This window comes from Cupressus sempervirens, chromosome 7, assembly GCF_028749045.1.
Source record: "Cupressus sempervirens isolate cs-2001-9-10 chromosome 7, ASM2874904v1, whole genome shotgun sequence".
NCBI classification, from domain to species: Eukaryota; Viridiplantae; Streptophyta; class Pinopsida; order Cupressales; family Cupressaceae; genus Cupressus; species Cupressus sempervirens.
Genome location: NC_143124.1, coordinates 213,042,253 through 213,186,431, shown reverse-complemented (window position 1 = coordinate 213,186,431; position 144,179 = coordinate 213,042,253). Strand labels below are relative to the sequence as shown.

Sequence of the window (144,179 nt, the reverse complement as noted above, 5' to 3'; positions counted from 1 at the left end):
TAGACTTGATCCCGTTCTAAAATCATCATATTGTAATAAATATTGATGATAGCCTTAACAAGCTTCGAAGAAATGAAGTAGTAAAGCTAGGCATCAAGAAGGTTTCAAACTTTCCAAGTTTGCAAACAATAGTATATACACTAATGTCATTCTTGAAACAATGGGAAAAGCTCATTTGTACATCATGTCTTATTAGTAGTATATATGTATTTACCCCTACTTAATGAAGGAGCAAAATTGTAATTTTTAAAAAACTTGTCAAAAACTAACTTCTTCTCAAGTAAACATATAGGAAAAATAATTAGAAAATATGAATATTCAACCACTTAGAATTTAGTTAGAGTTCTTATTAAAAAAATTGAGATTATACCCAATTGAAATTAAAAAACCATTTAAAAATAAATTAAAATTCAATTCAATATCTAAAAAAAATTATATTGAGAAAAGAACACATATATATGGAAATGTATACAAGAATGTTAAAAATATATGTATAGTATTTTTACATATTTTAAAAGTACATAGGTGTGTAAAAATAATAAATGCATGCTTCTTTTTTAGAAAATTATTTATTTATTTATTTATTTTAGAATTTAAAAAATAAGAATAAGAATTAAAAAATATTTATTTATTTTGCAATTAAAAATAAATATTTATATTATATATATATGAATAGGTTCTAATATTAATCTTTTTAGTCAACAGGTTCTTCAATCACATAAATGCCTTTAAATTTCTGAAGGATCAAAAAATCATGGAAGACCAGAAATCTATGAAACATCGAAAAAGTTATGAAACTCACTAATCAAAAGTATTAAATTTTATACGTTTATTTTTTTATAACTTATAATTCAAATAATATGGAATGTCATTCGCAAATGAATTTTGGCTTATCGATTTGCAATGCACCATTTGGTTGCATACTGTTGAAATACAAACTGCTTTAATATTGTGAATTTCTTGGCCATTAACTTATATAATCTACTTTTGAAATATTTTAGAATTAGATAGTTTTATGTCAATCTTTATTATTTAAACAATCAAATTTCATGTGCAATAGTGAAGGGAAGGAAAACATCTGTAATTACTTCCCTAGACTACAAATCTAGTCATCATTAGCATGTTTATAGTGTAAAGGTGCATATCATTAGTTTTTCAGACATATTATTTTAATGATTGAATTTTATTTGGCATAACCTTGATTTTTGTTTAACTGCACTGACTCTTTGATAATAATGTAGTGCAGGGAATTACATTTATGTTTTTCCTTTTATGTTTAAAAAAAACTCAATTATTACAGAATGTTAAAATCAATAGAAATAGAGAATTCAATATTAAATACAAGAGTTTTATAATGGCATGCATAGGTTATAAATGCACCAGCAAATTTGAATGTAGTCACATATTATTTTCTTTCTGACTATTTCTTACCTCCTTCCATAAAGAAAATGGAAGTGACTTTGAAAGAATTAAATGGACAATTGTTGATTTTAACATTCTTTACTATTTCTACTCATGGGTTATTACATTCTATGAATTCCAATGACAAACCAACCATGGTTCTCAAGCTCGATATTTCTAAAGCCTATGATAGGGTGAAATGGTGTTTCCTTGAAACAGTGCTAACTAAATTTGGTTTTCTTGGAAAATACCTCAAGATGATTATGAATTGTGTTACCTCTATGTCTTATGTTGTTCCCTCAGGGTTTTTTTACTATAGGTATTGGCCTCAAGAAAGTAGACCCCCTCTCTCCTTATCCATTTATAATTGTTGCTAAGTAAACTCAAGATCTCAAACTCTATTCGTGGTGTCAAAATTGTCTCTAATATTCTACGCTCTACTCATGAGAAATTTGTTGATGATACTGTACTTTTTGGAGAAGCTATCTTATCTAAGGAAAAATGCTTGGAAGTCCCTATTAGCTAACTATATTGCCAAGTTATGTTTATGTGGTCAATATATCAACTTTCTTAGAAGTAAACTTTTATTTTTCAATACCCCATAAGACATTCAAAGAAATTTTTTTGATGTGTTTAATGCCAAATCCAATGTTTACCTAATATGTATCTTGGCCTACCATTCTCACTGGAGAAACCTAGTCTCCTATATTAGAATAGTGTCATTGAGAAATTCCAAAAGAAAATGGTCGGATAAAAAGGAAAACTATTAAGTTTTTGGGGTAACCTTCTTCTCCTTAAAGCTTGCCTCTAAAGTATCCAAGTGTACCTCATATCCTTTTCCTTAATACCTATAAAGGTGGTATATTCCCTAGAGAAAATTCGAAAAAAAATCTTGTGGTCTGGAGCTGAGGAAAAGAGAAAGATGGCCCTTGTCAATTGGAATCAAATGTGTAAAGCCAAGGAGAATGGATGCCTTGGTATCAAGAATTTTAAAAGTATGAACAAAGCTCTGGTTTCTAAATTAGGTGGGTTAACCTTAGAAGGAGCTAAAGATTAGTCTAAAATCTTAAGGGCCAAATACTTATCTCATGGTCCTTCCTATTTGTACCTTGGTAAGAATAACTCTAATGGAAGCTTTGGCCTCTGGAAGAACATATTGAAAACCAAAGGCTTGATTAAAAGAGGAAGTAGAATGCAATCAGGAAATGGTAGAAGAAGCTTATTATGGGAAGAAATATTGAACTAGTTCCCCTCAAGGAGGTAGTAAATAACCAAGGAATGGTGGATTGGTTGAGGGTGAATGTGGGCGAGAAGGTGGAAAACTACCTAGAATGGGAAAATGGCTATGCAAGATGGAAGGACTTAATTAGATTATGGAAAGGCCAAAGAGATACCAAAAGAATCAAGAATATTAGTAAGGAAGTGGTCACATATCTAATGGATATGCTCCCTGATCCTAGTCTCTTTAACCAATCCCAAGAAGATAAATGGATTTGGATTTATAATAGCAATGGTCTCTTCTCAATTAGTTCTACCTACAAGTATCTAGAAGACAATCTTGTGAGAGATCAATTCTAGAAGAACATTTGGATTCATAATCTATAGCCTAAAATAAATTGCTTCTCTAGGGTAGAGGCTTATAGAAAAATCCTTACACTTGACAATATATCTAAAAATGGTCTAATGTTAGCTATTAGATGTGCCCTATGTGAGAAGGATGTTGAATCTATCAATTATCAATTGTTACACTGCCCTTTCACTGTTGAGGTCTAGAATTTGGTGCTCAACGATTGTCATCTATCCATGGTGTTCCCTAAAATCGTTAATGATCTAATGATTCAATAGAAGGTTTCTCCCTTCTCTCACCCTATCTCTGTTAATACTTGGGAATTAATTCTTCATGTTGTCAACTGGTGTGTTTGGAAAGAAAGAAATAATAGGATCTTTAGAGATAAAAACAAGGATGTTGCCTCCACTTCCACATCGTCAAAAATATCATCAAAGAAAGTATAAATTGTTCTTACTTCCCCAAGAACCCCAAGTTCCCTAATCTACTAGACCTAAGGATAAAACAAAAGTAGAACAGTAATCAAAGTTTGATAGATATTAACTCCCAAAAGATCTGGGAAAGGAAAAAGTGCTACTATATTATACCTAAAAGGGGATGGATGAAATGTAATGTGGATAGATGCTCTAAAGGTAATCCTTGTGTTACTCGAGTAGGAGGAATTAATAGAGATTTGAAATGTGAAATGATCCTTGGATTTGCAAATTTTTTTGGAATAAGGTCTAATAACTATGTTGAGGCTATTGCAATTTGGTTTGGTATTAAAATTTTGCAGGACTTAGAAGTGGATAAAGTTGAGTTGGAAGGAGACTCAAAGCTAATTATTGATTTACTTCTAAAAAAAGTTAATTTCCCTTGGAGAATTGCCCCAATTATAAACTATTGTAGAAGATGGCTCTTATACTTAAACATATGTATTATCAATGACACCCTTTGAGAAGGGAATAAATTTGCTAACTATTTGGCCGTGTGGGGATTAAACTATGAGGAGTGGAAGATGGTGACTCAGATGGAGTGCACAAAAGAGTTAACTCTAATTATTTTAAATGATAATAAAAAATATCATGGCATGTAATACGAATACCAAAGGTGGCAAGTGGATCATTAAGCTATTGAGTCATCAAGGTATTGGAAACTTATAATTGGAACAATTTTTGTTTTGTCACTGATGTCAAACCTACTGATAAGACATATTGCTACCTAATCTAAATGTCATATCTATTTGATTGATGAGAGGATTTGAGAAATTTCTCATAACAATAGCACCTAGAGGAAAGGTTGAGTTATGGAATGGAAGTTACAATGGAGATTTGATTAGTTAGACTTTGATAAGATAAATTAATTGTTTATATCAACAAAGTAAAGTTAAGTCAAGCAATAGAGTAAAAAGTTAAGCAATGTTGAGAGATGCTAGTGTCAACCGAGCCGCAATAAGTAGTACTGATAAAATCTAGTGTTGACCAAGCATCAGCATCGACCAAGAAAGATAGTTGATACTAAGTCAAAAGTTCTACAGTTACTGAGTAATTAAGTGATGATCGAGTGTCGGAACTTAGTGATTGTCGAGTAATAGTGTTATGAATGAATTTGAGGAAATCATGAATTCTAGCTAACTTGGTTGATTTCTTGGGAGATGTAAACTGTATTGAAGATAATATTGATGAGTTGGATCATTATATTCAAGGTTAGGATTAGGTATGATACCTATGATATAATTTGATGCATGAGAAGATTCTAGGAAAGAAGGAAGACGAATAGATAAAATGAACTTGATGAACCATATAGTAAATCCCAAGATCCACAATGATCATGAAAAATGAAAAAGAAAGAATTGCCAAATTAAAGGGGTATAAAGCTAAACTTAGGGTGGCACATAGAGAAAGGTGGATCAGAGATGTGCAAGATTGAACACAAGCATGTAAGAGGAAGAGCAGAGCACAAATAGATTTATTGCGCAGATGTTGTTGATATTGACAAGTGAACCTAAGAAGATGGTTTAAGTTTTGAAAGGATAAGGTTGATTGCTTGAAGGGTTTCCAAGTGAATCAAGAACAGAGATCATAATGGGGATCTTATCAGTAAATCAGCACATGAACTGAATAGTGATCGAAACCTGTAAAGTGAGTTGTAATCATACAAATAAAAATCTCACTATTTTATTTCTAATCATTGTAAACAATTTGTATTAAAATTTTTTTAACATAGGTTGACCTAACAATCATTAAAAGGACATAACAATATATGTAAATCCTTTAACAGCGTGACATTCTAAATGGAATGATCAAAGTCCTTTGACAAGGCCACTCCTAACAATGTGATTAAAACCTCTAACCTGGTCACATTTAACAGTGTGTATTGTAAACCTTTGATAGGGTTGGCTCCTAACAAATCTCACTTTGAAAGAGTGAAAAAGTGGTGACATGTTACTAGTGATTTTTCCCAAATTGGGTTTCCACATAAAAATCCTAGTATCAAAATTGTGTTGAATTCTTTATATGTTTTACATTTGATAAAGTTTGCATTCATCAAAGTATGTTATGTTTGGGACAATAATTTATCAATACAGTAGAGACCAAGTAGCAACATGATAAGAAAAATAGTTAATGTTTTATGTTTAATTGTTCAAATGTTACTTATGGACCTTGAGTAACTAGTCCCCCCTCCCCCCAATTATTCTAAACATTTTGACAATTGGTATCAGAGTTGAGTGCTTATAGAGAAAATTCTGAAGGTACTTAAAGCTAAAGATCATGACTCACAAAAGAGAGATACCAAAGTTGAACAAGGAGAACTTTCCTACATGTAAAACCTTGATGAGGTTATATATATCTAGTATCAGTGATGTTACTATCAACTTTGTGCATAATGATTATGTTAAGATAACTACTCCTCCCCTAAGAGCTCAACAACTAAAGCAAAAGAAATAACATAATCTAGCAATGTTGGAGATTTCCTTAACCCTAAGCTATGTCGAGTTTCATGATTCAAAAGAATGTGATACTGCAAAGATGTGGGACAAATTGAAAACCATATATGCAGGTGATAACAATGTCTTGAGAGCCAAATCAGGTAAATTTGGTAACATGAGAATGATCAAAGGTGAGAATATAGTGCAATATTGCACAAGCGTCAAAGAAGTTATTAATGTTAGTTGTAGTGCAAATGGAGAAATCAAAGATGAAATAGTTATAACAAAGGTATTAAGGACTCTAATTCTTGTATATTCTATTATAGTGTCTACAATTCAAGAACTAAAATGCACACTAGGTAACACTTTGACCTTGGAAGGTGTAATGGTTAGACTTACTACTTTTGAAATGTCTAACTTTGATAACTACACACGTACCAGTATTGAATATGTCTTTAAGTCACAACTAGTTCTTAGCAAAAGGAAAGGAAAACATGTGAAGAGTGACATTGAAAGTTTTGATGATGAGCTTGATCAACTTGAAGCCCTTATTCCAAAATGATTTGGAAGAGGTGTGTGTGTGGAATGCGAGCCTCAAATCCTCACATACACTTCAACACGGTCATTACCTGAGAGATCATCCCAGAATGAATATGAGATTATTCATCTGAGTAAATCCAACAGTGCAATCTATTGCCTTCTAACTAGAAGGATTATGCATTTTCTCTCAGAACAAGAAGTGGGCAACCAAATGTCTAGAATGAAGGATTTTAAGCTATATGAGATATACAAGATTAATCTATATGAGAATGCATTGTTAAGCTAAGAAATAAAGAAACATATTATGTTAAATGAATGCATTTTAAGCTAATATGAGATTGCAATGTAAGAATTTAAGCTAAGAATGTAAGAGCAAATGAGTGGATATTTTAGCATAAGTTTGATGCAAATTCCAATTTTCTACCTCTATAATGAGGAATGAAGAGCTTCTTTTATAGATTCCAAGAGGTGATTGACGGTTGAGATTGATCGGAATAGACGATCAAGATTGAAGAGGAGAACTAGTCATAAAGGAAACTTCCTCATGAAAAGGGAGTTAACTGGTTGCCTTTGAGTGATAAAAGGAGTTAACTGACTACCTTTTGAGTGATAAAAGGAGTTAACTTATTCATTTTTGAGTGATAAAAGTAGTTTACTGATTCCTTTTTGAGTGACAAAAGGAGTTAACTAATTCCTTTTTGAGTGATAAAAGGAGTTAATCCCTTTTTGAGTGATAAAAGGGGTTAACTAATTCCTTTTTGAGTGATAATAGGAGTTAATCCCTTTTTGAGAATATTTAATTTAATAAAATAGAATATGACCTCATAAATGAATATCTTTAATTAATTTAATAATTAAATTCAATAATAAAAAAGAGGACATATCTTATTAAATTAAATATATTTAATTCCTTTGTACATTAGCTTAAAGAGGTAATTTTAATTTAATTGAATTAGAACACTTATACTTTAATTAAAGTAAATCAATGGGTTTATGTAGCTAATTTGAGTTGATACTTAGGAATTAAATAAATAGTGTGATTAATGCAGATTAGGGTTTTCTACATTTGACATCTAGGTCAAGTAGCGATTATCAGAATTAGAATTGACTAGTAAAATAGGACTTAGAATAGTTAAATAAACCAAAGTTGGTTAATATGGCAATGCACCAATTTTGGGGTATTACATTTGCCCCTCTTTGAATGAATGTGTGAGCAACACGTTCAATTCAAAGAAATCAAAAGTATGATGCAAAGATCAAGAAATGAGATTGGTTCTAAAATTGATGATACAGGGACCAATTGATAAGCTTTTAGAGGTTACCTTTAGAATGGAGCTTAATCTTAAGGAATCCAAATAAAACACCTAGATAACTAGATTAATAAGCTTTTAAAGATTATCTCCAAGACGAGACTTAATCTTAAGGAATCCAGATAGAAAACCTAGATACCTAGATTGGTAAGCTTTTAAAGATTATCTCCAAAACAAAGCTTAACCTTAAGAAATCTAGATATAGCACCTAGATACCTAGATTGATAAAAGAGATAACCAGACCTATCATGATTTATTGAATCATCCACAGAATGAGGCTTGATCCTCAGGAGTTGGGGTTTAGACTATCTCAATACCTATCCATCGAACTCTAACAAGAACTATTATAAGATTAATCAACGGATCAAAAGATAAGATAGATGGAAAATGATGCCAGGTAGAGGGGACAAGATGCCCTAAGTGATGAGGACATAAGATTTAGATTGAGTTGAAATTTAGATTCAATGATGTGATCATCTTGCTCCCTCAGGAGAAAAATTGAAATATGACACACCAAAAATATGATGTACAACAATATATCAAGAGATACAGAAGAAATATCAGATTCTGAAGAATATAGAAGAGATCAGAATGATCTAAAGAAAACTTGGAGTCAATTCAAAGTGATTGTGAGATCCAAAAGACCAAGTTTGACCAAAGCTGACTAGAGTTGACTTTTTCTAGAAATTTGGAAAAATTTGAAGAGAATGTGATTTGAAAATATTCCAAGATTCATAAAGTATTAGAAAGATAGACTACACAAGCATTCAATCATGTCAGTCCCAAAATTTTAAAATGTGATTTTGAGTTGTTTGTGTCAGATTTTGAATTTGATCCTGAAAATGGATTCAGAGAAGCCAAATTAGCCAAGGGGTGATGAATTGATCATTTGTGCAATCGTGAAGAAATGCGATACTTTGAAGAAGTCAACAATTCCTCATCATGAAGGATGCAAGTAGATATGTAATCAAACCATGTGCAATCCTATGCTAGATGCAACCGTAAACTAGATGCAAGCCTAGGTCTAGTTACCAAGCTTTGATAATTATCATCACTGAGCATGTAGCAAATCTTAGACGTCATACGATCCCCACTGACATTGCAATCATAGGAATATGAATAGGACATCTATTCTAGTTTTGTCAGGATTAAATGTGAGCATTCGAGGCACAAGAAGCCAGAATGACCAAAACATTTGTACCTTTTAATGTAGCAAATTAACATAAGCATCAAGGCATAAATGTTAGGATGACCAGAATGTTTCTTGCATGCAGACACACCAAACACATGAGAGATCCTTCTTATGCTAATAATCAGTAAGTATTCTGTCCATAATGACCCTTACATTTGTAACCTAAGACAGAAGTGTGCTAAGTATACTCACAATGACCCATATGTTCACTTAGTAGGATAAGTATCAGTATTTATTGTAGCATAGAGAATTCACTCAAACAAGCAAGGAGAAGAACCAACCTCACTAATTTATCCATATAAAAGAAGTTGAGGTACACACAGCCATCCAATACAAGATGGAGGCTCTTATAGTGGACACCCCTCTTTATATGGTTGCTTCAGATCATTGGAACTAAACCACAAGTAGAAAGCAAAGAAAAGATCATGCCCCTAGTCCTCACTTCTCTAGTCAAAAGTGACATCATTGATTTGCTCAAAGAGACATGATAAAGCAAAAATCAAAACAAACAAAGAAAAGCTCAGCATATTCCAAATAAATTCATCATTTTGAGTTCAATTTCTGTATTATAGGATTGATGTTAAGTGTCAATGTTCAGAACATGTTTGAAAGAAATCTCTTCAATAGGATGACAATAGTAGACAAACATAGTTAGAACAACTGGTGACTAAAGTCAAAGAGGAATATTTAGTAAGAAGAACCTTGGTAGGAACTGAGTGATAGTAGACAGACACAGTTAGAACAACTGGTGACTGACGCGAGAGAGATCTTCCATGAGAGGAATCTCAAAGAGTGACAAAAGCAACAGTAGGCAGATGCAATTAGAACAATTGGTGACCAACGTGAGAGAGATCTTCCGTGAGAGGAATCTCTAAAGTGACACAAGCGAGAATAGGTAGACATAGTTAGAAAAATTGGTGAATGACGTGAGAGAGATCTTCCATGAGAGGAATCTCAAAAGTGACACAAGCGATAGTAGGCAAACATAGTTAGAACAACTAGTGACTAACGTGAGAGAGATCTTTCATGAGAGGAATTTCAAAAGTGACATAAGCAATAGTAGGCATAAATGGTTAGAACAACTAGTGACTGACACAAGAGAGATCTTCCATGAGAGGAATCTCAAAAGTGACATGAGTGATAGTAGGCAGACACAGTTAGAACAACTAGTGACTGAAGTCAAAGAGGAATCTTTGATAAGAAGAACCTTAGAGAAGAAACTAAGCAACAATAGATAGACACAATTAGAACAACTAGTGACTGACACAAGAGAGATCTTCCATGAGAGAAATCTCAAAAAGTGACACTAGCGACAATAGGCAAATGCAATTAGAACAACTGGTGACTAACACTTAAGAGATTATCCATGAGAGGAATCTTAGAAGTGACACTAGCAACAATAGGTAGATGTAGTTAGAACAACTAGTGACTGTTGTGAGAGATTCCTATGACACTATAGGGTGTTGCCCCTATCAAGAACTTAACAACATACACCTACAATGTTATGATTGCATAGTATATCTTAAGATTGGGAGACCTCACACTTTACCCTTATGATCCTCTGCTAACCCATAGTTTGCAACATTGGGAAGATAAAAATAGGCTTATGATTAGATGCTTGAACCCCAATCATAAGATCGTATCATCTATGGAAACTTTGAAGATGACATACAATCTTCCACTTGAAACAAAACCTAGGGTAAAGTTTAGAATTGATTGCGGATTTTTTTACAAAATTCTCCATGACATGGTAAAGACACAAAAACTTAAGATATGAGATCATCCCTCTAGGGCAATATTTTCAACACTGGGCTAGGGAAAAATTATCAGGCTAGGGTTGTTGTAGCCAAACTGATAACAAATGAAGAATAAACCCTAACAAGACAACACATTTCAAAATACTTTTACAATAAAATTCCAAAGTTCTGGCACAGTGAAAATAAGGCCTATCATTATCAATTGTGATAACACAAGTTCTATTAACATTTCAAAGAATCTAGTAATACATATTAATACAAAGCACATTTCTATCAAGTATCACTAGTTGTGGGAACTAGTTAAGGATAAAGAAGTGAAGCTAGAATATGTGCACACCAAAGAACAAATTATTGACATATTCACTAAAGCCTTACCTTAAGATGCTCATGAATATCTTAGAGGTAAATTAGGGGTGATTCCCCTAAACAAAGAAACTTAAGGAGAAAAGGTGTGTTGCATCAAATGTGCTAATCAGAATATCTTACACATTGATACAAAATAGCTCTAGATTGGGAAATGCCTATGGTAGATAGACAAGTACAACATAACAGACCAATCATAGACATATGATAGAAATAAGTCAAACATTAAAATATCTACATAATTCATATGTATGAAGAGATTGAAGCTAAGAAATCTACATGTCTACATGTCTTTGGCATTTTTATCAAAGAGGGAGAGATATGTTAGAGTAAATAATTATTATTTACCCTTTTACTTAAGTTTACTTAGTTAAATGCATTTATTTATTAGTTGTAGTCAAGGAGTTGTTGAGAATACAAGAGTTTGTTCCTATCTAAGTCATACTTATCTTCTCACCTTGATTGAGGATATCCCACCTTTTGTGGACATATGCTTTGTTGTCATACTTATCTCCTAGCACTTTCTAGCTTGTTCTACAAGCTTCCTAGAGGCCTTTATAAATAGGCTCTCCTAGTGTATTTGCATCTCATATTGTACAGCAATTTCATTTCTCATTGGTATAATATAATTTCTCTTTGTTTCTTCAAGCTCTTGTCCCTTCCTTCTTCAGTTTCTCTTCAGTAGGTTATTTGCATGCAGGTGATCTTAGCACACTATGAAGTTGGCTTTCATCAACTTCTACATGGTATCAAAGCCTCACTGTTGCTTCCTAGTTCGAAGGATTTTTGAAGCTGCGATTCAAAGACACAAACCCTAGTTTTTTTGTGATTTTTTCTTCAATCAAGAGGAAAAGCAATTTTTCAGAGCACTTACGCCTAAATGGACACTGCCATTGAGTTTAGAAGGCTAGTTATAGATAAGATTCATATAAAATTTTCTATTTTTGGCTTCCATAGCGTCTGGCAAATTTTTTTAACCCCCCTGGGAGGTTGTACAGACTATATAGATGCAAAAAAAAAAAAAAGAGCAATTGCCGCACTACCGTGGCACCACCCTTGTGCACTGCAGCCAGTCGCGCCACTGTAGTGACACCGCAGCGCCACCAGAATTCTCCACCTGGACTCCACCTCCACCAATGGTGCCACCAACACAACACCTGTGACCAATGATGTCACATTTTTTGGCATATGACATCATTTATTGGCATGTGATGTCATCTTTCTTAGCTAACATGTCAGCATTTTTTGACGTGACATCATCTTCTGACCGGCTAACGTCATCACCCTAGGACCCCCTACTAACGTCATTTTCTGGAAGGGTGAGATCATATTTTGGCTATTGATGTCGGCATTCTAGCATCGGATTTTTTTCGGTAACATCCTCTTGACGGTCATACGGCTATCAAATTTTTTGCCGTGTCTGTAATTTTCCAGTGAGCTTGTCTTTTGGAGCAGCAGTTGGTTTTTTGGCCATAACTTGAGCATACAGAGGTAGTTTTCTAATCCAAAAGAAGCACCAAAAGCTGGTTCAAAGACAAAGACAATGGTGCTAGTTTCATTTCGTTACAACTTTTTTTTTAGCTTCTATTTTTTGCGTTGAAGTAGAGGCTTCTGTTTCCTCCTTCTCTACATCCTGATTCTAGGTTCTTTTCTCAGTTTTTGTGCTTTTTATAGTTGTTTTCTTTGGTATTTGAGGGATCTTTATCTATTGTGGGGGGAGGGCATTTTATTTTCTATAATTTACTTTAGACTAAGAGCCTTCTACTTCAGTCTTTTTCTCTCAATGTTAGATCCTTCTGTGACCCGACTCATGCCACACAAGTATCACACCTAGAAAGCACAAATGACTAAGCTTCTCATGTCATGAGGCCTATGGTCATGTCTAGATGAGAACCAACTTTTTCTACAATGCCCCTTTGAGGTTCTTCAGTATAGAAACAAAATGGATGAAGCCATGGGATTAATTGCATTACACATTTCAGATAATCTACTATTTCACTTAGATGGTTTGACTACTCCACGGGCTATTCAGACCAAGTTTCGCAACCTGTTTCGCATAGTGAATGAATTTTGGGCATTACAGCTTGATGCAGAGTTGACTTCTTTGACACCTAATATCTTTCCCACCATTGAAGACTTCCTGATGAAGTTCAAATCTCTATGCATAGTTTTGCAAGGGTGTGAGAAAAAAAAAATAGATGATGAGTGCGTCTTTTTGATACTCTCAAAGTTGTGAGGATAGTATCAAATCTTCTCTTCCACTTTCTACTCCACTATGGATGCCTTGGGTAACAGACATTAGATGCCTTTTTTTGATACATTTTGTGATCGATTGACACACGAACAATCCAAGATCACTCAAATGGATTCACTTACAGGTTCACAATCACAGGCATTTCTTGCCAAGGATACACAGGAGCAGAAGCTGAAGTAGATATCTAATTCCTCCTCTCAACACTCTACTAGTTCATCATCTTCTTCTAAGAAGAAGGATAAAAAGAAGACTGAGACTCCTACCTATTCCTATTGTTAGAAGGGATCTCATGATGAGTCACGTTATTTTCAGAAGTGATTTGGTGGCTATGAGAAATAGATTGCTTATTTGCAAACTCTCCTTCAGAAGAGCATTGTTTCCTCTCCACCCTCTTCTACCTCATAAGGGTCTTCTTTTTAGGCTTCTTCTGCCTCTTTGACATCTACATTGGATCTTGGAAAGGGTCATGCATTACAGGCTTCTATTGCATCCCTTTCACAAGTTCTTTGAATACTGGATTTAGGTGCTTCTCACCATATGACGTCTTCTCAAGGTGTCTCCTCCACTATTGAGGCTTCTCCCATTCCTCATATTCTCATCGGGAATAACACTTCCCTACCAATCTGCGATAAAGGTTCAGTTTGCATCTAGGATGGTATATTCAATGATGTATTGTATGTTCCATCTCTATCTGCAAACCTTCTCTCAATTTCTCAGATTACACATAGTGGATCAGGGAAGACAGTTGAGTTCACTGTAGATTTAGTCTTCATTCAGGATTGTGCATCACGAGGTCTTATTGCTACAGGGGCAGTTGATCCTTCCACTCATCTCTACACCTTCTCACACTTTAGTCCACTATCTCCATTGTCAGAGAACACTACTTCTCTTTCATAGGAGCATCTTGTGATGTAGTCAAGATACTTGAACCTTTGTATTGTTCCTGAGATCCCTGAGGTCTTTTCTCTTTAGCAAGATTCTTCTTCTGCTCTGCTTGATCCTCCAGCTCCATTCATTGACCCTCCAGGTGCACCTGTTGTGGATTCTACAGTGGACATTCATGACAGTGTCATCACACCTACCTTTGGGATTCCCTTTCAAGATCCTCATATTTTCTCTTTTGAGCATCAGCCAGGCCTTCCAGTTTTCCCTCTCATTCAAGGGTTCCCTTGTTTCCTTCATGTTGGAGTTTCATTGGTTTGATTATTTCTCCAAGGGCTCCATTATTCTGGGGGGCTTTGATGTCTTTTCTATCTCTCATGGGGGGGCTGGTTGTACTTATGGTTTTGAGAGAGTCTCTTAAAACATTTCTGATGGAAGTTGTCCTTGGGGGATCTTGTTGAGGCCTTCCTTCCTTATTTTTTTTAGCATGTTTGTACTTAACTCTTTTTGGGGGAGGGTTTTTCCTATGAGGTTTTCCCTCTTTCCCCATTTTCAAAGGTTGCATTTGTACATGGGTACCTAACATGGCCTTGTTTTCGGGACCCATTCTGCATTTCATCTTAGCTTTTTTATAAGCTTAAGTGCATTCCCCTAAGTTGCACTTAAGGGGGGGTGTTAGAATAAATTATTATTATTTACCCTTTTACTTAAGTTTACTTAGTTAAATGCATTCATTTATTAGTTGTAGTCTAGGAGTTGGTGACAACATGAGAGTTTGTTCCTATCTAAGTCATACTTATCTTCTCACCTTGATCGAGGATATCCCACCTTTTGTGGATGTATGCTTAGTTGTCATACTTATCTCCTAGCACTTTCTAGTTTGTTTTACAAGCTTCCTAGAGGCCTTTATAAATAGGCTCTCCTAGTGTATTTGCATCTCATATTGTACAAAAATTTCATTTCTCATTGTTGCAATATAATTTCTCTTTGTTGCTTCAAGCTCTTGTTCCTTCCTTCTTCGATTTCTCTTCAACGGGTTATTTGCATGCAGGTGATTTTGGCACATTGTGAAGTTGGCTTTCATCAACTTCTACAAAATATACAAAAGCGAGAGATTTACTACTGAAGTATAGATGTATCCAAGAGGGAAAACTATTACCTCAGAGGGATAAAATCATAATGAAACTAATGATATTGATAACTCATGATAGTGAAATCTTTTGGATTTTATGGTAGCAAAGTTAGATACATTGAGGGTGAGATATTGAGATGTTTCTATCAATGCCAAAGAGGGAGATTGTTGGAAACTTACAATTGGAACAATTGCATTTTTTTTATTGATGTCAAATCTACTAATAAGACATATTGCTACCTAATATAAATGTCATATCTATTTGATCGAGGAAGAGGATTTGAGAAATTGCTCATAACAATAGCACCTAGAGGAAAGGTTGAGTTATAGAAAGGAAGTTATAACAAATATTTAATTAGTTAGACTTTGATAAGACAAAATAAATGTTTGCATCAATAAAGTAAAGCTAAGATAAGCAATAGAGTCAAAGTTTAAGGAATGTCGAGTGATTCTAGTGTCAACCAAGTCGTAGTAAGTGTTAAGCAAATCTAGTGTTGATCGAACATCAGTATCGATAGAGCAAGATAGTTGATTTCAAGCCAAAATTTTATAGTGACTAAGTATTAAGGGATGAACAAGTGTCATAACTTAGTAATTATCAAGTAAAAGTGTTATGAATGAAATAGAGGAAATCATGATTTCTAGCCTACTTAGTTGATTTCTTGGGAGATGTAAACTGTGTTGAAGATAAGATTAATGAGTTGGATCATTAAATTCAAGGTGAGGATTAGGTATGATACCTATAATCTAATTTGATGGATGAGAAGATTCTAGAAAAGAAGGAAGATGGATAGATAAATGAACCTGATGAACCATATCATAAACCCTGAGATCTATGGTGATCATGGAAAATGGTAAAGCAAGAAATAGCAAGGTGGATCAGAGATGCACAAGGGTGAACACAAGTGTGTAAGAGAAAGATCAAAACATAAGGAGATTGCTTGCGTAGATAATGTTGATATTGATAAGTGAATCTGAGCAGGTGGCTTAAGTTTTGAAAGGAGAAGGTTGATTGCTTGAAGGGTTGCCAAGCGAATCAAGAATAGAGATGAGAATAGGGAGCTTGTTAGTGAATCAACACATGAACCAAATAGTGATATGAACCTACAAAGTGAATTATAATCATAAAGATCAAAATCTTATTATTTTCTTTCTAATCATTGTAAATAGTTTGTATTAAAATCCTTTAAATAAAGGTTGACCTAACAGTCATTTAAAGGAGTTAATAGTCTATGTAAGTCCTTTAACAGGGTGACATTCTAAATGGAATAATAAAATTCATCTAACAAGGCAACTCCTAACAAGGTGATTAAATCCTCTAACCAAGTCACATTTAATAGTGTATATTGTAAAACTTTAATGGGGTTGGCTCCTAATAGAGCTCACTTCGAAAGAGTGAAAAAGTGATGACATGTTGCTAGTGGTTTTTCCCAAATTGGGTTTCTACATAATAATCCTAGTGTTAAACTTGTGTTGAATGCTTTATATGTTTTACATTTGATAAATTTTACATTCAGCAAAGTATGTTATGTATGGGACAGTAATTTACCAATACAGTAGAGACCAAACAATAATAGGATAAGCAGAACAGTGAATGTTATTATAGACATTTCTAACATAGGGTTCATTTTCTAAAAATATAAAAGATATAATTTCACTAGGCCTTTATTGAGCATCAAGCTCAATAAATGCATAAATAATGATTTTAATCCTGTGAAGCCGAAAAGTACTTCCCATATCATTTCTTTAAAAAATATTTGTTGTACAAATCCTACCCCATATATTTACCTTTTATTTCCTAAGGTGGTTAATAATACTGATGTCAAGTATTTGTGGAGATGATTTGGAAAGTTCTCTACTCAACCAAGGCTATACATTTGGCATGCCATCATGATTTATTACATTTGTCACATCGACAATAGAAAAATACCTAGTTATGTGAAGTGGTATGGTGCAAGGATTGAAAGTAAGATTTGTGACAAGATTTTAGACCTAATAACTCCTACGGTTTATTTTTTGCATCACCCTTATTTTGAAATAGATTTTCCTTCTGTGCCCTCTAAGTTCCTTAATAATATCCCAAATCTTCATTTGTTAAAGGAAGTTTCCATGATGAGTGATATTGCAAATGAAAGTATTGTCAATCTAAACTTGGGTCCTCAAAATCCTAAGAAGTTGTTTGAGAAGGAGAACCATGGGAGGATTGTTGAAATGTGTTGAATAGAGAAACTATAAAGATCTAGAGTAGAATAAAGAAATTTGGGGATATTTTGAAAAGGAGGGTCTACATTTGTCTATCCACACAATGAAAGGTCACAACATTATTCTCTCCACTAAGTTTGTTAATTCTTAGAACAAAGGTCTAGTGGAGATTGGTAGTATCAAATTTGTGGTGATGTCAAAACTGATTTGAGAAGGAAGGGGCCTGGAATGTGTTGGCATTAAAGTGGAAAGGAAAGGTACATTGGACTACAATAAATTTAGGCATAAGTTCTTTGAAGGAATGGAAGAATTTGTTTGTGTGAATTCTTTAAATGGGCATGATAGGCTCTCTCTCCCTAGCCCTTTGGGTTCCATTTGTTACTGGTTAATCAAGTATTTTACTCTTGAAGGTCGTTACATGACCTATCATGGCTATCATTTTCCACTACTTAATATGCTTAGACATGGGGGAAAAGTTAACATTTCATTCTTCTTGTTTTTCTCTCTGGTCAACAACATTATCCTAGGAGAAACCCCTCCTATTCACCAAGGCATCATTTTTGTCCTTTATAACCATGTTTGTCCTCACCACCCAAGTTTTAGTAAAGTGTCTTGCCCATGGATAACCCTAGAACCCCTAAAGCTCCTAATTCCTTGATGGTTATCAAAGAAATATGTCCTGATAAGTCCCAAATGGAATCACCTCAAATTTTGGATAATCCTCATCCCTCTAAAAGTATGAAAAAATATATATCTTTGGAACAATCCCTTTTGATTCAGGTCCCCAAGCAGCGAAAAATTGCTTTCACAAAATCTACCCCTACTAGTACCCCTAAAAAAATGAAAAATGGCACAAGATATTATTGACATTGCTAAAAATGAAGGGGAGGTAAATTATACTAACAAGGAGGAGGAGAGACCTATGGGATTCAAAAGGAAAAAGGGGAACTCTAGCTCTAGGGAGAGAAGATTTGTGAGGTTAAAAAATAAAAAGGGAAGAGTGTTACAGGGGCATCTAGCCAAACACCTAAGCCTACCTTGGAACCAAATGGATTTAGAGGATCAAAGGCATCCTTGAATGTGAATTTTGAGATCTTGAAGCCAATAATAGCACTTTGTAATGAATAATTTGATACAAATATGAAAAAGTCCTAGAAGCCCTGATATAGGACTTGGTACCAAAATTGGTGTAAGGGTGGCCAATAGTGCCAACAAGGGATCTAAGTTGATTAGGAGCATCAATTGGGTCCTAGGGGTAATTATGGATGGAATCCATGCAGTTAGAAGAGTTAATTTGCTAAAATATGCAATAAAATAATATATGGAATTCAAATATTTGAAATCCACTAGTTAAGTGCATTTTAGGAGGGAAACTAGTTTTAGGACTTTAAACATGTTTGTAATAAGTCTCAACTAAATGAAATTGGTTGAGGAGGTTGTCATAAACCCTATATGGCCTAGTCAAAGCATAGGGGCAAGAGGGCAGTATGGATTGGATCAACATTATACAAACTGGTGATGAAAATGAAATGACACTTCATTTTGAAAGAATTTTGTGCATGATTTCTTGATTGGCTTTGATCTCTCTAAACTCTTATGATCTCATAATCATATTTTTATATTGGTTGATCAATCTCTCATGTACTAAGATTGGTAGAACTTCTTTTTGTTAAGATTGTTGATCACTGCTCTGAGGGTTTATCTATTTTCTTTAGAGTTTTGAGTATTTTCTTAAGATGTTGATCATTCCATGAATGCAAGACTCTAATCCTCATGGATAATAGTGTAAAAATACTTACAAATACACCCTAACAATGATTTGATTGGAATTTGCAAGGATTGGTGATCACTAATGAAATTTGTGAGTGTGAAGGACACTAAATACATGGCTATGGCGCAGCACTAGGAGTTCTAGCCACTAGAGGTTGGTGTTCTATGGTTTAAAGTGCTTTGTTATGCATGGAGAAGGTGTATCAACTCTTTGGTGTTTGATATTTGACTGGGAAGGCATACATTGAGAAAACCCTACCTTTTAAGGTTTATAGGAGACCAATTTGAGGGTTTCATACTTGTAGGGGTTATAGGACCAAATTAATTTTATTTTTCTTGTATTCAGATCATTTCAAGAGACTGTTGAGAGTCTTGGAGTCTGGAAGTGAGTAGGGCTTGTACTTGCTTTGTAAAACGATCATATTTTGTGCCTAAAATAGGTGCACAATCAGAAGATCTATATAAAAAAACCCATGTTGGGGTTGGGATGTGGTAAAGACTTATGAAATGGGTATCTAAATATATTATTTTTTTGGGAAGTGTTTTGGAAATTTTGGGAGTAGAATTCACTTTTGTCTCGTTGGAGACCTATTAGGAAACAATTAGGCCTACTACACAATTTGAGCGTTTTGGGTGTTGGGTATTGTTTGAGAGCCCAAATTTGGTTGAAAGTCTTTGAATACATCTTTTATTGATATGAGACATCCACCTTGGTCATTGGGAAGGTTTTGGATTTGTGTTTGTGCTATTTGTTGTTTGTAGGGTTTGGGAACCTTTTATTTCCCTTATAAATCTAAGTGGAAACAACTTGATTTTACCCCACCACACTATCCTCTACATCAAGTAGTATCAAAGTCTAGAAGCATTCTAGGTTGAGAGGAAGAAGAAAACTTGGGGGGTCTTTTGGTTCTTTTATCCTTTATTTAGGCTTTGGAGCATCCCTTTCCCTTGGAGTGTTCCATAGCTAGTCTTGGTTCATTTTGAAATGTCAAAAGGAGAAGATGATGGGATCCCTCAGAGGATCACTAATGCTAAACTTTCCAAGTTTGTAAAGAATCAAGTGGTAGAGAGTAAAAGAATTAGAGCATCCCTTTCATCTAACAAGAGAGAAGGAAGAAGATTGAGAAGGACAAGAAGATGAGATCCTTGGTTGGTAGATTGACTATTCTTGAAAAAATAGGAAAGAGAAGGTTAGAATATACTAATGATCTTGAAGATCTTGTTGATAAGTAGTGCTCGTATTCCTTAATCCAAAAGGCATCATTAGCAACAAAATTTTCCCTAGGGGGTAATAAAAATGGTCTTGTGTTTATCATAGGGAGGAATGAAAATCTTATTATATTCAGAGAATTCATCCATGGAAGATAATAATGCATGTCCTATCATGGAGTCCACTATCATGTTGATGTTAGGAAAGAGAAAATAATCCTTGAAGGAGGCTTTGTTTAAATCTCAAAAGTCAATACACAACCTTGTCTTATTTTTATCCTTAGAGACAACCAAATTTTAGAGATCTAAGGGGAATAATCTATAAGACATTAAAAAACCAAAATCCAATAGTTTCTCTATTTTTTCCTTAACAAGAAGTGTAATACTAGGATTCATCTTGCAAATATTTTGTTTAATAGATTTAGCATTTTTTGTGAGAACTATATTATGAATGATAATTTTAGGATCAATTCTAGGCTTATCTGAATACATCGAAGAAAAGATATCAGAAAATTTAAGAAGAAGTTTAGTGAGTTTCTTCTATGTGTCTTCATCCAAATATTCCCAATCTTAATAATCCTTTCAAGATCATTAGGATCAACTTACACATCTATCATTCCAATGATCAAAATATTATTCTTATTTGGTTCCTCCATAGGAGGGAGAGGATCAAGATATGGTTTAGACTTATCTTCCTCTCTAAAATATCCATTAACATCGAGAAAATAAAGCTTTCTCTTATAAAGATGAAAAGAAGATAAATCCTCATATACACCAAGATAATAAACTAAAGCATTATTTAAAGAAAAAATATCTAAAGACAATGTCTAATAAAATATGATAAGATGCAGGTTTGATAACTTGAAAGGACCATTGCAAATATGATTCACATTCAGAAAGAAAGAGGGTTGCTTATAAGGGTTAAATCCCAAACCATAATTGTGTTCACAACCATCATTCAATAAAGGAACTTGTATTATTTTTCCAAACTTTCCATGTCCTTGACCATTAAATCCATATTTAGCTAGCAAATGATATCCAAGACCATAATGATCAACCATATCAAAGATAGTCTAAGGAGCTTCATAAGTCACAACATAATAACAATAAGGTTTAATAGTTTCAATGGTTTCATTAGATAAAGTGGCAACAAAATTGTGACTCAAATCTCTTGAGAGAGGAGTTGAAGCAACTTTTTCAACCTTGGGTGGTATAGGTTTTTTTTAAAAAGAAAGATTGGAAACCCAATATTCACCAATGAATGTGGGTTTAAAGTCTAAAGTACCCCAATCATCCTCAAATAAAGAAGAAGAAGAAGAAGACAAGAGTTCCTCATTGGTTTGATTTATAATTTTAGATTTATTTTCTCGTGTTCCCTCCCTAGGTTCCAACACCTTTAAGGGTTCATCATTTAAACAGCTGTTAGGCTTGTCATTTGAATGAAGACTATATATCACATCATTGTAGATAAACATAATTTTTCAATGAAGAGTAGAGGGAATAACATGCATCTTATGTTGTGATGGTCTCCCCAAAAGAAGGTTGTAGTTAAGAGGTCTAGGCATCACATGAATCTGAGTATCCAATACAACTGGACCAACTTTAATAGGTAAGGTTATGATACCCAAAGTATTCTTAGCAATGTTGTCAAGACCATAAATAGGAACTCTAAGAGGTTTTATAGTAGACATATCAATTTTGATAGCTTTCAACATGTCTAAGCTAAACATATAATCCTGATTTGTTATCAATTAAAGTTCTATGAATGAGATTCTCATTGATAAGAACCACAACCATAAGAGCATCATACTGGTCTTGACAAATTTTAGGAGGTAAATCATCTTCATTAAACACAGTGTAAAGAGGAGCATGTGTGTGATGCATGCACTCCAAGAAAGAATTAAATTTGTCTTGATTAGGTGGTGGTACAGAAAGAGTAGACAAAGCCTTTTGCAAAGCTTCATGATAAGTAGGAGATGTTTGAAGAAGTTCCCATGAGATCTTAGCGAGAGTAGCACATAACTACTCGACTAGATCATATTCCTTTCCAAAGGAACTAGGAAAATTAGGTGCCTAAGGAAGCACCCATTGACAAGGAGGTAAATATATAGGAACAACCAAAATTGTAGGTTGAGGATTATTTTGTATTCGATAAGCATGAGCAATTGAAGTGTAATTAAGATTTCCCTTAAGAACTATAGGAGGCTTATTTTTACGAGGAAATCTCTAAAGATTAATAATAGTTTTTTAAGGAGGACATCCTTTAAGAGTGATAAGAGGTTGGGAATATTGCATGGGTTCAATATTACAATTAGTATTACAGAAAGGAAGCCATGATAAAATTCCTATTGTAAAGGTTTTTCCTAAGAGATGTAGAGGAAGATGTGGGAGGAATGGATTGAATGAAGATCTCATTCATTTCATCCAACCCTTTGCTACCAGACACCTTTAGAGGTTTACTAATGAATGAATCATCAAAATACTCATGAAAGAAATCATACATAAAAATAAGCTACTCAAAATGAAATGCCAATATTTTTGTATTTTTTTTTTTAACAAAAGTAAAGTACAAAACCCTAATAATGCAAGAGTTTTTTTTTGTAATTTATGTTTATAAATGCAATGCATAAAAGATAGATGTATAACTACCAAGATCAAACAAGGAGGGTTCACGTCAAGTTGAATGAAATGTTTAAGGAGAAAATAGAACCAATGCAAGCTAGATGAAACAAGTTTAACACTTTCTCCCTGTGCCATTCAATACAAGAGAAAGAGAGGCTTCCAATCATAACTCTCAACAAGTCCTAGGTTTAATTAGCAAAAACCCAAGTGTGATAAAGGGATACCAATACTAAATCTAGAAACTTATCAATGAAGTAGACTAGCAAGTTCTCTTTCATGCAATGTTATGAGATTGATTAGGAGCAAATGAGATCTAAGTAATGTATGTGAAATGACTATAGATCTAAAATGTATACAAACAACTAAAAATAGATCTAAAAATAAGTAAATACTAAAAGATAAAATAAGAGATGAAGGACTCACCTTGAAATATTTTTGGAAGACTATCTTTTTCTCAGAAAACAACAAACTGAGGTCTATTTTTGAAGATCTAACTGTGGATTCTCAAATGGAAGGAAAAACTCGCAAACTGATTTTCTAGAAAAGCAGTGGCGAACAAGTCAACCAAGTGATAACTATGCAAAATAATTTTTGTGAGGTCATTGTAATGAGGTCAAGCCATGTTCACCAGAAAGCTCTCAAATGGCAGTTTCTAGATCCACAATCACCAATTTGATATCATGCAACCCTATGACACATCTAGTATGTTTGGGTGACTATAAATGGGTTTTCCTTGGTCAACCCCCTACTTTGGTGATTTCCTCCTCTTCTAATAATCATTAAGAAAAAGGTTGTGTGTGTATCCTAGATTTGTAGATCTAGAATGTATATAAACTAAAATGCTAAGAATCACTAAATGAGTGAGACCGTAGAATCTAAGTGTACAACATATGTGTTCAAAGGATTAGATCTGAATATAGTGTAGAAATCATACCAATCCCCCAAGGCTAAAGCAGTCTAACCATCTTTAAGATCCCCTTGCGTCTCCATGATAATATGTCATGCTTCAATGCTTGATGTAGAATGATAGCCTTACTTTGCAATGAAGAATAAGAAACCATCCCTTTGCTTTCACCTTACAATTTTTTTGTCAAATTGGGGTGTCCACACATGATTGTATCTTTCTTTTCCATTATATTCATGTTCAAAGTAAGGGGTTTGATGTCCTTTTATAATGAATTTTCTAAAATTACCCTACAAAAGATGATTGTAATAAGAGGGTTTTTATCGAGAGAGTAAAATAGCACCGAACCCCAACATCATGGGAATCTTCTCAAATAGACGACCTAGGTCAACCTAGTTTGGAATAGGTCAAATTGCGTTAACCTAGTCTAGGAGTTCAACCTTTAGAGTCTTAGTGCTCTAGTTTCTAGTATTATATAAATTTTAGATGTAATGAATGCCAGAGCTTGATAATTCTAGGAGTTCAACCTTTAGAGTCTTAGTGCTCTAGTTTCTAGTTTTATATAAATTTTAGGTGTAATGAATGTGAGAGCTTGATAATCTTAGACCAAATCTAAGATATGAGGCCTGGAAGGAGGAAGGTACTTATGGATTCAATCCTAGCTCATCTAATGCTTGAAAGAAAGGGAAATAAAGGATGCCTTATCAAGTCCTACCCTGGTTTCACCTAGGAGAAAGAAGAGAAAAGAGGGAAAGTGTGTGCTCAAAGTGCAATTGTTAAATGCAAACACATAAAGAGGAGCTTAAAGGTCATGAATTGAAGTGCATCAAATATAAGATGGTACAACAACAACACCCATCCTACCATTGTCCATTATTTCATTGGTGAAGAACTTGATAGTAGGGGATTTCTTCTTACCACTCACCTTCAACTTATTTACTTCCTTGTCTGATTTAGTGTTGGCTTCTTCTTCTTCTTATGTTGTTCTTTTTCTCGCTCTTTTCATTAAACTTCCCTTCCTCTTGTAAGTTTTCTTTAATGACATTATCTTCTTTTCTTTTTCATATGCAATGTGAATAACCTGTGTTGGTTTATTAATAGTTACAATGGACATACCAACCTCACTTCCGAAGTTCTCTAACATCTTTTATATCATTCTCCTTGTTCTTCTTTATGTCATCTATTTCTTCATTTCCATTTGAATCTTTGAATGTGCCTCTTCATAAGTACCAAACCTAGATTTTGTTTCATTTATAGGCTTAGATAAAAAGACATTTTCATGCAATCTCATTAGATCATCATCTACCACATATCCTATAACAAGTATCCAAATTATTCATGGTTGTACAACTTGCAAAATACAAGTGTCAGTATCAAGAAGAAAATAAATATAATTTTTATATTCATTCACCATACTAGTTGATATCCTTTCTCCTTTATACAATCTCTAATGAAAGTCCTTAAAGTAACACCACATAGCATTATTTATCTCCTAAATCTCTAATGAACTCACTTATTTTCACAACCATTGGTTTATTTGTATCCCATTATATTGTTCCTCTACCTAGGAAGAAATTTGGCACATAGAAAAATATACACACTATAATAGTTCCATACATGAAAGACTATTTATTTTATCTTTTTATTATTTCCATGTTTAAAATGGACTAACTCCTTGACATCTTACAAAGATCATTAGTTGTATCCTCCACCATTTAATAGGTTGCATGAATTTCTTTGTCCAACATTATGTTCAAATGAATTGACTGATAGACTCTATATCCAATGACCATATATGTGAATCTAACTTATTTTTCTAATATGTCATTGATGGTCATGGTTTAGTAATCAATTTTGGATTTGGTTAACCGTGTAACTGATTTTGAAGTCATCATCCTTAGGGTAGGTGCTTCACAAGCTACACAAAATCCTATAACTCTATGAATGATTTCCTTTGTAATCTTGTGTGGTCTGACCAACCACATAAATTGATAATGAATACAACTCAACACATATCATATCTACTGACGATGAAAAATATCAAATATATCAACTATATAGCTTAAAACTTCCATTTTCAAATTCTTGTAGTTGTCCTTTAACATATTATTTTTCACAGAATTCTTCATATTCATTGTTGATGGCATCCACTCCAAGTTCATCAAGTTTTCAATAGATGTATGATCAAATATCCTCAACCAATAGAAATTCTAAAGGTATGGAGGATAGAGTACCCATCTTATCATTCTCACTCACTTTCATTAGATGTAACTTGAATATGGGTTTTGGTTCCTCTATAATATCGACCAAAATAGGGTTATTTAGAACTCTTTCCATTATTCAATTAAATATTTGTAGCAAAATCCTATCACAAACTAGATAAATAGCTTAAGCTTTATCCATTAGGGTTCTTGACCACTTCCTACTTCACTACTCGTAAATCACAATTCTCACCTTTAGAAACTTCACAAGTTCAATTAAGAAAGTAAAGTTACAAATGAACTTACTTTTGCCTTGTTTATCCTTGATAAAAGAGTCATTGCATGTTTTAACTATGAACAATACTTTATAATAGTTGATGAGCGCTTTTACATCGGTTATAACCATTTTGATCTTGAAAACTCAATGCTATCATCACATCGACCTGTTTTTCAGTGAGTGCTCAAGTGGGCTTGTGATACTATTGATGCAATCAGACCTTTGGCAGGTGATCCAATCAATGCTTCTCGCACACATGCTAAGACTATAGGTACTAGCCTCTTGATTCATACCATTTCAAATAATTCACATAGTTTTTCACATGCGACATGACACTTAGAGTGGGATAGGGTTATGGATGAGGAGTACTCTTCTTTGACGAACAACCACACATGGGATCTTTGTCCTCTTCCAAAAGGAAGAAAGTTGGTTCGATGTCAGTGGGTCTACTATACCAAGGATGTTGCAGATGGTTCTATTGATAGGTACAAAGCACCTCTTATTGCAAAGGGTTTTTCATAAGTTGAGGGTATTGATTACTTTGAGACCTTTGCCCCTGCTGCCAAGATGAACTCTATTTGTCTTGTACTCTCTCTTGCAACTTCACAGGGATGGATAGTTTATTAGATGGATGTGAAATGTACCTTTTGCATGGAGACCTTCACGAGGAGATCTATATGGAACAACCTCATGGTCTTGTGCAAGACTCTTCATTAATGTGTAGGCTTCAGAGCTCTTTATATGGTCTCAAACAAGCCCCTTGGGCTTAGTATGAGAAAATGGATTCCTTCTTGCTTGCTTCATAGTTCACTCAGTGTCATTCTGATCCTACAATTTACATTTATCATAATGGGGCTGACTTGTTGATACTTGTGATTAGGTATCTTAGTCTCCATGATATAGATCATTCAACAAGCATTGAGAGAGCAGTTTAAGATGACAAACCTTGGACTTTTGCAATATTTTTTGGGTCTATAGGTTGCTCAATCTTCGGATGGGATAACCATACTCTAACATAAGTATGCTCTTGATATGCTTTGGAGATTTATCATGCTTGTTTGCACACCTGCTCCCACACCTTTTCAATCAAGTGTTGTTTTATCTACCACTTGCACTACTCCTACAGTGGATTCCACTTTATACAGATAGCTTGTGGGTAGTATTTTGCTACAATAAGGTATTCTCTAGGCTTTGTGGATTTGTATTACTCAAATCCTTCACTTATTGTTGGTGATTTACTTTTATTGATGACAATTGCTATCTGTTGATTTTATTCTTGGACATGTGGCCTTTGACTCAAGGTGGATACCTTTCATTGACTTTATGTTGATTTTGATAAGGTATTGTGTTTGGTATTTGGATGTTGACTTGGTGTGTAATGTTGGTATTCGATGAGTCTCCTTTCAATTTTGATTATATCTTCTTCTTGAGTAGTTTGTATTAACCTTGAGGTAGTTTTGGCTATTAGGATTCCTTACATAGAATTGTTTTATGATTTGATTATCTATGCGTGGATCGTACATTATCTCTCCTATACGGTGGGGGTGGGAGCCTGATTAGGTGATCACACAGTTGGGAGGTAGTGTCCCCCTCTATTTGATAGATGTTGGATGCTTGTTGATAGAGTTGTGTTATCATCATTCTTATTCCTATCTTAGAGCTTTCTATTCAGTTGATGTATATGTTATCATTATCTTGTGTGCATACCCTATGACATGTGCAGTGGATGTTATTCATTAGATGTGTTTTCATATTATTAGTTGTACTTATGCATTTTCTTATGTGATAATGTATCTATTATTTCTTTATGATCATGAGACTTTATTCTCAAGAATTAAACTAATTAATGATAATGTATCTGTTATTTCTTTATGATCATATCTACTCACGATGAAAAACATCAGGTATATCAACCATATAGCTTAAAAGTTCCATTTTCAAATTCTTGTAGTTGTCCTTTAACATATTGTTTTCACACAATTATTCATGTCGACGGCATCCACTCCAAGTTCATCAAGTTTTCAATAGACGTATGATCAAATATCCTCAATCAATAGAAATTCTAAAGGTATGGAGAATAAAGCACCCATCTTATCATTCTCACTCACTTTCATTATATGTAACTTGAATATGGGTTTTGGTTCCTCTATAATATCAACCAAAATAGGGACATTTAAAACTCTTTCCATGATTCAATTAAATATTTGTAGCAAAATCTATCACAAACTAGATAAATAGCTTAAGCTTTATCAATTAGGGTTCTTGACCACTTCCTACTTCACTACTCGTAAATCACAATTCTCTAAAATATGGTAGGCTTAAATCACCTTAGTTCAATTAAGAAAGTAAATTTACAAATGAACTTACTTTTGCCCTATTTATCCTTGATAAAATAGTCATCGCATGTTTTAACTATGAACAATACTTTATAATGGTTGATGAGCACTTTTGCATCGGTTATAACCATTTTGATCATGAAAACTCAATGCTATCACCACTTTGTGTGTGGAGGTGTGCATATGCACACCTTCACAGAAGTCCTTAAGTTAGTTATGTTTTTCTCCTTTGGTTTGTGTAGAGGTGCACACATGTGCACCTCTTAAGGGTGTGCATGTGTGCACCTCTTTAGGAGGTCTTAGGTTTTGTTTGTGCTTTAAACTTAATTGTACGAGGGTGTGTATGTGCACACCCTTTAAGTCTAACCTTGTTGTTTGTTGTGTGCAGGGGGCTGGGAGAGCGGAGCTGCGTAGTGGGAGCTAGTGCAGAGGTGTGGTCAAATTGGAGAGCAAGAGTGAAGCAAGAAAGGAGGAGACGGGTTAGGGTCTTATATAGACATCAGGTCCAGTGTGCACCCTCGTAGGTGTGCACCTGCGCATGTACACATCCTCAGAGTGAGTATAGTGCGCATGTGCACACTTAAAGAACAATAGGACCCCGAAATTGAATTTCTTCTCTCTAAGTGCCCGAGTTTAGTTAGTCTGAAACTGGGATTTGTCCTAGACTCGATGTAGGGTAAAAAAATGATCTGGGCTTTAGACCAGGAGCTGGTATGAGAATTAAAAACTAGGGGGTCCCCATTTTCTGTGTGAAAATGGGGCATGCATTGTGAAACCACAACAAGACCTGAAACATCCAAGATATCCACCATAATGCAAAAATGCTAAAAATTGAATAGAATGTGCCTGAAGTATAATCTAGATAAACAACCACATCAATGGAAAGATATTGGAAAGACATTTCCAACGATATAAAGAATTCCCAAATCGAAGATCAAATGGTCAAGATATGTCTCCAGGAGTGTAAAAAGGAACCCCTAACTTTGACAGCATAAAAAATCATCAAAACTGATCAATACTTGTACCACTATGATGGGCTAAGAATCAACTTTTTGACGATATCGTATTTGCAAAAAATGAAGTCCATATGCCCAAGATATGAGAAAAAACCTGAAGGTAGGTCCAAACAAGGCTTGAAGGGCAAACATGAATGCTAATGTCAGCATGTGATGAGCATAAATTTGATGGTCAAACAACCGTTGAGGCAAAAAAAATCGTAAAAATGACCCCTACTGCAAGAAAAAAAGCCAGTCACTGGAAACAAGACAGAAATGTCAGAAAATCAATGTCTCTTGTAAAAGAGCCAATGTTGGAGAACGAATCTGGTGGCCAATAAATAATGCATGTGCTTGAAAAAAAAAGCCAAATTTGCATGCAAAAGAACTGCTTCAAAGTTGAAAAACTACCACATTGGATGGGCATGAAAGGAAGAATTAAACAAGCACTCCACCCAAAATTCTCCACAACTCATGCATCCAAAAATATGGTTCCCACACACAAAAACGTTAAATCCACTTATTTGTGCAGCCAAAAAAGAAGGAGGATGTCACTAAAATAGTCCATAAATCACGGCGAACAAATTGCCAATGAAGTTGCCACAATTTTTTTACCCATAGTAAAGTTTTTTGCAAAACCAACACTCTCTCCAAAATGGGTGGGGTCTCATAGACCAGAACTATTAGCACCTGACTCCCACCAAACAAATCACATGAGAAGTAACATGACCCACTATATATTGGTCGAAACTCCAAAGTTGGCAAGATGAGTTGGCACTTTAAGATGTGTTGATCCAGAGTTGCAAGGTCTAAAAGAACAAACACATCATAAACCTGCCTTCCAAAAAAAAAAGTTTTCCAAAAGGAGGAGTTGGGAGGACATGCACTAGATAGGTGCTAATGTGGCCTATTTATGTGGCCAAGAAAGTTAACGCCAGCCCAAAAATCATGTGTTGACTCCAAGGAAGGACAAGTAGAAAAGAAACTCGCAAATGGACTCTCCGCCAAATCACAAAATTTTGAGACCAAAATTTGGCGATCGCTGGTGGCTAGAAAAATAGAGTCATCGAGCCCCACTTTTCCTCTAAAATAAAAGCATGTGACCTTTCTTTGAATGCTTTATGCATGGTAAAATAAGTTAGTCATAGGAACTCGTTAAAAAGCCTCTCAAAAGGATAGGGCATGTGCAAAAAAAATATTGTGTGGAGGCCGAGAGAGATGGGCGATCCAATAATCAATGGTAACATGCTACTCGAGGTGGGCTCAGGGAATGGAGCGAGCTGCGTGTGGCTGGTACCTTTAGTACCCCACATAAATGTCTTCCCCCCAAAAAAAAATGCCTCCAACTTTTAAAAAATGAAGGCACACACTTTTTATTTTTATTTTTTGATTAAAAAATAAAAAAATAAAAGATTTTGAGATATATATATATATATCATCACCTTGTAATTTGTGCCTAGGTCAAAACGGCCTGGGTGTAAATTATTTTTGCCTAAGATTTCAACAATGTCCAAATTGGATGTATTTTATATGGAAATAGGGATTTTCAAGCGCTTTGAGCTCAATGGTGATGTCCATTTAAGCTCTAAGTGCTCTAAAACATAGGTCCCTTGTAGTGCCTCTCGTGTTTGCAATCTATGCCTAGTTGTTGTTTTGATTCAAGAGATACTTGATACTCTTATTGTTTGTACTTTGAGATGACCTGAGGGTTAGATGTTATACTTTGATTTTAGTACCATAGATGCTTTATTTCTATGTTGTTCAATTTATCATATTTGCATGTTGATGCCATCTTGAGATAATAGTAGGTCTATGATGATATCTGATTATATGGTATTTGGACATATTTTTTGATTATGTTATGTGATGGATTTTGTGCTATGGTTATTTACTTCATTCTTGTCTCTTTATGCTTAATGCGAACATGAGTGATGTAAAAGGATTATTTAGGTATAATTGAATAAATGGTTAAATTAGTTATTTAATACATTTATTGCTTTGGCTATGTTATTATATGCAATTGCACTTGATAGTGTGTTTTAGTGTGCAGGATTATATCCCTGGCAATGGCACATGGAGTTAGTGATTTAACTATTCATATTTTACCAATGTCGTCCTTGTATGGTTGACGTATCCTTATTTAATTATTTAAATTAAACCCAAATTCATTTGCATTATGTGATTAGATCATTATGTGATTCAACGTATCAGTGATTATTAAATCTAAACTCATTTGCATTATGTGATTAGACCAGTAAGTGTGTCTGTGCATTTAGAGGTTCACATTGTCATGAAAGTTGTTAAGGTTATTTCTATGATTTTGGGTTTTTAGTTGTAAATTTTATTGAATTTAATTTATGGTAGCTTTGCCTTAGGTGAATTCCTATTACGAGGGATAACCTACTTTCGTTTGGGTGGATTCAGAGTTTAGCTAGTCTAATTGGCTATTTACCCTAATTAATGTCGATAGGCATTCTACAATGGCAGAATGAAGGAGTGGGATGGTGTGAGCATGTTAATGTTAACTTTTATTCTTTTAGGTTAAATTTGACAACCATCTACATGTCAAAAGTTTAAATCTTATTATAAATAAAATATACTTTTAAAATCAAATCAATAAATACCACATAAAATATCCATTTAAATTATAATATTTGGAGATATAAATCATCCATTTTTTAAGAAATTAAAATAAAAGGCTTAAGTTAGTAAAACACTAAAGAAATGAAGATAAAGAAAATAAAAATTATTTTAGATTTAGTAAATTAAATTATTATTATTTTGTGGTGGATATCTATTAGCATTTCTTTAGATAGATTTATTTAGATATCTATACTGGTTAATTATTCACTCAAAAAGTGAATAAGTATTGAAAAAGGGATTTGTTTTCTCATTTCTCACTTTTGCAAAAATAAATTTGAGAGCTTTTTTTAGAGTCCTCTTATGGAGGATCACGTTTCTATTCATTGTGAGAGCTATGAGTGTGGTATCTTCATGAGGTCAGGCTCATTGGATTTGGCTTGGGTAGACCTTGCTTTGTCATGATTTTTGGCAGTTTCAGCAATGATTTATTTTATTGTGTTGTTTTTAGTTTCAACCCCTTTTGCTATCAGGTAGAGCTTTCTCATTTTCTTATTTTTGCTTCATTTAAGCTTCTGTTTCTAGTAGCAATTTGTTAGGAGGTTGAGAACTAGTGTTACCCTCTGTTTCTGGTTGCTTGTTCTATTCAGTTAGTCAAGTATGAACATTTTCCCTATTTTCAGGATGGGGGTTTGGGGTTTCGCATTGTTATGCTGGCCATTTTTCCATGTGGTGTCCGAACCCAAATTTATTAGATTTTCAAAGTTTTTGTGCCCCTGACCAAATGGGTTTTAATTTTGAAGTTTTATAGTTTTTTAGGTTTTTACCTCATTTTGCATGCCACCTTATTTTCTCGAGTTTTCTTGGCATGAGTTTCATCGTGGACCTGGATCATCCATTTAGATGTCAATCAGACCTTTGTTGCACTTTTATGTTGCATTGGGATGCATGTCGCATCCGTCTTCTCGAGTCTGTTTTTAGTTGAGTGATTTTCTACATTATGTTCTCATCTAATCCTTGTGTTATGATCTTCATGATGGTGGTGCGCCATGCACGATTATGTGTGCATACATTTGTCGGGTGACTTTCGAGGCCTAATCTCCTGTGGTACTTCCAGGAGTTATGATCATTTGGGTTGGGTTGGGAATATGCATGCCTATGGGCACTCATTGTTGGATGAGTATGGGTAGGGTAGGGTAGCATATGGAGGGGGCTTCTATCTTGTAGCCTGGCGATCATGGCGCCATAGGTTGGCAGAGGAAGCTTTAATCATGTGATAACTAAATAAAAAATTGGGTGGTAATGAAACTTAAGATAATAAAAAGGTGTGGTGTGCTAGAGCCTTTCGTCAAGGAGTTGAATCTGCATGGTTCGAGCTTGGGCTTTTGGATGCCAAGCGACTCTCCATGATGTTAGCCCCTACTTTGTAGCCCATTGAGTGTCTGACCAGGACCTGTAGTTTATGCATTGTCTATGATCTTGGTTTCAGTCATCATACTGTCTAGTGTGAATGTTAGCCATGGACATTTGCTTTCTGTGTATTTGTGGTTGGATCATTATCTCAGTCAGCACGACGAGAGTGGACCTACGGGTTCCACATGGTTGGGAGGCATAGCTACCTTCACCACTGTTGGGGACTAATGTACAAAGACGGTCTATTGTTCCAATACAGCCGTTGTTGGATGTTTTTACTTGGTGTTATCTTGTGATTTATGCTTTCATTGGAATGCTTGGTTATCATGTTAGATGATGTTGGTTTCATTGACGCTTTCCTATATTATGATATTTAGCATATGACAAATGATGAGTTTGATTTGTAGGATTATCTTATGCTTTACTTCTAGCATGTTAAATTTCCCTATTCTTATGTTGTAGCATGTTTTAGTAGTGAAGTCCTCATAAGATAGCACTAAGGATCTGGTCGGTAGTTTGGGATGTTACGCGTGGGGGATGGCTAGGGCTCATGATGGTCTTATGATGCTATTATAGTTGAGAGGAACCACATATTTAGTTTGGTTGTTTTGTTCATTGTGATGTTGTTTTAGTCTATTGCAATGTTGTTTTAGTACACTGTGATGTTATCTTCTGTACTTTCCTTTCACCACTATGTTAGATGGTTAGATGTAGTTTTTGTCTTGTACCTATTGTTTTGAGTGTCTTTACCTCAACTGTGGATCCAACACTACCTGGTGTGGAGGTTTGATTTCCTATTTTATCCATTGTTTTGGTCCTTAGAGTAATTCTTGCTTTCAATGGGCGACCATGCTTCAGCATTAGGTTATACATTAAAGTATCACACATTCAAAGGAGAAGAATTGTGCAATAATGGAAAGTATCGCACGCCCATGTAAATTTTATCATGCCACACTTTGTTGTATCACATGCCTTTTGGAAAAAGGTTGTATGATACTGGTAAAGTATCGCGTGCCTTCTTGAGAAGTGTTACCCAAACCCTGATTGTATCGCAGACCTTCATTAGAAAGGTCATATGATATAGGAAAGTATTGTACTGTGCTAATTTAAAGTATCGCCTGGGTTTTGGAAAAACCTGCTCGGGCGGGTAACAGGCGCTTTTTGGTTTGCCCAGAAGTTTTCTAGTGGTGTTTTGGATACCCTTTATGGTGTTCTTGAATACCTTGGAATTTCATTTCAAATTTGATTTATTTTTGGATTCGTATTTGTTTGCGTCCTTTCGTGGTTAGTCATTTTGTTTAGGTAGTGGTGTTTGGAGATTTGTTGGTTGTCGGGATGGTGGTTAAGTCTTCTGTTGCGATCTTTGAAATCTACATATGATGTTGTCATGTGTACTCATACTTGTTAATTTTTTTAAAATCTTGGCTTGTATTTCATCCTTGTTCCAAGGATCTCTGGGTAGGACATTACATCCCTCTTAGATCCAATACAAAACACTTCTAAAAATTGAAACGCTTTGAAAGAGAAAACACAGATATGAAAACCAAGCCAAACCTCTCACAAATAGAATAGGGGCATGAAGATCTAGAGCTTTGATACCATGTTGAAGTTGATGAAAGATCAACCCCACAACTCCCAAGAATCATCTGCATGCAAACACCTATCACGGAAAGAGAGAAGCAAAAGTTATGGAGGTTGGAATTCAAAGATTCATAGATGAGACATTCTTGATGAGCAACAAGAGAAATCACTATAATTAAAAGTGAATGAATATTATAATTAGAAAGAGAGATTTTCCTTATAAAGGAGATCAAAACCCTAAAAGGTAACTAACCTATATTGCATTATAATAATTAATTATTATATGCCCAAAGTTTAGCTTAAGTAAACTAGAGATAATAAGTGACTTGATAATTAAATCAATATGATTTAATTAATAAGAAAAAACTTTATTGCTCTAACAAAGCCATTATAATAATTGTTGGAGAGGTTACAAAAATATTATTATAGATTTTTTTAGAAAGAGATTAAAAGAAAACATTAATTACATTTATGCTAAACTTTTGGCTTGGATTAGAAAGCACATTTTCCAAAGGTAAGTTAAATGTATGAAAGGTTGTACACATGTGTTGCCCCATTGGTGATAGGATGAACAATTCTCCTCCACTTTGAGATATAATTATGGAAACTTAGATAATTTCTTTTGTTGCAAATATGGGCTATATAAGCATTTTGTGAATGATTTATTTCTTAGGTTGAGCTTCTGAAGTAAGGGTTTAACCAATATTTTCAATCTAAAGCTGTCAAAGGATTCTGGACAAGGGCCTGAAATGGGTGGAGATATGATAAGGATTAACCATAAAAAAATGAAGACTATGTGAGAAAACATGCACTTGGATGGTTTTAAAGGAGGGAAACTAGTTTCATTCATGGAATTTATGACAAGACATGATGATAACTATTCCTCGCGATTTGTGAACTCTTGGACAAATAGGAGAGTCACCATTAATGACATCTCCTTCTAAATGAATGGAGATACTATTGCCGCAACCACAAGTTTATCTATGGAGAGAAGAAAATAACAGAAAGTCACTAAGGTTTCCAATGAAATGAGCGTGGAAAGATTTTTTAAGATGGATGAAGAGCCAACAAACATAGAGGTGGGTAAAGCCATAAGGACCTTCCAGACCTTGGGATGAGGTATGTTTGGTGATAATGAAATATCTTGCTTTGGAGGGTACATTCAGGGTGTGCTATTTTTATCATTTTCCTTTACTAAACCATTACAGACACCATAATGCGATTTCTATTCCTTTTTTCCTTCTTCACGTTCAAGAGGCAAATATTATGGATGTTAGGGATATAAAAAAGAAGGGTAAAATTTATAATATCCTCCACCAAGAGCTTATCCTTCATCTGCATAATTTTCATCTTGCTCTCTGCCCACCTCGATATATTGCTTTAGTGGACATCCAAGATTTGCAATATCCCCCTAGGATTATGGGTGAGGGTTGTTCTGTGATCCCCATTCTTTAGTTGTCCCCATCTTCAACACCCTTTGGAAATTGAAAGAACCATAAGAGTAATTCAAATGGTGTCCATATTATTGCCAAAAAGACTAAAGTGGACAAATATGTTTAGATTGATTTGGTTGACTTTAAAGAGGACAATGAGGGGGGTAGTAGGAGGTTGGGTAGACTGGCCAAGAGTCAAGCCAGGAGGAAACAAATGACTCACATAAAGTTGGATAATAATGAGAAAGATTCAAGGTCGGGAGCCATTGAGAAGAGGAAACCGAGAAGAAAGGAGAAGGCATTTATGAATAACTATGTTGGTAAGAAGGATGAGGTGGAAGATGAAGACACTAAGGAAGAAACCCTAGATTTGATGGTGGGGAAAGATAAAAAGAGAAAGGAGGCTAGTCAGGATTCTTCCCATGCATCTACTAGTTTCACAATGAACACCTATGATTTCACATCCACTGCCCATCGTGCTACCTAAACCACCATTGACACCTCTTTGATGACTGCCACCTCCTTAATGTGGATTGAGAAAAGAAAAAAAGACAAGTTTTATTCTAACCCAAATGTGATGCAGGCCCATGGCACAAAGACACCTATAGGAAAATTTGTCAGTTGCCACAAGCTGAACGATACTATGGAGGTGACCAAACATGAGATTGAAGCACTCTAGGTCCAATTTACTACTTTGGATGAGTGTTTCAAGACGCTGTCCATATTCAAGGTGAAGGTGACTCATGTAGTGGCCACCACACTCTAACTTCTTTTGTAGGAGGAGAAGGAGGGTCTTGGCATAGAGGACTCAAAGAAACAATATGGCTTCCTAGCATATGACTAGATAATAGACTTTTAAATTTAAAGATCTCTTTAAGTAGTTATGTTTTAAGTAGGTATAGATGGTATACTTATGTTTATATCTACATTACTAGGTGGAAGAATGCTCTTGATACTAGTAATCTCGTTATTATTGCAGACATGAACTATTTTGACTGTGTTAGTTCTGGGGGGTAAATGTTCTAAATAATAAGGGTAGGGGATGTGAATGTGTTGGTAATTTAGTAGCTAGTTATTTGCTGTGAATGGTTTAACCATAATTTTGTTAAGAGTAACCCCCCTTGTTTTTGGTTCCTTTAATATAATAAATATTAGTCTCAATCATAAAAGACACAAACCAATAATAAACTATACAATAGACCATAGTGTTCGAAAAATTCTAAAATTCTATCGATCAAACTAATAACATATTAGCATCTTAATGAATACATAAATATTCCTCCATAAATATAAACTAAAAAATACTATCTCCAAAATTTAAACTCGTATAAATTCGAAAAACTCTTTCTTTTGACATGATCCCTTCACCTTATTCAATTTTCAATATACTTCATTAATTGTACTAATTTACTTTGATTCATTAATTAACCTAGATTAATTGTACCTTTATATTAATTAACCTAATAAATATTCACACTAAGCAAACTAATTGTTTCCCTTTTGAAATTTTCACGAACATTTAATGCATATAAAATCACAGGACTTTTCGCGATTTTTTAAAAATTAAAAAAGTTATCGAAACGTTACATTTTCAACTATTAATTATAAATAGCAATCTGCTTGGACCTGATTTAAAACAATTTAGAAAAAAATTTAAAATTCCAATCGCAATTTCATTTATAATTCACAATAATAAAAAAACCCTTTGCTTCGCGAAAATATAGCGCACCTTTGTTCTTGCTGGCGCCAGACCGCGTGAGGGAGCTAGAAATTTGACTAATGGAAATGATTAATTGGGCACAAACACACAAGTGAACAGTAAATAGATTCACTTACAAACGTATGGGCAGAATCTCCACAGCGATCCCTCGTACATTTGGGCGATAAGGCCAAAGTCACCGCCCCCGTCAAATAAATAAAGAGATAAAAAAGCACCGCCATATGAAAAAATACGGTCTAGAGTTTTACAATTACGGCATTTGCGAAATGGGTAGTAGTTTTCGGTCAAAAAATATTTGCTGCAGTTAACGAGAAATGGAGTTTATGGAGAAATCACCCTCATAACTACAGCTAACAAATAACATCAAAACCTGGGCGAAGTGGACGAAGAAAAAACAATTCACGGACCACACAGCACGCAAACCGCGGACTTGAAACTCAATTCCAATTTAATGGAAAGCATCTTTGTTGGCGTCTGTATTCCTTTCGGTTGATGCTTGGAAAATTTTGGTCAATAATATTTTTGTTTGGGAGGAGCAAGGGAGGAGAAGAGGAGCGCAGGTAAAGCAGAGGTTCTACGGTTGTCTTTGCGAAAATAATCAACGATCTGCTATTCTTGGTTGTTTTCTGTGTTGGTAATTGGCGTCTGGTTAGTCATAACCCCTGGTTCTTCCAACCCCCATGTGCCTGATCTAGGGGTATCGCTCCACAGTCCTTTGATCGAAGTCCGTTGTCCCAGGTACGGAATGGATCCTTGAGATTTTTTATTCCTCAGGGAAGCTTCCAGAACATTGCAGAGGTACGGATGTATTTGTAACCCTATCGTTTGGTTATGTGGTTAGGGTTTGATTGAGAGCCGTCCTAATGACTCGGTGAAATTTAGCGTTGAAAGCCTAAATTGTGGAGGTATAGGGTTCAATTCTCATCGAGGGAACTTCCAATAGAATTTTGACTAGGGTTTCAAGTACTGCGGAACACAGGTTGCTTCATAATCGAGATTATGCATAGCGGCTGGGGCGGCGCCACAAGATAGCAGGAGGCTGGAGTGATTTGCGTTTGAAATCTGCCACGGCCATGGACAATTTAGTCTCTCGTTGCCAGGTATGTTGATATTCAGGTTATTACGTGATTGGCCGCTAATATTTGATAGCTTTGGATAAAACCATTAAGAAATAAGCCCGTCAAAAAGTGGAAATTGGCTATAAAATTTCGTAAATGGAAAATATTATATGGTTGATCTTACATTTGGTGTCATCTTGTTGGTCTCTTTTCTCTCATACATAGCTGTTCTCCAGAAGATGTTTGTATAAAACGAACTGGAAGGTTAAAGCTTAGAACGTTATATGTTCAAAATCCGTTGTGGCCTTGGGCATCTTAGTCTATAAGAAGTTTTTGTTAAGAGACATTTTGTATGAACGATTCAAACTATGTAGGTTTAGGAAACCGTCAGAATTTTATGGAACTTTGTATTTTCATTGTAAAACTGCTGCAGTCTTGGACATTTTAGTCTCTCGCTTTTAAGTGAATCAAACTGAGTACTATTATTTCGTAATTTCGGAAGAAACCTTGTAGAATAAGCCGAGCACAGAAATAGTTCATAAAATATGATAAATGGAAAACATTATATTGATGACATCAATTTGATGGGTTGTCTTGTTTGATACTTTTATTTCACACATAGGTTTTTGACTATCTGGTAGAATGATACAGAAATTTACAATCTATGTTCAAAATCTGCAATGACTTTGGACAGAATAGTCTCTCACAGTGTCTAAAATTAGCAGCGACATTGGACAGATTAAGCTCTCACTTGGAGGAGTTTAAATCACCCCTACACTTTAGGTTATTGCATGAATGGGTGTTACTATTTAGTGAGTTTTTTTGAGCCCTGGTAAAATAGCCCTTCCTAAAGGAGGGACTGGCTGTAAAGTTCTGCATGGAAATTTCTACAAAGTTAATTTCGGTCTCATATTTGAGGATGGACCACAAAGGTGACGTGATCACATTTTTAGAAGATTTTTTGATTTTCTTAGTCCTAGGTGTTGAAGATTGTAGCTGTGATAGAGATCTTTATCCCTGCTTTTGCTATATGATTTTGCTACATGTTGAGAATGAGATAATACCTATATATTGTGTTTACAGCTGGAGTAGATATTTAAGATATTTATTTGATTTAATATTAAATGAAGAGATGGGTCATGCAAAGAGGCATGCATTTGGAAATTTGAAAAGACTTGTTTTTGGAAATTGAAGAGACCTCTGGTTGTGATCTGAAGAGTCTCTCAATTCTATATATATATGTATGATTACATTGTGTATATAACACATCAAGTAGAAAGTATTGTAGTTGTAGATGTATTATCAATGAAAGAGATATTTTGCTGGTATGGTTGGGTTTTTTCTCTTCAAGTGGAAGGGTTTTTCTAGGATAATCTCGTGTCTTTTGTATTTATTTTGATCCTCTTTGTTGTTGTTTATGATTATCCTTTGTACTAAACTTAAACATGGTATCATTGCTAAGTTTGATAATTGTAGTAAAGTAGAATGCATAAGGCCAAATGTGATTGTTAATGATCATGATAGTTGTGAGAGAAAAACATGCATGCATCTATTGATTCAGTTTTCTCTCATATGCATTATTCTTATTATGTTTGTCTCCATCTCTACTGGAATGAAATTACATGGCATTGATATGGTATGAGTTGACGTTGTGTTTTCATCTAGAATTTTCAAGGATTTGGAACTACCTACAATTTAAGGAAGAGGTTTGTCGTAATCTCCTCAAGAGTCGATAATGTGTTAACTATTGGGATGTGAAACAATAATGTGCAACCTAATAGGGATCTTCTTCGGTAACAGACAAAAGTTGGCTATTTTGATTTGTAGTGAAATGTGCTAGGAGAAATGAGTAAAGGTCGAACAATTACCCGTTGCAATTGCGTGGTGGCCTTCAATACATTTTTTTAATGCCATCACTAGTCTATGATTACCGCTTAATAATGTTGGGACATTGTCTTGAGCGAGCTTGACCATATCATGCATCTTCCTCGAGATATGATGGTAGTTATTCATGGTAAGCTATGGATCACCACTCTGCACAATATGGTATTGGGCGACCTCAAATTAAACACATAGATGGCCTTGGACATAGATCTTGGCTAAAGCAAAGGGACAAGCCATTTGATTGGGAGTATATTGAGATCTTGCCTATGTTACCCCAAGTTTTCGGGGCGGGGGGACGAGGGGACGAGGAAACGGGTTTCCGGGACTTTTTTTTGTTTGAAATAGGGGACGGCTATATATATATATTCATGAATTTCAGAATTACACAGCATTGTCACATTCATCATAGCAACATAGTGTAAAATTACCAATTTCATTCATCAAATTAGCATAGAACATAGAATCAAATCGAATCATCGTCGAAGAATTGGAACATAGGATGACATCAAATGAGAGAATCAATCTGCCATAGATTAGACTTTAGAGCCCTTTCTTGTGGGTTTTGGAGGAAAACCGAATTTGTTGTGCCAAATCTCCCTAGATGGGTAGCAGCCATCTTGTTTGGGCAGTAATCAGCTATAAAAATTTATTTCTGGGCAATTATTGCTGCTATCAGAGCATTATCAAAGCTGAAAACAATCTGAGTATTCCTCAACCCAGCAACAATCATTTCCAGGTCTGCAATATGAATATCAAATAGAAGTTTGATTTACAATCATTTTTCAGGTCTGGTTTGTTGAACAAAAGTTGAAGTTTTAATTTTCAGTCATAGTTGGATGCTAAGTTTGTAATGGCTTCCAAAAAAATATATTTCAACATGGGTTATATTAACATATTTTATTATTTTAATGTGGTGCCAGCGAATGGGCAGAAAAGCACCATTTATTAATTTTTTTTTAAAGTTGAATTTTATTTTAAAATTGGAAACTTCAAGCAATCCCCAGGACGGATGGGAAATGACGACGGAGTCTCGGGGACGGTCAACACCATCTAGAAATGCGTTGACCGTTTTTGAAGTTTTGGGGACGGGTTTTCGATTTTCTTGCTTGGGTGGGGATGGCTTGGAAACGTTTCCAGCCATCCCCAAGTCCCCAAAACAGGGACGGTTTCCAAAACTCAAGGCTTAGGGCTGGAAACGCGTTTTCGGGTAACATAGGATCTTGCAATATTTTGCAAATTCCCTATTTGAGGCGCGTCCTTTCTCCATTCATAATATACTTGAAGTTGGGAAACCTTTTGGTTTAGTTGCTAGTTCCTAGTTGGGGACATATGCTTTATTTTGTTAATTGGAGGCTTTTACACATGTTGGAAAGGAGCGTTGTATAACTGCGAAGTTCATATATTTCCTATTTTTTGTGGTACTGGTACTTTTTTTTGGTCTTCCCTAAACATTGTATTTATTCACTATCGCCCATGTGTAAAGCCTTCACAGTGTATGTCATGGCATTCATGATGGCAGGCTCATGGAGAAATCACCCTCGTAACTACAGCTAAACAATTACATCAAAACCTGGGCAAAATGGAGGAAGAAAAAAAAATTCATGGACCACACAGCACGCAAACCGCGGACTTGAAACTCAATTCCAATTTAATGAAAAGCATCTTTGTTGGCGTCTGTATTCATTCCGATTGATGCTTGGAAAATTTTGGTCAATAATATTTTTGTTTGGGAGGAGCAAGGGAGGAGAAGAGGAGCGCAGGTAAAGTAGAGGTTCTATGGTTGTCTTTGCAAAAAGAATCAACGATTTGCTATTCTTGGTTGTTTTCTGTATTGGTAATTGGCATCTGGTTAGTCATAACCCTTGGTTCTTCCAGGCCCCAAGTGTCTGATCTCCGGGGTATCGCCCCACGATCCTTTGATCAAAGTCCATCGTTCCAGGTACGAAATGAATCCTTGTGATTTTTTATTCTTTAGGGAAGCTTCCAAGACATTGTAGAGGTACGGATGTATTTGTAACGCTATCATTTGGTTATGTGGTTAGGGTTTGGTTGAGAGCCCTCCTAATGACTTGGTGAAATTTAGCGTTGAAAGCCTAAATTGTGGAGGTATAGGGTTCAATTTTCATCGAGGGGACTTGCAATAGAATTTTGACTAGGGTTTTAAGTATTGCGGGCCACAGATTGCTTCATAATTGAGATTATGCATAGCGGCTGGGGCGGTGCCGCAAGATAGCAAGAGGCTGGAGTGATTTGCGTTTCAAATCTACCACGACCATGGACAATTTAGTCTCTCGTTGCCAGGTATGTTGATGTTCAGTTTATTACGTGATTGGCTGCTAATATTTGATAGCTTTGGATAAAACAATTAAGAATAAGTCCCTCAAAAAGTGAAAATTGGCTATAAAATTTCGTAAATGTAAAATATATGGTTGATCTTAATTTTGGTGTCATCTTGTTGATCTCTTTTCTTTCATACATAGCTGTTCTCCAGAAGATGTTTCTAGAAAATGAACTGGAAGGTTAGAGCTTAGAACGTTAGAACATATGTTCAAAATCTGTCGTGGCCTTGGGCATCTTAGTCTATAAGTAGTTTTTGTTAAGAGACATTTTGTATGAACGATGCAAACTATGTTGGTTTAGGAAACCATCAGAATTTTATTGAACTTTGTGTTTTCATTTTAAAATCTGCTGCAACCATGGACATTTTAGTCTCTCGCTTCTAAGTGAATGAGTACTATTATTTCATAATTTCGGAAGAAACCTTGTAGAATAAGCTGACCACAGAAATAGGTCATAGAATATGATAAATGGAAAACAATATATTGATGACATCAGTTTGATGGGTTGTCTTGTTTGATACGTTTATTTCACACATAGGTTTTTGACTATCTGGTAGAATGATACAGAAATTTACAATTGCTGATAAAAATCTGCAATGAGTGTGGACATAATAGTCTCTCACAGTGTCTAAAATCAGCTGCGACCTTGGACAGATTAAGCTCTCACTTGGAGGAGGTTAAATCACCCTTATACATTAGGTTATTGCATGAATGGGTGTTACTATTTAGTGAGTTTGTTTGAGCCCTGGTAAAATAGCCTTTCCTAAAGGAGGGACTGGCTGTAAAAAGTTCTGCATGGACAGCTCTACAAAGTTAATCTCGGTCTCATATTTGAGGACGGAACAGAAAGTTGAAGTGATCACATTTTTAGAAGATTTTTTTGATTTTCTTAGTCCTAGGTGTTAGAAGATTGTAGCTGCGATAGAGATCTTTATCTCTGCTTTTGCTATATGATGTTGCTACATGTTGAGAATGAGATAATACCTATATATTGTGTTTACTGCTGGAGTAGATAATTAAGATATTTATTTGAGATAATATTAAATGAAGAGACGGGTCATGCAAAGAGGCATGCATTTGGAAATATGAAAAGACTTGTTTTTGGAAATTGAAGAGACCTCCGGTTGTGATGTGAAGAGTCTCTCAATTCTATATATATGTATGATTACTTTGTGTGTGATAACACATCAAGTAGAAAGTATTGCACTTGTATATTTATTATCAATAAAAGCGATTATTAGCTGGTATGACTGGGTTTTTAACTCTTTTCTCTTCAAGTGGAAGGGTTTTTCCAGGATAATCTCGTGTCTTTTGTATTTATTTTGATCGTCTTTGTTGCTGTTTATTATTATTCTTTGGACTAAACTTAAACATGGTATCATCGCCAAGTTTGGTAATTGTAGTAACAAATGCGATTGTTAACAATTATGATAGTTGTGAGAGAAAAACATGCATGCATCTATTCATTCAGTTTTCTCTCATGCATTATTCTTAATATGTTCATCTCCATCTCTATTGGAATGAAATTACATTGCATCGATATGGTATGAGTTGACATAGTGTTTTCATCTAGAATTGTTAAGGATTTGGAACTGCCGACAATTCAAGGAAGGAGTTTGTCATAATCTCTTCAAGAGTCGATAATGTGCTGACTGTTGGGTTGCGAAACAATAATATGCAACCTAATAGGGATCTTCTTTGGTAACGAACAGTAGCTGGCTATCTTGATTTGTAGTGAAATGTGCCAGGAGAAATGAGTAATGGTCGAACAATCACTTGTTGCAGTTGTGTGGTGGCCCTTCAATGCATTATTCTAATGCCATCGCTGGTCTATGATTAGCCCTTAATAACGCTGGGAGTTTGGGACATTGTCATGAGTGAGCTCAACCATATCATGCATCATCCTCGGGATATGATGGCAATTATTTGTAGTAAGCTACAAATCACTACTTTGCACGATATTGTATTGGGCGACCTCAAATTAAACACATAGATGGCCTTAGACATAGATCTTGGCGAAAGCAAAGGGACAAGCCATTTAATCGGGAGTATATTGAGATCTTGCAAAATTTTGCAAATTCCCTATTTGAGCTGTGCCCTTTCTCCATTCATAATATACTTGAAGTTAGGAAACCTTTTGGTTTAGTTGCTAGTTCTGAGTTGGGGACATATGCTTTATGTTGTTAATTGGAGGCTCTTACACATGTAGGAAAGAAGCGTTGTATAACTGTGAAGTTTGTATATTTCCTATTTTTGTGGTAGTGGTACTTTTTTTTTCTGCCCTAAACATTGTATTTATTCACTATCGCCCATGTGTAAAGCCTTCAAAACATATGACATGGCATTCATGGTGGCAATTCTCATGCGCATCGTTTTTTTCATAACGTGTGGGGTTTATGTTTTGCACTCACAACACCTCTACTATCGGAAGTTCTATGTTTGGCGAGTTGCTAATCTTGCCTTGTAGTGTTCAAGAATTGTTCTATCTTCTTTGTTTCTTGGTGGAAGCATACATATCATCATCAGTGTGATAAAAAGAAGCAAGGATGGGTGAAGTGCACACTCATAAATACAACATCTCTTTCAAAGCAATTCTTCTGGTAAATAATAAATTATTTGAGAACAATATTACTCTGTGAAGTTGGTATTTATTTTAATCAATGATTGTTGATGGTGCATGGATCAGATGATCGTACAAGCAGCTGGATCAATTTTCAGCTCTAGAATTTTGTTGCAAGGAATAATGTGTGAGTATGTGCATCTGGTGTGGAGAGAGCCAAGTTTATTGGTGGCCAATCTACTAGAGGGATGCACCAACAACCAATGCATAAGGTACGAAATTAGTACATGTATAAAGATGTGTTGTTTGGAACATCCGACCAGTAATTTTTTTCACTGTGTTTGGACGGCTATGGAAAATTGGACTACAAGGAGATAAGTATTCTATGATTATATCTTGAAATATTGATTTATGTTGGAAATAGTGATTGCTTTTAGCATTGATCTCTATATATGTCTTCATGATAAGTTGATTTTATGAGTCATAATTAATCCCTCATGATTGTAGGGCAAGAAGCAATTGGATGATGAAGAGATAATATGTAGATGCTTACAGTCTTGGAACTGAATTGATGTTGCACATCTTCATAAAAGAGGAAGATCATATATAGGTGGGGACTTTTCAGCTTCAAAGGGAGGTTACATTTCAAAGGGAGATGGTTAACTCTTTGCAAGCTTATGGGGCAATGCCAAATTGGAATTAGGTATCTTATTGTGATAAACAACATTGTCCTTGTTGAGAGGGGGTCTCTATTTAAAGAGAATCTTTGCCACTCGTATAAATTTTGGAAATGCATTCTTCTCTGGGAGAAGCCTTTAGGTGAAAGCCTTCATTCCACCCTTTGCGAGTAGGTATGGTAGACCACCCCTTGCGAGTAGCCATGGTGGAAATGTATTCTTCTCAAGGAGTAGTCTAAGGTGAAAGCCCCCATCCCACCCTTTGTGAGTAGTCATGGTGAAAATGCATTCTTCTCTGGGAGAAGTCTGAGCTGAAAGCCTTCCTTGCACCCTCTGTGAGTAGGTATGGTGGACCACCCTTTGCAAGTAGGCATGGTGGAAGTTGTGTGTGACACTATGACTTTGATTTTATGTGCTTATGAAGCAACTATATTGAATTATGTTATGTTGAGATAACATATTGTAATGAGAATTGATATGATGAGAATTTATCATTGACATCTTTGGTTGCAGCTATGTGTGCCTGCCATACTAAAGATATCTCTCTTGTTAAGAGGGAGTGTTGAAGATTATAGCTGTGATAGAGATATTTATCTTTGATTTTGCTACATGTTGAAAATGAGATAATACCTATATATTATGTTTACAGCTGGAGTAGATATTTAAGATATTTATTTGAGATAATATTATATGAAGAGATGTGTCATGCGTCATGCACAGAGGTATCCATTTGAAAATATAAAAGGACGGAAATTGAAGAAACCTTCGGTTGTGATGTGAAAAGTCTCTCAATTTTATAATATGTTTGATTACTTTGTGTGTTATAACACATCAAGTGGAATGCATTTTACTTGTATATTTATTATGAATAAAAGAGATACTTTGCTGGTGCGGCTGGGGTTTTCCCATCAAGTGGAAGTGTTTTCCCAGTATAATATCACATCTTTTGTATTTATTTTTATCTTTTTGTTGCTGTTTATCATTATTTTCTGGACTAAACTTCAACACTAGGCAGTATTGACTGTGTAGCTTTCAAGCTGTTATGATTTCATAACATTTTCTGCTCTCGGTTCCAAATGTGCCATGCCATGACCCCTTATGTTTAGCAGCCAGTTAAGTATACTACCCTTCCAATTTAAGTATAACATAATAGTCGTGGATGAAATCCTTGCAATTAACTACAAAAGATCAAGTCTTTTCTGATGCCAAAATAGAACTTTTTATAAAGTTGAAATCTATTTTACTGTGATGATTTACTATGGTGTTTAAGAATGACAATACATTTTACTAAATACACAACTGTTTATAGAAGACCGTTGTATATCTGTTCTTACTTTTTGAAACCTTAGTATTTTGCACTCTTGGTTTGCCAGGCTCTGGCAGCTTAGATTCTTTCTCCCAGGTAAGCTCAACCTACCTTCCACTTAAAGGATTTTTAACATGGCTTGTGCTAATACTTTATAACTAAGTTACCGTATTCGCTCAGACCATGTCACATTTGACATTCGATTCATTAGGCATTCTGGTTCGGTTTGAATTCGTGGCAGATTTGTTCGTCTGACGTTGGCATTCTTTTAAATTTGTGTGTGTGACTTTGGCTTTCTTTCATGTGAGCCCAGAAAGACTTTACAAACCTGCGTTTGAGCCTGCAATGAATTTGGGCAAATTTGACTTTTCACCAAAGTTTTTGAACTTCATTTCTGCTGTGTCAGCTCTCAAATGATGACACGACAATTTGGATTTTTTCGTTTTAACTTTTAGACTTTAGAATTAGTTCCAGAAATGCATTTATGCGGTATTTTCATTTTAACACATGACAAAGGCATACCTAATTTATACATGGCAAAGACATGGAACTAATATATAGTTTATAAATTATAGACTGTAGTTAAATCACACTCATGACAGGAGCATTGACATTTGGGACAGGTCACAGGAGTATTCAGATTCACGACAGCTGACATGTATGAATTCACGAGCATTCACAGTCACGACCACCAATATCAATCTGTATTCTACTTGTGTTGGTCTGAATCTCTGCATTTACATTACAGTTTTACCTGGTAACTCCTTAGAGATCTGTGATAAAAAAACGTGGGCATTCAGAACTGTGTTCTTTTAGCAGCAATTGTGAGTTCTGGTGTTTTGTGGAGCACGATGATAGTTCACGACATATGATCGATTAATGATATTGCATTATTGTTTTTAAATTTGTTCCGTCATTTGAACTGAATAGTTAATATATGTGGTGGTGTATTTTTTTAAGTTGCTTTAATAATTTAAGCATAGTGGTGTATGAACTTGCTGCAGCATGTTTTTACATATTTATAATTTTTTTCTTTAAAAAATTTTTATTGTACAAACAAACCCAAAATGAATCCGAACCCAGTTCAAAATATTTTTGAGCGAATGTCGAACCCGCATCCGAACCGGAATCCAAACCGGCAAGTCAGCTTTTTAATCTGGGATGGAACCCCCACAAATAAGAACTTATGAACATAGAAATGGAATATAAATCTTAGCTAAGGGAGAGTTTATGATGTCAATCTTAGTTTTATCCTGTTGATGTGTCATTTAGGTGACACCAAATGTTGACCTCTCTCTTCCATTCACACTTTTTTCCAAAGGATTTTTCCTCTAAGTCAAATGTGGCATAGAACCTTAAAGTTGTTAAGCTACATTAGCAGATTCTCCTGGAAATCTTCAGGGTCCTGCTTTTGTCCTTCCCAAATATGAATTTGGATTCGGTTTGCCCTAGGATCAGATAGGGTCTGGCCAGTCCTCCTGAGATCAGCCTGGAGAACTTGTGACGAATTGTATGATATTTGATCAGTGATGGCTGATTATTAATCTAATTTAATTTTGGAATGGCTTTTTTTGGGTTTAATTTTTCATTGAAATATCAGTGATGGCTGATATTTCAATGGCTTTTTTTGGATGTAATTTAATATTTGCTTTTTACAGCATACATTTGAAACATTCAAATCTGTGACACTTATGGTGCATTTGTTATTTTTCTGTTTTTCTTCAATCTACATCTGGATTTAAATTTTTAATATAACTTCTGGTTATTCCTTGAACCTTAGTCATATTTCTGATTTGTTTTTGCTTTTCCCTACTAACAACGTCCGAAATATGATTATAGCATAAATGACACATCTTATGTTTTAAGCATCCTCTTTGACTGTTCCCAATCTGTTCTCGACATTCTGTTTGGACATATTTTCACATCTTTGTACTATTCTTCACTGCCACCGCTTAATGGAAAAATTCTTAATACAAAGGAACTTTGCATTTTCTGTACCCAGAATTAAAAAATGACATTAAGTTGTGTTATCAAAGGGGAAAAAACCTGTGTCAGACTGAATAAGATGAAACTATAACTAGCTCTCTAAGCTCCCATCCATTTCTAGTAAATACTTCATCTGTTAATTATTTGAAAACTATGGCATTTTGGCTATATTTCTTGATCCATAAGTTATATCAATCTTATTATGAATGATTGTTTTTTCATATTTTGATAAGGTGGTACTGCTGGTATATTTTCAGGATAAATTGACATTCTTTCGCCTTAAAGAATTAAAAGATGTTCTGAGCCGGCTTGGTTTGGCAAAGCAAGGGAAGAAGCAGGTATTCATTTGTTCTCTCTGTTTCTCTCTCTCTCCCTCCCTCTGGTTTGGTGCCTTTTCAAGTTGAAATGGTTGTATCATATGGCATTATTGTGGTCAAAGTCATGAGGTTCAAGATAATTAGCTTGAAAGTTGCATACTTTCGTGTTAACTTGGCCAATACATTCATATTCTTCTCATTTCGGATCGCAGATTTTTGTACTTTTTGATCCCTAAACCTATTTTTTTATTGCTGGGGATCAGATGTGCGTGTTTGAACCTGACCCAGGTCACATTCATAGCTGTGGATGAATCCTCTACTTAAATATTTAAAAATTTAAATTCCTACCTTGTGAAGCTTTTCTCTAGCTTTTGCAAACTGGCTTAGTGAATGCCATGTTGTTTTCCATGCTTGGTGATTGTATATAATTACAAAACGGAGAATGCATCAATTGAAGATCATCTGATAGTGCAAGGACATTGTAAATAATTCATTATTGAGGGTTTTGGCTTTGAGAACGAAACAAATCTAACTGCACTTTAACCTTAGAGATTACTTCATACTTGCTATCCTCAATAGTTTCACTCAAGCCAAAATTCAATCCATCCAAGGATCTCTTACCTAGGAGAGCCTAATTTACATGATTAGGCGGATTCTCCAAATGTTTTATAAACATTGTCTGTTCTTACATAAGTTAAGATGCCAAGAGCAATACAAGTGAATAAAAACAGGTTAGATTCTGTCAGATTTAGTCTACATACATTGGATCAGGTCCATCCAGAAGTTAAATTCTGCAGTTGCAGAGGTGAACTGGAGCAACAGATGGTCAACATTCGTGATCAGAGATTTTTGTCATTTGCTGATACAACCCTAAAAATCTATAACCAAGTTATTGACATCTGATACATTTTTTACCCGTCATCAGTTGTTGAGCTTAGTATCACATTAAATTATTTTAGTTGCTGCATTCATTTGCGTATATGGTAATGGTAAGGCCCAACTCCTTTCTCTAGGTTATTTCATCTGGACTTGGATGCAGTTGTTTGAAGTAGCCTTGATAGGTCTGTGAGGGTCTTAATAAAAATCCTAACAAACATAAAACCAAATACCAAAAATAAAAGAAATAAACAAATTGTTGAGATATAAACCAAGTTCTAGCATAGTGAATTGAAATAAATATCATATGAATAAAAACTGAAGTTCTACTAATAGTAAAAAAATACAAAAATGCAAAAATCAAACTCAACCATATTTTATTTAATTAAAATAAAAATCTGATATGTGACTTAGATGAAGAAATTCTAAAAATCTCTGTGATTGAGAGAAAAGCGTGGCTGATTGAGGAAATGAAAGATATGGCAGGTTGTTGGCACTCTTGCCTGGGAGCACGGGTTGCTTTTGAACAAAATTAAATTTGTGATAAAGCTGCAGCAAGTTTGCACTTTTCCTTTTGATCAAATGGCAGTAAACTTGGGATTAAATAACAAAGAGCTGACATTTAAAAGCAGTAGGCTTAGATGCAGTAAATGTCAAACAGTAGCTAAAGCAAATAACAAAGAATAAGCATAATCAATTGACGAGAACAGATTGTAATCATTTGTTTTTGGCACGAGTGTACAGAGTCATCTAACAGACAAAAGTATTCCAAAGAAAACAGAAAATTTAAAGACTAGCTAAAAAGCAAGCAAGCAAGCAAGCAAGCTGCAAAATATAAATGTAGTTATTGACTGCTTCTGATTTTAAATAATACACAACCTTTGTAGATATGAGTTTATTTGTTGATAAGGAAGCTCGGTTTCTAAGGGTACACCATACATTGACACCATTAGCAAGACAATGACACAGTTGCAAAGAACCAACCCCTTCCTGCATTAGCCTGAATTGGTATAAACAAAGGGCCAAAATTTCATGCAGCCCATGGTAGTTTGAAAAACATGAAAGAGGAATGGTGCTACCTTGCTACTTCACTGGACGGCACCCTTAAAATGGGACATGAAAAGGATTCCTTGTCCCCAAAGGTATGATGTAAGCCATCTCAATATTTTCCATCTCTATGAAACTGATTCTGGATACAGCACATTTTGAAAACTTGTTCAAATTTCCTTGTGAGATTAGCCTTAAAGATATCCTCAACCAGAAACTCAAAATCTGAGTTATTCTTACCCACACCAGGGGTGCAGTGGTGAACAAGGATGGTATGTCTGAGTTTGCATGGTAATTGAGGCTATTGCACAAAAAAAAAAAGAAACATTCTAGAATCATTTTCTGCCAAAATGTTCATCTCTGAATTCCTGTTGAACATTCAACTCTATTTTCAATGGAAAATAAAGCTCTAATATTAAATATCCCTACTTTCAAATTCTGGGGTAATTGATTTGTTTTTTGTTTTTATTGAATTTGTTGAATTTTGTATTTAGAGCATGCCGTTTGAGCTTCACAGGCAACTTTGTTTTTGGATGCATGACCTTCCTCACTGTCAAATTTGTATGTTTTATGGTTTGTCCAAGATGTGTCTGCTTCATTTGTTACTTCTCATATCTTCATGTTTTTCCTTTTTGAATTTCACCTTTTGAACAACAAATTCTGTTAGACTATTAAAATCTGAAAAGATTTGTTGTTGTTGGTGGAATTTTGTAGGATTCAAGTTCTTACCTTTAAAGTCATGTTTCCTTTTGTTGATTACTTTTTGAAACCTTTTCATTGCTCATATTCATGGTTTTATATTTATTTTCAGGTTCTCTTGGACAGGATAATGGCCATGCTCTCTGATGATAAAGGTGAGGATTCCAAGGGTCCCTATTTCTGATGGCTATTTGTACATCTTAAAGTTTCTTAGAAGAGTTCATTAAATTTCTATAAGTAATTTGTTAGATTGTGCAATTTAAAATGTCAGATTTTAAATAAACTGCTAGAATATTTGTTATATCCTTGTTATATTCTTATAAGCAGTCAGATTCAGTTCCAGACTGTTGGTATTGAGACTAGATTCTACATTTTTGTGGTTTGTGCTAGGCTGATTATGACCATTGTATGCACAAACTCTGTATTAAACAATTGAGTATATGAGTATCAAACAGATGATGTGATCATCTTCACTTTCCCTCAATTACTACTAACTGTATCTTGAAAATATTAGGATATCTCATTGGCTGTCAATTATTTTGTAGGGCATGCATTGTGGGTTATTTTATTAAATTTTTAATTTTTTGCTTTTGCTCTCAATTACTGTTAATTATAGCTTGCAAATATTTGAATATCTGATTGGATATTTGGTCTTAGCTGTCAATTATTTATAGGGCTTGCATTGTTTGTCATTTTACTAATGATAAATATGAATTAGCTTGCTTTGCTATTGCTCCATATTTGAGTGGTGCTGCAGTGATCTCTAGTTTAGTGCAGTTCCTTTTGTATGTTTTTTTTGTTTGCAACTAATAACAAAACCATGTATTTATTTCAAGAAAAGTAAAAGAGCCTCAGGGTTGGATTCTAATATCAAACTGGATATATATGCTATAGATTCTGTTGCATTGAGACTTTTGTGTGATCAATATTTTTAATTGTCATATATCTTAAGGTGTAGTTCTCTTGTGTGCATGGCAGAGTCCAAGTTACATGGATGGGGCAACAAACATCTCATTGGAAAGGATGAGGTGGCAAAAATTATTGATGACATATACAGGTAATGATCACTTCTGATTGGGGACAATCGTGGGAGTCTTTCAATGTTGAATCGAAAAATCATGGCAAGTTTTTCTCGGTAGTCCACTGCCAAATATAATCCCCTTAGATTTAATTCTGTCTCTCATTTTTAAAATGATCTTAATATCATTTTTTATATATTTCAATGTTATTTATTCATATTTTTTAATATGATTTATTTGTTTATATACATTAGTTATTGTTTTGTTAATACTAATAAATTTATTTTTGGAAGTTGAGCGTAACTGATTAAAACTTTGGGTTTTTATAGTGGAGACCTGAGTTCAATTCCTCATAGGGATATTAGAAGTGTGATTTTAAGTTGTGTTTTTTTGGTAAGTAGCTTGTATTGATCTCTGCTCAAAGGTGCGAAGTATTTGTAATCAATGAAACACTAGTGTTGGGGTATGTTGGGATGCCGGGATGAATTTGTGAGATGAGGTACAAAGGGCCTCAATTTCAGGACAATGGGGGTGCAATGGTGAGGGGGTGGGGTGGGCGCGGAACAGGCAGTGTTATATACTATACATATAAATATTGAAATACTAGTTACGAAACGATGTTTTAGTATAATGAACCGAATTGAAATCGCACCACGAACCAAAACCTCTGAACATTCAACATAATGACATAATACATACCAGTAGTAACACTCAAAAATCAAAATTCAAATAGACATTGAAGTACTTGTGCTGATGGTGGCATGGTTGTAGAATGGCATAAAGGGGGGTGCTCGGGCACTCCAACTACACGGTGCGGGGATGTCCCAAGGACGGGTACTTCGAGGATTGGGGGGGTGCAAGTACCCAGGTTTCACTGCTTGTAATCGATATGTAATTTTAAAAATTAATAAATATAAATGAAAGTACATATTTACACTGTAGAAAATATATTATATCTATGTTTTTTTGATGGGTAAAAGACCATAGCCAAATAGTTATATTAATTAATAAAAAATATTTTGTATATATGTTTGGTGTGGGGACTGGGAGGAATGAACAGAGTAAATAAAACCTTTGGTATTGCCCAAAACTCATGACAGTTTGGTTTATTTAACAAAATGGTAATCTATTAATCTTTACATATCCCTCTTGTTATTTTATAGACACATTTTCCAAACTTTACAACTAACCATATAAACTGCCTAATAACTCTTATTACGTTCAAGCTGCACGTTACATATCAGAATTCTGCTTTTGTATGATTATCTAAAGATCATTGATCCTTGTCCTTTTGCATCTATTCACTCCTGCAAGAAATCTGGGCTAATTTCAGCTAAGACCAATTGTTAATAATATTTTATCTATATTTTTAATATATTTAATATTTAATATATCATGTTTTTTGATTCATATATCTTATATAATTTATAAGAATATTTGAATAATGTTATAACTGTTTAATATAAAATATTATGTGTATTCTTGAGGAATGTGAACTTGAGTTTTTTGACACATACCTACATTATATTATAAATAAGTACATTTATAATTATAATATCATAATATTATTATTTTACAAATACATGAATGTGCACAATTGTGTCTGCTTAGCAGACATTATTATTTATAAAAAAACAAAATAAGAAATGATCATGTTTACAGTCTTGCACATATAATATAAGACTCATGGTTATGTTATGTCTATCTTTTGTATAAAATATATCCGATAAAAACAATTTCTCATCCACAATCCATATGCATACATTATATTATAAATAAGTACATTTATAATTATAATATCATAATATTATTATTTTACAAATACATGAATGTGCACAATTGTGTCTGCTTATGCATTATTATTTATAAAAAAACAAAATAAGAAGTGATCATGTTTACAGTCTTGCACATATAATACAAGACTGATGGTTATGTTATGTCTATCTTTTGTATAAAATATATCCGATAAAAACAATTTCTCATCCACAATCCATATGCATTGGTATTAGGTTAATATCTATACATCAGATAATTTATTGCTGTCTTAATTAATAAGCTAAGTGATAGTATAATAATGAGGGGCATTAGGAAATTTACGTTATAATCCCCTCTCACTTTTTAAAAAATTGTTCTTTTTATTTGTTATTAATATAGGATGACTGGTCAAACAACTCAGTCAACAATTCAGTTTCACCATTACTGAGACAATTTTATAGGTATAGTTTGTTAGAATTTTTTATTAAGTTACTGATTACCATATTAGTAAAAAAAATTCAAGTGTATTTTCTGTTTTATAATAGGATTGGTACATATCAAACTGAAAAATTCTATTTTTGGACATAAATAATACCTTCAATATCAAGCTGGGGATTTGTCTCTAGAAAAAGGCATTGAGGATGGCAGTTAAATCTGTGAATTGAGTATGCACAAGATAGCAAGCAAAGCAGTGACCATGATCAAATTTTTAAAATGCAAAAGAAAAGTTTAGAATATCGAAATAACAGGTCCAGTGGTTTCCTTTACTATCCTTTGCCAACTAAAGCACACAGGCTTGGCAGTTGAATCAGATTCCCATATTCTAGGAAGTGTCACATGGTTGATATCAGAGTTGTGTATGCTTATATTCAAAATCAAGAACATCATCTTTGAAGCCGACTGATTGAATATGATATACATTTTGCTTATAATTCTATAACACTAATTTATCGGGTTGTTTTTGAATGGTCATCACCTTTGTATTAGCTGGTTTTGCTTCTTGGTACTTTTGTATTGTAAATTCATTAGTTAAATTCATTATTTATATTTGAACAATGACTGCAGTAATGGATGTTAGTTTTCTATTACAGGAAGTTAAGTTTTTGATTACAAGTTCACACTAATTTTGAACAATAGTTGAAAATCATCCAACTATCAAATGACAAATTGATTCCGTAACATAGTAATGAGAATCGGAATTGTATTGGAATCGGCACGGCCGAATCGAATCGTGAGTCGGGGGTGAATCACTGGTGAATCGGCGATGAATCGGCAAATTTGAAAAAACCCTTTAAATGTAGAGATTTTAACAATTTTAGACTTATTTCATGCACCCTTTATTGAATATAACTTAAACACATTATAACATCATCGAATAGAAGTTGAAACTTAACATATATAAACATGGAAGTTTGTGTTTACCACACGGGGTAAAGAGTTTTTATAAGATAGCTTCACATCCAACACCTACTCCAAGTGCTTCAAAGGATATCACCCCTCTCGAAAGGCTTGCTCTATTGTTCTCTCCACCACAGACACTCCATGCCTGCAACAACTTCAGGTCTCATCAATTGGTTAGACTTCCCACCACTGATAACCGCAGTGATTGGGGGTCTAGGGGGCAACGCTCCCAGCGGGGTCGAGGGGCAGCACCCTAGGCGTGCTCTCTGTCGCGATACAGGGCGGGGTCGAGGGGCAGCGCCCCTACGGCCAAGACCAAATTTGCACTCTGAAACCCACACAAAACTACATGGAACTCAATGTTTTGGTGATTTTCTTCTGATCCCACACTCTTTTTGGGAACTGCTGATGTTTTACTACCTGATTATGTCTTTCCCTTCCCTTGGGCATCGTCCATTATGCATTCTAAACATTTTTTATTTGTCGTCGTTTTTATTTTTATATTTTTTATAACCTATGGTTCTTTTTTTCTCTTCTCCTCTCTTCTAGTCATGCTTAACAATTAGAAGGCCCTTTAGGGTTATAACAAAGAGGAAAGGTAAAAAAGAAAGCAAAAAACATAAGTGATTTTTTTATTATTTCCAACTAAACCTACTGATGTCAGCCGATTTTTGGCGATTCAGGCTATTTTTTGAGTGAATCATTGATACATGCGATTCACCCGATGAAATTGCCGATCATGATTTTCGTCATCAAAAAAATTAGCGTGCATGAATTTGATTGCTGAATCGACGATTCATGCGATTTCAGCGCGATTCTTGTTACTATGTTCCGTAATGAACACTCTCATCAAATTCTTCATTTAATCTAACAACTTGGAAAATAAAAACTACTATAGGTGAGAGACAAGAAACTATGCAACTTGCAAAAGATATCGAATTCATCAACAATTGAAAAACAAATCTACTTAAGAAGTGTTTTATACAACAATCTTTGAATCTTTGTTTTACAAATGAGAAGAGTGTGGTTTATGTAGGAGAAAAAAACAAATGAAGGGCCCAAATCAATTTAAGATTGATGACCAAGATTAGGACAACTATACCCTAATTAGGGTTTGCAATGCTTATCTAATGAGAACCGATGAAAATTAAACAACTCATATTTTGCTTTCCTCTAGAAGAAAGCATCCCTTATCCCAATGGAAGAAAAGATCGGCTTCATTGAACTTAGACGTCTTGTCATGATATTATCTAATTAGTGGAGGCAAGTGGTTACCACCTCAACATGCTTATCTCTTTGGCTTTGAATAATTCTTCTTCAATTTTGGGAATTTGAGATTTTGGAAAAATATTCCCAACTTGTATCAGTTTAAACCTTCTTAAACTTGGAATTTTCTACTTTTTGACTACTCTTCTTCAATGCAAGATTTTTGACTTGTTGATGTGAACTTCATTGAAATTTGGAAGATGTCCTTGAATTCTTCCCTTGTTCATCCATCCTTCTTTCTGTTGTCAATTTCTTTGTAGGTGATGAAGTCCTTGGTTGTGCTTCTTTTTCTCTTTTGTGAATGTCATCTTTTCTTATACTAGTTGAGTTCATTTCTTTGATCTTGATCTTTGGAAATCCTTGGTTGTTTGGTGCATCTCCTTTATCTTTGTCTTTAATGTAGACATGGCCATAAGAATTTTGGAAATGATTAAGTCTTGTCCTTCGAAATGCACTTGTAGGCCTGATTTTTCAGGAATCTTCCCGTATGTAGGCAATTTGAAGTCATCCTAGGATGGGAATATTTGGCAGTAGGATTTTCTCTCAACTTTCCTTTACATATTTTACTTGGAAATATAAATTTAATACTTGTTGAGTGAACTTCATGCTCACTTGTGAATTTTGAAGCAATTAGTAGAGTTCACAATGCTTTCTTGATTTGATTGGATTTGATGATGGATTGAGAATTTTCTTGACACTTGGCCAATATCAAACCTTCTTAGTTTGAGTAGATTTCAACTTGGAACAATGAATTTCCATGAATTCTTGAGCAAACTTCATGCTTAATTGTGAATTTTGAAGCACTTAATGGAATTCACAATGCCTTCTTGACTTGATTGGATTTGATGATGGATAGAGAAATTTCTTGACGCTTAGTCAATTTCAAAAACTTCTTAGTTTGAGCAGACTTCAATTTGGAACAAGGAATTTCCATGAATTCTTGAGCGTACTTCATGCCTTGATGAGAATTTTGGCATGCCTTAGACAAATTCTTCATGTTGGAGCTTTTTCATCTCTTCAAGACAAGCTTTTTGTTGAAATTAGGATTCTCAAACACTTAGACAATTTTTGATTTTATCCTCTAAACTTTCTAAGTCCATCTCTGCTTGCTTTCCTCTTGAATTTTCTTCTTGGTTTTCCCCTTGACTTTCCTCTTGAATTGAGGTGGGCTTCAACTAGGTTTGAGACATTTCTTCACAATATTTTTTCTCATTCTCCTCAATCAAGGTTGTTCTTCATCCCTTTGCCCTTTCGAGCACCCCTGTGGCATCAAAATACTCATACTCATTTGACCATGCTTTCTTCCCTTTTTAATTTTTGACATCCTTGAATTTAGATTGAACTATTGAACTTCACACTAGCAAGAGACCGAACATTGGAACAGAAACACTAAAACAAAACCCTAAAAAGCAAAAATTAGGGGTCCTCATTTTTAATGGGGCGATGTGTGATAATGTCACAACACTTGACTATACCGATCTTACAAAAAAACTCTTCTGGCGTGCTCTCCCTCACTCGATATTTTCTTTACCATGATTTCAATCACAAACCAATGGCCTTCTTTTGAGTGTTCCTGTAAGATACTCCTTTCAATCACAGACATTTCTATTTGAACGGCCAAATCTTCTTATATATTATTCTTAGCCATCAACAACTTCAACTTATTTCTGACTTTTTGTGCTACTGTATTTTTTTCTTGTAACCCACGATCTCGTTTTTTGATCTCGTAGCAATTTTCTACTATTGTTGCTGCAGTGACACCACTTGAAGGACATTGTGCTAGTTGTTTCTCCCAAAAGGTGGAGAAAGGAATATAGATCAAGGATGTAGGATAGGTTAGTCCAATCACAATTCCAATAATAGAGGACATCGTAGAAATAAATCTTAAAGACTATTCATCATGGTATTTAATCTGTAAATGAATAGCATAATAGACCAAGAGGAAGACTTACACATCTTATTGAGCACTGTAAACATGGGCAAGGAGAAGAATCAGAGATCAAGAAAATGAATTCAAGCATTAAACCACAACAAAGAAATTAAAATTGCTTAAGCATTGACTGATTAAGACTGAAGAAAGATGTGAAGAGATCCAATATAAGTAGAGAAGGTGTGAATTATTTCTTTGATAAACTTAGAATTTTTTGAAAGCACCAATGGGTAAGGCTTGAATTCAATCATAACAAAGGGCAACATTTTTGTGAAATCAGGTGCAAATTGTTTTTGGAATTCCATTTTTTTGAAAGGATTTGAAGGATAAGCATAAAAAATATTAAATCCAAATGGTGCTTTCGGAAAATGCATAGGTTGTAATATGATGTTAAAAAATCAAAGTTTGTAAGTGTTAGATGTTGTTGTTGTTGTTGTATTAAACATATAAGAGGTAAAAGCTCCTGAAATAGATTTACAAAGACGATGTTTCTAAAAGAAACAATGGTGAACTAAAGATGAAAATAAAAACTACCTAATGTACTAAATACTAACTTAGATGACAATTAAAGAAACATTATATTATTCTAACACACTCCCTGAATGGTTATTATCTAATTGTTTTCTTTTGGTCACAAATTCATCAAAACAGTTTGTTGTTGTTCAGACCCTTCCTGGATTTGTAAAATGTCAATGACCAAGAAGCCATCCACAAAAATAATAAATAAATAAAGAAGGGTGCCCCCTTCTTCAAAAAGCTTTGCAAAAAAGACAAGAGCCTATTACTAAGTTTGCCACTCACCCTCCCAAAATCAACAAAACATTTGACCGAAATCATCACAAAACATCCAACTTGATGTTGGTTAATAGAGTTTCTCTTCACTAGAGATAGAGACAAACACTGGGAACAACTAGCACAAGTTTGACGAAAAATCGACAAACCCTCCAAACTTTTCAAATAAGCTTGATGCCCCAAAATAGACTGCAAAATGCCATGATTTTTTTAGGAGAACAATCAGAAAAATTAAACATGATTTTTGAGGTGTAAAATCAATCATATCCAAACAATAGAATTTGAGACACTAATCTAAGGATACAATGGCAATTTACAACAAATAAATTTTGAGGGAAAAATTATAAACCCACGGTGTAATTTCCGAGGAAAAATTTATAAATGCACCAGATAATTTTCGAGGGAAAAATATAAATGCTCGAGATTTATTTTGAGGAAAAAAATATAAACACACCAAATAACTTTTGAGGGAAAATTATAAATTTACTAGAGAAACCTTTATGTGGCAATCAAAACTGTTGACTAGGCTCACGATTTTCAGCAGCAATCTTCAAAGCCGAACTACAAAATTTTCATAAATTTTCCTGAGGATTTCTATTTTAAAATATCTAAAGAACAAATTTTTGGAAAAAATTCCAGATTTGAAGAGGCTAGACTTTTTCTTAAAACAATTGCCAAAGTTTATGAAATCCCATCAACCTGCCTTGATACCATAGTATGGTAAATCGATGTTGTTATTAAAATAGTAGATGACGGCTCCTTATATAGATTTACAAGGACGATGTCTCTAAATGAAACAATTGTGAACTAAAGACAAAAATAGAACTTCTTAATAAACTAAAGACTAATGAAGATTACATTAAAGAAATGTTATAATATTCTAATAGCTTCGTAACTTGTTCCCTCACACAAAAAAAAGGGAAAAGGTTGTCTAAAGGGGTTTTCCTTAGTTAAAATCATTGGAAAGTTTTTGAACTTGCATAGGAGGGGCTCCTAAGGTTTCTTCATCAGGAGATGAGTGGGAAGAGTTGTTCTCAATGGCATGATTAATGTCTTTAGTATGCATGTTGGTCTCATCAAGATTCCTAGAAAAATTAGAGGGCTTAGGATCAAAGGAACCCATAAGTCTACAACTTCTCCTAATTGGAATGTTATAATTAGAACCCAACCCAAGGTAAATAACATTCATGCACAAGAAAATCAACTAAATAAAATAACACTTTTTTATGAAAAGCATATTCAACAATCAAATTTAAAGATCCACTGTAAAGCATTAAAGTAAATTTAGATCCAACTACCAAAATGAGAAGAATGTGATGCATACGATGTAGATCTAAATAGATGTTGTAATGTTATGGGTCGGGCTCACCAAAGATGTACAATGGTGAAAAGGAAACAATGAATATATGGATGGATAAATCATTTCCTTTTCATTAATTGCACATCTAGGAAGGAAGATGTCCCCAATAATCATCAAGAGTTAAGCTCTTAATGGGGATAATGATTCGTTGACTAAAATATGTGAGAATGTAATGAGATTGGTAAAAAATGGTAATGTAAATGATTAACCAGGAAAGCATTGGAAAATTGGTAAAAACCTGACTGTAACAAGCACACAATAAGAATAAATTTACAGAAATAGTGTTAGAAGTCAACTTTGACTTGTGATTGAAAGCTAGAGCTCAAAATTGCAGGGACATGACAACATGTTCTTCTTGTTTTTGTTTGAATTTTTGACAAATTGTCCAAGATCCAATAGCTTCGTAGTTTATTCCTATACACAAAAGCGGCTTACCCTAGTTAAGTCCCAGTAAAGGAATCAATCTTGAAATATGAAATGAAACTACATAAATGAAAGTATATAGGAAGGCAAATAATAGATTCACCTTGCATAAGCCCACATGGGTGGATGTAGAAATCACTCATATGCATGAAGATGCTTGAATGCATTTGAAATCCAAAGATTTGACCTTGAAATGTGATGTAGAATCAATGATATGCTCACAAATGCATAGATATATGAATGACACTTAAAGATCTTGAATGTACATATGTGTGATAACCACTTGCAAAGGAGAGAAGGTGGATAGAAGAATTGATCTTCTTGCTTGATTGAGAATTCGTCTACTTGGTCATCATTGTAGTGAAACTTGCATCAAATGGAGAAGATTTCATTTGACTTGAATGATCTTTGAAGATTGGAGGTTTAGAGATCTCTATTTTGGATGCTTGCCTTCAAATCCTGAATCCAATTGCTCTTGCTTGCTTGAAAAGCTTAATAGTTTGATTTATAAAATGGTTGTACTTGATAATAGATTATGGATGTCAAAATGAAACCCCTTTTTACTAATTTATCATTTTGGGATTTGAATTTGATCCAAACCAATCACAAGAAAATCTTTTGAGAAGGCCCTGGCATTAGGCATCGATTAAAATTTGGGCCCCAAAACCTAGGGACAGATTACCATTGGGGATGTGCCACATAAGTAATTGGTTTAAATCTGAATTGGAGCTCGAAGAGGGTGAAAAGGAGAAGGGGGAGAAAAGATAGGTTGCTAGGATTAAGCATAACGAACATTTGGTCCTCAAAATCATCAAAATGGGGTGTAATAGGGGTCCTAAAGCATCCAATTATAGGTGTTAATATTTTACGACAGTACAATCAAAGTGAATTTTTCATTGATTCATTCTCAAATTTATATTTACTCCAAAGCAATTCAATTTCCTTCTTGGATAGTATTTAATATTTGTAAGTGATTGTTGTAACAACCCTATTTAGTGTTTTCATAAAATTATCTTGGCTATTGATTTCAAATCAATTTAGGCCATTCATTGTAATTGAGAGATCTATAAAAGGTTTGGCTTTCTCATTTGTGTCAAGGATTCAAGTTAGTTAGTCAGTAGATAGTAAGTAGCAATAGAGTAGGAGGAGATACACAATTGTTGTCAAGAGGATGTGTGTAATAATTACATTACTTTCATTGAAGATTTGGTTAGTTTCTGTGCGTTGTTTCAACATTGTGCATGGTTTCTACTTTGTATAGTTTAGTTAAAGTTCGTTGATTGAAATGGAGACATATTAAAATGAATGATGAATTCCATGTCCATTCCTTTTGTTGCTTGTTGCTTGCAAGTCATAATTTAAGGTTAGCCTGGATTTGATCAAATACTAAAGCTAAATTATGGAAGTACATTGGAATTGCACCAATATTTGGTATTTGGATGAATAATTACAATACAAAAATCATTCTTGTTCCCTTTGTGGAGATAACATCATCTTTGTGTAGTTTCATTTGGTAAACCAAACCTTGGTTGTAGGAATTCCCTCATCTAAGCATAACTCATTTATATTATTGTTCTTAGGAATTGATTAGGATTCTCTGAACCCTAGAACCTTTTATCTTTTATATGAAGTTCTAGTCACCTTTGAGGGTAAGAAATTAGTTTGATAGAGTCCAGGTGGAATTGTGTAAGTCCTCGCGTAAGTCCAAGCTTATTACATCATTAAACTGAGTTATATCCAACACAAAGTCACATGTTCGCATTGTAAACCTTGGGTTTGCCTCACTAGATCGCCTCGTTGTTTAGCATGGATTTTCATTGTTCAAGAGAGGATGAAACCTCGTATATTATTTTGCATGTTGGAATGGTCACAAAACTCATATCAACAGGTTCCTTTGTCAATTTATATTTGTTGGAAGATATCTGAAGTTTTACCATTCAATTTTGCTAGAGATAAAATTAATAATGGAATTCTAGGTCCTGATCAGTAAGTGAAAATAATGATTTTTCAGCAGTATACTTTAATCACAATTATAATTCATTGTCTTTTAATGGAACTAAATAGTTAATGACCTCACAACTATAAATCATTGTTTATTAATGGAACTCAACAGTAACGACCTGAAGGAGGAGGACATGTTATGTGTGCCTGTCAAATTTTTTTTTAATATATTTCAACCGGTAGATCGCAAGGATGTCTATGTAACATTTGCTGATTAGATACTCTTTATTGATTATTACTTTTCTACCGCAAATTAGTCAATTTTGATAAACACTGGCAATTTAATTCTGCACTACCAAAGAACATTTCTGTAAATGAAATTTATGCAAAGCTCTATGGGTCCAAATTCATAGCTTTGCTTAGTTAGTTGAAGATCAATGATCAAAAAGCTTAGTTGGACGTTAGTGTTGATTGCAGTGTCATTTTGGAAAACTTATTTGTCAATAGTAGAATTTTTATAGTTTTTCAAAAGGAGGAAAGAAGAAATCAATTACATTTTGAAGTGCCATTGGATAATCTGAAAGGTTCAATTGTAATTGTAATGTGTACCAAATAAAAATCAAGTCTTTATTGAATTACAAATAAAAATTAAATTAAATAGTTACTAATTATTTGTCTCAACATGTTAAAAATAGAGTGTCTGGCTTGGTGTGAGATATTCAAGCATTAATTTTTCAGTTGTGCTTTTGCTTCTCAAGTTAGGTTTTTAAACATATGTCTAAAATTGCACCATTGTGATTGGGACCATCCAAGATATCTACCCTGAACTTTGGTCAGGGTTCTTTGGTTGCGATATGTGTCAAAAAGGATGCCCCTTTCACTAACCTTGCTTGGGTTATATATCGGTAAGTTAGGAGAATGAGCAAGAATAATGGCGATGGAATTCAACTAGCTAAATATATGATAAAGCTACTTCTACATGTGGATGATCTCATTTTAATTGCTAAAGCAACTGATGGTCTGAGAGAACACTTGAAGGTGCTTGATAGCTTTGTTCATTAGGTTAGGATGCAAGTGAACACTAGCAAAACCAAAGTGACGATCTTCTCTTTGGAAAGAAATTGGAGGACACAAACCACTTTTTTTTTTTAACGACAATCCTTAAAAGATTGTAGGTGAGTATAAGTATCTTGGGATTGATTTCCACAACAAAGTCAGCTGGGAAACACATAGAGAAAAGAGAATTCAGGTAGGCTGCAAAACACTATATTTTTAACAAAATATATGGAAGAATGCAAAGTTATGGTATTGGAAAACCAAGAAGATGCTTTTTTTGCTTTGTTGGTTGCCTCAACGAGCTTTTACAGATGTATGAGGTTTGGGGCAGCGGTATGTCAGATTAGAAATGGACGCAAGCAGGAAGAATTTGAAAACATTTAATTGTCAACAGCCTCAAAATTAAAACGGCTGTCCCTTATCAGCTCTTATTGGCGGAAACATGCATATGCCCTTTAGAGGTTTTGGGAATGGTTCAGTTATTAAGCTATCTAAAGAAAACTCAAGGTATGGAATAGCATCATTCACCTAAATTGGTCATGGAGGGAAGACTTGATAGAAGATAGAATAGCATAGTTCACCTAAATTGGTCATGGAGGGAAGACTTGATAGAAGAAAGAACATGTGGATGAAGCAAAATGTCAAATGGATGAAAAAATTGGAATGTTAGCATGCATGAATGTCTAGATAACAATGATGGAATAAAAACGTTCGTGAAGAAAAACTTAGGAGTCTCACATGGTCAAAACAAATGGGTGCAAATGAGACAATTCTATCGAAGTAATTAACCCCATGGGAGATCATGAGGCGAAAGCGTACACAGGAGCAAATATCAATTGGAGAGCTAAAATGCTGATAGCACAGTTTGGCACAAGTTCTCATCATCTGAGGTCTGAAATAGGTAGATGGATGATAACTAAGGAAGGATGGGAGGGGAGAATATGTTAATTTTGCAACATGGGGGTGGTAGAGAGAGAGCGATATTTTATCATGGAGTGCTCAACATACAATGACATCTGGTCCAGCTAAAAGGATATTTTAGAAGCAGACAATTCAGGTACACTTTTTGAAGAAACATAGCTGGACAGAACAACAAACTTAGTGATCAAGATTGATTGTTGAAGAGGAGACTTACAGAAGAAATATTGAAAGGTCTAATGTTTCTGACACCCTATTCTGGGGTGTTTTCTTTTTACAGGGGGTCCTATAGGCTGCTTTGGCCTTGCGTACGTTAGTGAAATCTTCAAATTCATTCATTCAATGTGACGTTTAAAGTCTGACTTGATTTGCATCAGTTGATCCAATGATATTCCATTTGGTTATTAAAATCTTCAAATTCATTCATTCAACGTGACATTTAAAGTCTGACTTGATTTGCATCAGTTGATCCAATGATATTCCATTTGGTTTGTGTTTCAATCCTTCTACTCTGTCTTTTACAACTTCCTGAATCTCCAGTGCTGATTTGATTTCATTTTTTTACTTATTAGATAAGCCAGGATACAAAGTGTTAAAAATTGTGCCTGACTTTATCCAAGTCCACTCGTTCTTAGGGATCCTTTGTGTAATACCATGTCAAATCTTTACTGAATAATTCTTTTTTAGTTCTCTTATAAAACTTGAGTTGTCATGTTGCAAAATTTCATCGGTCAGGACACCTTTTTAACTCCTTTATGGAAGGAATATTCATGTCATATGTATCTTTATTTTTCTCATAAGATGCAGGAATTGGCCCATTATTTTGATCTAATTGATAAATCTGCTTCTGAAACTTACACCTGTATCAGCTCTTGTATGTATCATTATTTTAAAATATTACAGTTAAATGGGCATTAGTGATTTAGATAGGCTTTTTTGGGGATTGGTGGTGGTGGTAAGGGAAAATTTTGTTGCAAACTGTAGAGCTTGTACAGTGTTTGGAACAAAATGGAGAAATTTATAACAGATTAAAATGCAATTCGAATACCAGAGAGGTTCACCGGCAATTGTAGTGTATAGCAATCAATGTTTTACACAAGATACAAGTCTTCACTGTCACCGATTTATAAGAACTTTGTGGCAGAGATGAGTACTTGTGGTTATACTGGTTTGTAACAGACATCACTGTGGACTAGATAGCACCTTATAAATTAAGAGTGTCAACTTTGGGGATGGGCCCTCTTTGCTCTATCCTGTGTGAGAACGATGTTGGTGTTCACCAAGGTATCCAAAAGGGTGCATTGGTAGATGTTGTACTGGGGGTCTATTTGACACTAATTTGTGTACTGTCAAAGAAGAATCTATTTGTAACATTGCTATTGAATTGTTTGGATTGCATACATTTCTCCTTCTTGTGAGGCAAAATATGTCATCATCTAGCTCTTGTCTCTGTCCAGACTCCATACTTTATATACTATTGCTCCTGATCCATCAGATGATAGAAGAGAAGTTTTATTAATTTTTTTACTGTGATTTATAAGTAACTATCGGCTAATTCAGATATTTTGTGCTCCTTTTCATTAGTTATCCACTTTCCTTGTTTTTGCTCTGTTCAATATCAGGGGTTCTTTTGTTTGTCCAGTTAAATTATGAGGGTAGCTTCTCTGTGTATTTTATGCATGCTACATATCTACAAATCTGCATCTTATTATCTGTGAACAATTTGTAGAGCTTATTGATAATTGTTTTTCCAAACAGTGAAGTTTAAAGCTTATCTTGTACAAGGTGCATTCAAAAGTTTAATCTCTTAAAGCTTAATTTTGCACTTACATTGTTTACAGAAAGATGAATGGTCATGAAGCTTCTGAGTTAGCATCAAAAAGTCGAAATGCCACAAGTCTTAATGTCATGGCACGTTCAGAAGATATTCAGGAAAGCAACCCACCAGAAGCTAAGACATGCTGCCCCTGTGGAAGTTCAATGGAAGGTGGTGCGATGATTCAGGTATTGTATTTTTTTTCCCAATTCCATTTGTTGCTGCTTCTGAAATTATAATGATAAATTTCAGAAGTACTGTGTACACTACGCTTTCTTTTGCTATATAGCCATTGTTTAATTCTCTATGTGGCCTGCTAAGTGCACATAACTATAGCAGAATTAGTTTATTTACTATATCTGTGCTTTGATGTAGATACTAGAGACTGAAATTAACGCCTTTTTATACTCATCTTTCGAAACCACTCCAAGTTAGATTGGAATTTGTCTATGTATTTTCAATTTAAGCCACATTCTTCTCATACGTTTGGTGGGCTCAATCTGCAAAGTATTTCTCTATATGCTCAACATAAGAAAATGGTAAATATTGTCTTTAAAACTGCTTTAAGCTTATTGTCTTTTTGGCAAGAGATGCTTTTCTGCACAATATTAGTGATAACAAAATGTTCTGCATACGATTTGCATGGTAAACATAATGTTTATGAGGGCTATGGTGAAACAATGATGTGCCAATAATCATGACCTTGTAGTTGTTCTTTATGGTACAAAAAATGTTAGCACATACTTCTGGTGACTAAGAGCTTACTAATATTCATATTTGAATATAATGATGCAGTGCGATGATCCCAAATGTGCAGTTTGGCAGCATCTAGGATGTGTTATTATTCCAGAAAATCCTATTGAAGGTTATCAACCAGAGGCACCATCCCAATTTTATTGTGACATCTGTCGTGTCAATCGTGGAGATCCGTATGTACTTTACTCTGTTTTCCATGTTCTTTAAGTTTTTGGAAATGATGTTTATATGCTAGATATTTTCTTTAAACAGTGCATGTCAATTATGCAATGCAAATTTGCTTTTTCTGATAAAGAGACTTTTTATCTTTCACTGGGATGTGTGGGTATACTGTCTCCAATTTTAAGAATATTAGTTGTTTATATGCAGTTGGCAGCTTAGAACTTGATATCTTACTTAACATACGTTGAAAGTGAAGTTGTTTCAAACTTAAAGTGAGATCTAAATAAATATTGGTATTATGTAGAAATCCATGTGTAAGTCCATACAAAAATTACTCATGCTTGGATTTTCTTGATTTAAAGCATTGTGAGGATACAGCCATGCTGCACGTCCTCATTCATCATTTGTCATTTCTTTATGATTGTATTGAATTCAAGCAATTGCTCAAAAGGATACTATTGAGTCTTTATCTTGGTCGCTGTCATTGCTCTATAAGCTTTTGTGCTCATATGTCTTCTGATTAAAAATACTATGCAATGTAAAATTATATGCTAACAAAAGTAGAATGAAATTGTCAATTAAAGATGCCAAATGCAAATTATGAAATTCTATTTGAATTATTAAATAATGATCAGATAAGATATTGCAATTGTTATTTTTTTCTTTGACTTGAAATATGGTAGATTGTACATTTTAATTTTTGATATGGTTATAATATATATGATTTTGACATTAAAATTATATTCATGTTTGGCAGGTTCTGGGTAACTTTGTCGCAGCCTGTTATGCCAACAAAGCTCGTCACTTCCCCAATAACTGTTGATGGGTGCGTTTGTAATGTTAATTATGCAGTAAACCTAAATTGTGAAGTGTAGTTCATCTGAATTCCCCCAATATAACGTGGATGACAATATTATAATAATATTGTATTGTTTAACTTATAATGGTCATTTAGTTCTCTTTATTTATCTAGTTAATTTAGTTAGCAAATTTTGGTTTCTCTGTGTTAACTAACTTCCCATTCTGACTTTTCTTCTCGTTAGTTAGTTTAGTAACTTCCTATTTTGTCTATTGTTCTCGATGGTTTGTTTAGTAACTCCCTATTTTTGGTTTCTGTAATGGGAAGATATTCTTTTAATCATTTGTCTAAGGAGTCTTCACCTCCTTTGTAATTATCAATCAAAATTCATTTCCGGCAAAAGAGTGATACGGAAATTGATTTGTTGCAACACATTCAGATTATTGATGGATTACTTTTTATGCTCACAAGGGATGGTCATACCAGGTTTTGAATGTTTTGCATGAAGCATGTTTCACATTAGTTTAAGACACCAGTTCCAACTGTTTTATGTTGCGGAATTTGTTTCATGACAAGGCACTCAATTGAGCCCGAATGTTTTTATATTCTGAATTGCAGTCTTGATCACTACATTTCAAAATCTTGATCTATATATTTTGTATATTTAGTATTTTGAAATTATATGAGAGAAGATTTCCTGGAAATAGTCATTGAGGCTGAAAATTCAAATCTGGATTGTTTGGCAGGGATGCTTGGACTGAGAATCATATGTGATATTGCCTTAGATTACCAAGATTATTTTAGATGCTATTATGATTATTCAATTTGAGTAGGAGCATAGTAGGTTGCACATAAGTGTTGAACTAATTTGGAAAATAAATTAATTGTGTGTTGTTTATATTTGCACAATTGCAATTTGCTATGTTGGCAACAGTTGGGGGAGGAAGGTTGTTAATAAGGCCTTTTCTTATATGAATTATACTTACACATTTTGAAAGCAATATGAAGGTATGATGAGGATGTGCATTGCTGGGAATAATGGCGACATCAAAACTTATTATAGTATCAGTGATTTGATTTTTATGGAATAGCTCATATAGGGGAAATATCTTTCTTATTATGGCATGCTTCCATTGTTTACTTTTCCCCTGATATTTCTTCTTAATTTGACATGTGGTATTAATTATTATCCGATTTGAGGTATTTGTGTTATATTGAATGAAGTTGACACGATCTTAAATATTGGCTAGTGAAAGGCACAAGAAACAAGATTCTGTTGTGAGACATTGGTGACACCTGACAGACCAATTTGGTAGATTATGGTTGCTTTGGTAAGTGCTTTTTTCTGGAGTTTGTAGTGGCTGTAATTTACCTACGTGCGTGGTGTTGGATATGTCAATGGCATACTGTTAGGTGAAGAGGAAACAAATATAGTAGGACCAATGACAGAAATTTACAGATTTGATAGGCGATCTCATGTCCTTCTACTGTAGATAAACATGGGTAAAATTTTCTACAAATGTATCTACCGTGCATTCCAGGGTGTTGAGACTTTGAGTTCAATTCAGTCTGACACAAGCATGTAAGGAGAACATGTGCTGGTGTCCTTTGTGTCGTATAGAAAAAGGGATCAAAGAAAGAAATAACCTTTAAGCTTATGTATGACTAAAGCAGGTCATGGGGCTCTATTACAATTTACAATAGCAAATGTATGTGTTAAAAAATTCACAAGTGCTATAACATTAAAAAATTCTCAAGTGCTATAACATTAAAACAATAAAAATCCTAAATAAAAACGGAATTAACCCTGAGTATTTCCAGACAAGTTGGGAAAATTAGAGATATCATGTGTATAAATATCTATGTGATATGAGTATAAATACCCATGTAATATTAGTATAAATAGACATGTGATATGAAAAACAAGGAGCCGCACAAGGTAAAGCTAGAGGAGAGGCTAGAGCATAATAAGAACTAACAACATGATGGAAATTTTGTCATTGATGTCAAAGGCACTCAGGAGATTGTGAAATATTGTTATTGGTGCCAAAGATACACTAAGCTAAAGCCATGTCCGAAAGAATCTTCGATCAATGTAGAAACTATAATGAGCAACTTAGAAGTGGCATACCATTGACTAAGAGTTAACAATGATGGAAATACTTAGAGGAATAGATGAAAGAACAAAAACAAAGTGATCTGAATGATCAAGAGAATGCAGGTGCTAAGATCAAAATACAAAGAAGTTTGGAATCGTCAATCTCAAGTCAAAACTATGAACAGTGCAGTCACGAGAATTATTTTTGATTCATATATAGTTATATAAGATGTTACAGCAGAATATAATAGCAGTTGTATTAGATTATTCACAAACAATTAGAATGAAAGTGCATATCTATGGAGCTCTGACAATCAGTATTAAAAGTACCGATGAAGGAAAAGTCTATAAGAATAAAGTCATGAAGTTACTCAGTCCAATTAATAATTTTTGCTGATTATATTATAGTGATTCTGATGATGAAGAGAGTTAACATTTATTACCAGTATATGGAGAATTATGCAGAACTGTCCCACATAGCTATGGATTTAATGCGCATGTCGTGTGGACTATGGATATGCAACGATAGCAAAGTTAATGTGTGACATGCTACAGCAGAGATGAAAAGAAGCAACCGGCGATTCTAAAAGACAAATCAAAATGATGGTTCCAATATGCTATGCAACATACATAGTGAAGTTTTTCTGGAGCGTTCAAACCACTGCAAATGAAATTGACTTAATTAAATAAGACAAATCCACTCTCATGCAATGAGCCTTGGTGGACAACTAAGTGTGTATGATGGTCTGCCATGTCACCATGAAAAGAATCAAAAGTGACGGCAGAGGCTATCCAAACTACAGAAGCAAAGAAGGAATAGAAAGGTTTTACTGTGACCAGAATATAACGAACAGAGTAAACTCCATTTTCCAACATCTATGACAACTAGATACAAAATGAACTTTGTATGTCCTGCCAAGTTATCAAAAAAAACAAAAAAAGATGTGACTATATTAAGATTAAGAAATGCAGCGATACTACAGAATACATCAAGAACAAGCGGCTATAATAAGGAAACTTGTCGTTTGGAGGAATATTACAGAGACAGTAAAGTTATTGCTAAGACATCGTGGATTCTGTAGGGCAAAGTTGTGGTCTGTTTTAATACGTTATTTTGGAATATAGTTTGGACTGGAATACCCTAAGAGTGTCAATCCGGGATTCATAAACTAGCGAGAGATATAATGGCTAATTGCTCAAGGGATGAAGATAACAAGCCAAGTGATTATGAATGCAGTTTATTTTATACATAATTAAAAGTGGCTAAATGAATTGTAATTCAAGTTCAAAGAAATCACACTCGTAAGAAGGAATCCACACTCGCAGAAATAAACCTACCCAGATCTAATTAACTGACATTAATTAACACAACAGCATTATAATTATGAAAGCCAAATACAGCAATTAACACAACACCATTATAATTATGAAAGCCAAATACTTAAATATTCACAATAGGAATTAAATGAAACTGCTGTGAAATAACAATGATAATTTGGATGGATTCAATTTGCGACAGGAGACCTGAGTGATGGTTTAAATGAGATAATAAAAAGCGACAGGAGACCTGCGAGTGTAATAGGAGGTTGTAGTGAAATTGTAGTAAAGGCAGGGGATTCGATGTAGCTGTGAAAGGGTGTGTACAACGTGGCAGAGAGTAATGAAATCTGTATAACGCCATGGATTAAGCTAGTGAGATTAATTCCATTATAAACAGCCGCAGTATGAATTCCAATCCTCAAAATATATTATTACCGAGTTATAAACAATCAAATGACATTGCACAGTATACGAATTATAAATCAAACCTAGTTCATACAGACTACTTCATACAGAGCATCTATTACAAATAAGAATTTCAAAACATAAATGAACAAAAACAACTCAAATAATCTCACCCAGGTTCTGAGAGGGGGCCCTTCCTCTGGTCCTCGTGATGAGAATAAGCTTAAACCAGTCAAATTACTTTAGCACATAACCACAAATGCTTTTGCTCCACAATATGAACTTTCTGCAGGTTTTTAGTCACACTCCATTTCTATCATTTATGTTTCAAACTAACACCCACACACCCACATGTGCGTGTGTGCACACGCGTGACCCTTCCTGTGGTCATCGTGATGAGAATAAGCTTAGACCAGTTGAATTACTTTAGCACATAACCACAAATGCATATGCACGAGAATATGAACTTTTCTGCAGGTTTTTAGTTGCACTTATATTTTATCATTTATGTTTTAAGCTAATACACACACGTGTGTGTGTGTGTGTGTGTGTGTGTGTGTGTGTGTGTCCATTCCTCTGGTCCTTGTGATGAGAATAAGCTTAAACCAGTCAAATTACTTTAGCACATAACCACAAATGCATATGCTCGACAATATGAACTTTTCTGGAGGTTTTTAGTCACACTTATATTTTATCATTAATCTTTCAAGCTGATACACACACACATGTGTGTGTGTGTGTTCGAAATGTTTTCTGTCCACAAAATACGGATTCGAAACAAAGAATCGGTTCCAATCGATTGATAGTCTTTAACAAATTAAGATCATGGCTTCAGCCATAGGCCAGAAGCCATGAACAAGCTAAATGCTATCCACAAAATATAAACTGACTTATAAAAGCTAAGATCAAAATTAGGATCCATCGAAATCCATATCTTTCCTTCACTGGTTCTGTCCTGTAGCATTTTTTAGAGTTGATCTCCTGCAGCAATTAAACTTGTGTCACGTAAGCACCAAAAACAGCAAAAAACACATCCTTTCCAACTAATAATAAATTAGGCATATTTCATATATTTTTACTGATTAAAAATTTAAATGACGACTTGGGAACTAGGTGAACATGAAAAATAGAGGAAATTCAATCACAAACTAAGGTAGTTTAACCCCCATCAGATTCCATATCAGCTAATGCAGAAACAAATAAACAGCGATTATTATTTTTCAAATAACGTTGACGATTGTGTAAGCAGTGACAGTCATAGACCCGCAGATGATTTCATTATTAAAAACAAGTATGAAGTCAAAACAGATATCAATCAAACTTATATAAGGAACGGTGATCACATGAAAGTTAATATCTGTACAGCTATAATAATGCCAACGGGAGTTTCAAATCCACGACATATTATATGAAATATATGCACCCAGAAATAAGTGTATATTAAATATTTATCTAGAGCGAAGGAAATAGAATCTACAGTATGTCAGGGAAGATGTCAGATGTCTAACCTCAATGAATATTGAACAGTAATGAAATCTACCAGTAAAGAGAATAAAAGGAGGATTAGCGGCAAAGAGGAACAGAGAGAAGTAAAAAGGACAGACATATCTAGTGTTGGACAGAGCAAAGCTATAAAGGATGTAGTGATGCTATATACATAGCAATTACCAAAAACTAGATGGACTTCAACACTCGTTCCATTTGAAGAGGACAGCGATGTGTAGCATGCAGTGATATGTGCATAAAGTCAGAGATTATGAAGCAATTGTAATTGCATAATATTAAGCCAAGATTTGTAATTACAAAGTGGTGCCATGAAAAACAAAGCTGTTAAATGGCTACGATCATAATAAAAAAGGTGTTCATAAAAGAATAATTAAAAGGGGGATTAAAATGAAGAGTTACGAACCAAGAGACATAACTTTCCGGAAATTAAAAAACAAAATGAAAATAAAATGAAAATAAATAAAAATTATATATATATATAAAGGGATTCTATAAGCATAAAAAAAAGGTGAAAAAGTATGAAAACTATTATGTGAGCAGGAAGCAAGTGAAATACAAGAACATCCTTTAAATTAGAATATTGAATGATATGACATGTAAAAAGTTAAGGCACAATATAGCAGAAGAAAATTTACAAAAAGATAGATTTGTTAATCAGTATAAAATAAATAAAAGAATAAGTGTGAAGTATATACATGAAGAAGAAGAATACGGATTAAATAATAAGTGAAAGAATTAAAATGGAAATATATAATCGGACTCAAAATCAGAGTCATATATAAGTGGATGCAACTGTAATAAAATAAAAACTTAAATATGAAAGGTAGTAGCTCTACTGAAGACAATATACAAGAGGATATTTGTAGATGTGAATGTGGATTTAAAGAAAATAATAAAATCAGTTTGAAGAGAAGAATCTGTGCCAAGAAAGAGTTCATCACCAGTTGACTGGGCAACATCGTCAAGGCTGAAAAAGAAGTTAGTGTGTAGTGGGTTGGTGCTCATGAAGATGGCAGTGGGGGTTGGTGCTTCCAGTAGGTTGGTGCCTGCTAAGTGTGGGAGTTGGGATGTAGTGATGCTATATACATAGCAATTACCAAAAAATAGATGGACTTCAACACTCGCTCCATTTGAAGAGGACAACGATGTGTAGCATGCAGTGATATGTGAGTAAAGTCAGAGATTATGAAGCAATTATAATTGCATAATATTAAGCCAAGATTTGTAATTACAAAGCAGTGCCATGAAAAACAAAACTGTTAAATGGCTACGATCATAATAAAAAGGTGTTCATAAAAGAATAATTAAAAGGGGAATTAAAATGAAGAGTTACGAACCAAGAGACATAACTTTCTGGAAATTAAAAAACAAAATGAAAATAAATAAATTATATATATATATATTCTATAAGCATAAAAAAATAGGTGAAAAAGTATGAAAACTATTATGTGAGCAGGAAGCAAGTGAAATACTAGAAGATCCTTTAAATTAGAATACTGAATGAAGAGACATAACTTTCCGGAAATTAAAAAACAAAATGAAAAAAAAAAAAAAATATATATATATATATATATATATATATATATACAGGGATTCTATAAGAATAAAAAAATAGGTGAAAAAGTATGAAAAATATTATGTGAGCAGGAAGCAAGTGAAATACTAGAAGATCCTTTAAATTAGAATATTGAATGATATGAATGATGTGAAAAGATAAGGCACAGTATAGCAGAAGAAAATTTATAAAAAGATAGATTTGCTAATCAGTATAAAATAAATAAAAGAATAAGTGTGAAGTATAAATATGAAGAAGAAGAATACGGATTGAATAATAAGTGAAAGGATTAAAACGGAAATATATAATCAGACTCATATAAGTGGATGCAACTGTAATAAAAGAAAAAGTTAAATATGAAAGGTAGTAGCTCTATTGAAGACAATATATAAGAGGATATTTGCAGATGTGAATGTGGATTTAAAGAAAATAATAAAATCAGTTTGAAGAGAAGAATCTGTGCCAAGAAAGAGTCCATCACCAGTTGACTGTGCAACATCGTCAAGGTTGAAAAAGAAGTTTGTGTAGTGGGTTGGTGCTCATGAAGATGACAGTGGGGGTTGGTGCTTCCAGTAGGTTGGTGCTTGCGAAGTGTGGGAGTTGGAGCTTCCAGTGACTCGGTCCTAATAAACATAAGGGTTGGAGCCTCTAGTAGGTCCTAGCCTACAAAATATTGTAAAAGAACAGTTTATATAAGAAAACATTTATTTGCCATGGTTTTCTCCATTGGGTTTCCACACAATCTTATGTGCAGAACTGTTGATTCTAGCATTTAAAGTTATTTGGATAAAAAGTTTTAAATTGGCAAAAGTTTTTATTATACTGATTCATCCCACCCTCTCAGTATAATTATGTGCTCTTCACAACATCCATGCCAGGATAGTGCTAATTTAAGACTAACAGATTTCCATAGGAGAATGTTGTGGGTTAAGGCGGTGAGGTTGAACAATCCTATGAGGAAGCAAGGTCTTCCTAGAGTCTCTCGTAACAATAGACAGAATTTTTTGGTTTTGATTATATAATAATAGCTCTATAGAAATGCTATCCCCAATTCATTCAGAATATGCTTTAATACCATGTCAATCTGAAAACGCTAACAGGAAAATGTGAAACACTGCTAACCAAGCCAGATTATTATTAACTATGTCCAACTAAGCCATTACCAACAACTAAAAACCTGAAAATATTACCACGGGCAAGAGCAAAGCTAGATGCTGCTAAGACTATTTTCAGAAATCACACTCGATGAGGACTTTACTTTAGACACACCCTAGGACTTCATTTCTGGATTTTAGGTATGTAAAACATTCAGAAGCTACTGCAGCCAACTATCAGTTGTCCTTGAGGGCCAGCCTAGCCAAGCAACCCTGTGAACCACTCAACCCACAACAGCAGAAATTATATAATGAATGAACAATGCTTTCTAAAGTAAATAATAGCCTTATGATTATACCTTACATCTAAGCAACATCTTAAATGGAAAGGCTGAGCAGTGAGCACTTATGATTATATTAATAGAAGAGAATAAGGAGACCTTGAAAGTTTCTACAGAAAAATTAATACTCTTTTTAAAAAATTCACAGCAACTATTCTGTTAATTGTTTTTCCCATGTAAGAAATGCCTAAAAGATGCCTGTAAGCTAAGTGGGTTCCTCCCTCACCTTTTAATCATAATAAAGGAGGGAAAATGTCATTAGTAGGATGATTAGTCATGGAGATCATTTTGATTTCTGAATCGTAATGTTTACTGACACACATGGTCAAATGCCACAAGGAAATTAAAAAATTTAACTAAAAGAACCTGTGGATACCTTTGAATTATCAAATGGGTATGAGTAAGGTTATAATGGATGATATAATGTATACTGTAAAAGTTATGTGGCTCCTCCAAATTTCTTCTTATCTTTGCATATGACACCTTATATCTAAGCACCAGCTTAAATGGAAAGGCAGAGCAGTGAGCACTTATGATTATATTAATAGAAGAGAATAGATAGGAAACCTTGAAAGTTTCTACAGAAAAATTAATACTCTTTTTTAAATCTCTTACCAGTCACGCAAATAGAAAATAAAGTGCTAATTTTTGATGTTGTGGAGCAAGCAAATGGTGAATCTGTTTAGCCGCGAGGATATGGTTGTCTGACTCCATTTGTAATTTTATAGCAGATTATTAGCTAGCTAAGAGGGATCCTTGGGCCACGGTCAGTTATCTTGGAGATATTTTGGACAGATGTCATTTCAGTTATCTGTAATAAACATTTGGCATAAAAAGACTGTTGGAACATAATAATGTCAGGGCTTGCACTTTTAATATCATTTTTATTTAAAGCTCATATAGCATTCTTTAAAGCAACCTGTGGCAATTATCAATTTAATGAACTATTGAGTAGTCATTAAATTAATAACTGTTAAACAAAGCTAGCTTTTAGAAAAGCATATGTGGAGCTTTTAATTTTGTTCCTTAAGTGACAGGGTGGAGAAACAGCAAAATCTACTTTAACAATGCATCATGAAATCATGTTCATAAAGCATTCTTGGAAGATGGAAGTAGACAAAGATTGACAAATGCTTATGCCTTTGTTAAATGATATGCATTATGTCTGTAATATGATTCTGTTTTCCACTTAATTCTTTGACATTTTGGTGAGATAGGCTGCTAGGTGATATGTTTGAAAGTGGTGGATAGTGGCAACAACAATTGACCTTAGTGGTGCTCCTCCATTGTTTATCTTTTATTACTGTTAAATTTTGGGGTTTATTTCCTTGTTTGAAACAAGTTTTCCTTAACAAAATTTCTATCGATACAGTGTCTTTTCCAGCATAGGTTAAGGGGTTAAGTTATTTTTAGTACATGTGACACTTATTGTTGTTTATTTTTGTCTGTTTGGGAAGATGCCACTCTTCCATGTTATAAGAACCATACAAGTTATGGTGAATTTTTTTAGAGGAGATCAAAATGTAGGTGTTTTTTTTCTTTTGCGCTGTTGAACTAGCTAAAAGTTCAAGTGTGTGACTAGCTGGTTTTGAAATATCTCTTGCTTTAAAAGCATCCAAAATTTCAAGCTTGCTAGCTTATCTACTGTGTAACTTTTCTATCATCAAATAATAATTCCAGGTTTGCTGCTATAATGTTTGAAGAGAATATTGTCATCTGAATTATATAACATAACATAAGAATTAGGGGGAGTATTTGATGCAATTTTATCATAAATCACTTGAATTAATCTGTATAGTGGAGTCTGGCAGATATGCTGATGTAGTTTTTATTTTGACTTGGTGTTTTCCTTCAGAAGTAGGACACGTTTAACATGTTCTACTCAGTTCACTGAGAGTTACTATATTTATTGCTATATGCTGTCATGTATCAGGACAAACCCTTCACAGACATTGGAGAAAACATTTCTATTGACAAGGGCAGATAGAGACCTCTTACAAAAAACAGGGTGTGAGCTGCAGGTTAGTTGTAAGGATATCAGTGAAATTGATAAAAAATATGTTCAATTGCAAGTATAAATAGCACATAAATGTATGCTCTCTCTCTTTCTCTCTTCATGTCATATTTTGAGCTATCTCCAAGTTTATTGAAGAACCATGCATTTAAATGCTGTAAATACACTTTAAATTTTTATCTGCACATGTGCTGTTGCTTCCCTTGGAAGGAGGTGGGAAGAGCATTTCAAAGCTTTATTTATGTATATATCATAATGGTTAAAATTTTTCAATTTGGCCAGCTTATATAATGGCCTTCTCAATTAGATGTGATCCATAGGATTAACTCATACATGATAGATAGACGCAAGTAGTGAGTAGGTTTTGCATTTTTTTTGTGTTGGTTAACCAGTATCATATATCGAACACGAGAACATTGCAGAATTCAAGTTTTAGATTCTTCCTGGTAATAAATCATTTTTGTTGGATTTTAAATTTATTATTATATTTTGTTAGGGACTATAACAAAATAATTGAAGCTTCCAAAATGAGTGCAATGCTTGCAAACTAAACTCCAAAGAAACCTTCAATAATTTTGTTTTGCATTACGTGAGTTTGTAGTGCTCTATCAATACAGCTGAGACGTGCATTTGTCCTTTTCGTAAAGTAACTAACTAAAGAACAATACATATGTAGATTGTTTCAATCTTTTATAAAATAAATATCAACAGCTACATTAATTTTATTGACATCAACTTGATGCCCAGAGAAAATAGAAAATATGGGTTTAGGCAGAATCTCAAGGATTGGGTTTTTTTTCCATATTTAAAATGGCTTTCTTATAACATATTATACTTGGTTGCAGGAAATAGCCCAACTCCCTTGCTTGTGTCTGTTTGCTTTTGTAGTTGAATTTGGCAATAGAATCTCTTTGTAAGCCTTTCAGAATCTCCTGAGTGCTTTGAAGCATAGTTGATAATTATGTTGTGCCAGTTTGCTAGGCGAATCACTCACCCAATAACTTGCTGAAGAGTTTTGTAAAACTCAGCAATTTTTGCTTGAGAAACTTGTCCAAATTTATATAATTTACGGTTTTTTTTTTTTGTATTTAAAGACCTTATTTTTATTGGTGATGATCTTCTCTCTTTTTTTCTGATATCTCTAAATATTTTCTCTAATGCCATATTCCCCAAACGCCTTTTATTGTTGGGTCTTTTTCACATATAAGTTATCTGTCACTTTCTGCAGGTTATCATTGTTGCTTGTCAAACTCTTTAGGGTTCCAGTCAAACATCCACTAGTAATTGGGATCTCTTATCATATAAACTATATATTTTATATATATGATGAAAATTAGTGGTAACATCAACAAATTTAATAAATGTTTGTTTTTGAAGATTATTTTGAAAAACCTATGTCTTAAAACATTTGATAAATTTGCCGAGTTGTCGCTGATTTCTTCTTGAATTATTGTAATTTTTGGGGTCAGTTGAGTCACTGCTTGATTAATGCCCTTGTATTGGTGGTCAAGATTGAGTGATCAAATATTCATTAAGGATTTCAAAGCAAAGAGAACAAAGGAGAAGACTGTGAGAAACATTTGAGGAAAATCTTGTCAAATGATTGCTAAGTCGAAGCCCTTTTGTATAGTCAATGTTGGAAGAGGAGTGTTAAGAAGGAAATTTTGAATCGGTAGACGCGCACAACATAGGATATCTATTGACCGTAGTAGATCCCATAACTAGAAGATTTGAACCAAAGATTGTAAGACAAAGAGACTACTACGTGTTAGAACCTAAAAGTACCAGAGGTATTGGGGATGTTGGATGTGTAGAGCACATGATATGGACAAGTTTGGAAAACATCATAACATTGCAATTGGAACAAGCCACCCAGGTCCAACAGACAAGGGAGCAAATGGGCGAGAAAGATGGTGACTATTTTGACAAGTTCGAATGTAGGGTGGTAAAACATGTTGAAGTTTACAGGGAATAGGTTAGAATATTGTACAAGGACTATTGGCTATGAGTATTTTGAGCAATGTATGGGGTACAACCATCGTCTAGTTCATGGAACTAAATGTCTCATCCATAGCGTCTTGGGATGTGCTCAGGTGGGCATTCTAGGTTGAATTTAAATTGCTAAGAGACTACAATGAGATTATACTCAAAATTTATAATACTAAACAAGGGAAGAATGAGAATATATGAGCATATAATTATAGGTTCAAGGAATCGCCAACTAGTTCATGGGTTAAAGAAGAGGTGGTTTATTAAGGGGTTAATTCGCTTTGTGCAATAAGATGAAGATGTTACCTTCATCTTCAAATGCAAATGTGTATAATTGGGAGATGGGCATTGAGAGTGAAATAAGATATTCTCTTGAGGGAAGCGGAAGATGCGTAATGACGATAGCATCAAGGGTAGTGACAATGATGAATTTGCAACAGTAGACCCTATGATGAGATATGATGAAGGAAATGAAAGCCAAGAGTAGTGCAAAGTTGAGGAGCATATGAAGGGTAATTGTCCTAAAATGATGCTTTGAGAGATTTACCTATTGATGGGCCATTAAATAAAGGAGTTCAATATAATTTAAATACTAGAAGTATGCAAGTATTCTTCACACAATGAGAGTAGGCAAGTGCTCATCACACAGTCAGAATCCACTTTATGAAAACCACCAAATGTATTGGTGGTAGTGAAAATGAATGGTGGAATGAAATAGAATAAGACTCCGGAGGATGTCTTATTGTATGATGTTGACAATGTAGCGAATGGGAGCACTTTGCTAGAGGCTATCAGAATAAGAAAGATAATCTACAATTATTGTGCAAATGATGTGAATCAAGTGATCACAAAGAGACCATTTGTCCAAAATGAAAGGGTATTAATATGCTAGATGTGGAGGAACAAGACATGGCAGTTCTGGCAATCACGAGAGGACAGAGAAAAAAGGTTGTGGTCTTGAACCCTCGTACGAAGAAGCAATGACTTTGAGAAGTTAGATTAGATGTCGAGCAAGTGATGGCCAAGTAACAAATAACCCCACAATGTAACTCAAGTATGTTAGTGTGATTAGAGTCTAAGGAGAATATAGTTTGGCAGGTGTTATAGAAATCATACCTTTCAAGGTGGAAAACATTCTTTAAACTGTGTCACAATTGAGAGAGGCAATTACCAATAGAGTTGGTAATGAAACACTTGGCCAAAGCCAATGTAAGCTAGAAGGGGAACCAACGAGGAAGTCACCACCCAAAGACAATTAGGCCACTGACCCTATGTTGCTTCTTCTTAAGGAAGCCGAGTGTTGTTGAAGAGGGAATTATAGGTAGAAGGTTGATAAATACCATCATCAATGGAGGCTATGAAGTCAATTTGTTGTCGGTGGATTTTAATGGAAAACTTGCACTTGGTAAGGGCTTAGCCGTTGGGGACATTAATGGTACTAAAGGCAACAATTATCAGACAATGATTTTTCTTGTGTTCTGTAGTTTTCTAGTTGGGAAAGGGGTGTAGGTTCTTAGGAGAGGTTGCTTGATTGCTGGGAATTGAGTCACAATTGGAAGCAAAACACGTTCTTGATCAAGAGCAAAGGGAAGAAACATGTCATCAATCTACAAAATAAAGTGGCACGTGAAGAGTTGGCATCCAACAAATTAGAGTTAAAAGATGGAGAGCTATGAGTGGACAAATGAAGGAAAGATGTGGAATCAAACGATGAAGGGCTTATCAAACTTGAAGATTGTTATAAAGATGAAATGAGTATGCCAAATGAACTATTCCATTGGCAAATGGAGGACTAAGAGGTATATCTGCTATCTTGTAATACACTTGATTATACGAGGATAGAAAATGAAAAGCAAAGAATAATGAAGATTGCACAAAGGCCATTGTTAAATCCCACTGTTGGTGAGGTTATGATTAATTTTGATAGATTCAATATTTGGCAGATGAAATACAATTATAGGTAAAACCGACCAAATTGAGAATTGCAAGGCTGACAAGCAGATTAGGGACCATAAAACTCTAGAGAGGAAAACTACATAAGCACCATCCATAGGACTCAAGGAGCCATGCAAACGACATAAGAATCAATTACCACAACATCATGAACCACAAACGGAGCCCAAACTTTATTCCATTTTACGTATGAACATCAAGTTTTGCTTGTCAATGCAGTCCTGTACGAAGATAGCTTGTTGTATGACATTCTGTACTAGTTTCAAGATTGTCATATAATGATGTACATCCTTGTTATCATTGTTTTGTACATAGTCTTTTAACGATGCAACCACCGTATGACGTATGAATGCATTCTATGAAGTACAAACCATGACTCCACTCCTTGTATGAGATTCAAACTCTTTCTTAAGGTGTAACAATCTTAACACAATCCCTCTGTATTCCTCAATTCTATGCACATCAGTTATTCATCATGGTGTATGACATTCAAATGCAACTTGACAAGCATCAGTTATTCCATCTTTCTGCACACCACAAGCCTGTTGTAGAACCTTGAGAAGCATTCAACAACTTTATCGCATGCATGACACCTCCGTACTGTACGAACACAACTTGCAACAAAGTTCCTCCACATTGTATGGGTACTTGTTTTGTGGCATTAAAATACACATTTTGGTTGTGGTTTGTCAAAGTATGGATATGTGGTTCGTGGCATTCCACACAATATTTCCAAGAGTTGTTCAAACATTGTTTCAATTGCATTGTATGGCTTCTCATTTATTTTGTATTTCAAGTGGTAGGATCAATAACACAATCTTATGCAATTTCCTTACGTCAACTTGTACGATGATTAGTTTTGAACTGGAGAGTACAACTTGATTAGAATTTTGACATCATATCTTCCTCAAACATTGCAAAGTCTCTTTTTTTGGGCATAATCAGTATTATTTTTTATGAAATTTTTGTCCTTTACGCAAAGGGTTTCTTGAGCACGAACAAAACTGTAAGTGTTTTCAATGTCAAAGGTATGAAGAAGTCATCGTCGAAGCCAATAGTATATAAAGAATAATAAAAGATTCATAATTTATTATTATTGAAAGCGTAGAGTCCGTATGTGAAAAATGGTAAATGTAGCTATAAACAAATTGATGAAATGACAAACGAGATGACTAGAAAGACAATACATGATATAGGTGGAATAATATCCTATCAAAGTAATCAAAAACAGATTGACAACAAGTATTGAAGACATCAGGGACAACATTATAATTTAAAGTTATTGCTTTTAACTCTTAAGTGATTAACATTTTAAGGAGATACATCAAGATAGCAAAATGACAATACCCAACAAGTTGGAAGTTTGTGTGCCTAACGTGTGTGTGCGTGTGCGCATGAGCACGCATATGCAATTATATACATATATGTATATATGTGTGTGTGTGTGTGTGTGTGTGTGTGTAGTGACTCTATGCAGATTTGGGAGTTCTCAAAGCAATGATTACCAATATACTAATAGCAATTGAACAAAAGGAAATCTGAAGGATGATATCAAGCTATCGAAGGTTTTAGAGGATTATAAGTGAATGTGCATTCTCTCAAGGAAAAGGCTTGATATGATAAGAGTCATGGTAATCATTCAACACAAGTCTAGTAATGATCAAAACAAAACTTTGAGTCCTTTGAGAGTATCGAGTATGTTGTTGGAGTTTTACAGTAATGACTAATAGTTGACGTCAACCATGGAGACAATATTTACTTTAATATTTGTTGGACACTATAGACTATTGATCAAATGAAGATCTGTGATTAAAGAAGTCAATAACTAAAACTTCATAAGACAGCAAAATGAATTAATATTTCAGACTGAAGATTGAAGAAAGGGACATTCCATGTCATAAGGAGTGCATAGATTGTGCACCTTATGCAAATGATGATAAAGAGCAACAAAAATGTTAAACTATATGCCTCATAGGCTGTTATGTAGTATGGAGGAAATTGCATAAGGGTTCGAATGACAAAGTCAACATATCATGAAACAAACAAACTATATAAAGCAAAGATATATGATTGAGAAATTAAAATGATATTAGTCAAATGATCAATGAAATTAATTAAAACAAAAGCTGCAATTATAATGAAAATTTGTAATTCCTTTTGAAAGAGAGATGACTTTTCAATGGATAAAATATAAACGAGGTTATTCAGTTTGAAAAGCAAGATAGAATGAATGAAGAGATATATGAAAATAAGAGTATGAGCGGTGATTAGAAGTACGAGTACAAGAGAATAAGAACAATGGAAAAGAGGAATATACATATATTCAAATTGATATAAATTAAGAATATGATGTATATATAAAGACACACACACATGTATATAAATTTGAGAAGTTGACTTAAGGAAAAAGAAGAGAGGAGTGGGTGTGTGATAAAGTTAAAGGATCCATACAAATATAAGAAGAATTACGTGTGAAGGATATCCATCATTATCAATTGAGTAAGCAACATTGCCAGGGTGGAAAATAAGTTTGTGTGCAGTTGGTTTGTGCCCACAAAGATAGCAGTGGGGTTGGTGCTTCTAGTAGGTCGGTGCATGCAAAGTGTGTGATTGGGTGCTCATAAACATGGAGGTTGTAGCCTCTAGCAAGTTGGAGCCTTAAAAGATTTGTAAAAGGACAAGTTTATATAAAAACAATTATTGATAGTGGTTTTTCTCCTGCATTGGGTTTCCACGTAAAATCATTGTGTCATTGTGTTCATGTGCATAATTATTGATTTTGGCATTTAAAGTTATTAAGAGGATTGTTTGGATAAAAACTTTAGAAAGACAAAAGTGTTATTATACTGACCTGGCCCCCCTTCTCCCCCCCCCTCCACACCTCGCCCCCCCCACCCTCTTCAATTTTTTGTGTCTTAAAGATTCAAGAAAATAATCCATGGCATGGTGTTCTGTGTTGTTTTGAAGTGGTAAATTGGCGTTGTCCAGGAACCCTATGCTGGGTGTTGCCCCTTGACCTCCATTTGATTTTTGTAGTACATTACAATTTTGAGTTTACATAGTACAAGTCCTTGCCTACACAAAGTCCTTGCCTACACTCTTGACATTAGTCTTTGTGATGATGTAGTTTTAGTACAATGCCATTAATTATGTTTGATAAATTGGTTATTTGCCAATGTACTAATTGTTTGTTGGTTGTCTCTCACATATAGATGTAAGTGTCGATTGGTTGACGATTGTGGATCTCGATAATTGGCAGGTCCGTTAAATACATTGTGTATTGCCAAGGAAGGGGTAGGGTATAGTTGGATGAATTAGATACTTGGCTGACCATCTCTATTCTTTTGTGCAATGAATTCATGTTAAATAAAGATACATTATACTCCTATATCTAGTACTCACTGCATCTCTATTATTGTTTAAAATATGTAATTTACCAAGTATAGCAATAAATAGAGGATTTAGAAAGTAACTACAAGTCTAAGGATGCCATCTAACATCCTATATGTGTGCAATGTTCACAATCCTTATAAGGAGGAAATCTAATATTCGAAGTATTTGGAATAAAGAAAAAGAATTGCAGGAGCTCAAAAATAGACGAAACTTGTAGGGATTCCTTAGGAATAATCTTACAAGAGATAGGAGGAGGTTCTAAACTTTACGAAGTAAAGATTAATTCCTAATGGTGGGCATGCAAGAGTTCGCATCTATTGTAGGTAAATTTTACAATTATGACAAGGTACGCTGTGTTTGTGTTTCCAAGTGTCTTAAAATATACAAAAGCTTAAGTTCAAAGGGAAAACCCTACAAATTAAGCAAAAATCGTTAAAAGTTGTTAGTTGTTATTAACTATTGTATTTTGTTGCAATTTTCATTGAATATTTTAATGTCATTTGGAGTAAAGGAGTCGAAGTAATCTTTGGAGTGATCATCTAGAAGTGATGACAACATGATGATTCGAATAATGTTGACAGCAAAGATAATGGATGCAGGTAGATCCCTAGCATGTCAACGCAAATTGTTTTGAGAGTACGTGTTGTGCCCCAAGCATAAGGTGCACATTGTGGTCTTTAAAGATCTGATAAAAAGATTGCATATCTACTTTGAATGAAATGCCGAGTTGATGCCATTTGATGTGGGATTATTTCATTGTTTCTTTTAAGCAATGGTTGTAGGGATAGATATAGAATCTCAAAAGAAACTGTTTAGGTTAAATCAAGATTTTTTTATAATTTTTTTTTGAAACTCATAATTCAGACCTGTAAAATTATAAATTCATAAGATGGTTAGAGATTTAGAACTTTTACGCGAAACTTACTAAATTTAAGTTAAATCATGAAAACTTATGATGTAATCTTGTAGGATTATAAATTATCAAATTTTATAATTTCATTCGACTTAAAGTTCTATCTTTCAATTTTAAAATATAAAATTATAACTTATACTATCTATTCTTTAATATTCAATAGATAAATAGTATTTAATAAAATTTAAATTTTAAGTTGCTATAAAGTACACATTAATTTAATTTTAAACTAGAATTTATTTATGGTATATTAATATTTTTTTCCTATCAAGTATAAGAGGTAAACACCTAATACAGTATATAGTTCATGGTAAGATCAGTAATCCTCCTGATTTGGAGCAGACACATATAAAAAACTTTAGAGTACTGTCACCAGTGACATACAAAATTATCACAGTCTGGAGCCACTAAATGACAAAATACAAAATTACATCACGTATATAGTAAACATCTAAAACCAAGCAGTCCACTCTAGCGGTCCCTCTGACCATTTCAGGACTTTGCCATTCCTGATAAAGACAGTGAATGGATGTGGCATGTCAGCTGCATTGGGAAGAAGGTCTGCAACAGGTGGGAAGGTGCCACAGCTGCTACTTGAATTTTCTGCTCAGAGTTCCTGTGATTTTTCAGTTTATATATATAAACCAATTTAATTTTGTGATTTTTTAATGTTTATTATTTATATATTTGAAATTTTACATTTTCTTATTTTTAGCGAATTATATTTATTGCCTCGAAGTATTTTTCTTGTTTAAAAAAATATTGGCAGACTAATATTAGTCTCTTGGCAACAATGCCGGTATTTATGTCCTTTGATTTAGTGTTTTATGTGACTTACCATTTTGTTTAAATCGACTAGTTCCCCACATATTTGGTTCACCAAAGGGTCTCGTCTCCTCAGACATCTGACAAATTTTCGGAACATTGCTAACAATATTGTGCTTCCATGTTTCATTATTCATAGTTCTGCCAATATTTGGATGTAAATATTTGTTAAAAATGGAATATGTAACTTTGCCGACAATATTGTGCTTCCATGTTTCTATGTTTCATTATTCAAGTTTATTTGCTAAATATGTTGGATGTAAATATTTGTTAATGAAAGGAACAGATTTATCTAGTCTGCTGAATACATTTGGTGGAATTCTGCATATATGTATACAACATGGCTAGGAACAAAGGGTTGTGGAAGGCAATTAAATTTGGGTTTTTTCTGTGAGGTATATTGAAAGAAATTATTCTCTTGAATGATGTGTTATTAGGTATGGTGTATTCTCCTAAATGATAAAGTACCTTTTAGGATGCATTGGCCACAAAATGCTGATCTTCGAGTAAATGGTATGATCTAAACTGCCAATCCTGGCTTTTCTTTTTTGAGGACTTTGATTGTTCTTCGTTCAAGCATATTAACTTGATGTCTTTTTGTTCTTGCAAGTTCTTAATGTTCATCATATAGATGTTTTCCAAAATATTGTGTTATTGTTACAATTTTGCTATCTGCAGTGTTAGAGTTTTGCTGTGGTTACAAACTATTGGTGTAATAAGATACTATATATTTTGGCATATTAACTTGATGTCTTTTTGTTATTACAAGTTCATCATATATGTGTTTTTCCATATATTGTGTTATCGCTACAATTTTGCTGTCTAAAGTGTTGGAGTTTTGCAGTGGTTACAAATTCTTGGTGTATTAGGATATTATATATTATGGATTATTGTAGTAAGTCATCTTCTCGTTAAGAAATAACATGGAACAGAGAAATTTGGGACATCAAGAAAAAGGAAAGAAAATAGAGATTATAGATTGTTGGGGGAGAGGTGTCTTGAACCAAGATTATTTATTTTTTCTGTTTAGAAGCTGAACTTGCTTGTAAAGTAGAAAATGCATGCCCAGGATTTACAATCTATTAAAGATTCAGTCTCTAGGGACTTGCTTGAATGATGAACTGGTGCTATTTTGATGCTATATTGCAGTTGAAGTATGAAATGCATCTGAGGACGGATTGCTTATTTTAGAGATCAAAAACTCCTACATGGATAATCTGAAGTAGTACTGAAGTGACTTCTCTATGTTTATCTTGCTTTAAAAGTTTAGATACATCTAGTTTTGTATTTGGATGTGCGAGCGTAAGATTCCTTTGTGGAAGCCTTCATTTTAGTGAAGATGATCCAATTTTCTTAAAACAGCTTTGTTTTGCTTTCATTGTACTTTTCCATATATTTGAGAAGATGCTGAGTTGGAATGTTAGTTCTTAGTTTTCGGTTCTTATATGGCTATGTCAAAGTCTTTAATGAATTTTATATTTTGGAGCAGGAATATCAATAAAGGTTACGAACAGACCGAGTGCTCAGCTTCTTGGAGCCAATGGTCGCGATGATGGTCCCGGGGTAGGTTTCTTTTAACATCTGAAAATGCTACATTCTCACACAATCAAATCCCAGAAATTATCTGGCATTATCTTAAAATGCTACATTTTACTAGGGTTTTGTTCATCTCATTTTCTAGCACTCTAAAGCTCTGAGCAGCTTTTGCCCATTTTGCTTACAGTCTATGGTTCTGCATTGTGTGGTGCTTTGGAGTCGTTTGGTGTTCATTCTTAGCATAATACTTGAAATGCCCAGTGCCTTAATGGTTTTTGTTTATATCAAAAGTATTTTCTTTTCAATTTATAATCTGCTTTCGCTTAACCTCTTGTAGATTACGGCATGCATCAGAGAAGGAACAAATAGATTGTCATTGCAAGCATATGATCCTCGGTCTTTTGTTCTAGGTGTAAGAATTATGCGTCGTCAGACAATTGCACAGGTATTATCTTATTATATAATTAAGTATATGTTTGTTTCTCTGAAATACTTCATTTCAACAGGAGAAATTTTGTGCATAGTAGTTTAATACTGTTGGATATCTATTCAAGTTGATGCTTGTACTGTTATGTGGTTTCTAACTTAATGGATTTATTGTCTCCTGATATGTTTTGTACTGGTCTGAAGTATAGCAATAAGTGTTGTGAATCCTGCCCCATTTTCTTCTTCTTCTAGACAGGTACTATTGCTAGGGAAATTGGTGCTGTAATAAGAGATGATGCTATTGTCGAGGGTTTTGTGAGCTAGTTTGATTTCTATGGCTGCAGGCACGGGAGACCTACTTGGGTTGGATATGCTGTACTTTCAATAAGCAGTTTTAAATTTTATTGGGAGTTGTACTGGGAGCAGCAATTATATTACAAAAGTATTTTGTTTACAAGTTGTGAATTACTTGTGTATGGGTTTCTAGTTATAAGCATAGTTGGAAAATTCTCACTCGGAAAAAACTTGCCAAGCCCCCCAAAAAATACTCAGGAAAAATTCAGCCATTTTTGAAAAACACTTGGGGAAAAACTCAGGAACCTAAAAAACAGCTTAAATTTAATTATAAATATGTATATTTTTGCAAAATTTAATGAGAAGATGCATCCAATGAGTTAATTAAAGAGAACAGAAAAGAAACAAGCAGAGTTATATATATATGCAGAATGGGTAGAAAATCATGTTCTCATGTGGAATGCTGATGGTGGGAAGCAAACTAGTAAATAGTTTGTGTCAAACTAGAAGTAAATACTATTATACTTCATTACAATCACATCTTCCTCTTCCCAGCTCTACTAGCATATTGTAATTACCTCTATTTTATATAATATAGATAGGCTGTTTTGCCATTTGTTTTTAACGAAAAAATAAATAAATTGATTTTATTTAATTTTATAAACAAAGAGCTTTTCTGAAAATGACAATTTTTTCCTTTGGCGAGTGTTAAATTTATAACAGTGATATCATACTAGTCTGAGAGTGCAGACAGCACCATAATCTTCTCCCCTTGCATGCCATTTGAAAGTGTTATATACTTTACACTTGGTAAAAGGACGAGCAGCGATCCTTGGGAAATATTCATGTTTAGCACTAACTATAACTAAACAGTTATGTTAGTTAATGTTTGTATTATCTCCATCGGTCGCCGATTTATGTAAGCGTAGTATGGGCAGACCTAGAGAGGGTCATGTCCCTTTAGGTGGGTGTTATTGTAGTTTGAGGACATATAATTAACTTTAAGTCTGCTCCTTCAAGCAATACTGCCCCATACGAATTTATTGCAGAGAATTAAATTCAGAACAAAATTCAATATTCTGGTAACTCCTCCTACATTCAGAAATTAAAGAAGATTATCTACAACAACCCAAGGATATTTGAAGAGTCTGATTTTATAACAGAATTTGTAAAAACTTTACATGGTATTAGAGCTTTGGTAGTCGAACCTAGACTCTGCAAATTAAGTAATCAGACCTTATATATATCTAGCATCATTCTCCTATTTTCAATGACATACACAATCAGACCCGAGGAGTTTGATGGGAAAGAACACTTTGATGCTTGGAAATTCAGAATCATGATGATTCTCGAAGAAAATGATGTAAAACAATTTGTTGAATCAGCATCCAAACAACCTACAGTTGAACCTCATAAATCTATTTGGAGTAACGGAAACAGGAAAGCCATTCAGATCATATTAGATGGAGTGAAAAATGATATCGTACCTATGCTAACAAAACATCAAACAACATTTGCTATGAGGAATGCACTACTAAATGCATATGAGGTTAACAATGCAACTAGAGTTTCACACTAAAAAGGCAACTAAATCACATACAAATAAAGAAGGGATAATCGATGAATTCTTTCTTCCTAAGGGTTGCTAGCCTAAGAGTTGAACTTGCAAGTATAGGGACCATCATTAATGACATAGAACTAATATTGATGGCTATAGATGGATTATCAGATTCATGGGAATCTTTCGCACAAGGAGTAAGTGCCAGTGATAAACTTCTTAACTTCAATAGACTTAAGGGAGATTGTCTTCAGGAAGAATCCAAAAAACTAAAGAAAGGAGGGAAATTGAAAACGGAAGATAAAGAACTTCACGTTTTTAATACAAACTCTTATAAAGGCAAGAAGAAGCATTTCAAGAAGAAAAAGGGTAACCAAAAGAATGACAACCCTAAGAAAGATCCATTCAAAATAAGATGGTTTAGATGTGAAAAGTTTGGACACTACAGATCTAATTGCATTGAGAATTCTAAACAACAAGTGAACTGTACAAATGTTATTAGGGAAGAAGATAATTATGATCCCGAGAATCGTGTATTGTATTCGTCACTATCAAATAAAGTCTCAAGTAAAGCATGGGTGATTGATAGTGGATCATCTAGACATATTATAGGATACAAAAAAGTACTAGACTCTATATCTGAAAAGGTTAATGGCGAAGTCCCCATCGGTGATAATTCAACACATTCCGTCAAAGGAATTGGAAATTGCACGTTGAAACTAAAATTAGGAAATTCTCTTATTCTCAAAGGAGTACTCCATGTACTAGGAATAAAAGAAATCTAATCTTGGTTACGACACTTGAAGATGGACATAATGTTGCATTTATGGATGGTAAAGTAATAACTTGGGCTAAGAACTCCTCAATTAAGAAAGCAAAATTGATTGGTCAAAGAAAAGGGTATTTGTATGAATTAAATTTAGAACCTAGTTGACCTATTCAAGCCTTAATTCATGAAGCTACAGATATAAATGAAATATGACACAGAAGGGTAGGACATCTAAATTTCAAAACTTTATCAACTATGGAGAAGATGGTTACTAGTTTACCTAAACTAAATAAAGATCACTCAAGCATATGTAAAGGATTGCGCTTTGGGTAAGATTACCAAAAGTCCATTTAATGATAGCACTAGAATAAGTAACAATGTTTTGGAATTAATCCACTCGGGTTTATGTGGACCTACGTATGTTCCTTCTCTCAGAGGATTTTGGTACTATATTTTGTTTATAGATGACTTATCTAGGAAAACTTGGATTTACTTCCTAAAATGCAAAGAATCAGAATAATCCTAAAGAGATTTAAAGAATTTAAAACCTTAACTGAAAACTTATCAGGACATAAAATTGGAACTCTTAGAACTGATAATGGAGGGGAATACACCTCAGATTTGTTTAAAAGGTTTTGTAAAGAAACAAGAATTAAGAGGGAGTATACTGTTACTTATAACCCGCAACAAAATGGGGTAGCAAAAAGGAAGAATAGAACAATTATAGAAGCTGCAAGAGCTATGATATTTGATCAAAATCTAGAATATTATCTTTGGGTAGAAGCTTCATGTACTGTTGTGTATATTCAAAACAGAAGCCCTCACTCCTACCTTAGAGATTAAACTCCTGAAGAAGTGTTTACTAAGGTTAAACTGAATATAAGTCATCTTAGGATTTTTGGGAGCCTTGTATATATTCATGTTCCAAAAGAAAAGAGAACTTAAGTTAGAACCCTCTGGAAGGAAAGGTATTTTTGTAGGGTATAGTGAAACCTCTAAAACATATAGGATTTTTATACCTGGACAGAAAAATATTGAACTTAGTAGGGATGTAATTTTTGAAGAAGATTTAGTATTCAAAAATGCCCTAAGTTTTGAAGAACACTCTCCTTTACTTAGTTTTGAAAGAAATATTGAAACTGAGTCTTAGAGGGAGAACATTGAAGAAATTGAAGATGAAATTCAAAATCTTAATCTTGAAGAAACTCAAAGTTCTAAGAAAAGACCATTTTGGGCTATTAAAACAATAGAGGAAGCACAAGACTTGGTTGTACCATTCAGAACCATCATAGAAATCAAAAGACCCAAAAGATTTTCTAGTTATACAACAAACATGAATGATTTGTCTAAGTCAAAACCAACCAATGTTTTAGATGCTATTAAACATACAACTTGGAAATATGCTATGACATAAGCATACCAATCTATTATGAAAAATGATGTTTGGGAAATTGTTCCAAGACTTGAAAGAAAATTTGTTGTTTCTTCCAAGTGGATTTTTAAAATAAAGCTTGCTGTAGACGGTAGCATTGAAAAATATAAAGCCAAATTTTTAGCCAGGGTATTCTCTCAGAAAGAGGGGATTGATTATGAAAAAACTTTTGCCTCTGTTGCCAGATACACCTTTGTAAGAGCAGTCCTAGCCATTGCAACATTGAAGGGATGGAAAATACATCAGATGGATATAAAAACACATTCTTGAATGGAAAGATTACAAAAAAAGTATATTTGGAGCAACCTGAAGGATTTGAAACTCATGATCCTATTTTTTTTGTTTGCAGGCTCAAGAAAGCTCTCTATGGGCTTAAATAAGCTCCAAGGGCTTGGTATGAAAGAATTGATAAGTATCTCATCGGCTTAGGATTCTCCAAAAATGAAGTCGATCCAAATCTATATTATAAAAGGGATAAAGATGACATGGTAATTTTGATATTGTATCTTGATGATTTACTAATAACAAGTGATGATCATCTCATAGATCAATGCAAGAAAGATCTAATTAGAGAATTCGAGATGAAAGACTTGGGACTCCTTCATTACTTCCTAGGACTGAAAGTACGATAGAATTTTGATAGCATTATACTTAGTCAAGGCAAGTATACATCAGATATTTTGAAGAGATTTGGAATGTGAAATTGCAAGTTTATGTCCTCTCCAATGGAGACTAATCTACGTAAACTTAAAGAAGCAACAACAAAATCACCTTCCATAGGTTCTACTCTCTACAAACATATGATTGGGTCCCTTATGATGTACTTGGTAAATACAAGACCTGATATTTGCTATGATATTAATGCCTTAAGTCAGTATATGTGTGAGCCAACAAGATTCACCTAGCTGTAGTCAAACACATTATGAGATACAAGGCACTCAAAATTTTGGGCTCAAATATGTGAAAGTTGAATTAGATTTATGTGGATTCACTGACTCAGATTGGGCTAGAGTGTTTAAGACAAAAAAAGTACTTCAGGATGTTGTTTCAGTTTAGGATCGACAATGATATGTTGGATATGCAGAAAACAATCTTCAGTAGCACAAAGTTTCATAGAAGCCAAATACATTGCAGCAGTGATGGCCTCTCTAATGCAGTTTGGCTTAGAAAGTTACTTGCGGGATTATTTGCGCAAGCCACGAATCCTACGATTGTTCATTGTGATTATCAGAATTCCATCAAGCTTTTGGTGAATCCAATTTTTCATGACAGGTCCAAGCATATCGAAATTCCTTACCATTATGTGTAAGAGATATGGTAGACAAGAATACTATAAAATTAGAATACATTTGCACTACAGATCAGACAACATATATTCTCGCCAAACCTTTCTCTAGAATGAAGATAGATCACTTCAGGAAAAGACTTGATATGGTTGAATTGTAATTCATTTGTATTCTTTAAATTATTAATAAAATAATTTTATTGTTAGGGTATTGACTGTTATGGGCTCCACCATTTGTATTCATTATTTAGAGGTGACGATCTTTGAGGTAATGAATGCTTGTATAAAAGACATTATGAGAGATGACGATCCCTCATAAAATGTATTGAACAGTATAGAACTACTCTTAGATCTAGGTGAGTTCAAGATCATTTGTGACATAAGCATTTCTATGCCTATTATTCACAACTTGGACAAAGGAAGAATTTATTCTATAGACTTTATCCTATTTTTTAGTAGATCTTAACTCAAGATCAAGTTGTGATATAGGATTACCAGTTCCTATGAATCACAACTTGGATAAATGAAGGATTTAATCATTCTTTGGATTTTAGCTTGTGTGTTGTGCATTACATGCAATACTGACATCACTAGTATAAGTGATAAGTCATATCACAAGATGGTTATATGACTCAGTATCATGTGTTCCATGATGCCATTTGCTCAGAAGATTCAGATAGATATGGAGTATCAAACTATGCTTATTCATATTAATTGATGATGCTAGATATGTTATCTCTTGGTATGATTATCAAGTTAAGAGGGAGTGTTAAATTTATTACAATGATATCATACTGGTCTAAGAGTGTAGACCACACCATGATCTTCTCCTCTTGCATACCATTTAAAAGCATTATATACCTTACACTTGGTAAAAGGACGAGCAGCGATCCTTGGGAAATATTCATGTTTAGCACTAACTATAACTAAGTTATTTTAGTTAATGTTTGTATTATCTCCATTGGTATCCGATTTATGCAAGTGTAGTGTGGGCTGACCTAGAGAGGGTCATGTCGCTTTGAGGGACATGCCCTTTGGTCATGGTATAATAGGTGGGTGTTATTGTAGTTTGAGGACATACAATTAACATAAGTCTGCTCCTTCAAGCAATACTGCCCCATATGAATTTATTGCAGAGACAATCAAATTCAGAACAACATTCAATATTCTGATAACTCCTACATTCAAAAGTTAAAGAAGATTATCTACAACAACCCAAGGATATTTGATGAGTGTGATTTTATAACAGAATTTGTAGAAGCTTTACACCGGGTTGTGAGGTTTTTAGTAAGGTGGAAGTCTAGAGATAAGATTAGAATACCTTGGCAAAGTATAAGTAAGGAATATGACTTGAACAAGGGTCTGTGTGAGTAGTAGGGTCTAGTTGGTGTGCTTAGTAAATTATATCTTAATTATAATTATAATGGATCAGAGATAATTCTTGTGGATTCAATTGGTAATCATTAGTGATGCTTTATGCATTACTTTAATTTCTCAGTTGGGCGTGAATGACAATTGTAGTGATCTATGCTATCATATATACATGTATCTACTCACTGTAAGCACAAGTTAATGAAAATGTGTTAGATATTCTACCTTCTAATGTTTTACACTTTTGTTTTGTGCTTGGTGTGGTTTTTTTGATAAAGTTTTCTTGATGATCCCTTATTTCTTGTTACATTTTATTTTTGAAGTGAAAAGCCTAGTATGCTCCTTTAATGTAGAGTGTTTCAAATTAGTCATATTGTGATGATAATTCAATTTTTGTTTTTAGGGTTTTGTCTAGCGGCTCAATGCTTAACTTCTAACATCTTGGGATTCTAAAGGATATTGGGCAATGTATATTTTATCTATCAATTATGTGAAGAAGATATTTAATGGATTCTGTATTGTAGTATACTCAAACCTTGCTGCAATGAGTGTTCTATACTTCAACTTTCTAAAGTCCTTTCCATTTATATGAGCATATTGGATAGTGTTTCTAGAATATGGTTTCAACTCCTCCATTCCATATAGCTTCCCTGAATTTCATAGATTTTCATAGTGCTGATGGTCATTGATATGGTAATTTAGTTTTTGTTGTTCTCCCTTCTATCCTCAACCATGTTGTGTACATTTAAACTTTGAGTCAGTAAATGTTGTTACTTTGACATTTGTTGATCAAACGGAAGCGCTCGGTAAAGTCTGTGTAGGAGATTTACATACACTCTACACAAAATTTAAATTCATTGTACGAGAACTATACTTTTAGAAGTCATTCACGGTGAAGAATACATGCTACTTCAATCATGACTGGGGCTTTCTATTGCTTCGCTTGCATCTCTTGCAGTCGATATTAATGGTTTAGCCGTATTGGTATCAGTTTTTTCTATTTGTATTACTTATTTTGCAAAATCTCTTATATATTGTAATGTTCATCTATGATACAGGGCATATTATTTAATCCAGGGTCATTATTATGCCTTTTTCTATTTGTGTTAGTTGTTTTTGCAACATGTCTGAATGTTGCAATTTTCATCTATAATATAGTGTGAATATTTTTTCTAGTATCTTTCGCATTTTCTTGCGATGTGATTTGGATCAAATTTCTTTTGTTAGCCAAATTTGGTGTAGGTTTCACAAATACAAAGCAATAAGAAAGTTATCTAACAGTCTGAAATTGATGCTTATGAAATGGGTCAACATAGTTAGGAGATTTTATTGTAATATTCTATAGATTAATGAAATGGATAAGTCATAATACATGGTGGTGTATATTTTCAAGATGGCTTATAAATTCATGCATTGTTCTCTTTAGCATTGCCGCTTGAGGACTTATTGGCATGTTTAACTCCCATAGGTTATGGTCAAGATAAAGGGTATTAATTGATTGAATTATTTAAAATTATATGTTCAAATTATATTGGTTCAGCTTGCCAACACTTCTATATCCACTCACCCCTGCAGTGGGTGGTCTTTGTTATCTATAGGCTAGTTCCTTGTAGCAGGGTACCATTTCCAATTAACGGTTTTACTAACCCCAATTAATTTAATAAAGTTTATAGGGTGAATTTAATTCTGAAATATCACTTTTGAATTGCCTTAAGCTCAAATTCAATTACAAGGATAGGGAGAAGCTAAGAAAAATGTCTAGCAGGTTCTCTGGTGGTTACAAAGAGCAGCTTGGGCTATATTTGAGATATGCTTTGTTATTATCTCATTCTTATTTTGTGAGCTTCTTGAAGCTTGTAACCCTAGGATAAAGCCCCCAACAAATTATTGGTTTCAATAGTGAAACTATCCAATCTAGCTTGAGTTGGAGATATCATTTTGGTGCTTTACAACGTTTATACAAATGTGTTAGACAAATTCGTGAAGTCTTTTTCAGAAACAAATTTGGACAACATTATGTCTCTGCAAGTATTCAAATGATAGGTATATTGGAAATAAGACATACCTAGACAAATGATGAGCTGGCCATAGAGGGGCTAGCAACTTTGTAGAGTTCTCCAATAACAAATAGCTGATCCTAGGTTCAAGTCCTGGTTGGTCCAAATGAGCAGCAACCCAACAAGTGGTATTGGAGCTAGTTTAGGAATCCCAAGCATCTATAGTGTGGCTTGGGGGATGTTGGAAATAAGCCACACTCGGACCAACGAAGAGATGTTTTAGAGGAGCCAATAGCTTAATCGGGAGAGCACTCTAGGAGTGGCGGCATGGTTTAGACATAGTTGAAATACTCGAACTTGACAACTTCTTGCTAGGGCCCAAAGAAAAACACTTCGCAGAAAATAAGACGTACCTAGACAAATGATAAGCTGACCATAGAGGGGGTAGCAACTTGGTAGAGTTCTCCAATAACAAATAACTGGTCCTAGGTTGAAGTCCTGGCTGGTCCAAATGAGCAGCAATCCAACAAGTGGTATTGGAGCCAGTTTAGGAGTCCCGAGCATCTATAGTGTGGCTTGGGGGATGTTGGAAATAAGCCACACTCAGACCAACAAAGAGCTGTTTTAGAGGAGCCAATAGCTTAATCGGGAGAGCACTCTAGGAGTGGCGGCATGGTTTAGACGTAGTTGAAATACTCGAACATGACAACTTCTTGCTAGGGCCCAAAGAAAAACGCTCCACAAAAAATTGACAAAATACTTAGCAAAAGGCTCAATGAAATAAAAATCGCTTGAATTTGAATAGTTTTTTTGTTTTTCCACAAGATTCAATGAGGAGATGCATCTAATCAGTAAGTAAATGGGTAAAACAAAAGAAAAAAGCCAAGTCTAGATATATTGAAATGCAAATTGGGTACAGAATGACATCCTCTTGTGGAATGCTGATGGTTGGTAGCCTGGTAGTTTGAAGCAAAACTAAAATAGAAAATTGTAAACTATAAGTAAATGCAACGTCAAAAAAATCTATATTGTCTTCTTCCCCTTACTAGAAGCTCTAGTAAAAACTACATGAGAGGTAGGAGGTCTAGTCCTAGGAGTTTGCTGTGGCTACGCCTCCTTGCTCAACATAACTAGCTGTGACTCAAAACTCCATATAGTGCGAGCACCAACAATGAGGACTTATCATCTTGAACCTCTTCAGCCTTCTAATCCTCAATGTCATCCAATTGTAATCTACTCTTGCCCTCCATAGCTTGCCTCTCCAAATCATAGATCTTATCCTTTGTAAATGATGGTGGTTGTTTTTGTGATGTCCAATCATTGTAAGGATTTATGTCATCAAAATCGAGTGGACCAACAAGTGCTTCCTATGCCTTCTTTGTGCACAATTGAAGATTATATTGCACAAAGACAAGGCCATTGAGGCGTTTATGCACTAACTAGTAGATTTGTGACGTTTTTGACTCAAATTCACCACATCTCTGAAATAAAATATTTAAGAGTTAGAAATCAAGGGGAAACCATATTTTAATTTTTATCTACTTATCATGCATGTGAAAGACTCTTAAAATTCCAAATATACTTTGGGTTTGAGTGGTTCTTCACCTCTTGGCCACGTTTGAAGAGAATAGCTTGCCCCTTGCATTGTTTTAAGTGTCCAATTCAGTCACAATGAGATCTTTCGCTTCAACATTGGTTATCAACCTTTGATTGCACGCAATGAGGTCCTCCATGACCTCTCCATTGTGATGCAAGAAGGATGGCAACAAATGAAAATGTGGCTTAAGGAAGTACTCTGTTGTATGGAAGGTTTGTGGAGTTGATTGTTGCACTTTCTATTAATAATTTCGCAAATGGGGTCAAATTTGACGCTACCCCCCTTGTGGTAATTTTTGATGGACTCCTTGGCCTTATGCATGGCATCATAAAGATACCTCATTGATGTTTGATCCCCATCTACTAAGTGAAGAACACTAACCATCATCAAGGTTACAAATTAATAATGAAAGACTTGAATACCAAAAAAAATCTAAGTTATCAAGTTACCTTCACAATCTATGTAGCTTTTTGTGCAAATTGGTTGTTGAAGACAATGAATGCAACACTCTCCATCATGCACTAGATTGGTGGAAGTTGATGACAAAGCTAAGACTAGTAGGCACATACATTCAAACTTTCTTGCATTATAAGAGTTGAATAGTTTTCTAAATCCATATTTTTTTTGCATAATTTGTTTGGTGAGTAGAAGTTGAAGAGCTCCAATTGCTAAATATTTCACATTTGCAAAGTTGAGGTCCATTGAATGAGAGTAGCATATGTCCCTTCGTGATACCAGCAAATCACATCATTACCTTTGAGCGAAGGTCCACAACTAGATGGAACCTTATGGTTGTCTCATTTGATCACAAAATTGATTTTCATTGTTTAGCATATGAACATCCTTATTCAAGGGAGAGTTGGAGATTTGTTGGTTCATTTGCAATAATAAGTATGTGATTTACATGTTGAAGTGGTCGCAAAACTCACATCAACAAGAGGTAAAGCCTAAAAGTGTCTAGAAGTTTGTTTGGTGGTTATATAATAGCAGCTTGGGCTTCATTTTAGATATGCTTGGTATATCTCTTGTCAGTATAGGGAGCTGTTTGAAGGTTGTAACCATAGTTACACCGGTCTGGGGGACAAAGGGGCCTCAAATTGGGGAGGGTGGGGGACAGCAGCTGGGGGGGATATTGTATATACGATACATATGATATTTAAAATGCTAATTATGAAAAGATGTATAACAATATAAGACATAAATATGAATTATAAGTGCATCAAGACCACTATTGCTAGTTTAGTTTTACATAGCATTGAACAATGAACAATAAAAGAGATATAAGTTCTAACTTAAAAGTTCTATCAGATAAATTAAATAAACACAGATTGAAGATTTAAATTCAAAATTTATAGATATCTCTTATCAATTAAGAAAATTTTTGAGTATCACTATCTCATCAATCATTTAATGTCATCATAAACTTGATTACATCAAGTAGTGTCAAACATAATATGATCACAATGTTCAATGGTTCAAATTGGAAAACCATGACATGAATAGAAATGAGAAAACAAGGAGATTTAATGAGATTTCAACCTCTTAATGGGCCCCACATACCCCAGGGTTAGCAAACAATAAAAATAAAATATTAAAACCTTTTAATTTGTTTATTTTTGCACTTTTTTGGGTTCCAAAATGGGGGACGACTAGGCAACCCCTACTGGGTCGAGGGATGCATTCCTGTCCCCAAGTCCCCACTAGGGATGTCCCCCTTGCTGGCGGTGCAATGGTGGCACCTCTGGGTATGCGGGAACACTGTCCCTGTCCTGGGTGTGTCACCGTCTCGGGTGTGGCAGACAAAAATGCCAAGGACGTGCCCCCATGTTACTATGGTTGTAAATTTAGGACAACAAGGCCAAGTGATTGCTAGTTTTGCTAGGGAAATTATCTGCCCTAGCCAAAGTTTGAGATAACATTCAAATGTGTTGGTCTTTTTAGTGAAGGATTCTTTTGAGACAAACTGCTTGAGAAGTCTGGTTATTTGGAAGTATTCGCCCGGTTGGGTATCTTGGATAGTCAAAAGATTATTTTGTTGTAAGCATTATCAGAGCTGGGGGTTCACACAATCTAGCCACATCTGTGGTGTAAACATTTATTTGCAAGCCTGGGTTCCTTTGTGGATGTGTGAGCACTTCCTTTTGGGTGATAAGGTTTAAATCCTTGATGTGGAGTGTTATCATAGATGTGCACTCTCGTTTGTGTTCAAATTGTGGATATTGGAGATCTGTTGCTGCTACATGTGTTGAATGGCTTTCTTATCTTGCTGTCATGGCATGAGCTACTACTGTAAGTTTGTGTTCGCTCATTATAATATGCTGAAGTATTTACTTTGGGTGAAAGATTCTGTGATGATAATCTCATCTTGGTATGAGCTACTTTTCTCAGAAGGTCATCTCTAACTCTGTCATTTTTACGTTCTATTTGTTTTTTGTTGCAATCTGTAGGTTTGCAACTTTTTGGACATTTTGTTATGTCTTTGAGATGTGTAATATAAAGGCTAGAGCTTCTCTATACCTTGTATGTCTTTACTGTGTTTATTTCTGCAAAATCCTCGGCAGTGTACTTGTTATGTATAGGTAATATATTTGAAGACCACAACAAACAGCAAAATATGTTCAGACGCCAAACCATAAATGCTCATTAGCAGTACACAATTTTTTTGCACGAATAAAAAACAATATATTTTGGTCAAATTTCAATGGCAAACTAAAAGGGTTTTTTTAAAACTCTGCTCATGTTTGTAAACTTTATTTTATGATGTTTGGACACTTCATGGACGGATGATTCAGTAGTTTTTTACATGATTAATTTGAGATGTGTCAATATATTTTGGTCAAATTTCAATGGCAAACTAAAAGGGTTTTTTAAAACTCTGCTCATGTTTGTAAACTTTATTTTATGATGTTTGGACACTTCATGGACGGATGATTCAGTAGTTTTTTACATGATTAATTTGAGATGTGTACTGCTGCATCACTACTTAAGTTGGACAATGTAAGAGAAGACCTCATATATATATATGATATCAAGTGCCTAAGTTAACAATTGTGAAAGAACGGATGTTTCAAAACATGTCTCCTCAGCAGGGATGTTTCAAAACATGTCTCCTCAGCATACATGTCAGAATCATTGTTAAGCAGGAGTTTATTGCATATGAAGTTCAATTTGATGTGTATAAGCTAAACAGCTTTTTCTTGTTAAAACTTCAGAATATTTTATTCATTATGTTTTATTTATTTTTTAATAATAATCTATTATTTTCTAGATCTGTAAATGTATAAATCTATGATGCAAATCATTTCTTGTGTATTGATAATTTTATCTTCAAAATTCTGTAATTGTTGAAATCAAAATCAAAATCAGGTGATGAGCAGGATCCCCAATGAATCAGAAGGGGAGCCTTTTAAAGATTCCCTAGCTCGTGTATGTCGATGTGTTGGTGGTGGTGCATCATTCGGGAAGGCTGATGACAGTGACAGTGATTTGGAAGTTGTAGCCGAGTCTGTTACAGTTAATCTACGGTGCCCTGTAAGTACCTAATGTTTCATTTTCGTATTCAAAGGTAGTTTCTAATCATTTGTCATGTTTAATTTTCTTTTTTTGAAGCTTTTAATATTTTATGTTTTTTCTATGTAATTTTTAGAGAGCTTTTTGTTTCACTGATAGCTTAGGCTTGAATTTGGCTTTGTAATCTGGGAGAGTTAAGGCTGCTGCATAATAGTCATTCCATTTTGATGTTTCAGTGCTACTTCTGTTTCATCTTTATCCTCGTTATATTCTTACATTTCTTTTTTAACATGTTGAAACACTACGTTTATGTTGATTGACAATTGATTTGTCAGCATTGAGTAGTAGTTTTAGAATTGTTCCACAGATAAAATATGCTTTTGTGTGTGCGCGTGTGAACTATGTGTATGTCTATACAACAGTTATCGCTCCCTTTTTGACAAAATATGCTCCAAATAATTTAAGATTACATGTAGACAATATATATGAATAGCTCTCTGAATAATATGATATTATGGCTAGATAGAATATATATAAACTAGGCATCACTCCCTTTTTTCACAAAATATGCTGAGTAATACAAGATTACAGGTAGATACAATTCAATTTTGCTGCATAAAACTTATATCAAGAAAGGTTACTACTCTACTGTTATCGGCTACTATAACAGAATATTTATCCTCCTAGCCTTTAAGCCAGGTTGCCAATCCCCATTATATCAATTGATTTGTTGTTATTTTTTACTGTGGACTTTCAGTGGATGTTTTTGAGGAGCACACCATTATACTGAGGAGGAGGGAATCAGTATAATAAAAAGTTTTATCCAAACAATAAGTTCAAATACTGAAATAAACAATTTTGCACATTAACGCACTGACACAATATTTTGTGTGGAAACCCAATATAATTTCTTTTGTTCACACATTTTCTCTGCTAAATGTATATACTCTTCTCCTTTTATAATTCACACTTTCTCTTTGATAAATATATGAATCTGATTAAAAAATCTGAATATATATTTCTTTATATTACTCTTCTTCCTCTCTTATCTTTCACTTGCTCACTTCTCATTTCTTATTCTCTCATCTGTTTTTCATGAATTTTCTTCAAAAATAAACTCCTTGTATATATATATATATATACATTTTTACTCTACGGAAAGAGATATTTGTTGGAATGTTTGCATCCTTTCTTTTATTGTATTATCTTAATCATTTTTATGCTTATCGGGCTTGTCTTTATTAACTTCATCATACTCCCTATTTTTAATGTGTAGCCGCACGCACAGGTATAAGTGCTCCATATTATATTGTGATAGTGTACAGTCTTGTTGCATTGTCTTCAGATCCATTTCACCTTAATTCTGCTGGCTTGTATTGTATCTTCTTCAAATTAAAGTTAAGAGCTCTCGATGGTCACTGCGATCACTCTCTGCAGATTCATGTCTTTTTCAAGAAGTGTTCTGATGATAATTTTAATCCGGCTTATTACAAACTTGGCATCTGATTAGTATAATCAAACCTTTCCTCTGTATTGGCTTCCATATATAATCTGATGTGTATGTCATTGTTCATTGCTTTGTATTCATCACGAAGGTTTAATAACTTTGGAATCTTTTCTATCCTTTATCGTAACCTAGATAGTTTTCCTTGTGTGTGTTAGTGAACAACCATAATGGATGATCTGCTTTACCATTTTATTTGTATCAAAAATTGATTCTTGAAGTGCTGCTGTTTATTCTATATGCCGCTTGAAGCATACAACCATGTCTTTGCCAGATGATCTGCTTTACCATTTTATTTGTATCAAAAATTGATTCTTGAAGTGCTGCTGTTTATTCTATATGCCGCTTGAAGCACACAACCATGTCTTTGCCATTTTATTTCTATAAAAAAATGATTCTTGAAGTGCTGCTGTTTAGTCTATGCCGCATGAAGCATACAACCATATCCATCTGCAGCGTTTTAAACAAGTACTTCTGATGACCTTGAGTATTATATCATCGCTTCTGGGTAAAATTGCTGCTTTCTTATCATTATTGTCCATTCATGTTGCTGTGTATGGTCTTCATATGCCACTGCTGTTGATATAAACTTCATCCTGTATTCCCATCAAACTGTTCGATACTGTCACCTTCATTCATTTTCATAATCTGCGCACTTGTGGATCATTTTATAATTAATATTTTTATTTTTAATGAAGTAACCATTATCTGTATGTTGCTTTTGTATTTAACATCTGTAGACCTTCATTTGCTCGTTGTTACTTTCCTTTCCAAATTTAATACCCATGGTCCTGTGTGAATATTTGTCGGTAAGTGCTCCCTTGTTGCTACTTGCTAAATACATTTTGATCAACTTCTTATCATATATGAATCACGTTGCCTGTCATATTTAACGCTTCTTTGTGGCTTTGCTGCATGCCAGATTTGATATCCCTTAATTTAATGTCGTCAATATGGCTGGCTGTTCTTGATGTGTTTGCTGCATTTCTTTTAGGTTCTTTCTATTGTTTTGTCATTGTCTTGTACCTCATTGATATATATATTCTTCCATCCAGTTCGATGTTGCTGACTGTTTATGACATGTATATGATTGAGTATTATGACCACTGACTGTCTTCATTTAACTTGTCAAGGTCATAGCAGGCCTATCAACCCAGTCCCATTCAATGCAGAGAAGTTCATATGGGAACTGTAGGTTCATTCCGGCACACAGATGTGTTATTGTGGTGGTTTAAATGCTCTGTCATCTTCATTTGTACTGTTGTAAGATTATTGTGAAATTCAACATGTCATGACCAAATAATATATTGCTGCTTCATGCTGAAGTAGAGACGAAGTAAATACTCCCTCATATATATTACTCTCATATTTGTTTCAATTGTCTTCTTTTGATTAATATTTGCTATTTGGTATTACTTATTGCCTAATTGACATCAACAACAATTTTACCTCAATTTCGTTGTACCTTTGACATCAATGACAAATTTCCATCTGTTTGAATTGATAATTTGCTCAAGGTCCAAACACATTGAAATCTACTCGATAATTTTTGAATTATGAAGTCAATGTGTGACATTGTAAAGGATAGGTCTTATTCTGAGCATCCACCTATATAGTTTTTAACTCTTCTATTTCTTTGAAAAGTCATTCACCAGATGCTGCGTCATACAACTTTGCTCTCTGTCCAAGCATTTCTCTTGTTCTTTATGCTGACTGGGTTTGGAATCATGGTTTCAATGAGTTTATGAGAACTACATTTTACAGCTTGAGTACTCCATAAAAAATCCAATTGATTGAAATTAAAAAGCTACTGAAGAATTTCATGGTGACCAGATTTCATGTATGTAGTTGCTTTTCTGAACAAAAACCTTTCTAACCATGTTTCCTTTAGTGTTACATTTGATAACCATCCATCTCTCCAAACTTATATTGAATGGCTAGAACAGCAATAATTTCCACTAATGTCTTATGGCTTTGAAACAAAATATTGATTGTAAGCAAGAAGAAAATCTGTTTGAGATTTTCTCAGATGCAGAAAAAATTTAAATTAAAAACACAGAGGTAAAATCTAAGGACTCCTCACCCATCTGTTACACCTTATAGCAGGATATTGAAAGCATGATTGAATAATGATGAATTATGTAACTTTGCACTGCTATCAACACAGTACTAATTAGACAATTCTTTAGTCATATCCAGAGCCAAGTAAAATTTGATAGTGGAGAGGAGGTATGATGAATTATGTTCCTTAGCTTGAACTAAAGCTTAAGTACCCAAAGTAAGTAGACAACTTGAAGATATCTAAACTCTTACAGCTTTGTTAGATACTCATTTCTTCCCTAGGAAATTTATTGCCTGGTTTTCACCCTTTGATAACAATATGACAGGATGGGGTAGCTGGTTACCAAGAAACCTACCAATTCATCAGCGTTCAATGTTTCGTAGTATAATTTTTGAAAATTTCATTACAACCCTATATTTTGCTTATGAAGGAAAATTAGACAAGTGAATTGAAGTTAGTTTGCTTTGCCTATTTATTGCAGCCACAAAAATTTATCCTCAGAATTAATCCTAATTCCTCTATTAATTAAATAATTATTATTATCTATTTAGTCAATTCATTATTATTTTCTATAATTAAATCTATTTATATATTAATACACCTTTTTAATGAATTGCTATTGTACCTAGACTCATCGTAACCCTCTTCCCTGCCACCTTATAAACTCATCCTATTTACACTCTATTCATAAGCGTTTCACCTCAACAATTGCACACACCCAACAGATGTGATATAAACATGCATATCTCCATCTCTCTTTTATCCCACATTTATCTTATGAGGAAAGCTATAAATTTGTTTCCTCTCTCTCTCTCTCTCTCTCTCTCTCTCTCTCTCTCTCAATATACCATTGTGAGGTTCAAATCCAAATTTTAGTTTGATCTTTTGATCTCCATTTCATTCATCATACTTTTGTGAGGTTCAAATCTAAAGTTTAATTTTATTCTTTAATCTCCTTTCTTCATAGGTTCTTGTGCATTGTGCTCTGAGAGAAAATTTCATTTAAACACAAGATCTAGTTGTTATGAGGGAAATGGAGTGACGTTGAATGCATTTGTTTTTGTGTGTTTATTTATATTTGTTCAAACTTATGTTTGTATTCATTTAACAACTCCATTGATATGATGTTGGGATAAACCCAAATCTCTGACGTTGGTCTTTGGTTTCCAGTGTCATACATTTATAACAAGAGTTTTGAACAGAGTCTGGAGTCATTCCCAGTAATTCGTTGAAAATTTAATTCTTTATTACATTACTGATTGTATTTTTATTTGCAGTGAGACCAAAACGAGAACATTGACATTTATGCATCAGGCTTTAGTCTAAACACTGTAGATTATATTCTTTTCTCCATTCTGTTTTGCTGTCTGTTGCGTTACTCATTTCAGTGCTCAGTAGATGGTTCTCTTGTAATGCTGGGTTTTCGCAGATGACTGGATCTCGTATAAAACGTGCTGGTAGATTCAAACCTTGTGTTCATATGGGTTGTTTTGATCTAGAAGCATTTGTAGAGCTCAACCAACGGGCAAGAAAGGTTACATAATTTGGAATATTCAGTATTTATTTAATCTTGGATTGTTATCTTTTTACTGTACTGTAGAATTGTTTATTTTAAATTTAAGAGTGCTCAAAGAAACTTCGTTTCTGCATGCAGTGGCAGTGTCCTATATGCTTGAAGAATTATTCACTCGAGAACATCATTATTGATCCGTATTTCAATAGAATTACTTCTTTTGTAAGTTATCTGTTATAACTTTGTGTCTTCTGACTCTTATCTAGAGTTCATATTAGTATGGCCTGTGGTTCCCTCAGGATTGTTCTAACCTTTTTATATTGCAGATGGAAGGCTATCCTGAGGATGTAACTGAAGTTGAGGTGAAACCAGAAGGTTCTTGGCGTCCAAAGCTAGAAGGCAAGAGTGCACTTGCTGAAAAATGGCATCTGCCAAATGGAAGCATTGCCCCAATAAATGGAGATTTTTCTTCTCAAAAAGACCCTTCTGTCAAAGTTAAGATTGAGAAAGAGGGTACATCAGGAGGTCATATGTCTTTAAAGATTGGAATCAAGAGGAATCTTGATGGTTGTTGGCAAGTTAGTGGAGCTAAAGAAATGTTGTCGTCTGGTTTGAATGACTGTGTTAAGCAAGCAAAACTGAATCAAAAAGTTGTGCCAGCAAGTAGTAGTGCAACATCTACAAACAGAGATGATGAAGATCCTAGTGTCAACCAAGAAGGAAGTGAGAACCCTGATTTCTCAGTAACCAATGAAGCTGGCTTTGAATCTCCATTTCCTGATAATAATGTTTTGGACACTGGTGTCAGGCATGGTGGTTCTGAACTTCCAAAGGAACCTGATGTTATTGTTTTAAGTGATTCAGAGGAAGAAAATGTTGATGGGACAAACATTGGTTCATCGGTCAGGCAAGCTTTTGGTAGCTCTGATACTTTTGTTCAAGCGATATCAGTACCATTGAATTCTTCTGAAGCATTGCATGATATGGCGAACGTGGATTGTGATGGTGTTCCTTTTATACCTACCAATTCGACTCCAGTTCTGGAGCCCTTCTCGGAAGCAATCCCACCGCAGAACAACATTAGCTCTTCCCTTGGTTTTTTTGGTGCTAGTGATGCTGAGTTTGATGACTTTCCTATGCGTAGGTGGTTATCACAGCCTCAGAATTCAACATTTCGTTTGTTTGGTACTGATGCTGATGTTTCACATGGTACTGGAAATGCACATTGTACATCTGTAGTGAGGCCTACGCCTGTCAGTAGTTATGGATTTGATTTGGGGGCAAGAGAGCAGCAGGAAAACACATTAGTGGAATCAGTAATACCTGATTACAACCAGTTACCAGATTGTCCATTCCCTTCATTGAATACGGAGGGTAATGGTGATCTAGATAATTCTCTGAGAGCTGACCCTGAAACTGAAGATGCCCCTTTGCAGTATTTTCTGCCACCTCAACCTGCTCGAGCAACTATTCAGACTGATTATAGGGACCGTGTAATTACGTCCGATGATGTACAGACTGATTGGATCTCACTTAGGTTAGGTGGTGGCAACAATATTGATAAGACAAATTATAAGGAATCTGCTTCAGCAGCATGCAATAGGCAGCAGTCCATACCTGAGGGAGATGGACTTGAATCATTAGCTACAGGTAGGAAATGTTAGGGCATTGATGCTTCCTGTTTGCTGGCCAAAGAAGGCTCACACACATGCCCACACACCCACATATTGGTGAATTGGATAGCATTCATGTATTCTTGACATGCTTTCCTTTACACCGCTTGCTCTTGTTTCAGTAGTCTTCTTCCAGTCTATATTCTCTTCCAAGCCTCAGGCACAAGAGTGACATCTCTCCTCCCCAGCCCAGCGCCCCCCCCCCCCAAACCACACACACATTTACAGCTTTTCAAAACAAATGTAGGCAGCCGAACTAACTGTTTCTTATTCATATTGCAGCTTCTGTACTTTTAAACATGAGCGATAGTAGAGCTGATTTAGCATCAGATGATAATCAGGATTCTGAAAGTCCTTTCTCATATCACCAACGCCCTCGTTCAGCTAGGCCTCGGCAAAGGCATCGTATTTATTTTTCTGTTAATTCAGATTCTGATTAGATGGTAGCATTCAGCATCAGCTCTGCTGCTAGTTGTGCGTGCAGGCTGGAAATTTTGTGTATGTATTAGCAAGGTTTTTATTTCCTACTTTCAATTGAAAAGTCAATTTTTTTTACACAGTTTGTACATTGACATGCAATAAGAGATATTTTGTTTTGACAGGCTTCTTGAGGACTTTGGCAGCCATAGTAGCCTGACTCATATTTGGGATAGACTCGGCTTGGCCGAAGAGTAAGATCATTACTCACTATGATTTTATATTTTTCGAAAGTATCTCTGATTAAGAAAATAGAAAAAAAAATGTTAATCAAATCTGTAGAATAACATCACAACAAATATAAGTTGTACAGATTAATACAAACTTGGAAATTGAATCTAATAGGTAAATATTGAATGCCAATTTTCATCAATAGCATGCTAAATTCATGTAAACATTAAATGAAATGCTAATTTTAGTCATTAGGATGCTTTTAATTTCATGTAAACATTAAACCTACTTTGTGTATCTTTTAAGTTATTTAAATTTTATATATAGTGGCTGAATACAGTGGTTATAAGTTGCACTCAAGGCTCTAGAATGAGAGATCCAATCATAAATGCAGAAACTGCAAACTTACAGAATTCCCAAGTTTGTATATCTCCCCTATGGAACTGCTATTGTTAGACTTTATTGCAGTCAACTTACCTTTACTGAAATTCCTGCACAAGCATGAAAAGTTCATGATAAAAATGCCAAAATCATAAGAAAATCGTGATACTAATGACTTTTGAGTATTCATTTTGTTTTGGACTTTGATCTGCAAGTTTTTGTTTGGCCAGAGTCTACACAGTTTATATTGGCAAAATAAGCAATTGAGTCTGATTTGCAGTGTTGCAGTTGCTAGGGCACACAACAGAAGATAGGGCTGTTCTTTCCTGTTAAGTTGTATTTTGAAAAGACCGCAGAAGTTGGTATGCATACATTGGGAAGAAGGGTATTATTTATTATCCTGTACAGTCACATTTCAAAAGACTGCTGAAGGATTTCATTAATTTGCATTATCAAATTGAGTTGTCACAGAAAAAGGAAGAGAATCCAATGAAATATGAATTTAATATCAAAATTATTTAATGCGATGGTTTGCAGGCACTACAAGTGCTAAGAACTGTAGTTCAAGCGCTCTGGGTTGAATCTGCACCTTGTACGTTTGGAAATTTGCACAATTTAGGAATTTGATCAAATTTTAAATTTATTCCTTGGTGTTCACTAGAGTTGGACACATTTATAATATTGATATTTTATATTAATTGTAAATATATAAATATTGGTATATTTTGCCGATATTTGCAGCTCTGGGAGATATTATCTGCATGGTGCTCTTTCATATACTTGCATTGGGAAATATGAAGAGACGTGAAGAAACTCACATTTGGAAGATAAAGAGACTTTTAATTATGATATGAAGAGTTTCTCAATTCTAGATGTATATTATTGCTGTGTGACGAGTTTTGTATCCAGTTAGAAGCATTATACTCAGACCTCTGTTATTTAATAGAAGAGATATTTTTTGGTGTGGCTGGGGTTTTCCCCTCAAGCTGGAGGGTTTTCCCAGGACAAACCATTTCATCATAGCGGGTTGGATAACAACAAGTAAGGGAGTTTCTTTTGTTCATTTTTTTACCTGGTTAGATGGCTTCGTAATCTTTGTGATGATTTTGTTGGGCTCAAACTGTGAAATTATTTTTCTTTTCCGCTCTTGTTATTCTATGTTGTGCTTTGATTCACCTCTCTCCTGTTGTTTTATTACATTCAAAGAGCTCATTTTTTTGGCGTCTATGTGGGCTGACATGGCACGGCGAAACTCTTTGATTAGTTGGCAGAGTTTATCATCATTTTAGTGGAAATAAAATGCCAATGTTTCATTCACTTGAGTTGTCTTTTCATTTTCGACTGTCATGGATGTAAATGGATTCATTTATATCATTGGTTCTTCAATATGGTTGGTTCTTTGACTACGTGCTTTCTAATAATTGTTGTTGCCATTTTCTAATTATCAAGCCGCTGACAATTGCTCTTCTATATGTTTAACCCTTTTGTGTTGTACAATGTCATCTCATTTTCATTGCTTGGTTTATCAGTACTATGTGGTTGTTGAGATCATCTGATGGGAAGAAAGTAAAGGGGAGTTGGGTGTATGTTTTTGTGTCTTTATTTTCTGATACTCCCTTGTTTTGAGAATACAAATGCTGAGAGACCATCATTATTTTTGGTATAATCAAATTAGACGATTTGTGCATAATCATGGAGTTGTTTAATTTGCAATCAGATCACTTCATTTGAGATAGATTCTTGTTAAGAATTAGCAGGATTATTGATTGATTAGCCTTGAAGACTTCAATCATAGACATGTTTTGAATTTGTTTGAAAGATATCTATTTACGTACTCCCCTTGAGTATCTTGGCATCTGATGTGCCGTTAGTATTGTCATATCATAACACTTGTGTGCCTTTGTGTTAGTGAGAAAAGTCTATTCAAACGATGTTTTAGCATTGATTGGAGAGCCATTAGGTGTTGATGATTCTTTGGGGCAGAATATATGGGATTAGTGTTCATCGACAAAATGTAGTGTTGAGATTTTTTGTTGTAGTGGGAAGAACTCTGCATATGGAGATCATCTGTCCTATATAGGCATGACAACGATCATTCAAAGGTGTTCATGCAAAGTCTTGTGGCCCGCCCCTATGTTAAGTTGATGGACTGTGAGAGAGGATAGACAATTAAAGAGATAAATAATTACTGTTCATGAATTTTTATGTGGTTAGTAATTCATACATTAGAATAGTGAATTATGTATGCTTCTAGCACTGTTTTATCCCTTAGTGTTAGATTGATTCGATGAACTATTACTAATCTCTTTAAATGTTGCCAGGATTGATCGAGGAGCATACTAAGAGATTGCAATCAAGGGGACAGAGACTTTGATGCATTATGTGGAGAAGTCAAGTAGGCTGAAGAATGAAGACACAATTTGATGTCATAGGGTTGATATCTAGAAACATTACATCTTGTCTGGTGATTGGTGTCTTCTCTAAAGAGGAATTAAGATTCAAAAGGAGCTTGTGTGGCACAGATTGAGAGTGTCAAGTCCTCTGCAGAGGATCAACAAGCTCATATAGCAGTGGGACCACAAAAGCTCCATATTTGGTCAAACATTGGAGTAAATTAATTTATTGTGATAATCAAAGTTGTGAGCATGTTGTCCTTGTTGAGAGGGAGTCTCAACATTTTAGATTTTTTTTAATGTGCTTTAATGAGTTCTTCTGTCTAAGGGAGAAGTTCGAGGTGTATCCCTTTGTGAATAAGTTCTTCTCTACAAGGGAGAATTTTGAGATGCAATCCCTTGTTAATAAGTTATTCTCCACGAGGGAGAAGTTTGAGGTGCAATCCCTTGTTAATGCATTCTTCTCTGTGAGAGAAGTTTGAGGTGAAAGCCCTTGTTCCACCCTCTGGGAGTAGTCATGGTGGTAGTCATGTGTGAGACTCTATTACTTTGTTTTCTGGTTCACCCTCTGGTGGTAGCCATCGGTAATCTCATGCTGAGACGACTGTATCATGTTGAGAAAATTTGCGATAAAGTTTTTTCGTCATGAGGACATGAAATCTGCAAGTGATATGTCCTTCTCCTTTGCTAAGAGGGAGTAATGATGTTTGTAGCTGTAGGAGATATTCTGATTATCTGCATGGTGCTCTTTCATATACTTGCATTTGGAAATATGAAGAGACATGCAAAGTTGCTCACATTTAGAAAATGAAGAGACTTTTGGTCATGATATGAAGAGTCCCTTAATTATAGATATAGATCATTGCTTTGTGCGATGAGTTTTGTATCCAGTTAGAAGCATTGTCCTCAGTCCTCTATAATGTAAAGAAAGAATTTTTTTGTGTGGCTGGGTTTTTCCCGGAGAGTTGGAGGGTTTTTCCCAGGATAAATCATCATGTCTTTTTGCGTTCTAGTGTTATTTATTTGCTTATTGCTGTTAGTAATATGTCTATACCTTATCATTAATTATAATTTTTATTATCTTTATTATATATTACCTCCAACTGTTCCCATCATCAGGTCCTCTCCCCCCAGTCCTTTCCTTGTGTGTCATATGCAATTTGCATGCAACTCTGTTGATAAAATTAGATATAAGAGTTGCTGCAACAACTAAAACTAGTATTAAATGACGTGTAATTTTTGTTCAATAGCATCAACGACTAGTGGATATTGGTAAAGACCATAACTCTCATTTTAACTAAAGACTAGGTTTTAACAGTTCATATATAGGCAAATCCTATTGTTCATGTTACTGTGGTGCAATGCCTGGTGTAATGCACCTGCCCAAAACTTTTAATATTCTAAACAAAAATACTTTTTATTCCCATATAATTCCATGGGCTTCAATTTTTTAAATTTACTGATCAATTACCAAAGATATATGGGAGTAGATCCAAGCATGATATTAAAGATAAATTAATATCTTTAAATTAAACACGACCAAAAGGTGTACGAAGGGTGATGACTACTGAAGATAATGGGCTATATAAGAAAGATCACCCATGAAGAAGAGGGGTGATGTTAAGATATTTAATATTCATAATTTCCCCTGAAGGATATGAACCAGGTTAACAGCTTATGGAGAAAACCTCACTAGGCCCGAAATTAAGGATGAAACCCCTTAATTCCTATAACTGAGTTAGTGGATGAAAAATATTTAGTAAGTTATTAACATGTTCAAAGTTTAAGTTCATACCATTAATTATTCTATTCTCAGAACCAGAGCTTATTATCCTGATGATGGATCATTGTGTGTGATGTGAAATGTTGATGACAAAATTCTTACAGAATCAATTCCAGAAGCAGGAACTGATAAATTAAGGAAGAATTAAAAAAGGGACATTACAATTGGTATCAGCACACATCAATCTTGCTAGCTTGCAGGGCTAATTTTACTTAATTCAATGGAGCTAAAGGGCCATGGTTTAAAAGGGTGTTGGAAAGAGAGATAGGATAAAATAGATGCAGACTACTAGATGAGAAGAAGAAAATTAGTGAAAAAAAGGGATGGCTGACCAGGATGCCTGGAAGATGTTTATGGAAAGAGAGATAGGATAAAATAGATGCAGACTACTAGATGAGAAGAAGAAAAGTAGTAAAAAAAGGGATGGCTGACCAGGATGACTGGAAGATGTTTATGGAACAGATGGCTGGAAGACATTAATAAATAATGAAAAAACATGAGGGAGCTAGTTAATTACTTATCCAACTGATGCAAACATGCAACTCTCACAAAAACATGCAAAACAAGGGGTTAGAAGGCAGTGACACTAATCTGAATAGAGCAAACCATAAATAACAATGTAAGTGGATTAGCACCACATCCTACTCAATCACAATTCTGTCTAGGTCAGAACCACTACATGAAAGAAGAGTCAAATCAAGAAGCACTTGATGCTTGCATAGATGGATATTTGAAAATCGATCACAATGTTAGGAGTAATATTCTTTGCATATAATTTTGCAATGTTAGGAATGGATTTAGGTAAGATAAACCATGCCACATGGCAATATAGGTCTGCAACAAAGATTTAAAAGATGCCACTTTTCACATTTGATGGTTGAAGAAGTGTCACAATGATAACTTTGGTCCAAAAATTGGACACATTTCTATTAGTTCTATTATAGAAGAGGAAGCCATTAATGAATGGAATTGTGCATGGCAGCATTAAGGAATTGTCCCACAAAGACATTGACATATTGCAACATATGCTGAATTTTCTCAAAAACTTCTACCTAGTTTTGTTAAAAAGCGTCTAGAGAAGCAAATCAAAATAATAACACAATTGATGTAGTTGGGATCAATTTAGGATTTTGGTAGAATATTAGTCACAACAACAAAGGATATCAAATAAGGATTCTCATACTTGTTCATTGAGGGTTTGAAGGAGTGAGCCTTGGGGTGAGCACCCTTGACTAGACATCTTTGCAAGATGAAATTCAAAAGGCCTTGATTTTGAAGACTTAACAACCAAGAACAAATTCCATCCCAAGACTATACCAATAGAATGTTATGAGTAACCCTTCTTAAAAGATCTTCTTCAACCAGTGTCATTTTTTTCTTGAACCAAACAAGAGTGGGGAGGAAAAAGAATGAGCTTTAATTGAGGAAGTTGTGCTTTTCTTGTAGAGAGCCATGGGACTAGGCAGTAAATGCTCAAGGAAGGGCATGTAAATTATATAAAGATTCATCTAGAGGTGGATTTAGAGACACGTTCCAAGCCTAGGGCTATATTTGATGAGATAATGCTCTTGCTACATTTTGGGGCCGCTGAGTATCATGCTCTTAGGGTTCGAGGAGTCTTGTAAGGTCACAAGGGGATAAGGTGATTGACATTGGAACTACTCATAATTTCATGGATACTTATTTGGTTGCTAGAAGGGGCTTCGGTATTGATAGGTTTAATGGGTGTAAAATTTGGCTTGCAAATGGCCATATTATTCCCTGTAGGAGTGATAACGGATATGCTCACTTATCCTTGAGAAGATATCAAATTAAGGACGATTTTCTACGTGGTAGTCATGAGTGGGACGAATATAGGTTTGGGCATTTAGTGGTTACATTCTCTTGGTAGATACTATCAAGATCTTCAAAAGTTGTGGCTAAGTTTGCAACATCATGAGGAGAAGGTGTACTTTAGTTCTATTCAAATGGAGTGCCAAAGTAGGACGAAGATAAAAGAAATAGAGGTACAAGTAATATGCCTTGGTCTATATACGTCATCTTAGATTGATATTTCCTCAAGCTTATGGTTTGTGAAAAGGCAAATTAGTATCTTCAAACCAAAACAAGTTGCTTTTTAGGGCTTCTTAAACAAGGCATTAAGATTTTCCAGGTCACAAACATCAATCGAACAATAGTAGAGTATTATAAGACTTTTTTGCCGGTGAATCTTATTTGCAATATCTTATTAACAAGTTGCTTTTTAGGGCTTCTTAAACAAGGCATTAAGATTTTCCAGGTCACAAACATCAATCGAACAATAGTAGAGTATTATAAGACTTTTTTGCCGTTGAATCTTATTTGCAATATCTTATTGGTACATTATCATTAGCATTTAGAAAAGAAACGCATCAACGCGTCGGTTTGAACCTATGTTCCCTTGAGTTTTCAAGAAGGGGATGATAGGGGATAGCGAGATGGGTTTACGAGACGGGAATGACTTTTGCCAATTTTGGGGACGGGGACGATGACAAATTGTAATATCCTCCCCTGATTTGAACTTTGACTTGTAGAAATTTAACTTAAGGAATATTGTCAAACCACTTTGTATGCAAACTCATAAAGCTGATTTCCTCAATAAATTGCTTTCCAATGAGTAGATTTACGAACAACTATGAAGTGACATTAAAATGCATAATACACATCATAACATTTTCACAAACACTTGGCACACATTCAATAGTATATGAAAAATCTGGAAACTCTTTCAATCTGCTAATAAAGGGTGATTTTTAAATGTAGATGTGCACTTACAGCTGCCTTAAAGGCTGCAACAACTATTCAGACTTGTATTCAACAATTATTATGCAAAATATCAAAATTTGACAGAAGAAACCTGGAATTAGTTGTCGTAGTATTTTGCAGATGTAGTCGGCCAGCCCTCCAAACTTCTAATCAGCCGGAAAAACAAGTAAACTTGATACCAACATTGTTCACGCCGTACTGTAGCAAAATACTGTTCATGCGGCACTATAGCAATAACTAACTTCAGATCTGCACCTCAAACCCTTGTAAATTTCTTTATGCAAACGCCCCAAATGAAACCCAGTGTGTTTCCTGAAGTGAAAACACCCTTGATCCTCCTGACTGTGTCTTCCAACAGCGAAGAGAATGCTAGCAAAGAGGGATTCCGTCCTCCAAGCCCGATAATCAGATATCCAGCAACATAACATTAATCTTCATCCAAGCATACCCCAAAAAAAAAACTCTTCCATTTCTTTTATAGTGTTCTCACAAGAGCTCAATCCTTCATTTTCTCAATGTGGGATAAAACATAACTCCCTTTATGTACTTTATGTCTCCAATGTGTTATAAAAATAAAGGGAACTCTTTTAATTTAAATATTTCCCACAAACTATGCATTAATAAAGTTAAATATTTAAATATGTGCATCAATGCATAACAAATCTTATCAATGATAAATAAGTCTTCCTGTCGATTTTAAACAATTACCATCAACATACCATTGTGACTGAATGTCCGGCCATGTCCAAGATGACTTACTATAAATAGTAAGTATGCCCAAAGTTGCCTCAGAACCCCTCAGAAAGACCTGCAACTGAAACTGTCTAGGCCAAATGGCCTCTAAGCCCCTTTAATGTCCTAGTTAGCCTACGGGACTGTGGGGAAATAGGCTAACGACAACATCATGCTATGAATGCTAGAAAGGGGATATTACACAAATGGGGACAACTATATAACAATAATGAAATTTAAAATATATAGAGAATGTTAAAATATTCATATGAAAACATGGATAAAGAATGTAGTTACACATAATAGAACCATAAAATATAAGAATCAATAGAATTCATATGCCAAATTTGTGTTACTTTAAGAGTCAAAGTCTAATTTGTTCTAGAAGTTAAAGTCAAAGTCCGCTAGGTGTCCTCAAGTCTTCAAGATGTTTCATAGATGGGGACGACTGAAAATATACCGGGGATGCGTCCTTGGGCAACACTAGTTTGAACTCTTATGCTAATTTTGTTGCTTATGCTATACATGTAAGAAGTTGTGGACTCCCATTATCTTTTCTAATTGATTATACACTACTATGATTTTGATTATCAATGTTGATTGGGGAGGCACCCTTCTTTAACTTAATCGGTTCTTCAATTGCCAAATATGAGGCTGCAAGTTTACAATGATTGAGTCGTGGAGACTATTTGATAATGAATAGTTTCCCTCAAATCAGTGATTAGTTTTTATGAAGGGGCATTGACAATAATCACTTGTGTAGTTCTATCTTTTTTAAGACCAAGTCCGCATTAAGGTCATGTTACCACTTAACTTCACCTATTTGCTATTGAATTGACCATCTGTGTGTTCTTGGCGCACATGACACGTGCATGTGTTATAGAGCACGTAACAAATGATTCTAGCAATTATGGAAACCTTGTTTGTATCTCTAGTAGACAGGATACAAAAGTGTTGCATGATAATGGATGATTGTTGTTAGGAAATGTGCCCTAATATTATATGACAGAAGGAAATGATTCCAGAATTGCAAATGATATAATAATATGTTTATGAAGCTCTTGTAAAAGGATGAGAATACAAGGAAATAGGTTTTGTTATTTTCCTTTGCAGTTGATGTTTCCCCTCAATATAATTTAAATTGAATAGAAAAGAAGTTAACTCAGTTACTTATTGCAAGTTAAATTAAGCATAGATAGGACACATCTCTCCATAGTTAGCAAGAATATCTGAATGAGTATATGTTTATGCTAACCTTATTATGGGTTTGTAGCACAGTTTGAAGTACAAGAAAGTACAGAATAAGGACCAAAGTTTGACACAAAGAGGAAGGCTTCCCTAGTATGCGAGCAGGACAAATATAGGAAAGAGTAATTGTAAAAGAAGGTATGCCTTCTTAAGACCTTTGATTTCAAAGGGGCAACTATACTCTCAAATTTCTCTCAAATTTATCTCCAAAGCCTATGTAAAGAAGGAAAACCTTCTAATTACCCCTTGCAAGGGTTTAAGTCTGATAATAATTTTAAATTTGTAATAAGAACTAGTTGAAGTAGTTTTGCAACATGAAAGTAAGTGGCTGAATCAAATACAAGTGAAATTGAGCCTTGAAATGCATTTATGAACCTTCTCTAGCACTTTTATAAGGTCATGGAACTTTGGGGGTTGCCTTTGGCAGATACATAATGGTCTACAATCTTACCTTGCTTACTGTTCATCATGCTTGACTGCTACACTGAGATGTAGCATCTCTGTTACCACTAGAACTCTTTTAAGTCAGTTCTTGAATGTCTTTACATGTGCTCTGACATATATTTATGCCAAGATATGAGCATATGGATTGGAGGGAGGATTTATATTTGCCTCCCACATGTATAGATGGAAAATTAATTGCAACTCAAATTTGGTTTTGGACACGTGACTTTTCTATTTTGTCTCATGTGATGTCAGTTCTGCTGTAATCAAATCCATATGTGTAAGCCTGCTTTCTGCTTGTATGGGTTCATTCCTTGAAATGTGTGGGTTGTTCCCAAGATGTGACACAGGGCAAAGTCAGAGAATCCAATGAAGGGCTGTCAAACCAAGCATCTTGGTTGAACACTTCTTGTGATGCAAAATACATGGAAGGAAAAAACAGAATAGCACAGAGCCTTTACCAATTTTTAGTGGCAGAAAACACATATCAAAGTGGGTTGGCTGATTTGCAACTAAATATAGTGATGTGATACCTGTTACAAGATTCAAGAAGAGTTGGCAGATTAACGGATTTCCGGATGATTGATTCCTTATAAAGAATTACAAGGACGTTGTTTCTAAAAGAAACAACGTAGACTGAAGACAGAATTAGAAACAAAACTAGAGACAGGATAGGAAACATTCCTATCTGGACTGAAGAAAAAAGAGATGGGATAGGAAACATTCCTATCTAGACTAAAAGACAGACTACAGACAAGTAGTTGACTATTATAGAAAGTATAAGATATTATCTTAATAATACCAAATTTCTAGAAGACGAATAAAGCATACGAGTCCAGCGATGTCTACACTGAACTTCAGAACATGAACTTACATGCATTAGGGAGCTTAAAAATAGCCTACAACAATCTCGACAAGATAGGGACAATCCTCTAAACTGGATGGACTGTTTGAACTTTAAATCGCAACTTAATTTCTCAAGATTGATTGATTCAGCTATGGCTTCTTTGAGACATACAAGGAATAGGTATATGTGAACCAAGATCCACTGTTCTAGTTAGTCAATGGTCCTAATCCTTGACATGGGGGTACACAATGAATGCAATTTTCAAACTGAGCACAAGTAAGGGTATGGTCCACATTGTTGAATCTTTACACACTGACTCTTTGGTGCTGATAATCTTGAAGCATAAATGAATAGAGAATGATAGATGGAAGTCCTAGATAGAAGGTGATGAAGAAATATGAATCTGCCGACATCAAACTAGTATAAATGTAAATACTTGGATAAAGAGCCAGAAAATCTCAATGTGACTAAGTGTGGCAAGAAAACCACTGCATAGAATCTTCGCATTAGCACAGAACCATCTAAAAGTTAATAGAATTCCATAGAAGAAAGGACAATTTGTGTCATAAAATGTCCATTAAACCTCCAAAACAGATTTTGTGGCTTGATAGATCTCTTGCAGTAAGGAAAGTGATGATGTGTTGAAATTTCTTCATAGACATAGACTATCGTTCTGTGTAAGAGCATACATGAAATGAATAAGAGCAATTGGTGATATTATCTTGCAACTTTTGATATAAATTGCTCATGATAAATTAATTTACTTTTTCAATAGACATTTTATTACTAATTGATGTCGCTTTTTCTTTAAAGAAGTCCTGTAGTAAAAAGATGGATGGCCATACAAACAGTACAATTAGTTGAGGAGCCTGTGGAATCTAATCAAGAAGTAGAGGACAATCAACAAGTATGTGTAAATATATATACACATATATATACCTATGCATACATACATCTTAATGTCCACTATTGGGACTGGACTCTAATTATCTCTAGAATTCCGGAAGAAGATAATAAAGTATATTTATATACACATACATATGCATATGCATAACTGGACTGCTCCACTTTGAATGCCAAAACAATTCGTGAACCACACAAACAAGTAGATCAAAGTTACGAGGGCAAATGATGACATGAAGGAGAGGAACAAAGCATAGATTGGCGTTTTAGTTAGTAAAATAGTTGCCCTTATACCATAATGAACAATGACCAGAGACAACAAGGTAGTCTAAAGGTGAAGGAAGAGATGGAGAGTCCCTAAGGCTTATATAATGGAGTTGGAAGGGATGACTGAGAAATAATCAAAGGATTCATGTAGGTACAATTTCATAGTTGAAGTCTGCCTTGAAGTAGAAGTCACAGTAGAAGTGAGTTTTTGTTATTGTTGGAAAAATAAATATCAAAATGTCTTATCTTTAAATAATCATATGAAGGAACAATGGAAGGAAATAGCATCAACATCATAATAACACCATGGTGTATCAAACCATCAACCCTTAATATGCTTAATTACCGGGTTTGGACCCTGCTGCTTGGATTGGGGTCAGGGTTCATGCCTGGGTTCATTGTGGGTCCAGGCAGGGCCCTTCATTTGGACCGTGGGTGACCTACAGTCAAAATGAAGGGGTGCGAACCCAGGCTGACCCATAGTCCAAATGAAGGACCCTGCCTGAACTCGGGCTTATCCGGATGAACCCAACGCGAACTTGGGAGGACCCATGGTGAATCTAGGAGGACCCACGGGTTTCTCTTAACTTTTTGTATATGTAATGCATACACACACACACACACCCAAACGAGATTTTTTTTTTTTTTTTTTTTGGCTCATACCCACGAACTTGAACCCCGAACCCAAATTGACAACTTAGTTAATATGTAGAAATGCCAAAGTTTTCAATATTTACAAGTAATGGATTAGAAGATTTGTAAGGAATTTTATTATCTTAAACTAAGATAATTTGGACCACAAATGACCAATGATAAAGCATCTTGATTATAGTTTTTTCCAAACCCCTTAAGAGTTATAGCCAATATTAGGTATACAAAAATTGTAGCAACCTTACAAGTTATGTTGGAGAGGTTAAAGAAGGTTCACAGACTTCCAAGAAAAAATAACATGCTCAAAAGGTTTGTAAGCAAGCAATATTTATTTGCAGTACTTGTTAGATACAAGACTTCAATTTTTGTTTTCCGTTTTCTATGTTCGTATTTATCATATAGATAGTGGTAGGTACAAGAGCCTTCTCTAAGTTTGCTTCCTTCTCTAAGCTTGCTTATAATTTTGTAACTATGAGATCTCTCGCATCAACATTGCGAATTGTCCTTTTGGGAGGTATCTGCCCATAATCATCTGTGAAGCTGTTGGACAAAAACCTTGGGGGCGAGGTAGTACCCTTCTACATGCTTTAAAATACCCAGAATATTCATTTCAGCTCACCCTCAAATCTGTATGGTAAAATGGGTTAGAGCTTTTTAAATAAAAAATCTAAATAATGCATTTGAAAATTATGTTTTGATTCTTGAACCACAGATTTTCCTGAGTAAGAAAACATTAGCTTCACTATTTATTCTCCAAATCTTTCCAACTATAGAACAACTATTTTCTGTATTATTTTCAATGGTTTGATCTTTTTTCTTTATTGTTGTTTATCTTATTTTTTTTTTTTTTTTTCAAATTTAACATATTAAAAATAAATCAAGATTGTTTAGATTCAATATCTTATATTCAAGAAAATCCATATCTTAAATATTTAATATAAATTTTTAATTGCCAATATATAAGGCTAAATATATCTAGTTAATATAATTTTAGGTTCTAGCCTTAACCCCAATAAAGGTCAAATATATTTATTAGTCAAATAAATTGGTACTGGACAACAGTCTACAACACAATGGTAAATTTGTGAGCCTCTCCTCTAGGAGGTCTTAGATTCGAGTCTCACATAAAATTAATTAATTACAACAAATAATAACAATTATTCTAGGCTTCAGCCTATTACCGATAAAAAAAAGTCTTGTATTGGATGACTATAATTAAAATTGTTGTAGAATTACGTTTTTATGACTAGTTGAAATTATTCTTTACTTGTTAAACTATGACTATCGTGTTAATTATTATTTTTGATCAGTAAACTTCCAAAATCCTAGAGTATTTATTGTTATTTGTTTATTATTATTATTTAAGTTCGAGTAGACTTGAATCCAAGGCTTCCCAGATGAGAGGCTCACAATTTACTGTTGTGTTGTAGGCTCTTGCCTTCAGAGGTTTTTTGACAGGTAATGGGCCGAAGCATAGATTATTTATTATTATGTTATTATGATTTGTTGAGATTAATTACTAAGATGTAGATTCGAATCCAAGACCTACATGAGAGGCTTACAATTTTACCATTGTGTTGTAGGCTTTTTCTTTGATATATAATGAGCCGAAGCCTAGATTTATTTTTATTTGTTGAGATTAATTTTTATTATGTGTTAAGCTTGAGTAGATTATAACCCAAGATCTCCCAAATGAGAGGCTCACAAGATAGATAATGGGTTGAAGCCTAGATTAATTATTATTTGTTGAGATTAATTATTGTTATGCGTTAAAAGCTTGAGTAGACTATAATCCAAGATCTCCTAGATGAGAGGCTCACAAGCTAACCATTGTGTTGTAGGCTCTTGCTTGTGACTATTGTGTTAATTATTTACCATTTAATATTCTAAAATATTTGTTTTAGATGACTAATATTTTAATTCAAAATCATAAAACAAAATTTTTAATATTATTAAATTTAGGAAGGCAAAATTAACTATGTTGCTGGATTCGTCCCCTGCTGCCTGGATTCGGGTCCGGGTCCGCACGGGTCCGGATTCATCCCTGGGTTCGTTGCGGGTCCAGGCAGGGTCCTTAGTTTTGACTGTGGATTCATCCGGGTCCTTGTTGGAGCGAACCCAGACGAACCCAAAGTGAACCCGGGGCTAAAACAACTTTAAAGAGTGTTTTTTAGATTGTTTTCTTATGTAACTCTCAAAGGAACCAAATAAAAAACATTTCACTCATCTAATCCCTTATGTCAAGGAGGAGGACGATGATATAGCAGCATATGGGACTAGTGGAACCAGTTTGGGTTTCAATGATGAAGATCTAGATATAGTTGCAGTTGGGGATGAAGCCATTGATCCCTCATTTTATGATGATCCATTTGACCCTTGAAGGGCATTTGACACTATGATTATTGATAAACTACTAAACATTTGTCATCTATCATCATGTTTCAAACTTTATTATTTGATGAGCTAGTCTTTGTTTTGCAATTTAGTAATTCAATGTATTATTTGATGAACTAGTCTATGTTTTGCAATTTAGTAATTCAATGTATAATTTTCTTTACAATCATGAAGATAGATTAATGAGCGAGTATTTAATGTTTTTAGATTCAAGTAAAAACAGGTTTTGAAGGTACCCCAAACCCTTTGGCATTTGGCATTGATCAATGATCAAGCAACAATTGTTCATATTGTGAAATGACTTTGTTTTGCAACTATGCATGTTTCTCTTCTCTTTGTGTGTCTATATATATATATATATATATATATACTCACGAACCCACCCACGAACCCAAATGGGGGAATTTTTTTTTGCCCGAACCCACGAACCCGAACCCGTCCCCGAACCCGAATTGCCAACTTAGAAAATTAATGACAATGTTTTCAATTTTTTTTCCCCTCTTGCCGAATCTCATCCAGATTTTATTGTTGGTGAATACAAACTTGAACTGGTGGGTGGAAATATGCTGTTATTGTCATTGAGCTGTCAGATCATTGGCTGGATGATGTCCACAAGTGCTTAGGCATTATGGAAGTATCCATGAAGCTTTTTAACACAATTGTCTCCTTGTAATATATCATGGATTTGGTATATGCTTGAGTACCATTACCATCCATGTTGGAATTCTGTGCTTATAGAGTTTATAAGTTGATCTTTTATACCAAGAGATATAATCTGCAATACTGGTTTTTGCCCAAGTATTCTGGGAGCTAACAATTTAGTAAGTAAATAATGAGGGGTAAATGCTTTTCAATTGGAGTCATGAGCCAATGAGGTCCTCAGCAGGGACCATGTAATGCCCCCCTCAATTTTGCCCAATAAGTAACAAATCCAATAGTACAATTTATTTGAAAGAGTATTCTTTTGAATTTAGGAAGATAATCAAATAACATCAAACAAAAAATAATGAAGATCCCTATTGTAAACATGGACATGAGAGCTTTTTCCTAATAGCCAAACATATTAGATTCTTGAGGGGACCACACAATGGCACACCAGGAGACTGTCCTCCACACCTAAACCCAAGAGCGCTGAACAATCAATCAATCCAGTCTGACCAGTTGGCTCACAAGCAATCCAACTCAGCGGGTGGCTACTTAATTAACACACAGTCCTGCATCTCCCTGTTAGGTTTCTGTGGCAATTCCTAATGTGATTGCTTTATGAAAATCAAATGAATAATTGCCTTAGTTACCATGGTTTGTTCTACCCCCCCCTCGGACCAGCAGAAGTTCAAACTGGGTCAAAGTTCTGGTCCAGTTCGGACTCTGGTTCAGGCAGGGTGCTGTTTTTTGACTGCTGGTTTGGTTGGGTTCGAAACAAGTTCAAACTCGGGCTGACCAAACTGGGAAAATCGTGCCTGTTTGCTGGGCCCCGCGGACAGTGGAAATTAGATTATTTTGCAAAATTTAATGATATTTTGGCATCCACAACTAATGTTGTTGCTGCTGCTGATCCCATTTAGCTCAACTATTGCTAGAGAAGAAGAATATGAATATGAAGAAGAAGATGAATATTAATAGGTTTTTATTCCATTAGTTGAATGATGAACGTGAAACAATGATACTTGAACTTGATGCTGTGATTTATTTTTAATGTTTTGAATCTTTGTTGTTGAACTATATGATGGTATGATCACTATGATTACAAGTTTATGGTGTTTTGGTTGTTTAAATGGGTTTATGCTACTGTGCTACATTCTAATTTTAACTCATGCTTCATATATATTATGATTTTTACATGTTTTTGAACTAACGAAGCAATTCTTGAACTTCGAACTTGGATCTGAACCCGAACCGGTAACTTAGATAATTGCTACTCTTATAATTCTTGTTCACATGCTTGGAGACTCTTCTTCAACCAACCACATGGACACAAAAGGAGTCTCCCTTTGACTCGCAAGCAAACCAAGTTGGGGTAGAGTACTTGATGGGGGAAGATCAGCACTGTTGCATCTTCCTAATAGATTCCTAAATAAATAGAATAGTACAATAATATTTCAGATTGATATACTTTTTCGGACTTCTGTTCAAATCAGAATTGATCATTTGATTGTTGTTGAATGATTGATATTTGTAATGATTGATTGATTGGATTCTGGCTTGATATATTAGTGAATGATGAGCAAATGCATGCTGATTTGATGGAGTAGCTTGCTGATTCATTGTTTGCTTGATTTGATAAGCGATGATTGCTTTTGTGGATTAAGTGAGATGATTGATAAATGTCCCTTGAATGATTCAAATTATCTCTTTCATACTTCATGGGTGAAGGGGTCACTACTTTAGTAAGCCTTTTAGGGTAATAACTATTTTAAAAAATTGATCTCCCTTGGATGTTTCCCTCAAAATATCCTTCTCTGCCTTATATCTTCCAATGTAGTAATAAGGTCATACCTTTGCTTCATATCTTCCGCCTTTTATATCTTCATGGTTGAGACACATCTTATTTTATGCATTTTGACCATTCACTGAATTTTATTCTATACTATTTATTTGTAAATCCTATTTCAAAATGGGGAAAGACCTCATTCCCCATTTAGATATTCAATGATAATAGTCCAACGCTATTTGAACTTTGATGCCAAGAACCATAGTTCAATATTTCTCAGATATATCTGTGATTAGTCTGCTTATCACGATAATTTATTGGCTCTGGAGAAGTAACACCAAATTATCTTGGACACACCATCATAGAGAAGTTTCAAAGTATCATAGAGAACTCGATAAAATCAGTGATATTTCTCTATTTTCCAATTTTTATTTTTATTTTATTTTTTTGCCTTTAAACGGTAAGTTGCCAATACGATATTTTGAACTATGCCAAGTACAACATCAACACAACTTAACCATTGCACTATAGCAACATCAGCAGAGTTTAGGAAATCATTCACCAAGTTTATTTTCATCTGAATTATTTGCAACATGGATTCTATTTTCTTGCAAGTTCAAGTGGATTGCTTGTTGGAAGTGCAGTGTTATTGTTATTTTATTTATACATATCCTGCTGACCTGAATCTGAGGGTATCACTGATAAGAGTTTTGTTTGTTTAACAGGTTGCTAACATAATTCTTTGGACTGACTTCGCGGCTTCAACATGCAGTTTACTGTAAAATAGTTTTGAAAATGCACCAGGTTGTTCCAATTTGTATACGTTACATCTCAGACAATGGTGCTGTGTAGTTTATGTTGTTCATTATCATTGTAGATTAAACAAATGTAAAATCTTTGCCAATTGTTTGGTTCACTTGGGAGTCTGTGATTGATATTTTTTCTTTTCTTCAGTTAAATCTTAATGTCTTAGGTTGTATGAGAGAAAAATTCAACTTAATATACTTGTGTTTTGCCAATGAATGCCCACTGCTTGGGGATTCTTTTTGAAAAACTTGTACAACTTGAAGGCAGGGTTTGCAAAGATCAAAAGACGGAGCTGCTACCAAAGTTATACACGATGAGCTATCACAATGGTCCACGTCATGGTCACAAATATTCAATGCTGACGAAGATACCGAGTCTCGTTGGATCTGTGTTATATGCAGGAAAAGTACAGATTTTGAGCTGTTACAGAATTTTACAAGCACTGCTTTACATGCAAAAAACATTTTTGGTTGACTCTTGAAAATTCTGAATCAATATCTCTGCTTTTCCCTCTATAAAAAAGTAAAACTAAGATGTCCAAGGTGCTCTAAGTAACCCTTTGCCATGTGGATTGTATGGCAAGGATAAGCCTTAGCAATCATTTTTAGGGTCAAGATAAGCAGCTGCTGCTGGGTGCAACTTTGAGCAGTGCAAGGCGGGAGCATATTGTTTATTAACATGTGTTTTAGCCATAAATTCTACAATGGGCTTTTCTTCCTTATGGTTATTCTTTTTCACAAGGCTTGTGGATGTATTGTATTTCCTGTAGTTCTTTTGTACGTAATTATATTTGTGTAAAAATGAAATATATAGAATATAATGATCAAGCAAGCATGATTTTCAATTGTACAATGAATGAAGCTTGCAACGGTCTTGTCAACCTTGGTCTTAGCGAAGCTTTATAGTTGCTGGCTTTATTTTTGGCAGTGCCCAGACTGGTATGAAGAATCTGCAGAGAACAGTGATGACGTGCAGGTGGTTTATATTCTACTAATTAAGAATTGTGCAGTGCATTCTGAATCATAAAGATGTTTGGAATGGAATTCAAATGTTGTCGGAGTTGGTTTCAGATGAGGATGAAACACGTGCCTTATTCACTGAAATTGCTTTAGGCTTTGTTTCTATGCTACAAAATGCACTTCCAGACAGAAGGAAGTCAATGAGCTCCTCAAGCAGGGAAATAAGTGTTAAATATTCTTTTAGGCAAGTACTTGGACATCATACTGGAATAAGATAGAACATTTTTGTTTGGTGCTTTGAAGGAATTGTTTGCATCAAATTTTAACTTCGACTTGAGCTGCAATCTTTGTGAGAAGTGGGACAGACTTTTTCCAAGAAACATCATTGAAGAGAATCTTGTCGTTATAATTCAAGGTAAGAAAACGGTTTACGTATTTTGTGTGGTGTCAATTTTAAAAGGTGCAATGGTTTGTATTTTCAATTGGGTGATTTTAATTATTTGTAGTCATTGTTCTTCTGAGGAAATATTTTCAACCTTGGACCATTTTAAGTGTGACTGAACAGAGTAAAACACGCAGGCGGGAAAAGATCATCATTAGAGGAAGCAATGGTGGTCTTAGATGTCATAATTGCGAGCAGCTCTGTTCTTTTAAAGCAAAGACCTAGATTTTTCTCCTTTAGAATGTTTGAGAATAGCCACAAGGAAATTTATTGACTATACAATTATTGTAATGCTTTCATAATTGTGCTTATTTTAAAGGTATCCATCACCGTAACTGTCCACATGATGTCTGTTGATTAATGGAATCTAGATTATTATGCTAGAATTTTGTTATATTTGGTTCGAAAAGGTATTTAAGGCGTGTTTGTTAATAAGACATCAAAACAGGTTAATATGGCTCAACGAACCATCTTTACGTATATAAATATATTGGTTGCTGGATTTTCATGGGGCTTGTGCAAAAGCCCATTTACACTTCAATCTTGAGGAATTGCTTTGGATAGGTTTATTCTGTTTTTAGATGTGACCACGATGCTCAACTTGCAAAATATTTGAAGGCACTAAATCGCGATTTAACACGTGCAAGCTTTATATAGCTGTTTAGACATCTTTGATAACAATGAGAACATTTTCGGTTAAAAAGGGTAAATAAAAAAGCCGGTGCAAGCTTTATATAACAAGCTTCTAGGATTAACTTCGGCACCGAGAAATGTGTAATAGGATGTATTAAAGATGAACTTCAAAACTAGCAATATTCTTAACTTTTCCCAATGGTAATGTTAAACCATGAGTAGTTATGTCACCTTAGATTTACTTCGAGACGCAGTTGATGACACCAAAGAATAGAGAATTGATGGATCTTTATTCACAATGTTATCGTAGAACTCATATTACCGATTCTACGTATAAGATGAAACTACTGAATCACACGTCTACGCAACTATATTGATGCAGATGCTTTTAATGATAAGGTAAATTTAGGTTTCTATATTTTATTTTTTTGCTTGATGCTATGGTCGGTTTCTGTTTCATGATTGGCATCCCCTAATGTAATTGTCTTGTCTACATGACAGCGCTGGTCAATGCTTTCTTTCATAACCTTTTTACGAGTCTGATAATTTGCCCCCCGTCCTCGCCCCCGCCCCTGCGAAAAAGTCTTTGGCATTCCTTTATCTAGACGGTGGATGACAAGCGCGATCTGGAATGTTTGATAACAAAGTTAAACAGTCTAATTCAGAAACAGTATCAAAATAAATTTTATGGTTTGTAAAATTTGTACAATATGACAAATTATGCTATATATTGTGAAATTTAATATATGATGTTCTATACAGTCTAATAATATGACAAATAACATTATAGACTCTGAAAATGGCTCAATAGTGTCTAATAATAATGAGGTATCAGTTGTTAACTCACAATTAAAAACGATTACTCATAATAATGAGGTATCAAATGTCGTTCACTCACAATTAGAAAGGATTACTCATCTTTCGTATAACGAAGCAATTGAAACAATTTAGTTGAAATCTCAACGAGCGATGGAGTGATGTTAGGCGATAATTGCTTTAAAACCATTTGGTTGTTTAGAGTGTGAGAGGATGACAATGGGTATAGTTGGTTAAACCATATTATGCGTATTTAGAGGTTTGTAATTTACAATCTTACTTTTGTAATCAACTATTTAATGAGATTATGCTAGGTTGTAGGGTATATCAATAACCCTTATAAAAAAAAAAAAATTAATAATAAAAGATGATAGAAATTTGACACGATTTTGATGTTAAAGACTGATAGGTGCATGTTTGTGGGAACATATGAGGTACATGTTTGCGTGAACATATTAGGTACATAATCGTGTTGTTGATGTAAAGACTTAGTACATGTTCGTTTTAACGATAGAAACTTGACACGATTTTGATGTGTTAGGTACATACTGATCAATCGAGACAAGACATGCCTCACTATATGAAGAGGTGTGAGCTTTAGGAAATAAAGGTATAAAAAAGTCTCAAAAACCAATCTAAAGGCATCATCTATTGTTTCTTATCGATTTATCTTTACTAGATCATCCATACGAGCATTTGCCCTTTTGCAAGTTTTGATTGCATACACTCAAGGATAGAAATGAGGACATCCCCATCTTTGCAGTTTTTTAAGGATAATTCAAACAACAATTTATGTCACCAATGTAAAGCGATGAATAGTAAACTCTAGCCAAATTCATATTGTCATATATGAAACAACTGAATAGCAGCTGTGTATTCAGAGATCATCATTGCATAGTCAACATAATTCCTATCAAAGATGGGAAGGATTTCTTTACCTTATCATAATTTGTAAATCCTAGATATTTGTTGCATCCCATCATTCTTTAAGCATATAGCGAGTAAGGTTATCAAATTTATTCATTGACAAGTGATGTATCATGTATTGATCAAGATTCTCGTAATATAATTAGTATCGATTAGACAATCATGTACAATAATATTAAAAGGTAATTAGTTATTATCAATCGAAGCATTAAGATATGGCAACTGATGCATCTGTGATGCTGCCGCAAGCATCCATAGCCTAGGTGACGCTTCTTAGGTGCTCTTGGGCAACATCTAAATGCATCAGAGCACCAAAACACATCCAATTAAGCATCTAAGTGTTTTGGGGGAGAGTTGATGATTATGCTAACTCTTTGTATTTAGAAGAATAAATAAGTGTAGTAGTATTTGTTACAAAAAGTCTCGATGATTGGGGGAAACAAGATGTGTGTGTGAATGTGGCGCAAGCATCCATAGCCTAGGTGACGCTTCTTGGGTGCTCTTGGGCAACATCTAAATGCATCAAAGCACCAAAACACACCCAAATAAGTATATGGATGTTCTTGCGGAGGGTCGATGATTATGCTAACTCTTCATATTTAGAAGAATAAATAAGTGTAGTAGTATTTGTTACAAAAAGTCTCGATGATTGAGGGAAACAAGATGTGTGTGTGAATGTGAAGTATATAATGTTATTATTGATGGAGGTAGTACACAATCTTATTTTAGAAGAACTGGGAAGTAAATTATACTTGTAAAAGAGAAAACACCTCCATCTATATATGATTGTTAGGTTATAATATGAACAATTTTTTTTATAAATGAACAATATTTGGTGGCATTTAAGATTGAAGATTATTATTATGAAGTTTTATGCGATGTAATGATCGAATACTCGTTACATGTTATTAAAAAGATTATGATAGTTTGGCCACATGATGGGTATGCGAGCACATATACCTTGACAAAAGATGGAGTTCCTCGCAAGCTGAAATCCTTGAAGAAGAAAGAAATACATGTAATAACATTCAAACTTGTTTAGGTAAAATGAAGATGCTCGCGATTGCAACGACGTTTGCATTTGCTATGCTTGCACGAACATTTGCTCTCGGTTTAGCTTTCACCTTTGACCAGGCCTTTGTGTGGGCCTCTTCAAAGGGCGTGGTTGTAGTTGGGGTTGGCTTGACGTCTCTTTTGAATGCTTCTTTTGCTCTTGATTCCATATTTTGCGTTGATGCCCTAGATGGGATTCAAACTCCGTCCTCTCTCGCCCTTGCCTTTGGTGTTGGTTTTGGTGGCCCATTTGCGGTTGTTCCTGTTGGGATGGCTATTGCTCAGCCTCGTGGTGTTGCAAGTAGATCCGCCATCTCTTTCGTTGATGTTGACACTTATGATGTTGACATTGGAGGTTAGAGTGTGCTTTTGGGGCTCTGTGATGCTGTGCTAGTCACTGTAACCTGATAATGATTGATTTAGGGCTTGATATTGTTGATGAGATATCCACTTATGTGGATGATTTCTCTTCCACTATTGCTATCTTTCATTTTAAGGGTTTTTGGTCCTCTCTGTTAGATCTGCACGCTTGGATTACCCGTGTTTGGGAGTCCATCATTTCAAAAACAACTCAAATATATCTTGTGGCAAGGGGTTTTTTCATTGTGAAATTTGATACTACTGAAGATAGAAATGCCATCCTTTGCCATGGTTCTCATGGGGGAAGAAGTTTCCCTTGATGGCTAAACCTTGGTATAAGGATTTTGCCTTGATGGCTAAACCTTGGTATAAGGATTTTGACCTGTCGAGGAAATCCTTTAATAAAATCCCTTTGTGGGCTAGGTTGCCGAATCTCCCCCTCCACCTATGGTTGGATTCAGTCGTGGAGGTGGTGGGGGATGCCCTTAGGGACTTCTTGCTAGTTGATACTGCATCTTCCAATGTGTTTCAGACGACTAATGCTCACATTCTGGTTGAGATCGACGTCTCCAAGGGACTCCTTGAAAAGATTAAGTTGGCCTCTCCTCTTGGATCTTGGATTTAGCTTCTTGATTATGAGGGTATCTCCTTCCGATGCAGGAAATGCCACAAGACCAACCACCTTGCTGCCCGTTGCTACTCTGAGAAATCTAGACCAAAGAAGTCACTTTCTTGGTGGAAAGGGGTTTCAGATGATCATTACACAGTTCAAAAAGTCCCTTTTGTTGGGGATGGTGACTCTTCTCAGGACACTTTGGTGGCAGATTCTGTTGTCTCTGATGGTACAATTGCTGCCCCAACGATGGTGACCTCTTATGTTCACCCTCTTTTGGTTTCTATCACTAGCAATTTGACTGTTGCCCCTCTTATGGCTCCGTCTCAGGATATTGTTGTCCCTTCTTTTGCCACGATCCGTTCCTTGACTATGGGGGTTTTTGGGGCTGGTTGTGGGCAGAAGGCTACTGGTATGGTGGAGGATGGATGGACCACAGTAAAAAGAAAAAGGTCAAGCCCTACACTCCTTTTGATATGGCATTACGGTCTCAAAAGATGGGACTGAAAGAGAAAGCTTGAGTCCCTGTTGCGACTATACCATTTTTGGTTCTCCTGGCTCTTTTGCCCTGTTGTTGTTTGTAGTCTGACATGGTAAGCGACTTATTGTCTATTCCTCTTTTAACCATGGGGTTTCAGGTGCTCGTTCAAAACCTGTTTATGTGGTTGAAGAATACTGTGTTATTTGTGATGCCACCCTGGTCACCTTGTCTTAGTTGGTGACCTATTTCACCTTTTGGTTGTAGTTTTGTTTGGTTTGGGCTTCATTGAAAATTTTATGATTTGTAAAGGGTTTCAAGCACCCTTCAAAACCTATTTTCCTTAATAAAAAACATTCAAACTTGTTTGATTGGTGGAGTTGAAAAATTGGGAAAGGTGATGGGGATGAAGATAATGTTTTTAAATCTAAGTTGCGAATACGTTGATAGTAATTAAGGTAACATGAGTTTCAATGGAGAATGAAGAGGTAAAATTTGATTGTAAAATGGGTAAAAGTATGAAATGGTGTTGCACTTTAGGTCAATGAGGGGATCAAAAGGGTTTTGATTGAATCCATAAGGCTTTTGATTGAATCCATGTGGTGATGTTGTGGCGGCCACGTGGCAAGGGGTGCTAGGTTGGATCAATTCTGACTGAGTTCATTCTGGCTAAATACCTCTAATTATATATATAATTTGTCGGCTAGACTTCAATCCCTCATTTCCTAGAGAATTTTGTAGGGCAAGTTAGAGGCTAAGGGATAACTTAGCCAAATTTATGTAGCATGCCCATTTTTTGTTTGCTTTTGATAATTATTAATAAAATAAATATATTTCCATCTTTTCAAAAGATTTTAAGAGTTTTTTGTAGTGCACATACATATTCTACACAATGAATACATACATGTACACTCTAATTGTACCCTCAATAGTAAACACTTGTACATATGCACATGGATACACACAATAATCTGGATAGGTGCATATATACATATATACACATACACGTGTTTGTGTGTGTGCATGTATGCATGTACATATTACATTCATGATTTTTCTATGGCATGGACACGTATGTATGTACATAAGCACATGCTTATGTAAGTATGATTGTGTGAGTATGCATGCATGCGTGTATCTAATGCATATGTATATGCATGTGTGCAAGCGTATGCATGTGTATGTATAGGCTTTCCTAAACTAATATAGGTCCTTGCATCAAACACACAAAAAAAACATCAAAACTTAACCAACTTTAGTTTAGACTAACATTTGTCTTGGATCTTGAATGGTATCTATTATATTTCCTGTAAACTGTTTCATGACCTATTTTTATAACCTATTTCATACAAATATGACAAACATTTATACATACTCCTTAAAAATAATTTATCTAACTAATGCCATACATACAAGTTAAAATAATTTTAACTAACTCACTCCATATGTATTTTACACAACCTCTTTCATAACCTCTTTTATATAATTGATTTCATACATATGTCCCATACATACACATACAAATTAAAATGAACATCTAAATATATATAGACACACAGACACATAGACACACAGACACAGACACACATAAGCGATTTCTCACTAATGTCATACATACTATAGAGACAATATAATCAATTAAGGCTCCAAAAATATCTGGTAAAACAATTAATAGTGAACCATCAAAACAAATAACTATTCAATATTCAAAACATCTCTAATTTCAAATTTTCAAAACTTGAATGTGATTGTAAATCATATATATGTGATCCTTAAAAAATATGAGTTTGAAAACTAGAAAATAGGGGACTACAAGCTATAAAACAAGTTTAACTTAAAGCTCTTGTTATATATATTTTGTATCCTCTATCTTTATTATTTCCATTTTTTTGATCTTCAATAGACAACCTCCAGTTTAGGTTGCCATGTGCTCTTTTTGGCAATGTCTACAACTATACATTTGTCACTATAACCAAGTTATTGTAATGTAGGTTTTTTTTTTTGGCATGACTTGTAATTAATTCAATGTACACCATTTTTATCTTTGCTTGTTGATAATATGTGCTTTCAACAACAACTAATCCAATTGGATACGTTTGTCCATAACCATCTTCAGTTGCATATGGCAATTTGCATTTGGTTTCGTGCATCTTAATAGATAATAATCTATGCCTTTTACATTGTCAAGATCCACAAGCACACCTAAAATATCATCAATAGACTATAAATTTAAAATAAAATCGTAACATTTGGTAATGACAAAGCAACATATATTATTGGGAAAGGATCAATTACTTTTGATGATAAGGATTACACTGATAATGTTTATTATATGAAGGGTTTGCATCATAATTTGTTGAGTGTTAGAAAATTGTGTGAGAATGGATATGATATTATTGTCAAGAATGAAGGTTGTGAAATTAGGAGCATTGATTGCGATTGACAAGGGATAGAAGTATGCATCTATTGGAAGGGACTATTAAAGGATACTTGATATATTGAACTAATGATAGTTGCCTCTTGTACCAAAGAATGTGTCACATTAATTTTGTTAAATTGGCAAGGATAACTATAAATAAAGTAGATAAGACTTACAAAAGTTGAGAAAGCTAGACAATGTGACATGCAAATGGTTTCAATAAGGAAAACAAAGAAGAGAAATGTTCAATGCTAAAGATCACTCATCTATTGACGTACTAGATCTTATGCACAGTAATATTTGTCTACAAGAACCAGAGGTTTACTAGGTGAGGCAATTTTTTTGATTTTCATTGATGATTATTTTAGATATATATGTGATGCATTTCAAAGAGAAAAATATGAAGTATTTGAGAAGTTCAAGATATTTAAGGCTAGAGTTAAAAATAAATGTGGAAGTAAAATTAAATGCTTAAGATTTGATAGAGGTAACGATTTAATTTTGATGAATTTGAAAGGTACTTTTTTTTTAGCTAGAAGCCCATAGTGGAATGATGTGGTTAAGGAATGAACAACACAATTTAGGAAGCAACAAGGAAGATGATTAAAGAAGCTAATATACCATAAGTTTATTGAAAAGAAGAAATACACTGCTAATATAAAAAATGAGCCTTATTATAGTTATGGGGCATGACCATCCTAGAAGAACCCTTTCATATTGCAACGATAATTTTTCTGTAGTTAGTCCTATTGTACAAAATCACCTTAGCCATTTTCACCTTAATGACTGTTTTAAATTTCTTGAGAATTAGCTTCAATGTGGATTTTCAAAGTTTGGGTTTTCCAAAAATCCCGGTGTTGACTGTGTGGGTGTCTCTATGCTTTCACACTTATCTTTACATTGCTGATTTACTATGCTATAATTGATGGACTTTAAGTAGTGGTTGTTGATTATTAAGTATTATCCAAAAGATCAAAAGTTTGTATAATTGTGTGGGAATAATTGGTTTACCCTCTTAAAGTTATTTGTCTTGTTCAACACGATGTGATTAAGGCTCAGTGTCTACTAGTTTCCCTCTTTTTTGGGCATTTCATGACAATTTTCTTACCTATTCGACTTCTTTGGAGGTAGAGTTACCCTAAATGAGGTGGGATATCCATTGGCTACTGTAGTGGATGTTTGGTGGACAATGTTCCTTGTTCCCTCTCACTTGATCCTTTTTGAGGTGGTTGCTCTACCATGGAGGTGGAGATTTTCTATTTTTTTAGAGGATGTTTAGAACATGATGTGCGTCTTGCTATGATGTAGTAGTTCAAAAAACAAGGTCTAGTTCTTGATTATTCTTCTTTGTCTGCTATCTTTTGTCCCTCTTATTGGCTATGAACCTACTATTATATATATATATTTGTGTAAGATGTTAGGTTGCTTTTCAAAACTTCAAGTCTAGTTTCAGGTTGTGGCCTCTTTGTTGGACTGTGGCAGAGGTTGTTGTTCCCCACTTGTTTTCTCCAAGGGGTTTGGGTCCCCTTTTGTTGTGGACTTCACCTCCATCCAAAAGTTTTCCTTCTAGTAAAGTCTTGTTCTTTTCTATTTGGTGGTCTCATTTCTTGTGAGGTTTTTGTGTATTCCTAATTATAAGTTTGAGGTTACTTTTTTTTTTTAGGATTTAAATGGGGTTTGAACCCTATCTTAAATTAAACTTAACAAAAACTATATGCCATGCTAAGACACAATTTATTTCATATAGAATCTAAATGGTAGATTTAAAAATGGAAGTACAATCCACATGGGATATTTAGACTTGAAAGGATGCTCCGAGTGAAAATCTAGGGTCCAATCTTGTAAGCAACAATTTTTCTCCCAAATTACTCAAGTTCCATATTGAAGCAAATCTCGAGCATGATCTGTAGACTTGAAGGTGCACGCCACTACATTCTACCACACATCAAGAGGTGTAAATGCTATAATTTTTTTTAATTTTTTACTTAGATTCTCCACTATTTGCTCATTGCTATAAAAAACACCAGAAGGTATCATGAGTTTGAGAGTTTTGTCCTTAGCTAAAGCTTGGTTATTCTTTGAAACAACCTTTGCTAATCCACCACCTATCACTATAGGGAAGTCCTCGATCTTCACTACCTCTTCAAGGAGAATCATAACACAATTACCAAAAGTGCACTTCTATCTAGAAGTTATAGATAAAGTTTTTAGTGATTATCTACTTAAAATATTTAATAACATCAAAGCTTTGTACTCTTAGAGAAATGTATTTTTCTTTCAATTAATTACTTGTAATTGGTATCTTATAACTTTAAACATGTTTTTCTAATGTAATTCTCTTGTATTTTCAACTTATGATGTGGTTATGGGCTTCTTGACTTAAGAATACCTTTTTCATACTATTCTTCTCTATTGAATATTATTTTTCTTTTAATTAATATAGATTTCCCCCAAAATAATAGAATTGTAAGATTGGAAGGAATAATTTAGCTAATAAGTATAATTTGGTAACCATCTTTACACGAAAGGTTCATCGTACTATAAATTTAGCAAATTAAAGAGTCAAAGCTCAGTATTTAATTTTATATGCAAAATTATAGTTGTTTTACATGATAAATATTTTATTAAATTATCAATCTTTCTTTTAGTTGTCATTACAATATTTATACAATGTCAAATATCCCATTAAACTCTATGCTATAGACAAGCCCTCTAGAATGCTCATCGACTATAGGTGCAATGTTTAGATTAACATTGACTGCAATACCTTACATTATTATAAGACATGCATATGAACACCTCACCAACAAGGGCTACTCCAAGTTTCACTCACTTCCAAAGTTTACCTCATTGAGGTGCAAGAGTCCAAAGTCATCTTTTTCTTGCATTGCTAAGTACATTATTAATGCTTAAAAAAAAATTGAAGTTAAAACCAAGCTTTTGAATTGAATTTTCGTGCATTCTAAGGAAGGGTGATTTTTTTTTTTCTCATGCTAGTGAACTGAACTCTTAGGGAGAAAAAACATCTGCATGATATAATGTGTTTGGAGGATGTATCTAAGTGTTTCTAGATAAATAACTTCTTAGAATTTAAAAAAAATTTATTTGTTAATTTTTTCATGGGTCAAGTTTCCGTTTTATATGAAAGGCCTCTAAATCATAAATATTTTGAAGATTTTTTATTAAGAAGAGCATTTTTTTGGCTACAATTTCTTTTCCTTCTCTCTCTCTCTATATATGTGTGTGTGTGTGTGTGTGTATACATACATACATACATACATACATACATATATGTATGTATGTATGTATGTATATAAAATAAAAATAACTATATTTATAAATTCACAAACCTAATCTTAAGAAGGCTTGTCTAGAAGAAAGTGGAGGCTTAGTGAAATTGTAATACCCCTCATTTGCTACCATTGTAGACTTAGTTGTTAAAATTCTATATGACTCTTCTATAGATGTGTTAGTCCTTAATTGATAATTAAAATGCAATACTTTGATATCTGAAAATAATAGAGGAGCATGGTTTATACTACAAGAAAAATGATAAATTTGAATTAAGAGCCTATACTGATGCTAATTGGGATGGAAATATTGATGATAGAAAGAGAACCTGTGGAGGAGCATTTTTGTTAGGAAAAAAACTATTTGCATTGATTAGCAAGAAACAAAATTGCATTTCTCAATTTACTGTTTAAGTTGAATATGTTGTTGCTGAAGTAAATTGTACAAACATTCTATGGATCAAACAACTACTCAAAGGTATGAAGGGGGAAAATCACTTAACTTATGATACTTTATTGTGATAATACAAGTGCTATAAATATATCAAAGAATCATGTGATGCATACAAATATTAAGCACATCGCAATCAAGTATCATTACTTGAGAGAATTAGTTCAAGATAAAGATGTGAAGATGGAATATATCAACACCAAAGAACAAATTATTGATATCTTCACAAAAGCATTACCTAAGGATGCTCATGAGTATCTAAGAGGTAAACTAGGGGTTATACACCTATCAAAGGCTATCTAAGGAGCACGAGGAGTGCCTTGCATCAAATAAGCTGATTGACATATGTTACACATTGATGCAGTGGATCTTACTTTAGGAGTTGCCTAAAGTAATCAAA

The 144,179-nt window shown here is 34.5% G+C and overlaps 1 protein-coding gene and 1 long non-coding RNA gene across 11 annotated transcripts; both read left to right on the top strand.

Annotated features, from left to right (window-relative positions):
* Window positions 1-39,026: 39,026 nt before the first annotated feature.
* Window positions 39,027-132,078, top strand: SIZ1 (DNA-binding protein with MIZ/SP-RING zinc finger, PHD-finger and SAP domain-containing protein). 10 transcript variants are annotated; one of them, XM_089791099.1, is made up of 24 exons: window positions 39,027-39,287; window positions 39,391-39,649; window positions 50,617-50,697; window positions 53,411-53,453; window positions 54,277-54,355; window positions 69,001-69,163; window positions 69,771-69,904; window positions 70,651-70,719; window positions 80,945-81,032; window positions 90,536-90,611; window positions 91,588-91,661; window positions 91,972-92,079; window positions 105,730-105,894; window positions 110,869-110,973; window positions 111,094-111,174; window positions 111,279-112,602; window positions 112,908-113,123; window positions 113,228-113,296; window positions 113,601-113,693; window positions 113,935-114,039; window positions 114,192-114,246; window positions 114,396-114,695; window positions 131,257-131,335; window positions 131,602-132,078. In XM_089791099.1, exons 2-17 carry the CDS (start codon window positions 39,623-39,625, stop codon window positions 113,063-113,065), a joined length of 2,775 nt encoding a protein of 924 aa, XP_089647225.1. In that variant the 5' UTR covers window positions 39,027-39,287; window positions 39,391-39,622; the 3' UTR covers window positions 113,066-113,123; window positions 113,228-113,296; window positions 113,601-113,693; window positions 113,935-114,039; window positions 114,192-114,246; window positions 114,396-114,695; window positions 131,257-131,335; window positions 131,602-132,078. The 10 variants fall into 10 exon arrangements, with proteins under 10 accessions (XP_089647225.1, XP_089647224.1, XP_089647222.1 ...); XM_089791098.1 differs by lacking the exon at window positions 113,601-113,693; XM_089791096.1 differs by having other exon boundaries at window positions 113,943-114,039; window positions 131,257-132,078.
* A 497-nt stretch (window positions 132,079-132,575) lies between these two features.
* Window positions 132,576-132,981, top strand: LOC149546241 (uncharacterized). The gene is made up of 2 exons (XR_016353684.1): window positions 132,576-132,712; window positions 132,850-132,981. It is a non-coding gene; the product is annotated as an uncharacterized LOC149546241 (long non-coding RNA).
* The last annotated feature ends 11,198 nt before the right edge of the window (window positions 132,982-144,179 follow it).

What these genes read in the sequence shown, in the direction of transcription:
- SIZ1 (XM_089791092.1), top strand. Translation starts at nt 39,623, where the DNA reads ATGGACAATTTAGTCTCTCGTTGCCAG. An exon ending in CAAAGCAAGGGAAGAAGCAG is followed by an intron (nt 50,698 to 53,410) that starts GTATTCATTTGT and finishes ATTTATTTTCAG; the next exon opens with GTTCTCTTGGACAGGATAAT. An exon ending in TGCTGATCTTCGAGTAAATG is followed by an intron (nt 90,612 to 91,587) that starts GTATGATCTAAA and finishes ATTTTGGAGCAG; the next exon opens with GAATATCAATAAAGGTTACG.